This window comes from Homarus americanus, unplaced genomic scaffold, assembly GCF_018991925.1.
Source record: "Homarus americanus isolate GMGI-L3 unplaced genomic scaffold, GMGI_Hamer_2.0 scaffold57965, whole genome shotgun sequence".
NCBI lineage: Eukaryota > Metazoa > Arthropoda > Malacostraca > Decapoda > Nephropidae > Homarus > Homarus americanus.
The window spans coordinates 5,360,640-5,504,818 of NW_024725031.1; the positions used below are offsets into that span (position 1 = coordinate 5,360,640).

Below are 144,179 nucleotides of genomic sequence, written 5' to 3' on the forward strand. Positions count from 1 at the left end.
ATTACTTCTATCAATGCGGATCTGTGCAGCATCTCTGAATGGGGAGGTACAAACTTGGTTAAATTCAATAGTAATAAAACTCAGTATTTACCAATTACACTTTCTAAATTAGATGATCTCCCACCAATTACATTTCAGGACGCTATCATTCTGCCAAATTCTTAAATAAATATGCTAGGCCTCACCATTTCCTCCAATATGTCCTGGAAATCACACATTCTTAATATAGCTAAAGCTGCCTCCCGAAAGTTGGGAATGCTGTACAGTACAGCTGCAGTAACTGCTTCACTCCTGAGCAGATGCTCCAAGTATATAAGGGATTCATTCGTCATAACTTGAAATATTTATATCCCTAAAACCAAATAAAAAAACCCAAACATATCGTCTTGTAATATTCAATGACAATACTAATAATGGATGCCCCTCGAAATCGAGGATGGCCGGCCCAAGGGCCACCTAGGCGTGAATTTGTTTAAGATGTAGAAGCTGTCACTAACACAACAACCAAGCCCTAAGTTAACGAGTTGCATAGCCCAGCGTCAAAGAACAGTCTAGGAAGACCGGACAACTCGCCAACTGTACAGGCTCACCATTACCTCGAAACATGATCCGCAAAGCGATTACCATCCAGGTGGACAGAGGCAAATGGCGTAAAGAATTTGCCCATAGTTTCACCCTGCTCCGGGATCGATCCCGGGTCCACTGGCTTGCGAGGCGAGCATGCTGACCATTACACCACAAATCTCCTGGCAATATCAATTTTAAGGCAAAGTAGAAAGAAGTAATGGAGAAATAATACCTTGAAAATTTAGAATGGGGTGAAAAGGGGTGTAAAGGGTTGAAAAATTTGAAGGGGTAGAAGGGAGTTATGGGGCAAAAGTTTGTGTACATATGATCCTTGATTGATGACAGGAATATCATAACAATCGGCCAAAATGAAAAGCACCTACACCTTAAACTAAACTCCCGTCTTAAATGGACCGAGAACGTAGTGAACTGATTCAGGTTTATAATGGGATTGTAATGAGATATTCCAATGTATAATCAGGACGGCCGAAAGCCTGCCTCTGCATGATCAGCTGACTGTTCGGGAAACGTTTCCAGGGTTTGGAGACGATTGGTTAATTGCTCAGAAACGTTTCCAATTATGAAGGTTGGAGCTCCTACTTGATCAGCTGCTTCCTCGAAGACGTTTCTGGTGATAGACATTATCACCTGGCTGCTCAGAAACGTTTGCAGACTTGATTACTTTAAAACATTCTCACATAGTTGTTCAGAAACGATGCCTACATGATTAGTTATCCGTTCGAAAATTATCAACTTACAGCTCAGAAACGTTTCTTACAGAGCCAGTTAACTCCTTAGAAACGTCTCCATGGACACTGACTACACACTGGGGATCAAATAACTCCCCAGAAACGTTTCTTACTAGACCAGCTGACTAGTGAGAGTTAAAACCAGTGATGTGATATCGGTAACCTGACTTGATCGGTCCCCTGGGCCCCTGCTGAGACGGTGATTGGGTTGGTCTACAGCGATAACTTCAAAAGACTTGTGGTCAGTTATAACCATTGTTGTCATGAGGACGTCGAGGTCAAGATACTCTCACTCGTTATAACTCCAGCAAGATGATACCTTCAGCTAGGACACGGGGAGCCGAGGAGGAGCCGTGGTAACGCCTATAGTGTTATACTCCAGTCATGGGCCGGGGCAGCTCTCATCACGGTGAATTAAACTCAAGGAGGACATAATGCTTCGTGGGGTCAATTGGTTGAGGTCATCCACTTTGTACGGTGCAGAGTGGGTTTGGTAATAATAATAATAATAATAATAATAATAATAATAATAATAATAATAATAATAAAAATAATAATAATAATAATAATAATAATAATAATAATAATATAGTTACATTCTTATATGAGAACCAACTATCACTATACTGTACTATATTTACTAGTTAGCACATGAACTCATACCATGATTACCCTATACACATTCAGGTAAGTGCAAGCAACGTGTTATGATTAGTCGAGTCATGTGCATCACATGACTCGACTAACCAATCATGGGATTTTCGTATCAGTGTTGTGTTATGCATCACGCTGGCGGTGGAGGTGACTGGGCAAAGTTTAAGTTATTTAGAAGCTTTTTGTGACGGTAACGTGTGGGGAGTGTTACCTGAGTTATACATAGTCTGTCTGTCTATCTGCCTGTCTGCCCCTGATGTCTTTTACCATCTGTCTGTCTGTCTCGTCTGTGACTTGTGAAAGTGTTTTGCGTATTGCATAAGTTAATATGTTTTCAGTATTAAAGGAATTTTAAATCCTATTCAGATTATTTCACTGTGTTCGGTTAAACGCTTTGTAATATTCATTCCCTCCAAAAAAAGCTTCACTGGAATGTGTGTGTGTGTGTGTGTGTGTGTGTGTGAAAATATAATATAGAGATTTCACATAATCTCTAAAAAGTTCAGGCATTTATTGTAATCGCTGCGATCGTCACCTAACCTGAAAGTGAAAGTGGGTCCCATAGGCATGGCTGCCCATTAGGGACAGTGTGGATACAGCACACTGTATACTAAACCTCCGGTACACAAGGAGGCAGCATGACCGGCACTGCACTCGACCGCCTTCATTTCACCAAGTTATAAACTTAGGAACCCATTTACAGCTGGGTGAAATGGGAGCCCCCGGTGATAGAAACACTGACCCCTGAAACAGGAGGCGACTGCTGTGTTATGGTAGGGTAGGGTAGGGTAGGGTAGGGTAGGGTAGGGTAGGGTAGGGTAGGGTAGGGTAGGGTAGGGTAGGGTAGGGTAGGGTAGGGTAAATTAGGATAGGTCAGGTCAGGTTAGTGCTGCTGTAGATTAATACAATTTTCCGTGTTCCTTAGACTTGTTGAAAAATAATGCCAGCGTGTAATGTTCCAGCGTGTAGTGTTCCGGCGTGTAGTGCTCCAGCGTGTAGTGCTCTAGCATGTAGTGCTCTAGCATGTAGTGCTTCAGTGTGTACTGTAGTAGTGAGTGATGGAACACCTCTGACTTGTGTTCCTGTGACCAGATGCTCCAGGTTCCTGTCCCGAGTGCGGCGGCGTTTACCATAATATAAACATGTAAAAAAAATATTTATCTATTGTATTAAAATTTCTTCCTCCTAAAACAAAGTAAATAGGATAGTAAAAACCTCGCCGACTTTCTCTTCAAGAACGAAACATTTTTTTTCTCTTAAATGAAATGTGTTGAAAAATTCCAAATTTAGTGTAAGTGAATTTCAACCTCTATCCTAAAAAAAAAAAGCAACTTACATTACATCACGAAAATAAATAAAATAAACACCAAATATCCTAAAAGTGCGACAATTTTCGGGGTTTCATGAAAATTAAAAAAAAGAAAAAGAGGAAGAAGCTAATAAACCCGACGTTTCAATCTCCCCAAACTGAAGAACAAAATCACTACTGAGTTCCTAAAATAACGAGGATTTTTTTTTTTTTGGTCGTATCGTTCGTGGATCCTCTTGGTTAAACTCTGCGATAAAAATCCGGCTTAGCAGCTTGTATCCAGCCAGGGAAAAACGCATCTGACGTCGTTGTTGGTAAAATGTGAGATAGGAAGAGTAGGAGGAGCAAAAATGATGTGGAGTTGACGGAGGAGGAAAGAAAGGGGAGGGAAGGAGTAGGAAGAAGAAGAAAGGAAAGAGTAGGGAGGAGGAGATGAAGGAGGGGGAATGAAGAGGAGCAAAAGGAAGAAAGGAGAAAGACAGGAGGAGAGGAAGGAAGGGGAAGGAGGAGTTGACGAAGGGGAAGTGGGAAGAGAAAGAAAGGAAAGAGAGAGGAAGAGGAGGAGAGGAAGGAGGGTGAGGAGGAGTGGATAGAAAGGAAACAGGGAGAAAGAAGAGTAAGAGGGAGGATGAGAGGAAGGTGGAGGAAAAAAAAGAAGAAGAAATGAAAGTGACAGGAGAAGAGGAAGGAAGGAGTGGAGTGGAGGAGAAAGAGTGAAGTAACAAAAAATGATGATGAAGGAGGAGGGGGAAGAGGAAAAAGATTAAAAAGGAAGAGGGAAGGAATGGGAGGATTAGCGGTTGAAGGAGAAGGAGGGAAAATAAGATGGTGATAGATGGAGGAAGAGAAGGAAAAGAGAAAGAGGCGGAGGAAAGGTGGGGGAGAGGAGAGAGACGAATAAGAGAAAGAGAAAGAGAGAGAGGAAGAGGTAAGAAAAGAAGGGGGGAGAAGGAAGAAAGGAAGAGGTACCAGAGAGGATGAGGAGGAGGAGAAGGAAGGGGCAGAGAGGAATAAAGAAGGGTAAGAAAAGTAGAGAAAGGAGGAGGATGAGGTTAGAAAGAAAAGAGAGTAGGAAGAATAGAAGGAGGAGGAGGAGGAGAGGAAGGATGAATCATAAATGTATTGATAGATGATTGATGAGTGTTAGTCAGGCTGTTTGTTTGTTGTTGTTTGTTTACAGTGTTTGTGTATCTTTGTTCTCTAGTCTCCTCCTCTGTTCCTTTTCCTCTCCCTTCTCCTCCTCTCCCTACTCCTATGCATCCCCTCTTCCCCCTACCCCCCTCTTCTCTTCCCCCTTATCCATCCTCCCTTCCTCCCCTATTCTTCCCTTTACCCTCCCCTATCCATCCCTCCTCCCTCTTCCTCTCACCATCCCTCTCTCTCCTCCTCCCCCTAACCACCCCTCTCTCTTCTCCTCTCCCTATCCATCCCCTACCCACTCCTCCACTAGCCATCCCCCATCATCCCCCTACCCATCCCTTCCCCAACCCCCCCATCCCCAACTCCCTATTCTCTTACCTAAATAAATTCAATCTAACCTAACCATTCTCTCATCCTCACTCTCCCCATCCGCTGACACACGCTGGTGATTCCTATGATATCTCCCCAGAGAACTTCCTCACCGGCGGGGCGATGACACATGGGAAAATAGCGCCGCCAGTCACTTGTTGGGGTCGAGTGATGGTAAAATGTGTGTTGGGTGTGGATATTATTGCTCTTGAGTTTGTATTGTGTATCAGGAGTTATGTTTAGTGGGTGACAATGAATAATGATGATGATAATAATGATAAAAACAATAAGGAAAACGATAAAAGAATATCATTACTACTACTACTACTAATAATAAGAAAAATAACAACACCAACAAAATAATCAGTAGTAGTAATAATAGCAATAATTAGTCAAGATAATCGATGTCATACGTGGCTTCAGATTTTGATCCTTTGAGTCATGACAACCCACAAGACGACCAGGTCATAATACAACATTAAATCCTTTTAAGTTAGTCAATGTTTTAGCGAATTTGTTACTTTATGATAGAATGGCTCTGTTGATTCAGTTTACGTGTTGAACCAAAAAATAATATAAATGTCTAACTAAAACCTGTAAGACAATGAGATAATATGGACAAGAGGAAACCAGATTTTTTTTCGATGTTTGGAGGTTGGAGGAAGGTGCGGTGGGCGGCTTGTAAATTTTCTGTAGTTTCCCACCCAAGAATTTCGTTTTCCTTAATATTAGTGTTTACCCCGAACAGCTGAAGGTAGAAATATGTAATTATCGTCTCTCTCTCTCTCTCTACCAGCATGTCTCTTCTTTAATACTAGATTCACAGGCTCTACGTAAAGCCGAAGTTAAAAGCCGAGTCATAAACGCTTGGCATAAAACACGCGTGACACATACGTTCCCTCATTTGTTTAAGCTTGATGAACGGCGAGCGAAGGGTAACGCAAATACTGCAGTAAAGAAATATTCGTCAGCTGAGATAATTGCTAGGAGAAATATTAGACAGGAGAACTAGTCAGTCAGATGAAATATTCGTCTGTAAAAATAGTGCTCAGGAGTAGTCTTCGGTAAAAATAATAGCCAATATAGAAGACGTCAGTAAGAATAATGTGGCAGGAGAAATTGACGTCAGCAGATATTGTCGTCAGTGGGAATAGTCGTCAGCAGAAGCAATCGCCAGCAGAACTACTCGTCAAGAGAAACACACACACACACACACACTGACACACACCAGCTCTATTTGCTACATCTCCTTGACTCAAATTTCAACAGAATTGACCAGAAATAAAAATCCTGGACTTTTTGCATCCGTTCTGAGTATGACTGAAATTGTTATCCTCGCTGTATCTAGCTTTTGTCTGTAAAATTGTCAATCTTTTGGGGGATAGCTTGTGTAAAAACTGTTAAACATGAGTTCAATTTAATTTTTCAATTTCAATATTTTATTCCTTGATAGAGGAACCGGGATCCAAGTGCTGTCACTAGGTACCCCTGTACAATAACACCAGAAGCATCTGGCAAGTGTCACAAGTATATATAAATATTATAAAGGGGCTTACTAAAGCCTAAGGAAGGAAGGAAGGGTATTCCTTCAACACATCAATATTATTTACATAATATCTGGCCAGTATGGGGAGGATCATCGTGTCTCCGTCAGGGGGTCGTGGAGTGGTGGTCCAGCAGGCGTCACGGAAGCGTTGTGTGTGGGGACATCTTAGGAGGAAACATGAATTGGCTATTGTCTACGTTAGGCCGCTCTTGAAAAAAAGAAAGTCTCTCATACACCAAAAACACCATCAGTCAAGTCAAGAAGGTGAAAATGAGTCTAAAAACAACCAAAATATGTCCCATGTGCCTATTGGCCGGTTTAAGACAACATAGACACACCACTCTGTTTACTGTGTCTTCAGTTCGTAAGGAGACACTGTGACCGGCACTGCACTCAACCACCTTCACTTCCACAACTGCAAAATCTAGGTACTAATTTACATCTGGGGGACCTGGAAGTGCCCCGGGGTCAAACCAGCGACGTTTAGGTAAGGAGACAAACACTGTCCCTTCTTAGCCACTGCACCTCTCCTCTGACGAGACGAAATAGCTCAAAATGCGTCTGGGAGAACGCTGATCTGTCTATGGCAAACTTTACGAGCAGTTATACTCAGCATCACCCTGGTTAGGTCTTTAGGTTAAGGTTAAGTAAGGTTGGGTTAACTCAGTTGGGTTAGGTTAAGTTAGTTTTGGCTAGATTCATTTACGAGTAGTTTAGATTAGAACAAATTAGGTCAGGAGAGGTCTGGAGGTGTTCAAGCTTGGGCAGGTAAATAATGACCTCATTACACCCAACTACTTTATGGTGTGGCAGGAATAAGAATTTTAATTAGAAGAGGGAGAACTTCAGCTAATTATTGGCCATAAAAATACTTATGCAATAACGTAAGTGTCGACCTCCCTCTATTTGTTCTCTTTATCAATATACCTGTGTAACTATGTATGGACTGTATATCTGTATATCTTTTGGAAAGTTATAAGGAGCTTTACTTTATTTCAGGGGAGTTATTGATAAATTCTTGGCCAGGTTAGTTATTAAGGTATACGAGAACATATTGATGTGAGAACACTATTGGATACTACTATTATATTTGATAACTACTACAACTACTACTACAACTACTACTACTACTACAATTACTACACCTACCACCACCACTACTACTACTACTACCAGGAGATATAAGAAGACACTTAACTGGCTGAGGGTAATCTAAAATACCTCCCCCCCCCAAAAAAAAATGACATCCAAATTGCTCTGAGACTCTACCTACAGTAAACTAAACACATTTACATTTACCATTAGTAAGGGATTTTTTTTTAACAGAACCTTTGTTGAGTTGAACTTTCTTGAACGATGAGGAGGATGTCCTTTCACTAAGCCTCTTCATCACCCATGCCTCTTCATCACCCATGCCTCTTCCCCACCTCTGCCTCTTCATCATCCATGCCTCTTCATCACCCATGCCTCTTCATCATCCATACCTCTTCACCACCCATACTTCTTCACCACCCATGCCTCTTCACCACCCATACCTCTTCGCCACCCATACCACTTCCGTACACCTCTTCAGCACACGACTCCCCTTATCAACATGCAGGTGGGCCAGTGAGTTGTCCCCCCCCCCCCACCCGGCCTGGCACGAACTCTCGCTGTTGAACTGATATCGTTCATCCCACACAGGCCGTCCGGGTGGAATAGTACTCGCTGATGCCACCCCTCAAACAGCCTCCAAACACCAACATTGAACCCTTCTCTTCCTCGCTTTCCCTCCCCACTCTTTTTTCTCTCTCTCACCATTCACATTTCTCTCTCTCTCTCTCTCTCTCTCTCTCTCTCTCTCTCTCTCTCTCTCTCTCTCAACATCCACATCTCTTCCTCCTTTCCTCTATCTGTTCATCTATCTCTCCCTCTCTACCTCCCTCTTTTTCTCCTTTCCGCCCTCCCTCCATTCATTCTCTCTCCTTCTTCCCTCCATCCTACCTTCTCTCCCTTCATTCTCTCTCCTTCGCTCCTTCCTCCTTACCTCCACCAATTTCCTCTTTTCGTCCCTCTTTCCTCTCCCTCCATACATCTCTTATTCCCTCTCTCCCTCCCTCCCTCCCTCCCTCCAATCAAGCCATCTCTCTCTCTCTCTCTCTCTCTCTCTCTCTCTCTCTCTCTCTCTCTCTCTCTTTTTCTCGCTCCAACCACAAATTTTGCATACAAGATGGCTGACCTAAAGTTTCCTTGTCAAAAGTCAGGACCAAATTCTCCCAAGTTACCTTAAGTTAAGTTAAAAGTTTCTTCTGCTAACTAAAGAGTGTTTGAGGCAACATTTGGCAATCACGATACAGTCTCAACGTAATCTAGACGCCATTTTTATTCTCAGTTCCCTGGTTGTATGATTAGGTATGATAGTTCGGGTGTTTGTATGTTGTCTCTAGTTAGGGTTAAGGGGATGATCTTATTTACGATTCTCTGAAACTTTTACTCTTGTTTGTAACCTGTCAAGGGTTGTGAGTAAGTAGCCTTCGATAACACGTAAGGTAATTTTATGTTTAAGAGTGATGGATGGATGGATGGATGGATGGATGGATGGATGGATGGTTTGGGTGTAAGGGTGGATGTGTGTGTGTGTGTGTGTGTGTGTGTGTGTGTGTGTGTGTGTGTGTGTGTGTGTGTGTGTGTGTGTGTGTGTGTGTGTGTAATAATAGATTGAGAGAGATAATTTTATAAGTTGATAGAGAATGTGAGGTAAATAGATAATTTACTAATCAGAGAGAGAGAGAGAGAGAGAGAGAGAGAGAGAGAGAGAGAGAAATACATTTTTGTCGCTCGGGAACCTCGCGACACGAATACTAAGCAATATGGCGGCAAGTTAAAATTCTGAAACACTCGTACATTTTCTATTTGATTTCGCGAGTTAACCCAATGCCCGTCTATCTTGATGGCTTAGTAACTGACTGACTGACTGATAACGTTTTGACCGCGTGAGGGAGTTTTTTCCCTCTTCACCTATAGACGTAGGACTAGCCTCACATTAACCAAGGAACGAATGACTCAAATGGTCATCTGTGTTAAATCGTAAGTATGAATGATGAAAACTTTGTGAGCACGTGAGTCTTTGTGATATTTTGACGCCATTTTGCCCACCAGGACAGAAAATGACTGTTTGGTGAATACTAGAGACAACGTTGACAAAGTTAAAATTACCACACTAAATATTGGGAAATCCAAACTAGGGGAAATTTAACGCCAGAGCTTTTAATTTAGTTTTTTTTTTGCAAAATATTGATTGGTATTGCAAATTAATCAACACCTGTTTTTAAGTAATTTATAGCGAAATATTTCACCTTCCCATTTACGGAATAGTTTGACTTTGTTGATGGTATTGTTGTTATTGTTGTTGTTGTTGATGTTGTGGTTGCTATTGTTGTTGTAGGAGTAGTTATTGTTATTGTCGTTGATTATGTTTTTGTTGTCGATGTTGTTGTTGTTGAAGTAGTACTAGTTGTTGTTGTTGTAGGATTAGTAGTAGTTGTTGTTGTTCAGAAACAGCAAGTCCTTCCTCATTGTGAAGCCAGAACATTATGAACGGGCAATGGAGGTGTTCGGTGGAAGTGAGGTCAAAATAACCGAGGAAGGCCAAAGACACCTAGGCGCAGTAATCGGCATGACGGACTTCAAGACCAAGTACGTAACGGGAAAGGTGAATAAGTGGGTTAGGGAAATCCAAGCCCTGTCTGATATTGCGAACACAGAGCCACATGCAGCTCTTGCGGCATTCACCCTTGGAGTCAAGCATCGCTGGAATTACCTGATGTGCACTATCCCTGATATCAGACCCCTCCTCCACCCTCTGGAAGAAGCTATCAGCGTTAATTTTATTCCCAAATTAGTGAAACGCCTTCACTTCAACCCCAGCAGAAAGATCACACCTTGCCCTACCACCGAGACTGAGAGGAATGGGATTGACCAATCCAGAGGAGCTTGCTGCCACCGAACATCAAAACTTAGTTAAGCTCACGGCAGCCCTCACTGACCACGTAATAGCTCAGAACGCAACAGGTGAGGTGGATACCAGTGAAGTAAACAAGATTCGAAGGTCCATTACGAAAGAACGACAGCACGGCCAAAGTGATAAGTTGCAGCAACTGATGCTGCAAGTACAAGAGAATTTGAAAACAAAAAAGTAGCTATAGCGCAGGAGGTGGGCGACTCGAACTGGTTAACTACATTACCGATAAGGGCAAATGGTTTCAGTCTCAATAAACAAGAATTTACAGACGCCATTGCTCTAAGGTACGGTAGGTCAGTAGAAGGTTTGCCATCCCAATGCGTGTGTGGCTCTCCCTATGACGTCGATCACGCCATGGTGTGCAAGAAAGGGGGCCTCATATGCATGAGGCATGACGAAGTAAGGGATCTCACAGCAAATATGTTGAAGGAAATATGTCGTGATGTCAGGGTAAAACCGACCCTCCTTCGATTGGACGGTGAGAATTTCCAGCATTGGACTTCAAACACATCCAACGAAGCCCGTGTTGACGTCAGTGCCCGAGGATTCTGGACACGAGGACAGCGAGCCTTCTTCGACATCAGAATTTTTTATCCCATGGCTACATGTCACTGTAACTTAGCTTGCGATGCTGCACACAGGAGGAACGAGAACGACAAGATAAGAGCATATGAGGAGAGAATTCAGAACGTTCATCAAGGCAGCTTCACTCCTCTAGTGTTCACAACCTCTGGTGGGATGGGACCCAGTCCAAGATGCTTCTACGCCAGATTCGCGGAGGTGCTATCTGAACAGAAGCAGCAGCCCAGAAGTTATGTTACAGCCTGGATGAGATGTTGACTGTCCTCTCTCCTTAGGTCTTCTTTGCTATGCCTCAGGGGAAGGAGAGCATCGGCCCCAAAGCCGACAACAGCTGCAGATATTGACTATGAGGTAACAGTCACTGAATGCCGCATAGATCTGCGGCTCAACTAACTCAACACAGCCAGGATAGCTACTTATGTATTATGATATTTAATTTTAAGGCAATAAAATGGCGGCGAAGGTGTGGCAATTGGGGGAGGATGGAAGCCATTTTGATTAAAACAAAAAGTTGTTGTTGTTGTTGTAGGAGTAGTAGCAGTAGTTGTTGTTGTAGGAGTAGTAGCAGTAGTTGTTGTTGTAGGAATAGTAGTTGTTGTTGTTGTTGTCGTTTTTGTAGGAGTAGTAGTTCTTGTTGTTGTTGTAGGAGTAATTGTTGTTGTTGTTGTTGTTTTCGTTGTTGTACAAGTAGCAGTAGTTGTTGTTGTTGTTGTTGTTGTAGGGGGTAGTAGTAGTTGTTGTTGTTGTTGTTGTAGGAGTAGTAGTAGTTGTTGTTGCTGTTGTTGTTGTTGTCGTTGTTGTATGGGTAGTAGTAGTAGTAGTAGTATAGTAGTAGTAGTAGTAGTAGTAGTAGTAGTAGTAGTAGTAGTAGTTGTTGTTGTTGTTGTTGTTGTTGTTGTAGGAGTAGTAGTAGTTGTTGTTGCTGTTGTTGTTGCTGTTGTTGTTGTCGTTGTTGTATGAGTAGTAGTAGTAGTAGTAGTAGTATTAGTAGTCGTAGTAGTTGTTGTTGTTGTTGTTGTTGTTGTAGGAGTAGTAGTAGTTGTTGTTGCTGTTGTTGTTGCTGTTGTTGTTGTCGTTGTTGTATGGTTAGTAGTAGTAGTAGTAGTAGTAGTAGTAGTAGTAGTAGTTGTTGTTGTTGTTGTTGTTGTAGGAGTAGTAGTAGTTGTTGTTGCTGTTGTTGTTGCTGTTGTTGTTGTCGTTGTTGTATGAGTAGTAGTAGTAGTAGTAGTTGTTGTTGTTGTTGTTGTAGGAGTAGTAGTAGTAGTTGTTGTTGTTGTTGTTGTTATTGTTGCCCTGCCATGTTCCCCATTCCAAAAATAATATAAATAAAACATGTTCAAAGAAATTGACTTAAACTTCACAATTGCCAGGGCGTCACTAGGGCTTGTCACTCTAGCCCGGGAAACTGTCACGAGATCTGTCATGCATATTAATAGTGAGTAATATACAATTCAGATTGCTTTTTACCTCTGGAAATATTATCTGCTAGTCGGCTACCTATGTCAGTGTGTGTGTGTGTGTGTGTGTGTGCGTATCTCTCTCTCTCTCTCTCTCTCTCTCTCTCCACCACGGGGTGTCCTCACAGTTAACCGAAGCAATTTACTACTCTCACCCACTGGCACGTCCCTAGTCCTTCCCTTAAGAGGTATTTTAACCCTTACCGTCCTGGCCATTAAGGCTGGAAATGATCAATCGGCCACGAAACCCAGGCGATAGATTGATATGAGTCCACTTAAGGTGTTAATAGATTGTTCTGAGGGCCGTAATTCAGTCAAATCTATTGGGAGGAGGGAGGGGGTGGGGGGGTATGTATTGTGGTGTGGTCCTGCGAGGGTGGATGGTGGAAGGTGGAGGAGGGGGGTAGAGGGTCGATGGGGGGAAAGTGGAGGATGGAGAGTGAAGAGGTAAGGAAAGGGAAGGGTGGAGAGAAAAGAGAGAGGGGGAGGGTGGGGAGAGGTGGGGAGGAGGAAAGGTGGAGAGGGAAAAGGGAAAGAGAGGGAAGAAGGAGGGAAGGGGGAGGGATGGATGTCTCAGGTTGTAGGTTTTCATTCACTCCCTCTCTGTAATTCCTTCCTTCTTCTTGCCCTTCTGTTTTCTTTCCTTCCTTCTCCTCCTTCCTCCTTTACTGTCTTTCTTCCCTCTCTTCTTCTCCCCTTCCTTCAATCCTTACAGGTCGTTTGTTCTTCCTTCTTTCCTTTCCCTCACCCTTTATTCCTCCTTTCTTACCTCCGATCCTCATTCCCTTTCCTCTTCTTTCTTTCTCATCCTCCATCTCACCCCCCTTCACTCTTTCTTCCTTCCTCGTCCTCCTCTCTCCTTTCCCTCCTTCCTCCATTCCCTCCCTTAATCTCTCAAAGCTCTTCCTCCCTCCACCCATCCCCTCCACTTTAACAGAAATTGACTTTCAACTCTAATTTCCTCTTCTCTCTCACTCCTCCCTTCCGTTCTTTCCCTTCTCTTCTCTCCGTCATTTCTCTCCACATTTCATGACTTTTGGATGTTTGTTCTCTCCTCATGTTATATTTTTTTATTACTTCTCTTTTTTATTTTATTCTTCATTCCTCATTTCTTTTATTATTTATTTTTTCACTCTCATTCGATTTCACTTGTTCTCTTTCGCTGGAGTGACACACATGTGCGCGCACGCACGGACACACACACACACACACACACACAAACACACATGCACACACGCATACGCACACGCACTCATACACGCTACACACACACACACATACAGTCACACCTACACACATTTACCCTACACACACACTCACACTACACACACTCACCCTACACACACTCAAACTTACACACACACTCACTCACTCTACACACTAAATAATAATAATAATAATTAATAATAATGGTTGCCCCTCGTGTAACGAGGATGACCGGCCCAAGGACCTCCTAGGAGTGAATTTGTTTAAGGAGTAGAAACTGTCACCAACACAACAACCACACCCTAAGTTAACGAGCTGCATGACCCAGTGTCAAGGAATAGTCCGAGAAGACCGGACAACTCATCAACTGCACTGGCTAACCATTACCCCTGAAGCTCCAGGTACCAATTTACTGCTGGGTAGACAGAGGCAAATGGCGTAAAGAAGCTTGCCCATAGTTTCACCCTGCTCGGGGATCGAACCCGGGTCCACTCGCCTGCGAGGCGAGCATACTGACCATTACACTACAGGTCGCCAACACGCACCCCTACACACACGCACCCCTACACACACGCACCCCTACACACACTCACCCCTACACACACTCACCCCTACACACACTCACCCCTACACACACTCACCCCTACACACACTCACCCCTACACACACGCACCCCACACACACTCACCCCACACACTACACACACCACCCCTACACACACTCACCCCTACACACACTCACCCCTACACACACTCACCCCTACACACACACACACAGTACATGCTCTCACCCAATCATACCATCTATACACCTATCAGTCTCACATGAATTCAATTTTGAACAGGGAAAAATGTTCACTTGCCTCCTGTCAATGGAGTATTTCCCTACTGCTGTGATGAACCTACTGGCCTGAAGCTGACAGTCTAACAGTTTCAAATTGAGCCTTAAACTTTGAGAGTCACCGACCATCCACGACTAGCGGGGGGCTGGGGGGCGAGGTGGAGGAGGAAGAGGAGAAAGGAAGAGGAGCGGGAGGAGGAGGGAAGAGGAGGAGGAGGTGGAGAAGAAGGAAAGGAGGAAGAGGAGGGAAGAGGCGAGGGTGGGAAGGAGTGGAGGGTGGAAGGGGGAGAAGAAGGGAGGAGGAGGAGGGAAGAGGCTAAGGGGGAGTGGAGGATGGAAGGGATGGATAGTGGAGGAGGAGGAAGAAAGGGATAGAGAGTGGAGGAGGAGGGAGAGAGTGGAGGGTGGAGATGGGTGGCTAGGGGGGACTGGAGGGAAGGAGGAGAGGGAAGTGAAGGTGATGGGAGGGGAAGGGATGGAGAGTGGAGGAGGAAGAGGAGGGAATGGATAGAGAGTGGAGGAGGAGGGAAAATGTGGAGGTTGGAGGAAGGTGCTTAAGAGGGCGAGATAGTGGGAAGGAGGAGGTGGCAGTGAAGGGAGTGAAGGAGGAGGGGAAGTGAAGAGAAGTGATGAAGACTGGAGGAGGAGGGGTGGAGGGATAGACAGTTTCTCCACTACAAAGTCAGACTCACACTGTTAATAGGATCACTACAGTCTTACCTGTCCATCACCGCTCACGTGAATATCAGGAAGGAAATCAGATCCAAAACGTTGATTCAGATACTTTATTTGTCTTAAAACATCAGCGACGTAAACAACAATACCCAGTCATAACACCTATGATTACATCTACCACAGGTAGCGACTGGCTGACGGGAGAGACTTATCTACCGGGTGACCGAACGTTCTCATCCAGCAAACGACGCTCAAAGTCAATGCTATAGTATACTCCATATTAAACCTTCTATAAATATTCATTATTACAATTATTACTTATTCATTGACTGAGTTGTATGACTCAGTTACTTACGTGGCTCATACTAAAAATACATTGAGCATTGGACCTCAAATAATTACTCGCCGATAGAGCCACTGAGTCAGCGAGTCACTTTGTAATAGTCAGACTAATGAATACTATCCGGTACAGGAAGCAAATATTGCTTCACTGGAGATAGTTTATGGCCACAGACTCATCCTCAGATATATCTACTACACAGGACTCACACGTTGACTCACTGACTCAATAATCATGATGAAGAACTTCATAGCAAGTGCATGAGCCACTTTAGTTAAATATTTTTTTTCACAAACGATACTTAAAAATCATTGACTGATTCACGTTCATGACTCACTGACTCACAGATAACACCCTAGAACTAGTGACTCACCCTCACTCATTTCAATTACAAAAATTACATCCAGTTGAGGAGAAGGAGGAAGGAGAGAGGAGGGAGGGAAGGGGGGAGGAGGGAGGGGATGAGAGGAGGAGGGAGGGGAGGGAGGGAGGCATGAGAGGAGGAGGGAGGGGAGGAGGGAGGAGGAGGAGGGAGGAAGGAGAGGGGAGGGAGGGAGGGAGGGAAGTTTACTTACTCAATGACGATTCATTTCATAAATTAACTCACCCCGTCACTCATAGATCACATCCACCAAAAATCACACTTATTAAAGACACTTGGGCTACTTATGGACACTTATAATGATGTTGTAAAGTAAAAGAATATAAGCGTAAGTCGATGAAAAAAAATTGTCTGTTATGAACGTTGTGTTTTGAAAGCTAATAATCATTTTTCGAATTGTTGGGAATTTCAGTGACTAACCTGTTGAAATTTCCGTAAACAAACAAAACACATATTTATTTCGTGGATTTAAATGATTTTTTTTTAAACAGCTCCCCAAAATGTATTTATTTACTTAAGGCAACTGAGAGGTAGTGTGTGTGTGTGTGTGTGTGTGTGTGTGTGTGTGTGTGTGTGTGTTCCTTCTCCAATTCCCGTTCACATATCCCACAAACACAACTACTCTCTATTTCCCCTTCAATGTCTCCATTCCTTCTCCAACACCCCTATACCTTCTCCAACACCCCTATACCTTCTCCAACACCCCCTATACCTTCTCCAACACCCTCTATACCTTCTCCAACACCCTCAATCCATCCTCTAACACCCCCAATTCCTCCTCCAACACCCACAAATTCCTTCTCCAACACCCTCAATCCATCCTCTAACACCCCCACTTCCTCCTCCAACACCCACAATTCCTCCTCCAACACCCTCAATCCATCCTCTAACACCCCCACTTCCTCCTCCAATACCCACAATTCCTTCTCCAACACCCACAATTCCTTCTCCAACACACCAAATCCTCATCCAACACCCGCAATTCCTCCTCCAACACCCACAAATTCCTTCTCCAACACCTTCATTCCTTCTCCAACACTCCCTCCTCGTAAAAAGCTCCACCACAAAGGTATTTCTCCACTCTTAAGCCATCTTGGCCTGCCGAGTGAAACCCAATACATAAGTCTCTTCACTGTGGAAAACATTTATTGACAAACCAATTTTTATGTTACTGTTATTTTTCATATCTTAAAGAGTCCTGTGTGATTATGATACGTGATCTGGCCTGGGAGAAAATCGATCTTTTGCTTTTCTGTTCGTAGTCTCTCTCTCTCTCTCTCTCTCTCTCTCTCTCTCTCTCTCTCTCACTTTTATTTTCTTTCAATTCTTTTCTCTTCGTTTTTATTTTCGCTCCTCTCTCACTTTTTTTGTCTCACTTTGTTCTCGTTTTCTTTCTTTTTGCCTCTTATTTGTTTCTTATTTCTCTCTCTCTCTCTCTCTCTCTCTCGCTACAAGAAAGTCTAATAGGTAAATGTCATTCACAGGAAGATATTCCCTCAAAAAATATACATCTTTATGAGCTATATAAACAACTACTAACTTAGGAAGAGGTAGTGGTGGTGGAGAGTTGTAAGAGGAGGAGTCTTAGGAGTATGAGAAAGTTGTGGTGGAGGTGGTGGTGGAGGTGGGGGTGGTGGAGGTGGGGGAGGAGGAGGTGGAAGAGTAGGAGGAGTTGGAGGTGAGGAGGGGCAGGTGGTGGTGGTGTAGTAGGAGGAGGTTAGTGGTAGTGGTGGGGAGGGCAGTTGATCCTAATACCAGGTGAGAATAGGTCGTGTGTGTCATCTTCCAATATTTACCTGGTGATATTGGCGTCAGAGATCAATACGACGAAATATATAAGGATCATTATGTGGCAGAGAGAGGCAGAACAACACTGGGTTAAGATACACTCACTCACATACATACATACATACATATTTACATACATTCAGTTATAGGAGGTTGTACACACACACACACATACACATACACACACACACACACAAACAAACAAACACAGAGTAATGATTATTTTTCTTTTTCTTCAAACAGTGTTCATCACCACTGCTGTCAATACGGGAGAACAATTACCATTTGTCTAGGAAGGAAAATATTCACAATGGTTAATTTACCGACTCGCTTAAACCTAACAAGTGTGAAAAATAGTGAGGAGGGTGACTAAGGACTCGGCGGCGCCAGTACTGCACATGGCTATAAGGACTAATTTTCTTGTATAAATGTCAGTGAACCTCGCCAAGAAACGATGAATATATTAAATAATTTCTAATGAAGAAAATAAGTAAGAAATATATACTGAAGATAATAAGGAAAAATAGAAGGTTTAATAATAAAATTTTCTCTCTGAGATTTGGTGAAAAACAGTTAAGTAAATCTGTAACGAGCAGCTAACTGTTTGTTGAACTATAGTCTGTAAGGTTATATTAAGTGACTGTTGAAATGGGCCCCAGTCATAATGGGTAACAATACTAATGGTCAGGGTAGGGTAGATTGGGGCCCATCTGACCGGGGCCCATCTGACCTGGTCCCGGTGGTGTGGTCAAGGTATCACCCCCTCCACCATACGCTTCGCAGTGCCCACCTGTCGCAATGAACGTATACCTACAGTATTTAACTCTCCTCTAATTATAAAACAACCTAGTCAACCAAACCTTATTTAGGTTATTTAAATATTAGAATATATTAAACTCACTTACGAAACCGAAAATATCTAAATAACTTACGTTCCTCGATACATTGTTAACGAAAATTGACGGTTATTTTGTTGTGTTTACGATAACTTTGGTCCACAGGGTCAGTACTTGGCTGTGTTGAGTTTTACCCCGGAAGTCTACCAGAAGAACAATATTATATGAAAAATTGGTTCGTGGTTTCATAGCTCATGTTCGAGGTTTCACATAGCGGACATAAAGTGCTCACTGAACTGTTTCGTCCAAACTTCAACTGCAGTCGAAACTTTTTACGACTATTTAAGAACTAACATGAATCACCTTACCTGAAGTATGTGAGAGTCAATATCCAAAAGCAGTTCAGGTGAGCTACACTCTATCGACTTCGTTGCGCTGAGTCAAGATTCAGATGTTCCCAAACTGTTTCACTGATGGTTCGTTTCACCCGAGACTGTGACGGCTCCCTTTGCTATATTCACTTCAATGTTATCCTGCCTCATATTAGTGGTGCACTATTCCCTAAATCTATCACCAACTGGGTATGTCAGTTGGTTGCAAGTGTGTACAGGTATACTGCTCACGTACTGTTGGTGCCCTCCACTTGTCAACACACCCCTACAGCACCGCATGTTCACTCGCCAAAGTCTTCCACTCAACTCCCACACGTAACCCAACACCCCGTGAGTACCTGATCACTGTAGTATAACCACTCTCAGCAACACAACCTCCACAGTTAAGTTTTAGTTGTTGTAATGTATTTTCAGCTGTACAAATCTATAATATTTACTTAATTGTCATTATTCTTATAAAATATCCGCTCTTTAGCCAAATAGTAATTAATTAAACTTACGGACTTAAAACTCTGTTAACAAGTGCAACACTGAAGGTGAAGACTGTACTCACTCATACGTCCACCAACAACAAACGTAAAGAATTTGTTTTACAACCTCGCTGGTAAGATCTGTATTGCTCTGAGTGTGTGTGCGTGTGTGTGACTCTTATTTATTAAACCTCCTGTGCTTATTTGTGCAGCAAGTGACCACCAGAGAGAGAGGCGATGTTCTGTTGTTCAATATATATATATATATATATATATATATATATATATATATATATATATATATATATATATATATATATATATATATATATATATATATATATATATAGTGGAATAAACAGTTCCCTTATACATAGTTTTCCTGATGAACATAATATACGTTTTCCTATCTTCCTTTTTTGATGGAACTAATTTTTACAGATTTACCACCTATGCCATTTTCCGCCGTAATAGTCCACCTCCATGTGATCATTTCAATATGTTTGGCATCAAGTCTCCACGCTGATGATCCACCATCTTTATATCCCTCAGTTTCAGAGTGAATTATACCCACGAGATTATATCAGTTTGTGTTCTTCTTGTACTCCCCTTTACGCCAGGCGCTCCAGATCACTGCGATAATTCGACTAACACTGTCTGCTCTTATCGTTTCGTCTCGCTTCATTTACATCTCCCGAGTCGGTCACCAGTCGTATAGGGTGAAGGACTTGTACTCGTCTTAGAGTTTCAGCCTCTCATGTTCACCTCACTACTCTCAGCACGAATCAAGATTATTTGCATATCAGACAGAGACTGAGGGAAGGAGGGAGGGGGACGGAGGGGAGAAATAGGTTGGAGGTCAGGGTCAGAAGGGAATGGTGAAGGAGGTGAGGGAGACAAGGAGTGGAAGAAGTAGGCAGAGAGTAAGGAGGGGGAGGCAGGGGAAAGGGAGTGAGATAGATGGGGCAGTGGGAAGAGAGAGACAGTGCTCGAGGTGAGCTAAGCAGGAAGGGAGAGAACTAGAAGGGAGTGGAGGAGGAAGGGAGACAGGGGGACACATAGGGAGGGAGGGAGATAGGCAGAGTGACACATAGGGAGGGAGGGAGATAGGCAGAGTGACACATAGGGACGGAGGGAGGGTGTCCCACTAACATCTTACAGTATAAATTCAGCACCAGTAGGTTTCAGTCACCTTTGTCAGCTACAACATATAAGTCATAGTTGTTCCTCTTAATTATATATATACAACTCATCTCTATTTCTTAGTCTGCTTCGTAAACAAAAAAAAATAATAATACACATATTTATTTTGTAAGTTACACAGGTAAATGGACCGTCACGGTACAGTTAACTTCAATGATATGCTTAAATTTCTTAGAAATTCTTGTGTCTTGAAGAAAAGAAGTCTCCCACTGAAATGTCAAGTCACAAATTCTGTCGAACTTTCAAGACAGAATCTGTCTATTTTCGCACTCCCCATGAACCGGGGTTAAGAAAAGTGAACTGTTCATACAGTCACTTTTGGAGGAGAAGGTAAACTACATATTTTTTTTCACCTACAGTCACTACCAACACAGAGAACAAAATTACCAAGGTCAATATTTAACATAATCACACCAAGGCCTCTGTCTGTTAAACAATCTTAGTTATTTCCTTTCCGTGGAGGCTGCAGATTGTGTAACTTTTTTCTATTCTAATATTGCCTCATTTTCACACCGAGGTCACACACAAGTACAACTACTCGTCTTTATAGTGGCCAAGGTCATGTAGGATTAACTTCACGCTACAAACAACAACAGTTAACACATGATTCTCACTTTTAGGTCTTGTTTACATCATCACTGGCAATGTCAACAAACAGATAAGCCCCTTGAAGTCCCATCCCTGAAAATCCAGGGTCCTATTAAAGCCTTTCACTGGTTCTCGGGGTCTTATCTTGCTAAGGCTCTGTACCACTAAGGTTAGTACAGTTTGATATAACACTTCTGTAAACAACATTATGATAACACAAGAGAACATCGTAACATCTAACACTGTTTTTGTTCTCACAGGTTTAACAACAAAACATCACTCATGTGTGTAAACCCTCACAAGAACAAAGAAACGTTGGTCCAGGAATGTACACAAACGTTTGTTACACCCGCACAAGAGAAACGTTCGTCACAACAATTCACAGCAACTTGGAATTCAGCCCGAGTTCCCCATCGGGCGACTTAATTAAAAGTTCATTTGTAATGCTTGAAGTCGCGGGGTTTGCCGAGGCTTAAGCTGCTGCAGTTATTACTGCAATCACCGCAGCTGCTGCTGCTGCTGCTGCCGCTGTTCGTCTTGATTATAACTAAATTTGATACTTGACTGCAGCTGTTGATGATACAGCTGCTGAAGACGCCTCTCTGACTCCTGCTGGCCACCTCACTAGACGGAACTCTCCTTGTGCATGTGAACCACAGGACCGACGGAAACTTCGTGGAATCTATCTTCTCTGGCCAAGTACTCTGGACTCTTGGCCACCAGGTACTCTGGACTTTTGGCCACCAAGTACTCTGGACTCTTGGCCAACAAGTACTCTGGACTCTTGGTCATCAAGTAATCCGGATTCTTGACCACAAAATATTCTGGATTTTTGGCAAAAAAATCGGGATCCTTGGCCACCAGGTACTCAGGTGTCTTGACCAGGAAGTCGGGGTCCTTGGCCAGGTAGTCTGGGTTGAGAGCTACGGTGGAGGAGGAGGCGCGGGAGGATCTGGAGGAGGTCGTCTTGGAGGTGTTGGTGCAGATGGAGGAGGGCGTGGAGCACCTGCCGAGGGAGTCCACCGAGGCCAAGGGCGCAGACCTCTCTCTCAGGAGAACGTCTGTCTCCAGGGCTGCCACGCCCGACTGTTAGAGGAGAGACAACAAGGATCAGTGTTGTTGTTGTTGTTGCGGTGTGTGTGCGTGTGTACGTGTGTGATCGTGTATGAATCCTAAGTTACTGTGTGCGTGTTTACGTACGCGTGTTTGTAAACTTGTATACAAGTGTGTGTGCTTGTATCTTTAATATTTCTTTTGAAATGTATAACAGTCACAGACTAACATATGTTTACATATTTCAATAGACATCTATGAATACATACAGTATATCAACACACGCACACACACACACACACACACACATATATATATATATATATATATATATATATATATATATATATATATATATATATATATATATATATATATATATATATATATATATATATATATACACCTTTGTAAAGCATTATTTTCACAGGCGGAAGGGTAATTAAAGTAAAGCCACTTGGGTAATTATACTTACTCCTACTGGGGGAGAAACAAGTCTTAATTTTTGGGAAAAATCCATTCCCCAAAAGCCTTAATAATCGAGTTACGGGAAAATCTCTACTTGAGTAAAATTGCGGCTTCCTTTTAAATAAAAATCCCTGCTGGAGGAGACAAATCCTCTTGGTGTAATAAGACTGCCCAGTTCTCTTGGTAATTTTTTTTTCTTGGGAAAAATTCCAATTCTAGGAGAAAATCCTTAATAAGGAGAGAAAGGACGCGACTCCAGCATCATATCTTTGTTAATGGGTTTAAATTTAGGGGAAAATCCCTGTCTGGATAAATCCTAAGGGACATCCCTACCACAGCAAAATACAAGACGAGAATTCCAACTGCGTTAACTTTCCTCAGAAAATTCCCTGGTAGGATTAAATTCCAGGGAAAAATTCTTCAGATAGTTGAACTCAAAGGGAGAAGTACCTACCAAGGCTAAGTGAAAATATCCTCAGCAAGGATAAATTCTGGGGAAGAAAATTCCATGAGAACTAAATTCTAAGCGCAAACCCTAATAAAGTTTAATTCGAGGAAGAAAACATTTACTCGGGTTAAAAGTAGAGCAAAAAATCCCACCCCCCAAAAATTGCACAAAAAAGATTAATTTATGAGAAAAATCCCCATTGAGGTTGAATTATGGGAAGGAAAATCCCCAAGGGAACTCAACTCTAGGGAAAAACCCTTACTGAGGTGAAATACTAAATGAAAATTCATCTTGGGTTCGAACCAGTGTACTTACGTTATTCAGGAGGGTGGACGGGTTCACGTAAAAGCTTCCCACTGTACCACCGCACACCGAGTTCTTCATTAACTCTTCCTTTTCACATTCTGTAGGATGAGAGAGGTTGGTGAGAGGGAGCGCTATGGTGTGGTGAGAGGGCTTTGGTGAGAAGGAGTGCTATGGAGTGGTGAGAGGGCTTTGGTGAGAAGGAGTGCTATGGAGTGGTGAGGGGGCTTTGGTGAGAGGGAGTGCTATGGAGTGGTGAGAGGGCTTTGGTGAGAGGGCTTTTGGGCTTTGGTGAGAGGGGGGGCTGTGAAGGGAGTGGTGAGAGGGGTATGGTGACAGTATGGTGGTGGAAGGGGGCGATGAGAGGGCTTCCGGAATAGTAGAGTGGTTAGAGGGGATGGTGAGTGGGGGATATGAGAGAGGGGGAGTGGTGAGAGGGGATGCTGATAGATGTTGGTAAGAGATGGAGATGAGAGAGAGAGAGAGACGGGGTAAGTGCTACATACTGCATATGTATCCCTGAGCAGATACCGGAAGTGTGTACCACCAGCCTTTTGTAATCTATCTATCTATCTATCTATCTATCTATCTATCTATCTATCTATCATCCATGTATGTATGTATGTATGTATGTATGTATGTATGTATGTATGTATGTATGTATGTATGTATCTATCTGTCTATCTATCATTCATGTATGTATGTATGTATCCATGTATGTATGTATGTATGTATGTATGTATGTATGTATGTATGTATGTATGTATGTATGTATGTATGTATGTATGCATGTATATATGTATGTATATATGTATGTATGTATGTATGTATGTATGTATGTATGTATGTATGTATGTATGTATGTATGTGTCTGTCTGTCTGTCTGTCTGTCTGTCTGTCTGTCTGTCTGTCTGTATCTCGCCAGAGGCTCATCACCGCCGCCGGTGTGGACATTAATAACACAGATGTCTCTTTACAAATTCATCTCAGGAGCTTATGTCTACCCTCTCTCGCAACCTCTTTCTTAATATTGAAGGAAGGAAGGAAGGAAGGAAGGAAGGAAGGAAGGAAGGAAGGAAGGAAGGAAGGAAGGAAGGAAGGAAGGAAGGAAGGAATTAACAGGAGTGAAAAAGTTTACAAACAGGAAGACAGACAGACAGACAGACAGACAGACAGACAGACAGACAGACATACTAAGGGGCATACAGACTAACAGACAGACAGACAGACAGACAGACAGACAGACACAGACACACTAACATATACAAACAGACAGACAGACAGACAGACAGAGACAGACAGACAGACAGACAGCCAGACCTTACCTCTATTAACACAGACAATGGTGTGGACATCATGGTTCTCCTGGCCGTCCTTAAGAGGCCCAGCATAGAGTATCTTGGCGCCGCTCTTCCTCCGCCTCTGTCTCTTGGCCAGGATCACGCCCACGCCCACACAAGCCGACACCGCCACCAGGACGCCCACCAGCAGCACCAGGAAGGGCGTGATGGATAGTAAGGCGTTGTGGGCGTGAGGAGAGACGACCTTATCAGCAGAGGCGGCGCTGGCAGTGTAGGTGATGGTCAACGGGGGACTAGAGCCACGGGAATTGGCCGCTGTCACCGTCAGTAGATATTCCACGCCCACTTTCAGTCTGTTAATGGGGAGAAAATGGGCGTGTGATGGGTAAAAAAATTAATGGGAGGTAATGGGTAGTAAATAGGCTACTCAGACCGTGAATAGGAACTTCACACACACTTTCAATCTGCTAATGGGGAGGAAAATTGAAGTGTAATAGGTAAAAAATGTAATAAGGTAATGGGTAAATAGGCTATTGTGACCGTAAGAAGGTACTCCTCGCCCACCTTCAGACTGTAATGGGGAGGAAATAGCCGTGTAATGAATGGGAGGAAAATGGGTAACAGAATACTGGAAGAAATAATGGGTAATGGTGATGAACTATGTGTGTTAGAAGTAAAGTGAGAATTAATGGGTTAATAGGCGATAGAGAAAAGGGGAGGAAGATAAGGAAGAAAACACGTGGCTGCGGAAGAAAAGAATCATGGAAGAGAGAGAGAGAGAGAGAGAGAGAGAGAGAGAGAGAGAGAGAGAGAGAGAGAGAGAGAGATAAAAATATACAAAAGAAATGAAAGCAAAGAAAGACGAATCAAGAAAACACTTACTGGAGGCTGAAAGACACTCACCAACTCTCACGTTCTCCCACATACTTACCCTGTGATGATGAAGAGAGGGTCTGGTGCATGACGGAAGGCCTCCAACACCTCTTCCTTGGCTGCCTGACGGACCTCCAGGGTAAAGGTTTGGTTCAGCCCGCCGTCCCACCCTGGCAGACACGTCATCACCACATACGTAGCTGGCATAGTCGCGTTCCTCTCTGCTCGACATTCCGTTACAGACTCTGGCTTGGCTGTGGAGGAGAAAGAAATCTGTTAAAAAATCTGTTTGTGTTATCTCTTTGTCTTGTTGTGGGTGAGAAAGATGTCTGTTAAATATGACTGTGTTATCTATCTGTCTATCTGGTAATTTTCTGTTCATCTATCAACGAAACGCGTGAGAATGAAAAAAACAAACAGAAGCTCTTAAAAGAATAAACTCCAAACGGAAACTAAACACACAACGCACCTAACTCTGGACCCGCCACCAGAATGTATATCGGAAACAAACTAAAGAGGTCACAAAAAATAGAACTCACAAATACAAACACAAAAGCAAATTGTATAACAAAATATATATCAAACAGAAACAACAAACTTAAAAACACACACAAAACGAAAACACCAGAGAAAACGCAATGAAAACGCTTCAGAACCCTGTGGAAAAAAAGGTTCATGCGTTCACACGATAGTAAACAAAATATTACCCTACATCTGCAAGCCCGAGTTTAAGTTTTACTTGGGTACGCTTTTGCACTCAGCTGGAGGTCGACCTTCAAGGGGAAGGTGTAGCAGAACTCTGTAGGTGTGGATGATTTAATTTATCGCTAGCTATTACTTGGGATATGACTTTATACGTACAGGTACACATATATAGTACAGGTACAGATATACGAGTAAAGCACAGGTACAGGTAAAAGTAGTGGTATGTACAAGTACAGACAGTACAGATACAAGTACTGGTACAAAACAGGTACAGGTACAAATACTGATACAAATACAGGTACAGTTACAAGTACTGGTACACAGACAGGTACAGCAATAGGTATATAGATGAAGGTAAAAGAACAAGTAAGGGCTCAGGTGATGCAAAATGTTTACATTACACAAACAATGCCCGTGTTTAATGTTGATGAATGTGTTACATCATCCTGTAGAGAAACTATGCAACGATACATATCAATTTTAAAAAGTGCTAGTGCAAAGGTGACAAAGTTTGGTTAATGTTGGTGATAAAGGAAATAATGATAGTGTAGGCTGAGGTGCCAGAAGACAATCATTAAATCGATAGGAGTCTTAATATATCGGGTGACAAGTTTAATGGCGTCGGGTTGTTGTGGCGTCGATGGGACTTCGTAACATTCTTCCCTTAATGTACGCACCTTTAAAGCTGTTTACGCAACTCTCAAATTTGGCATGATGTTACTTGAACAGTGTTAGCCCTATTGTCGAAACGGAAGTATCATCACATGGTCACTGTAAGCCTGAGGGCAGCTGAGAGTAACTACAGAGACGTGTGGTGACCTGAACACCAGCTTGGGGGGGGGGCGGGCGGGGGGTGGCGCTGTAATTAAATACTTGTATATTTCCATTTATCGGCTTACCTCTTCGTTTAGACTAGCATAATATAGTTATATACATAGACAGACAGACAGACAGACAGACAGACAGACAGGCAGACAGATAGATAGCACAACTTTAAGTGGTATACACCCTGTTGGGGCTTTAAAATTTATTTACTGATAGTTCAGTTGGGTGGAGAGAGAGAGAGAGAGAGAGAGAGAGAGAGAGAGAGAGATATTGTAAACGCTTAAGACCGTATTATTAAACAACATCTTCCATTGAAGAGGGTCATTGTGTTTCAACCCGAGTTTTAAACTAAATGAGTCCTGAGGGACACCGAGGTACAGTACTTAACGGGGTGGTGTGGCGTTAAAATTAACTAATTCCAATAACATTAATTTATAATATTGGAATTAGTTAATTTTACCGCCACACCACCCCGTTAAGTACTGTACTGCGGTGTCCTTCAGGAATCATTTAGTTTAAGACTCGGGTTGAAACACGACGACCCTCTTCAAGGGAAGATGTTGTTCAATAGTACGGGCTTAAGACTCATACCACAAACAATAGATTCTGTACCAGCACCATGCACGATTTACTGTACAGTCACCCACAAAAGTCCTGTCGCTTCTCCTCCTGAACCACGAACCCCGAGATTCAGACTCGTGAAGCCGAAGCATTTGTGGACAGAATAATGTATCAGTGTCTACTGCTTCAGGTTCATGAGTCTATTTTTTGTTTTTTATTATTTATTGGGCACTCCCCTACAGCCTTGTGCAAGGTGAAGCGCAAAAGCGTTTACAGTGCCCAACAGGGAAGCATGCTAAGTTCATGCTTGCCTTTATGTCTCATGAGTTAAGGGCGTAGAAGCCTGAAGAGTCAAGGGCATAGAAGCCTGGAGAGTCAATGGTTTATGTCATCAAGTTATTGGAAGCTCCAACAACTTGTCCCTGAATACGAATTCGCAACTTTCGGTTTACACCAGGTACCTACTTTACTGCTAGGTGAACAGGGGCTAATGGGGGTTAGGAAGTATGTCCAAACAACTTCCACCGGCCCGGGAATCGAACCCGTGACATCTCGCTTGCGAAGACAAGAGCGGTACCACTCTACCACCAGCACCCCGTTCACGAGTCTAAATCTCGGGGTTCGTGAACAGCAGGAGAGGAGACAGGACTTTTGTGGGTGACTGTACCTCCTTCTAGGGTCCTCTTCCCCTCTCTCTCCACTTAGTGAACAAACAAATTTATTCTTCCTCTTACCAGCAGTCGACACTTCGTATAAGACACGAGAGACAACTCACCTGCGGGTATAACGTGGAAGACACAAGGGTCCTGCTGAGAGCCGATGTCGTTCTGGGCCCAACACAGCAGGTGGCCGAAGTCATGGTGAGTCTGCGGGGTGTAGCGGACAGTGGATTTGTTCCCGCTGCTGCTGGAGAGGTTGAGAGCCACGTCCACCACACCTGTTGATGTGTTCACCGCCCACCTGTGAGAAGACATTTGTTATAGATATGTTGTGATCTTGTCTCTCTTCATTCATTCGTCTTGTTAGGATCGTCTTTGTTTATGTATGCTTATAACCTGTTGTTTACCTCCCGTCATTCTATCTGTTTTGAATGATAGCATGCTTCTTCCCTCTCTCCCTCTATCCATTCTTCACTTTCTCTCACTCTCTCTATTCATCCATTCTTCCGTTACTCTCACTATCCCTTCCTCCACTCATCCATCTCTCTCTCCCTCCATCTCTCTCTCCCTCCATCTCTCTCTCCCGTGGCAGACAACTTGACTCACCTGAATGAGATGGGTTCGGGGTACGACTGCACGTGGCAGGGTACGTGTAGTTGCTCGTGCCTGGCCGCGCCGTACACAGTCTGCTGACCTTCGGCGCACGTAGGGGGGACTGTGGGGGGAGTGGGGGAAGGGGGAGATTAGTTAGGGGAGAAATTAATAGGGAACACTCCTATTAATGGATGCGAGAAGAAAGGGAAGACCTGTTATGAAACTAATTGGTTTAATATCAATAGGGAATATATAATAGGTAAATTAATACGGTGAGAACTTAAATAGGGAGGATAATAGGGGAGAATTTAGCTACAGTAATAGGGAGGAGATTGAAAGAGAAGAGCACTGATAATGAAACAGTAATAGGGGGTAATAATAGGGTGATTAACAAGGGGTGAAAAACTTAGCAAATAGGAAGTAGAATAATAAGTGATAACATAATAGGAATGACAATAGGGAAATACCTAAAATTGGGAGATTAATAGAAAGTAAAAAAGGAAATAGGAACCGGAAGAGATAAAGAAAATACCACAAATTGAAACTAAAAATAGAACGCGTTGAAACTTTTTGTAGGGGAAATTGTAAAGAGATGGAAAAGTTTGGGAGTGAAGAAAGATGTTGAAGAAGCCTTTGGAGAGTTATAGGCTGTTTGGAGGGAGTTGTAGGAAGCTAAAGACTGTTGGGAGGTTTTGAAGGCTTTTGTAGGAGGATACTCGCATTTGACGGCCAGGTGGAGTGTTATATTAAGTGTATATTAAGGGTGTTGGAGGAGTATATTAAGGGTGTTGGAGGAGTATATTGAGAGTGTTGGAGGAGTATATTAAGGGTGTTGGAGGAGTATATTGAGGGTGTTAGAGGAGTATATTAAGGGTGTTGGAGGAGTATATTGAGGGTGTTGGAGGAGTATATTGAGGGTGTTGGAGGAGTATATTGAGAGTGTTGGAGGAGAACATCTTAAACTGTCAGAGAAATATACGAAGGGTCTTGACAGGATACACTCACACTTAACAGCTATCTGGAGGGCGTCAGAAGTGCGTGCCCCCTCCGGGTTGGCAGCGGCGCAGGTGTAGGTGCCCGTGAAGGCTCTCGTCACGCCCTGGAGGACCAAGGTGTCGTAACTCACATGAACACCCTGAGTCAAGTTGTTCTGAAGAGGAACACCCTGTAGAGGAGAGAAGACAAGAGCTGGGTAGTAGTGGTGGTGGTAGGGGTGATGGTGGTGGTGGTGATGATGGTGGTAGGGGTGGTGGTGGTGGTGATGGGGGTGGTAGGGGTGGTGGTAGAAGTGCTGGTGGCAGTATTGGTGGTTTGGTGGTAGTTGTAGTGGTAGTAGTTGTGGTGGTGATGAATGACGAATATATAGCTATTTTCTTTCTTGAATATATATTTTTTTTATGTTGAAGTTATGAATAAGGTCGAAGATATTTAAGGTAGGGTCAAGTAAGATCAGGTTTTGCTGGACTTAAGGTCATGTCACAGGTCGATGATGAGGTTAGGTTAGGTTAGGTATTGTTGTTAGTATAGTTTTCTTTTCTATCTCGTAAGTTAAATAATGAATTAGCTATGGTCAGGTTTCGTTAAGCTACAGTAGGTTAGGGATAGGTTACGTTAAGTTTGGCTAAATTAGGTTAGGGTTGGTTAGAAGTTGCTTCAGTTAGATTAAGGCTAGATGGTGTTTCCTTGAGTTAAGTCAGTCTATGTTAGCTTTAGTAAAATTTGGTTAGGGTAAGGCAGAGTTATTGGGTAGGGCTGACTAAATTAAGTTAGTATGTGTGGCTGGTTACGTGTGTGAGACCAGGTCCGTGATATATCAGTGAGTAACGTCGTGGACACACACACACACACACACACACACACACACACACACACACACACACACACACACACACACACACACACACACACACACACACACACACACACACGTATTTTCATTAAATCAACATACAAGGTCACACTGGTCCAGCAGATACATAAACAGTACAGGTATACAAACGGTGCAGGTATACAAACTATATACATTGACAGTGTAGATATAATAATATACATCGATATTATAGGTATACGAAAAATGATAAAGAATAAGTCCATATGCCCATCGATAGCCCAAGGAAGCCATTTATAAGCATCAGATACACGTTGTAGAGTTAGTTGGAGGGACTTATCAATAACAACAATTACAATAATAATTATATAATGAAATAGACATAAAGTAAGCTACCGTCTTGTAACACACCGCTGGGAGTCTCGTAACACCCACAGGATCTCTCCTTCACGCCGACAAATTAACATAGAGACAAAAACAGTAATTTTCTCTCCCCCGCCGAGTGTGTATTGTCATGCGTATAATTTTTACCTCCTTCCGCTCTCTTCAACACGTTAACAACCACTTACTGCTTGATGTGGGCCTATCTCTATCTCTTTTTTTCTCTCTTTTTTCTCTTTTTTTATTCTCTCTCGTTCTCTCCCTCCTTCACTCTCTCTCTCTCTCTCTCTCTCTCTCTCTCTTTCTCTCAGTTCACACCATGTTTCCCTGAGTCTTTGCTCTCGGCCTCCCCTCTCACTGTGTCAACACCTGTTATATGATCACCACTATCTTGTTGGATGGGGTTGGCTCGTCCAGTTTTTGGAATGGTTGGGGGTGAAGTCTGGGAGGTTTGGGAGGTTGGAGGTGAGGTTTGGGATGATGGAGGTGAATTCTGAGAGGCTTGGGAGGTTGAGGTGAAGTCTAGAAGGTTTGCGATGTTTGAAGGTGAAGTTTGAGGAAGGTTGGAGGGGTGACTTGAAATTGGGGTGATATTGGAGTGAGGTTTAGGGAGGGTTGGAGGGACGATTTAGGAGAATTTGGGATTTTGAAGGTTGGAGTGAGGTAGGGGGGGATGTTTGGAGAGAGTTGGAGTGCGTTATGGGTAGCTTCGAGATTGGAGTGTGTTGTTTGAGAAGGGTTAGAGATACGGTTTTGGAATTTGGGGTGAGTTTAGGTCATGTTAGGAGATTATTGGAGGTTTAGAGGTGATGTTTCGGTTAGGTTAGGTTAAGTCTGAGGAAGGCTGGGGTTAACGTGAGGCAAAAGTAAGCTTAGGGAGAAATAGGGGAGGTTGAGCATGGATAGAATGGGGAAAGCTGGGGTTGGCATGTGACGATGGCCAAGGCTTCAGGGACTGGCTGACACATCAAGCCCTCTCTCTATTTGCTTGTTGTTAAAAGCTGGAAGCCAAAAGTCACAAATATAGGAAAACCTCGGAAATGTAGATATGTGTACACGGGTAACTGTTAGGGTAGTGGAGGTAAGGGTCTCTCTCTCTCTCTCTCTCTCTCTCTCTTCCTCACCTACTCACTCTCTCTCTCGTCATCTCTCTCTCTCTCTCTCTCTCTCTCGTCCTCACCTACTCACTCAATTTCTATCTCTCGTTTTATTATTTACTCTCTCTACTCACGTTGTGGGCCCATTGGACACCCGTGACGGCAGGGTTCGCGCTCACCAAACACCTGAAGATCACATCATCACCTTCCTCAACGTCTTCCAAATCCAGGTGAGGATCGAGCTGCAACACCAACTGAGGCTTATCTGGAGGAGGAGAAGAAAGAGGACAAGGATGACTTATAACCGACGACTTGAGTAAGACATTGAGACATGGAGGACGAGAAATGAAGGAACTTGAAGACTCAGCGAGACAGAAAGCTTAAAGAACTTTGGGAATATATCAGAGTTTAATTTTATTCATGGGATTTCTGACCTCAGGATAGAGAGCATTTATTATATACAGTGACAGAAAGGATAAAATTTAGACTCAAGGAAATAAATAATAATAATAATAATAATAATAATAATAATAATAATAATAATAATAATAATAATAATAATAAACACTGAATGGAAACTGGAATACGAAGCATCATTATTAAAAGAAAAATACGAAAGAGAGAGAGAGAGAGAGAGAGAGAGAGAGAGAGAGAGAGAGAGAGAGAATTATCACCTTTAAATGCCAGAGCTCCATTAACTGATTCATAAATTGGTTAACAGAACGACCAAAAAGTAACAAACATTCAAATTTACTTTCATCCTCAACCTTGTTTGTTTTGGTCTTTTGAAGTTGGATAAAAAAAAAACAGAAACAATTCAATTATCTTCTTTATTTCAAATTTACTCTTGATTTATTTTTTAATGTTATTTTTTCTCTTATTTTGGGATGTTAGACCAATATTTTTTTACGTTTTCGGTTTTTTCTTCTATTTGTTATTTTTCTTTGTGTTTCTTTTTATAATTTCTTATTGAATTATGTATAAGTTTTATTACCTATCTATATTTTCATCAAATTCTATATCATTATTTATTCATATTAACTTTTATTCATTTATTTTAAGTCACTTCCATCTCTTATTTGGAATGAAGTAAATATTTTTATTTATTTTATTTGAGTTTATTAATATCTGTTTTCATCCTTCTTCTTCTTCTTCTCGTTATTTATTATCAATCGTTATAATTACACCTTCTTCTGAGTATCTACAGAACCGGTATAGCAATTTGCAGAGCAGGTACAAATACTGTATAGCAATTTGCAGAGTAGGTATAAATACTAAAGACTTGCAGGGATAGTTAAGTGCAGTATATATATTTACAGAGCATTTGTAAGTATATATTTGATGTGTATAGCAAACTACAGGCTTTGTGAAGGTATTTCTAAGAGTTGAAGGAGTGCATAGCAATCTTCGGTGCATAGCTATAGATATAATATGTGCATAGCAACCTAAGGAAACGTGATACTAGTTATAAAGTGGTATACCTACTGTATACTGTATGTACTGTTTGCATGAATAGTATACAGTATACATAAAAGTTTATATTTACATAGCACAGATAACGACTTACACAGGCACTGAAAAGCTTACACAGAGCAGAAATATCCAGGTACAGAGCACATAGAGCTATGGGTTATATACAGGGTAGAGAGTGCCACTTACAGAGTACATATACCTACTTATAAAGCAGAGAGAGACACTAATAGAGCAGATACAGCTACTTATAGAGCATACAGACACATAGCTACATACAGAGAACACAGAGCTACTTAGAGAATACAGAGCTACTTACAGAGAACACAGAGCTACTTACAGAACACATACAGTTTCTTACAGAGAACACAGAGCTACACAGAGCAGTCCGCCACTACAACAAAATTCAGCCCATAAGAGCCTGCACCGACAGATATAAGAATAGCACCATCCCATCTATTGTTAAAATAATAAACAACTCCTGATTTATGTACTGCACAGCCCGGTAAATGTATTCGACGCATATCATTATGTCTAAATCACATGTAAGTTTGTATATTTTCAGCCACCGACTGCAACTCTATTAATAAACCGCTTATTATTATTATTATTATTATTATTATTATTATTATTATTATTATATTATTATTATTATTATTTAGAACACAGAGGTACTTACAGAACACATAGAGCTACTTACAGAGCACATGGAGCTACTTACAGAGATCACAGAGCTACTTACAGTGAACACAGAGCTACTTACAGTGAACACAGAGCTACTTACAGAACACATACAGCTACTTACAGAGAACACCGAGCTACTTACTGAGATCACAGAGCTACTTACAGAGAATACAGAGCTACTTACAGACCACACAGAGCTACTTACAGAGAACACAGAGCTACTTACAGTGAACACAGAGCTACTTATAGAGCACACAGCTACTTACAGAGAACACAGAGCTACTTATAGAGCACACTGAACTACTTTCAGAAAACACAGAGTTACTTATAGAGCACACAGAGCTACTTACAGAGAACACAGAGCTACTTATAGAGCACACAGCTACTTACAGAGAAAACAGAGCTACTTAGAGATCACATAGCGCTAATTAAAGACCATACAGAGCTACTTACAAACCACACAGAGCTACTTACAAACCACATAGAGCTACTTACAGAGCCCACAGAGCTACTTAGAGACCACATAGAGCTACTTACAGAGCACGGTGATCTTGGTGGAGTTCTCAAGGACAAGATCGGGAAGGCCAGGGCTGAACCCTCGACAGGTGAGCAGTGACCCGTTGTCTCCCGAGTCTGGAGTCAAGGTCAAGGTGGAGCGTGACACCTCCCCCTCGATCTCCACCTGAAAAGAGAGAGGCCAGATGTCTGTTAGTATGATCTCCTCCTCCATCTCCTCTTGATCCATCTCTTCCGTCTCCTCCTCCTCCTCCATCTCCTCTTGATCCATCTCTTCCCCTCTTGATCCATCTCTTCCGTCTCCTCCTCCATCTCCTCCTGATCAATTTCTTCCTACTCCTGACCCCATATTCTCCCCCTCCATCTCCTCCTGGCCCATCTCCTTTTCCTGACCCCATATTCTCCCCCTCCATCTCCTCCTGGCCCATCTCCTTTTCCTGATCCTCTTCCTCCTCCATTTCTTCCTAACCCATCTCCTCCTTCTCCCTCTCCTCCTCCTCTTCTTTCACTTCCTGCTGATACAACTCCATTTCCTCCTCCTCCTCTAGCACCTTCACTTCCACCTCCAGGTAATTTCATCCACCTCCCCTTCCACCTCTTTCACGCTCTTGTCCACCTTAGACTCCACCCCTAACTCCACTCGGCTGTATTTCTGCCTCCGCCTCCATCAATCACCTCCATCCCCTGTAACACCACCACCACAACCATCACTCACTACCACCACCACCCACTACCTACTACTACCACCAACAATCACCCCTAAGACCCACCATCACCACCCAGCTCCACCCACCACCAATACCCACCTCCACCTTCCCAACAAAAACTTACCTCAAACATAAAACACAATTTACTGACACAAATCTTTTCTAACAATGGGATGAAGATTACAACAAATACCATAAAATATTCACCCTTCATAATGGCGTCTTTTAATATCAAAGACTCGAGAGTTGCCGAGGTTAAGTACATGTTTCACTTAAGTAAATTAGTTAGGGGTCAGTTGTGGAAGGAGGGACCTAAAGGTTTGGGAGGTCAGGTACTGGACAAAAACATGAATTTTGGATAGCTTGCTGCACCTGGTGATCCCGGGGGAAGGGGGCGGGGTGAAATGAAGAAGGATTTATTTTCATCTCTCTTTTTTTCCTTTTATATCCACCTCCCTGTCTTCTTTCTCTTTCTCTACTTCTGTCTCTCTCTCCCTCCATCTCTGCCTTTGCATTTCAACTCTCTTTCTAACTTTCTTCCTTTTCCTAATTTTACTCTCTCTCTCTCTCACACACAACACATACAGTACAGCAGTAGGACTCACCATGGTGGTATGGCCGAGGGGGGAGCCATTCTTCCACCACTGAAGGCGTGCGGGAGGACGAGCTCCTCTCCCCTCGCAGGTCAAAGCTCGCCCTACGCCCTCCGTCAACGTAACCTGACCTTCTGACCCCGCCACCAGCCGAACTGACGTGGGAGGGTCTGTTAAGGGGAGATACAGGTGAGTAAAGGTGAGAGAGATACTGAGAGATATTGGAGAGATTTTTTATTTTTATTTTATTTATTTTTTGATTGTCTGTGTGTGTCTGTTTGTATACTTCTGTATCTGTCTATCTTCCTGTCTATCTCTTTGGTTGTATATCTGCCTATCTGTCGTTTCATATATCTGTCTGTCTTCCTGACCCAATTCACCCCCCCCCTCATCTTCCTAATTCCCTTCCTCCTCCTCTTCCTCCTCCTCCTCCTTCCCCTCTATCTCCTCCTGACCCATCTTCTCCTCCTCCTCCTCTTTCATTTCCTGCTGCCTGCGTGTCTGTCTGTCTGTCTGTCTGTCTGTCTGTCTGTCTGTCTGTCTGTCTGTCACCTTCCTTAACGGCACCAACATACTCCTAGCGTCACCTGCAGGTCTATCAATGACGTCACCATACAGGTCAATACTTACACTTCATGTCTATCGTGACAGCCTCTGACAGGGGTATGGTGAGGTCAGAGTTCGCGGCTTGACACGTTAAGGTCTTGTTGAGGTCACTTCGGGTCAGCGGAGGCAGCGAGAGGGCGTTCCTGGTGACCTGACCCGTCATGACCTCGCTCACGTCGTCTAGGAGTGACCCCTCGTGCCACCATGCCACCTGAGGTCGAGGGTGACCTGAAACACATGGGTTGAAAAGGTCATGGGAAGGTGATCATTAATCGGAGGCTAAAAGTTAGGGACACACACACACACACACACACACACACACACACACACACACACACACACACACACACACACACATATTATAAAACGGGAAACATGAGTAATACAATAAATAAGGAATAACAAAAGGGGACACACGAACAAACAACAAGAAACGAGGAAAACGGGAGCAGTGAAGAGTAAACGTCAATAATAAACAAACAAACAAAAGAAATATGATTCGAATAGAAGAATGATACGTGAATAACAGTAACAAAGGTAAAAAAAAAGGAATAAAAATCAACAAAACGAAAAAAAACAGAAAATACGAGAGATAATTATATAATGAACAGAAGATACGAAGGAAAGGATGAACGTGAGAGTAGGAAAAAAGAGGGGAGAGAGTAGGTAAATACGGAGGGAAAAGGAAGAAAGGGGAGAGGAGGAAAAAAGATGGAAGGAGGGGTAAAAGAAATAAAAGTGGGGAGAAGAGGTGTGAAGGGAGAAGAGGTGAAAAAGGAGAGTAGGGAGAGAGAATGAGAGGAGAGAAGGGAGAAGAAAAAAGGAGAGAAGAGAGAAAATGGATAGGGTTGAGACGAGGAAAGCTGAGAAGGGAAGATGAGAGAGAGAGAGAGAGAGAGAGAGAGAGAGAGAGAGAGAGATGCCCTTTCCTCCCCTTATGCTCTAAAAATCAAAGTTGGGATCTCCTTTGTAACTATAAACTCAGCCTGTGTGCCGAGCTTGGAATCTGTGACTAAAGGAATTACTTAATGCTGTGTGTGTATGTCGTAGCATGTACACTTTAATAGTGTTATATGTGTCCCTCACTCTACACACACACACACACACACAAACACACACACACACACACACACACACACACACACACACACACACACACACGCCAGAGCTGAGGACCATCTACAACGCCTTTATTCTCCCCAAACTAACGTATGCGTCACCAGCCTGGTCGTCTTCTCTCCACTCCACCCAACAACGTCAGCTAGAGAAGGTACAGAAAAGGGCCTGCAGAATCATGCTCGGCGCAGAATACTCCGGCTACACCAACGCTCCCTCTATCCTGGAAATGACATCCCTCAGTGACCTCCACCACCAAGCACTGGAAAGGTTTGGCAGCCAACTAATGCACCACCCGCGTCATCGCCACCTCCTGCCACCGGCAGCCCCCAACCCACTTCGCTCAGTCTGCCACTACAACAAAATTCAGCCCATAAGAGCCCGCACCGATAGATATAAGAATAGCACCATCCCGTCTATTGTTAAAATAATAAACAACTCCTGATTTATGTACTGTACAGCCCTGTAAATGTATTCAATGCATATTATATCATTATGTCTAAATCAAATGTCAGTCTGTATATTTTCATCCACCGGCTGCAACTCTATTAATAAACCATTTATTATTATTATTATTATTATTACACACACACAGGGCAGATCCTCAAACCCGGATTTTTATAGTTTTTGTCCACATTAAATTTCATCTGCCATTTTTCAGACCATTCGAAAAATTTGTTTAGATATTCCTATAGTTTATAGTTTTGCAGAGTCCTCATTAGATTTAATTACACACCCTATTTTAGTGTCGTCAGCAAATTTACTTATGTTGCTGTCTACGTCTATATCTATGTCATTTATGGATATAATAAATAATAATGGTTCAAGAACTGAGCCTTGGGGTACTCCATTAGTGACGCTACCCCAATCGGAATTAGTGCCGTTAATGCTTACTCGCTGTTTCCTGTCCTGTAACCACGCCCTAATCCAATTTAAAATATCTCCTCCAATGCCATGAGCTTCCACTTTTCGTATTAGTCTTTCGTGGGGGACTCTGTCGAAGGCTTTGTTAAAGTCGAGACATACCATATCATAGTCGTGCCTGTCGTCCACTGATTCGAAAACAGCTGAAAAGAATGTTAATAGATTGGTCAGACATGAACGCCCACTTGTGAAGACATGTTGGGAATCATTGATCAACTTGTGCTTCTCCAGGTGATTTTGAATAGAGTTTGAAATGATTGCTTCCAGCAAATTGCCTACAATTGATGTTAAACTGATTGGACGGTAGTTAGAGGATAGTGATCTATCTCTCTTGTTGAAAATCGGTATAACATTCGCTATCCTCCACAAATCTGGTGCTATACCCGCAGACTAAGTTATTCCTTACATTTCTTTAATACTCTGGCAAATATCTCCTCGGGACCAGGTGAATTATTAGGCTTTAGTTTGTCTACTTGCTTACTAACACCGTTACAAGTCACTACTATCTCGCTTAATTTATTTTCTTCACTATCTCTGTATATAGTCGGTGCCTCGGGTATCATGTTTAAATTTTCGGTGGTGAAAACTGTTGAAAAATATCTGTTCAGATTATTGCTCATTTCTCCATAGTTATCTGCTAGCTCACCGGTATCTGACTGTATTGGTCCAATCTTGTCTCGTGTTTTAGTTTGATACTTTGGAAGAATCCCTTGGGGTCTGACTTCGCCTCCCTTGCTACCTTCAGTTCATTAATCCTCTTTGCTTTTCTTATCTCGGTCTTAACCCTACTGGCCAATCATACCTTATAATAATCTCGTAGGTAAACTTCACCAAGATATATTCTCCTACCTATAGCCTTCCTTTGTCCAAAAATATTCTTTAAATAATTAATTATCCATTTGGAATCAATGTTATTTGATCTGAGTTTTCTGTATGGTATGTTCTGCCTCTGTGCATTAAGTAACTCATTGTTTAAATTGTTGTGGACTGTGTTGTATTTTCTGTGTTTATTATTGTAGTGGAAAGTTTATGTATGTATCTCTCTCTCTCTCTCTCTCTCTCTCTCTCTCTCTCTCTCTCTCTCTCTCTCTCTCACTCAACTACCTATTCATATAATCAATAGACAGCCTATTAATCATTCTATCTATCTAATCTCTCAACTAATTAGGTTATTCATACAGCCTTTTATAAATCTATCTCTGTCTGTCTGTCTGTCTGTTTGCAACTGTCTGTCTGCCTCTCTCTGTCTGTCTGTCTGTCTGTCTCTGTCTGTCTGTCTGTCTCTCGGTCTGTCTGCCTGTCTCTGTCTCTGTCTGTCTGTCTGTCTGTCTGTTTCTGTCTGTCTGTCTGTCTCTGTCTGTCTGTCTGTCTGTCTCTGTCTGTCTCTCTGTCTGTCTGCCTGTCTCTGTCTGTCTGTCTGTCTCTTTCTCTCACAGGATCAAATTGTGTGGAACTTAAGGAGAAGGCTATCAGGGTCATGTATCCTGGGGAGCTATTCCTTCTTCCTCCCCTCTGTCTCTCCTCTCTCTTCTGTCTTCCTCTCCTCCCCTCTGTCCCTCTCTCTCCTTCTTCCACCGCCTCTCCACCTTCCCTCACTCCTCTGTCCCTCCCCTTACCTCTCTCTCTCTCTCTCTCTCTCTCTCTCTCTCTCTCTCTCTCTCCTTTCCACTAAGCTTCGAACATCAAACGAATCTGTTCACGGATATCGAGATCATAGTGAGGGAAGGGAGGAAGGGGAGAGGGAGAGGGGGGGAAGGTGGGAGAGGGAGGGAGAAGGTGGTGGGAGGGAGAAGGAAGAGAAAGGGAGAGTGAGATGAGAAGGAGATGAGAGGAAGAGGAAGGTTAGAGGAAAAAGGAAGTGAGAAGGAGAGGAAGTTGAGAGGGAAGGGGAAGTGAGAGGGAGATAAGAGGGAGAGGAAGTTGAGAGGTGAAAAGGAGAGAGGAAAAGAGGAAGAGGGGATGTAGAAGAAGAGAAGGAAATGAAAGAGAGAAAAATGAAAGGGAAAGATGAGAGGGGAAGTGGACGAAGGAAGAGGGAGAGGAGAAAGAAGAAGAGGGAGAGAAGACGGAAAAGAGGTAAGGAAGACGGAATGAAAGAAGAGAATTAAAAAAAAGTAAATGTAAGAACTTGGAGTAAAGAGAACTAAAAAAAAGAAGCCAAATATAATAGGAAATAAAAAAAACAGACGATAATAAAGGAAATGAAAGTAAGAGACGCAAGAACAAACACGAGGTAAATGTGTTTCTCCGTGAGTGAGTGATGAATTAAGATAACTCACTCCCTGATTGCTGTCAAGATAACTTATCAACTATTAAGATAACTCACCAATTAATAAGATAACCGAACAGCTGATAAGATAACATATCAGCTGATAAGATAACCAAACACCTGATAAGATAGCACATCAGCTGGGGGGGGGCAACTCAACCAGGATAACACATCGTGACAGGATAACTGACCTCCTATGACCTGGCAGGATAACGTGACCTCGGCCCCCTCCGGGAAAGGTCCAGCCAGCCCCTTAACGCTGGGTTCGCGGAAGTGGTCAGTGGTGATGGCGAGTGTCCGAGGGGGGACTGTGGGAGAGATAATAATAATAATAATAATAATAATAATAATAATAATAATAATAATAATAATAATAATAATAATAATAATAATAATAATAATAATAATAATAATAATAATAATAATGATGATGATGATGATGATGATGATTATGATGTTGATGATGATGATGATGATGATGATGGTGACTTAATCCCTCAATTGGTTAAATCATCGTACTGAAGAGGCTAAGTTATCGTATTCAAGGAGTTAAGTCATAGTACTCAAGGGGTTAAGTCATAGTACTCAAGGAATTAAGACACCGTATTAAAAGCATCAAGCCACTGTACTCAAGGGGTTAAATTAATTACCGTACCAAACTAGGGAAAAATAATAAACAAAACTACTACTTTTTTTTATAAATAAGCATTTAAATTTATTCAGGGTTGGGTGAGGATACTAACACTGACTATGACCAATTGCTTTAGTATAGATTTCAACATTTATCAAGGAAAAATAAACATGCGATTATTTATTAAAGTAAAATGTTGAAGCCAAGATAAACATATATTGAGACAAGATTCTATACTGAGGATACTGCACATTAAGTACAGTAAAATATTGTACTGAGATTATTTAATATTCGTAAGATAAAAATAATACTGTATTTATGGTATTAAAATTTATAACAGGGAAAATGTCCGAGTGAGAATATGAACACCTAAGACATTTTACAGGTAAAAAATGGTGCATTGGGGCTGACGTCGACGGTGAACAAATTTTGTGAATTAATGGAGCGAGTTAAGAAAAATGGCCGCCTTGAATGACGGAATATTATAGAGGAAAAAACTGTTGGGTATCACCTTTCTTCCCCTGCTCAGCTCCCCTCCTCTTGCCCACACCTCCCCTTTTCACCTTCCTCTCACCTCCCCACCTTTCCCTCCTCACTTTACCCCCACCTTTCCTCCTCTCCTTCCCCTTACTTCCCATCCTCATCTTCCCTCCTCACCTTCCCCTTACCTCCCCCCTTCACCTTTCCCTTCACTTTCCCGTTACCTCCTGTCCTCACCATCTCTTCACATCCCCTCCTCACCTCCCCTTCACCTCCCCGTCACCTTCCCCTTACCCCCTTCTCTTCCCATCTCTTCCCCTCACCTTCCTACCGCCTCCTTGCAAACTATCTGACGTGAACCTTATAGACGAGGTTACAAACAGCGACACATTACATCTTGGTTATACCGTCCTATTATAGAGGGGGGGGAAGGGAAGGGGTGGGAAGGGGAGGGGAAGGGAGGGGAGGGGGACTTTGAGGACACACCCATGTAATCTGAAGTCTGGTCTTGAAGGATCTTAGGGAAGGACCTGCCGACGAGACACTGACCTGTTACCTAGGATCTGGGACCTGAATTTCGAGTCTTGAAACTCTTAATGACAAAGCGTGAGGACTTACCCACAGAGCCCGGAAGCTCCTGGTGGGTGAAGACCTGCAGAAGAGACTCACCTATGACCTGGAATATGATGCTAAAGTCTCCCTTCTTGATGTAAGACTAGAGGACTCCACCAAAACCCCGGGTTACTGGAGTTTGTATCCCAAGAGACACCAGAAAAAAAAAATCTTACCTATGACTTGTAGTCTCACTCTCAGGTTCCTAGTGGGGGATTCTAGGAAGTCAACTCGACATCGGTATTCTCCCTCGTCCTTCAGCTGCACCTCTTCCAGTAGTAATCCTCGAAGGCTTTTCTCCAGTCTCATATAAGCACGACCACCCAGGTCATCATCCGCCCAATGGCTGGCTTGTTCGAGGCTCACACTCCGGGAGTCTAAACTGTTGAGTGAGAGGAGGGAAAAAGAAGTTATTTGGAGATTTTTCTCTTGTTCAGTGCGGGGGAAAATACTTAGTCGGATCTTACAGTATTAAATGGTTATCTCTCACCAGGATCACACTCCGGGTGCACAGAGAGAGAGAGAGAGCTATATCAGGGGTTGATTTCTTCTATGGTGAGGATAAACGAAGGTAGAGGCATTGAGAGAGACACTGACAATAAGGACTTCACAAGGACACTAAAAGGGCATCAAAAGGACACCCTGAGGAAGGTAACATCAGACGAACGTTCGCCCAGCCTTTTACGGTCCCAAGTAACACTCGTTTACGGTATGATTATTTTTTGCTATTTTAAGACTTCAATTTCTACCTTAATGGGGAAGAAAAGACCATCAAACTCTCGTGTGTGTGTGTGCATGTATGTATGTATGTATGTATGTATGTATGTATGTATGTATGTATGTATGTATATTCAGGTAAGTAACAGACAAACACAATTTATAAACTACATAAAAATAAAGGAAAAGAGAATAAAAAGCAAAGAAACAAACATTTGTAAAATTCTCCAAAATAATAATAATAATAACAATAATAATAATAATAATAATAATAATAATAATAATAATAATAATAATAATAATAACAATAATAATAATAATAATAATAATAATAATAATAATAATAATAATAATAATAATAATAATAATAATAATAATAATGATAATAATAATAATAATAATAATAATAATAATAATAATAATAATAATAATAATAATAATAACAAAGACACTTCACCTATGTAAATCTAAAACAATAAACATTAGTAGTAACGTGGAAAAAACATCACATATAAACATTTGCAAAATTCTAAAAAAAAAAACTAAAATAAAAAACGAACATTAAGGATACTTCACCTAACTGCAAAACACGAAAAAAAAACACCTAGGTAAAAAAACGGAAGCATTCATCTCTGAGTGAGTTTAATTAGCAAAAGATTTCGAGGCTGCTAAAATGGTGTTCTAAAAATGCATAAAAAACAGTTTCCAGAATACGAACCAAGTTTTTTTTTCTTCTTCAATCTTTTAAATTTCTTGTTCATTATTAAGAGTTTGTGTTAATTTTGTTGGATTTTTATCAATTGTTTTATTCCCTAATTTATTCTATATATTTCATTTCCATATTCTTTTTTTTAACATTACCAAAGAGGAATTATATTTAATTATCTTTCATTTCTTTATTTCCTCTCATTCGTTTGTTTATAGTTGTTTGGCGTTTTCAAAACATCGTCAGAATGCGATTATATTTTCTCTATTATATTCTTTTGTTTTCTCTCATTTGTAAACCTTTCTTTGTTTATCTTTGTTTGTTATTTTACCTCATTTATTTTCCTTCCTCTCTGTCTCTCATATTCATAAACTTTTCTTAATCATTATCATAATTCTAGTTTCTATTTTACCTATTTTTTTTATATATTTTTTCAGTATATTTTCTCTTTACTAGACGTTTATCCTGGTTTCTTATTACCTCCTTTATTCACTTTTATAATCCTCATTCTTTCTCAAAACCCTTCCGTAAACATTATCAGAAACCGATCATAATTTCCACCCGTAATTTTAATAACTTTATCTACTTCGTACGTTTCTCGATAAATACACCAGTTTATTTTTGTTGGGCGTTTATCATGGATTATTGTTATTACCATCTTTATTCTGTTTCTTCTATGCCTCCCATTCTTTATCTAACATCCTTTGTGGGTCAATAGGGCGTCCGGGAATCTATTATCCTATTCTTATCGATCAATAATTCCTATATAAAACAATACCTATATATGGTTATAGGAAACACCTATGTCTAGATAAATAATTATATATGTACCAGTTTATATATTTAAATTAGCAGCTGTAATCTTATAGAGTAGAAATTAGTTATGCATAGAAAAACCTCTTCATGAGTAGCACTGTATAAGTGAACATCTAATTTACATACAGTAGTAATTGTACCTTTATAAAGTGATGCCTTTTACTTTACTAAGGTGACTCTATCCATATGTTCTGATACCTGTATAAAGGAGATTAATTATTCGTACTTCAGACTCTATACCTACCTCGGTATATAATGTACTTTTGTATTGTCTACCCAAGTATGTATGTATGTATGTCTGTGGTATGATGGTCAGCATGCTTGCCTTGCAAGTGATCGGACCTAGGTTCGATCCCCAAGCAGGGTGAAATTAAGGGCTAAGGGCAAGTTTCTTTACGCCATTTGCCCAGCAGTAATTGGGAACCTAGATGTTAATCGATTTGCAGATCGTGTTTTGGGGTAATGGTTAGCCAGTGCAGTTGGCGAGTTGTCCGGTCTTCTTGGACTATTCCTTGACACTGGGTCATGAAATTCGTTAACTTAGGGTGTGGTTGTTGTGTTGGCAACTGCTTCTACACCTTAAACAAATTCACGCCTAGGTGGCCCTAGGGCCGGCAATCCTCGTTACACGAGGGGCAACCATTATTATTATTATGTATGTATGTATGTATGTATGTATGTATGTATGTATGTATGTATGTATTTATGTATGTATCATCATCTCTCTCTCTACCTGTGCCTTGTGCCACCCTCACCTGTAGATGGGTGTACCGACGTCGCCGTGGTAGAAGAGCACCAGGTGGGTCGAGTCATTGGCCAAGGGAGGTTCCATGTTACAGGGAAGCAGGACCCGACCGCCCTCCACCGCCCTCACCTCCGTCAGGGGACCTGTAGGGGAGGAGACTGACCTTATAGTGGATCCCACGAGATAAGAAAAGATCAGAGTAAAAAATATAAAAATTAGCAGTTGAGTGATATAAGTGATGATGATGATGATGATGATGATGATGATGATGATGATGATGATGATGATGATGATGATGATGATGATGATGATGATGATGATGATGAGGAGGAGGAGGAGGAGGAGGAGGAGGAGGAGGAGGAGGAGACATATTGAGTAAGCTTCCAATTAACACACACACACACACACACACACACACACACACACACAATTTTTAACAAACTAAGAGCAGCAGCAACTAATTACAGGAGTTAACATACGCCTTAGATGCCAGCTTAATTAAAAACCAACGAGTAAGGTAATCTGGTGCAACAGATGATCCAAGTATCGCAAGTTTTAATGGATCTTCATAGTAATAACATCAACATCTTATTTCAATTTTGCTTAAGCTGGTCATACTTGAGAGATTAACTTAATATTACTTCAAGGTGTAAAATATTTCCTAACCCAACCCAACCCAACCTAACCTACCCTACCCTAACCTAACCTAATCTAAGTGTAACTAAATTCTTAAAAGTTTGTATCGTAACTTTTTTCTCTCTATTTGGTTAGGTAAATTATCATCTAATAATTTCACTTAAGCTACGATACAAAGATAGAGTCTCAAAGGCTCGTAAACTTGAAATTTTTCTCCTCTCGCCCCCCCCCATTACCCGAAGACGTAAAAACCTCATTAATTCGTTCACTTTAACCAAGAAACAAAAAATGGGTCTTAATAAGTTCGTACGTTAAGTTTTTCCTATTAACTGGAGATGTAAGAACGGGACTAATTGGCCCACTTAAGCGTCAATGCAAAAAAAAGGAATTCTCAAAGATTCGTGAGTTAAAATTTTTCCCACTACCTCAAGATGTACGAACTGAACTAATTACCTCACTTATGACACGACAAAAAAAAATCTCAAAAATTCATGTGTTAATTTTTTACCTCCTTAGCTGAAGGAATAACAAAAGGTTAAATTAGATCACTAAAGGCTATGGCAACCAAAATGGCGACACAATTAAACCGAGACTCGAGCGAAAATTAATACGTTCTTGAACACTCATACAAAAAATTATATAAGAGTCTTGGACAATTGGCTAAGTGTAAAAAATATTGTTCAGAAATATAGGATTTGTACCTTATATTCTGATTACTTTTGGTTGAGTCATAGTGCAATATTGACGCCATTTTCTTCCCCATCGTTTCCGAATCAAAGAAAGACGAAAGAGAAAGAGAAAGAGAGAGAGAGAGAGAGAGAGAGAGAGAGAGAGAGAGAGAGAGAGAGAGAGAGAGAGATACGAGGGGTGCTGGTTGAAGTCTGAAAGGAATGAGTAAGGATAGAGGGGGCAGAGCATAGAAGAGAGAGAGAGAGGAGAGAGAGAGAGAGAGAGAGAGAGAGAGAGAGAGAGAGAGAGAGAGAGAGAGAGAGAGAGAGAGAGAAGGAGGTGGGGGAGACAAGGAAAAGGGGAGATAGAAGGAAAGGGGATAGAGAGGGGGGAGGGGAGGAAGAGAGGGAAAGTGGAGGTAGAATGAAAGTGGATAGAAAGGGGAAAGAGAGGGAGGAGAAAGAGAGAGGGAGAGAGGAAAGAGAGGGAGGGGAGAAAGAGAGGGAGAGGGGAAAGGGGAGGGAGGGAGGAGGAGGAGGAGGAGGAGGGTAAGAGCCTTGGAGAGTACCTGAGTGCAGTAATTAAGGAAAACAATTGAAAAAAATCGAGGTTGAAATCCTACTCAAAAATATGAAAGGAGAAAGAAGCAGCGGTTGAGGGGGAAAAATGCACACTCACAGAAGATGATAATGGAGGGAGGAGAAAGAGGTGGAAGTGGGGGAAGAAGGAGGAGGAAGGAGGAATATGACAAAGAAAGGTGAAGACAAAAGTGACAGAATGAATAGGAAGAGATGTTAGAGGAAGAGGAAGGCGAAATACAGTAGATGAGGAGAGGGGAAGTTGGGGGAGGAGAGAGAGAAAGATAAGGAGGAGGAGGAAAAAGGCGAGGTAGTACAGAGGATAAAGAAAGGAGGAAGAGAAAGAAGAAGAGGCAGAGAAAGAGGCCGAATAAGAGGAGCGAGACTAACAAGGGGGCGGGGGGGGGGGGAGACCTTTAGCAAGACACTATTATCATCAGACTCGAGGCACGCTTGAGTGGCAGGTGGTAACGAACCCTCAGAACCGAAGACCAGCAGGTAAGTCCTAGTAATGAAGGTGGAGAAAAATAATGGTGAAGCTAATATTATTAGTTGTAAAATAATGCTATAAAAAATAATAATGATAGTAACACAAATACTACTACTACTACTACTAGTGTGTGTGTGGAGGGAGAGAGAGAATTAAGTTTATACTGCACATTATTTCCTAAAAAAATCAATGTCAAGCCAATTTTGAACACCTGAACTTAAACATCTGTAAACATTCAGGTGTATTGGGTAGATATATGTATATATGTATCTCCATAACACACTAAAGATAACACTATTTAACAACCACATAACTACTACAGATATCCCCACTCAGGCAGCGTCATATGAGCGCCGTATAAACTGGCAATTATTTCAGACCGTCAAACAAAAATCCGACACTGCAATTCCGACTCGCTATATCAAACGTTGGCAAGAAAGAAAACGTTTGTGAACTCATCCATGACTTGCTAGCAGAAGGAATATGAGTGTTTTGATTTTATGCTTCGCGCTGTCACAAGCAAAATATAAACATTGCTGTCAAATGTAGCGGGCAGAGTTGGCCCTCACACTTAAATGTGAATTCATACAACACCGTGCAAATAGTCTTGTCCACGCCACATGGCAGTTGACAGAGCAGCTACAAAAACGAGTTCCTTTACACCCACTGTGGGAACTACCAGTCATACTTTACTTGTATGTTCATTTATTGTTCATTTTTAGTTTTGTAATGGAAGTTTGGGTTGAATAATCCACGCCCCAGTGCTGTGTTCTTTCAATAAACTGTTTATTATGATTTTTATCCCACACACACACACACACACACACACACACACACACAAAGACATTATCTTGCCAACTTTTATTCCCTGATATTATGATATCTTATAAGTATCTGAGCCAATGTTAGCTGTATTAGATCGGGAAGTGTGAAGGACCTTATGACTATAGCTGCTGGGCACCTTATAACTCTCTCTCTCTCTCTTTCTCTCTCTCTCTCTCTCTCTCTCTCTCTCTCTCTCATTGTCTTCTTTCTACTATTCTCTTTTCTTATTCTGCCCAAGCTTCTCTCTCTTTTCTGATTCTTCCTCTGTCTCTTCCTTTTTTCTTCTTCTTTATTTTATACTTCTTCTTTTCCTTCTTCCTCTTCCTTTGCATTTTTTTTCTTTCTCATTCACGTTTCATTTCTTCACCCATTTTTTATTGACTATTATATGTTGTTACTTTTCTCACCCTGTGTTTTCTTATCGATTTAGTGATGTCCTCCACCACCACCTCTTCTTCATCCTCCTCTTCCTCCTCCTCCTGCTCCTCTTCATTCTTCTCCCTTTTCTTCTGTTCGTTGCATCTACATTTTGTTGTCTAATATATTATTGTGTCTATCCTCCCTTTCCTACTCTCATCTCTTCTTCTTCTTCTTTCCTCATCTAACTCTTCTTATTCGTCTTCTTCCTCTTCCTCAAAGTTCACTTACACACACACACACACACACACACACACACACACACACACACACACATACCAAACAAAAACAGTTATAATGCTTGCTTGCCGCACCCTGCCAGCTGAATTGAATTTTCTTGCTCCAGCTCCTGCGTCAGAAAGAAGACGCCCTGTTTTCATTGACATTTTTGCTTGCTTGTGTGCGAATGTGTAGAAACCCAAAGGTGGAGGAACTTTCAGTGGAAGAGGGGGAGGGGGGAGAGGAGGAAGGAAAGTCCCCTCTTGAACGCACGCATGCATTGTTGACATTTCATCAGCTGTTTCTGAGGGTCACGTGGTTATTACAGATCAGCTGATGAGGCCTAACTAATGGTGTCTTTTTATTTCCCAAGAGGAAGATTTCTTTTTGCGGTTTAGTATTTTTTCGGAGATTTGGGTTTGTTTGTGTGTGTGTGTGTGTGTGTGTGTGTGTGTGTGTGTGTGTGTGTGTGTGATACAAACAGATACATAAAAAGAGAGTCTCCCCCCTGGACCTCTGCCCAGCACACACCTCACACTTAACATGATTGTCTCCCTTTCCTAACCACCACACACAACCTTTTCCTCCTCCTCTACTGATCCTTAGCTGTCTCTCTCTCACATCACACCACCGACCGCTATTGTTTACTCTATTTCTAGGTGAAGTAAACACACAAAATAGACAGATAAATTAAGAAGATAAACTAAGAATATATAACTAGGTAATAAAGTAGAAAAGTGAAGGAAACAGGTGAAGAAGACATAGAAATTAAGTATATAATTAATATTTTTTTAATGTAAGTTGCTACGTAAAGTAAGTTGGTAAAGTAAGAAGATAAATTTAGGAGATAAAGTAAGAGAATAAAGAAAAAGGATAAATTAAGGAGATAAAGTAAGTGGATAAATAAACAACCAAAATACACACTCAGGGAAAGTCAATAAAATAATTAAAATTGGTTGATTATACTCTAACGACACCAGTGTTTACTGACCCCTGGGGCGGTGAACCTGTCCAAACACAGGAGAGAGAGAGAGAGAGAGAGAGAGAGAGAGAGAGAGTATATCAACAACACTCCATCAGTACCTACCGACTTCTCACCCCACCTACAAATCAATCAAATTATGTCTTTTTTTTCCCCTTCAGTAGAACAAAATCCGTAATAGCCATCAGTTTCAGCCATCCACTTGATATAACATTCCCCTCACCTATTAAGTCTGAATGCCAGTGATTGAATGACAGACCAGAGAAGTAAACAAAAAAAGGACATACACAGTAAACCTATTACCTCCTTCAGTAGGAGTTGCTCTCTTCCCTCCCTTCCCACCTTCTCTCCCTCCCCCCACAGTAAATATTGACAATCGTTGTTATAAGATTAAATGCCTGAATATGTAAAGCGTTGATGGTCATGTAGAGATTATTTTGGAGTTTGAAAAGTTGTCTCTCGTTTGGGGGAAATTATTGAAGTTCTGGTGGATTGTGTTTGATAAACCCTGGTTGTTTAAGCACCTAAAACTAGGATCCAGTGAACTGTGCTTAATAACCCTGGTAGTTGAAGCACCTAAAACTGAGACCTAGTGAACGGTGCTTAATAACCTTGATATATGAAGCACCTAAAACTGAGACCTAATGAACGGTGCTTAATAACCTTGATATATGAAGCACCTAAAACTGAGACCTAATGAACGGTGCTTAATAACCTTGATATATGAAGCAACTAAAACTGAGACCTAATGAACGGTGCTTAATAACCTTGATATATGAAGCACCTAAAACTAAGACCTAATGAACTCTGCTTGTTGACTAAAAGTTATAACAACCTAAAAATTCTAAAACACAGCAATGAAAAAAAACACAAAACAACAACAACACATAAATCATCCCGTTCGTCATATAGAAAATCTAACTCTCGTCTCTTAAGTTCATAGAGCCATAACTCCCTCAAAATGGGTTGGAATTCGATGATACTAGATGTAATCGTCTCATGTTTTAGTGATATACCTATACGGCGGTGTACCAGATTCACTTACAACCCCATCAAGTGTGTTTAAGTTCCCGCGTACACCAAGGAGAGATGTGGACGGAATGACAGTGGATTGGAGGGATGGATGAAAGGAAGGAGGGTAGACAGAGAGATGGGGGTTGGGAGGGTAGACGGGTGTAGAGGGAGAAAGGGAGGGTAAACGGAGAAAAAATAACAGGCGGAGAGAGAGAGAGAGAGAGGGAATAGACAAACGAAGCTCTTCTCTCCCCTCTTTCATATATCACTACATTGGTAAGGACGAGAGAATCAACAAAACCTTTCCTATATACGTGATAGTGTATATCCCTGGAAAAAAAAATTACCAATTAAAATGCAAACATCAAATATATACAAAACATACACACACACACACACACACACACACACACACACACACACACACACACACACACACACACACACACACACAACAGGTTCGCCGACTAACGCCTAGAAAACTACCACATTTAATCCATTTCCATCGACCTGCAGCGACTCGAGAAAGCAGATGCAAACGACTTAGATGAATACTGAATGAGCATAAAATTACGATATCGTGTTTATCCGACTCCTTAGTTTGATTGTCAATATCTTTACCTCCTACCTTCGCCTCGACTGTTGTTTGGCGAGGGGGAGGGGGGGAAGGAGTCCATTCCATAGTGCCAGGGTTACGTGTTTGACTTGTACTCTGTTGTTTCTTGTGTGTGTGGAAGGGAAGGAGGGGATGTTTTGTACGTGTTTGTGGGGAGGGGGTTGGTATGTGTGTGTGTGTGTGTGTGTGTGTGTGTGTGTGTGTGTGTGTGTGTGTGTGTGTGTGTGTGTGTGTGTGTGTGTGACAATTCCACGATGGCATGAGTTGCGGTGTCCAAAATAATAACACCCTTTGGGAGGTTTTTCTCCCCCAAATAGGGGTAAAACAAGGATGTGTACTGGCACCAATTCTCTTTTCCATTTTCTTGGCTGCCTTCCTTACTCGTGCCAGTGCCAATCTAGCTGGCGGGGTGGACATCCAATACCGGATGAAGGGGCTCTTCAACATAAGATGACTCCAGACAAGGACACACATGCTGGCCTCTTCCATCACTGAACTTTAGTATGCAGACGACTTCGCTCTCGTCGCTCTCATTGAACACAACCTACAGTACAGGAGATCCTGAACACGTTACACAAATGCGCATGCACACTTCGGTCTTAAGGTGAACTTACGTAAGACAACGATTCTGTTCCAGCCAGCCTCCGGTTCAGCTGCGCCTCCACCGTCCATACAAGTTAACGGTACTACCCTCTCCAACGTGCATCTCAAGCCTTTGGCAGACTCCGTACCCGTGTCTTCAGCTGTAGGGAGCTGAAATTATCTCCAAAGCTGCAAGTATATCGATCAGTGGTCCTTCCCACCCTGCTGTCTGGCCACGAGACATGAGTCACATACACGAAACAACTCAAAGAATTTACTTGAAAACTTTCACCAGGACACGAGGACTGTTGCCAATATTCTCGCTTACACCGGCTGTAGGAGAATAGAGGTTGACCATGTTGGTCATGTTACCCGTATGGACGACAGTAGACTGTCAAAGCAGCTACTCTACAGTCACTTAAAGAAGGGTAAACGCAACGCTGACGAGCAACGGAAAAGGTATAAGGATAGTTTCAAGACAAACCTGAAAAATGGCAAATCGACCCCCTCACCTGGGAGATGATTACTCCACACCTTAAGCTTGGAGGAGCACCACACGAGGTGTTAATACTCTCGAGTTAGCTCGCCTGCATACCCAGGCGTACAAGAGCCAGCGCCGGAAAGACGCTGCTGTCTCCCCTCCAGCACTAGATGTAGCCCTCCACATGTGCAACATCTGCAGACTGCTCTGCCGGTACCGTATCGGCCTCTCGACTCACCTCAGAGCTCACCAACGAAGGTGATAATCACTAATAATTCATATCAAAGTGTCATAGCTGGATGACAGTCATACTCGATTCCGAGTGACAGCAAAGAGTAGTACCTGTAGTAGTAGTAGTAGTAGTAGTAGTAGTAGTAGTAGTAGTAGTAGTAGTAATAGTAGTAGTAGTATGTGTGTATGTGTGTGTGTGTGTGTGTGTGTGTGTGTGTCTAAATATATATGTGGTCATGCAACATACCCAGTAAATACTGTATATACCCCATACTCTGGCAGTCACCTGCTGAATATTCCCTAAAACTATTGGCCATTACTTGGAGCGCCAGCAGTGATATACTTCACTCAGGTGTAACAGCAACTAACATTACCTGCTAACTGTTCTTTTATAGTTAATTAAACCTTTGACGTTAACGACTTACATAAATTATTTAACTGGATCAGTAACTACAAATTCACCCAGTTACGTAAGCACAATAACTGCAACTTCGAACATATCTTCAACAATTTTCATTAACGAAACTCTAAATGTATATTATTTACATGTCTCTCACGCAGGTAAATGAGTACATATTTCCTCAATATTAATCAAGTGTCTTTTTATAGGAATTCTTTTATACAGTGGTATAATATAGTGAGATTTTTTATCTATCTATCTATCTATCTATCTATCTATCTGTCTATCTATCTATCTATCTATATGTATTCATGAATGTATGTATGAATGTATATATGAATGTATGTATGTACAGTATGTATAAGTGAACTAGTCTATAACTTCATTATAATCCTTCTCCTTCTTTCTCTTTCTCCTCTTCCTCACTCCTCATTCACACATCTCTCCATTTTAATCTTCTTCCTAACCTCCAACTCTTCTATTCCTCCTAAGACTTCCTTCTCCTCTTCCCAGCCAATTTCCCGCCTCCTTCCTCCTCCTCCTCCTCCTTATTCTTCCTCTTCCCCTTCACCCATCCTTATTCTCATTCTTCTTCTTTCATGACTCCTCCTCCCCCAACTTCTTCGCCTCTCCTTCTCATCTTACCTTTCTCTCTCTCTCACACACATTCTTCACCTCTCCCTATTTCTTCCCTCCTCTCACCTCTCTTTCTTATCTTCCTCCTCCCACTTACTTTCCCTTCTCCTCTTCGTCATCCATATCCTCCAGCCCTCCTTCCCATACTCCTCCTCCCGTTCTCGACCCCTACTTCGTCTCCTTCTCCCCCTCTCTCTCTCTCTCCATCTCCCTCTCCATCTCCCTCTCACCCCTGACCCCTCCCCACTCACCATCTTGACCACCAGAGCCCACAACAAACAGTTAATATTGACTGGCGTGACAAGTGACTGTCTGTGGGTCCGTCTCATTGTTTTGACAGCTGATCCATTATCTCCAGTCAGCTGTATTTCCCTTCACCAATGAGAAGTCGTTTTGTATCACACCACCAATGAGAAGTCGCTTTGTATCTCACTATCAATAAGATTTCATTTCTTTATCCACCACCAATCAAACTTTGTTTATTAGTCATGATAAGAGAGTTTAATTTGGTTATTTACTACAGTGGTATGACTACTACTACTACTACTACTACTACTATTACTTATAATAAGAGTAACAATGACAAAACAAAAGAGCAACAACAAAATCATTTAAACAATAAAACAAAAACAATGATAACAAAGATAACAAGAAATAATGTAATAAAGCCACAGAAAATTGTCAAAATATATTGGACAATTTTTCCTTTAACTCGACAATTTAAGGACAAAATTCTCTTATCTTCAAATTCCTGGAAACCGAAAGATTTGAGAAACTCGAGTATTTATCTTCGTCGCTTCTGTATTTACCTTACTACGACGATGGTGTGTGGAGAGGGAGGGAGGATGGGTGGGAGGGAGGATGGATGGGAGGGAGGGAGGATGGGTGGGAGGGAAGGAAGGAAGGAAGGAAGGAAGGAAGGAAGGAAGGAGAGCGAGAAGGAGAAGGGGATAGAAGACCAGAACCACAGCCGAGATACATAGAGACCTGAGAATAAAACCCATCAACCAGCAGCTGCACAACCCTGGCCAGCAGAGTCTGGCAAAAGATAGAACGATCAAAGCAAGAACTCCTCCAAAGACTCCCACCAGACAACGACAACAACCATACATGGTTCACAAAGAGTAACGAAATCTCAAAAGGTCCATTACTACCCCAGATCTATACGGCCAGGCAATAGACAACCTCCCTAGACCAGCATCCGCCAGTAGGTTCGGTGGAATATGAAATAGGGCCCTCAAAACAGCCATATATGGGATAGGGTAGGCTGTCTAGTGCCTGTGTCGAAAGACAATAACTAACCCATGACACAACCCTAACACAATATATTAGCTTAGCTAACCTACAGCAGGGCGGTCAGCCCACCCTCTCCGACCTCCTCCTAAATTTCTTCAATTTCCGAACTATAACTTCCTTCCCCCACCTCTAATCTTCTTTCACCCTCCTTTCTCTACAAAAAAAAATAAATAGAAGAGAGTGGAGGAGAAACACGCATTGGAGTTCATCATCGTCTTCATTTATTATTACTATATTATTATTATTATTATTATTATTATTATTATTATTATTATTGTTGTTATTATTATTATTATTATTATTATTATTATTATTATTATTATTATTATTATTATTATTATTATTATTATTATTATACAGTATATTGTTTATTATCATTAATTTGCCTTATTTTCTTAATTTAAATCACCACAACTTCTTTTACTAACATAACTTCACCACGGAAAAAAATAATGATATAACTAATTCCTTCATCACACTTAGCACACCCCGCCTTGCCTTATAGTCTTCATACCTTAACACTTTCTACCTTACCTAATTTACTTCACCTAATCCACTCTAATTAACTTTCTTCCATCAGCATGTCACAAAGAGAGAAACATTGTTGTTCAGAGTGACGTCTTGGGCCATCAGTGTGAAGTCAGTGAGGTTTTCGACTCTCAATGTGAGGTCAGTGATGTCTTGGATCCCCAGTGTGAAGTCGGTGAGGTTTTGAGTCCTCATTGTGAAGTCAGTGAGGTTTTGGGTCCTCAATGTGAAGTCAGTGAGGTCTTGGACAAGTGTGAAGGCAGAGTCTCTTCCTCTACAGTCTACAGTATCCTCCTTTAGCAGTTGTTGATATGGGTTACAACAACACACTCTTCTTCCCTCCCCAGTGCGTAGTCATTCTCTTATGCTGTGAGAGAGAGAGAGAGAGAGAGAGAGAGAGAGAGAGAGAGAGAGAGAGAGAGAGAGAGAGGAAATACAGGTTATTAACAATGTAGGCACCGCTAGCCACTCACCCAGTTCGTTACTAAGCCACTCAATAACTCAGTCAGCTACCCACTCAACTAAGCCAATTCAGCCACCCGACCAGCCAGCCAGCCACCCACCCACCCACCAAACCACGCAGCCACCCAGTCAGCTTCAGAAGGTCGGCCCAAGGGGAGACGCTGGACCCGTTTGCCTACTGTCCTGCTCCTCTTTTTAAAATTAATCCTCTCTCCCCACGGTGACCTTCCTCCCTGTAGCACTTCTTGTATACCTGCTCCCTGTCCTGTAGCGCTCCGTGTATACCTGCTCCCTGTCCTGTAGCGCTCCGTGTATACCTGCTCCCTGTCCTGTAGCGCTCCCTGTCCTGTATACCTGCTCCCTGTCCTGTAGCGCTCCCTGTCCTGTATCCCTGCTGCCTGTAGATCATACATAAATTCTGCAGTCGGAAGGAATTTAACGTATATTGAAACTAATTTATAAATATGCATCTGTATTAAATCTTTGACTCAATTTTGTATAATATGTAAGGTTAGATTTCGTAAATAATTGGAACTTCGTTTAACTATGGCCTCAATTACGGGTATCTTTCGCATTTACAGTAGGGTCGATTTTATGCGTATATCCTTTTATGTTTGACTTGAGGGACGATTTTGTAAACAATTAAGCTTGGTTTTGTAAGTAATTTGGTTTATGTTGAGCTGCAGGACTTTATAATCATTTTATACTATGTTAAATGTGAGTTACGAGTTTGTAAATAATATATGCATGTGTTACTTTGAGAGGGGAGGAGGTGGAGGGGGAGATAGTAGAGGGTGGAGAGGATAAAGTAAATTTGATGGGAGACGAGAGGAGGGAAGGAAGGAGAAGAGGGCCACAACGTAGAGGATGAGAGAGGAAGGGAGAAATGATGAGAGGGGAGAGAAAGGGACTTGTGAGAACGAGAAGGAAATTAGAAAGGAAAGGAAGGGAAAACAAGGAATGAAGTAGAAAATGAGAGGGATAAGAGAAGAGGGGTAGATTGAGTGAAGAGGCCAATAGCACTGAGAGGAGAACTAGAGAATACGAAGAGGGAGGAAAGAAGAGATAGTGGAAGTAAAGACGACAATGGAAGAGTAGAGTGAAGTTGAAAAAAGAAGGGAGCGGAAAAATTGGGAGAATTTAAAGGAAAATGGAAGAGAGGAAACGAGGGAATGAAAAAGTAAGAAAGATAATTGATAAAAAGAGTGAGGAAGGCAATTGAGGAGGGAAATTGAGAGAGTGGAGTGGATGAGAGAAGGGAGGAAAGAAGTCTAAGGAGGGGTAGAGAAAATAAGGAGGACAATAGGAGGATGGAAGGAATGGGATAAACAATGGTAAAAGGATGAGAGGAATGCAGGAGAGAGTATTGAGGCGGAGGAAGTCAAGATAAACATGTTAATGAAGTGGTTTGGACAGAAGCCGTCCTAGTGGCGGTGTAAACAAACAGGGGGAGGTTAAAGCCGGACGCCTCTGTGTGTGGACCGTCACAACACCCGCCTACCTGACACTCTCCATTAATCACCTATCGGAGTGACAGGTAACCAGGACGCCCTCAAAAACCTTCTACCTGGGAATATTCTTAAGGGTTCACTATTTTTTTTTCTCCTCGAGGCCCTTACACCATCCTCCGAGGCATGTATGAATGGTACAGTAATTATAATGTTATAGACCAAGGTGACGAATCCTATTTGGTAATGATGGCACTGTGAGACCTCCACCCCGACCCCTACCTGGAATGTGCTCCAGGGGTCGAGAGGTTTTCATAAAAAAGAATGAAGGTATTCGACTAAGCCAACACTCATTTTAAAACGTATGCATCAAGTACACGGACAGTATCATCCACCCATTATACCTGTACTTTTACCTATATTATACCTGTACCTATATACACTGTACCTGTACCTATATATACCTGTAATTATACCTACAATAAACCTTTAACTCCGAATAATGAAACAGATGAAGTAATTAACATGTCGTAATTAGTAGCCGTCACATCTAAACGGCATCCAAGAACAGAGAGGCTGATTATAACACTGTAGGCTTGGGGCGAGGAATCCATCACCTGTTGACACATCTGACACGGCAGGTTAAGGCATTACTGTGTGTGTGTGTGTGTGTGTGTGTGTGTGTGTGTGTGTGTGTGTGTGTGTGTGGGTGTGTGTGTGTGTGTGTGTGTGTGTGGGTGTGTGTGTGTGTGTGTGTGTGTGTGTGTGTGTGTGTGGGTGTGTGTGTGTGGGTGTATTGAACTGGTCTGTGAGCAGTGAGGAATATTGGTAAGAGTGAATATTCCTAAAAGTAGCTTGGTGACACTACATACATACATACATACATACATACATACATACATACATACATACATACATACATACATACATACATACATACATACAGACACTCCTATAGCCACTCACAGTGTCCTCATCAGTCACTCAGCGATACAACTATCTAATCAAAAGTTATCAGCCGTTCATTAAGCTGTTCATTGTTATCAAAAGAAAGGTCCCCGTCTATTTTGTGTTATCATAGTGTTATCATTGTGTTGCCTAAGTGTTATCCTGGTCTATTGCCGGAAATTTGAGTCGATTTTTATCTCAGATTTTTAGTGTTATTTTTTTTGTTTTTCAGTCACAAAGGCGTAAATTTAGAGAGAATAGCGAACATCAACACATAATTTTTAATGCCGTTATGATCCAGGTGTTGAAGGTCCGCAAATCAAGTCAAGCAAATTCGGGTCAAACTTCCAATACTTTATCTTGTAACGAAACAATATGTAAATCCCTCACTTCAAAAAAGGTAAAAAAAAAAAGAAAAGTGAATTTCAATAAAATTTTTGCGACAAATAAATACAACGTAGAATTTTTGCCTTGTTTTTATCACGAGGTCAAAAAACAATAGATTTAATTCCTATAACAGAGTCAAATAAAAGCGAATTTCAATGGTCTTTATCCCACAGCCAAATAGCAGGAAATTTATCACTTTTTTTTTATATTTTCAGATTAAAAAAAAAACGAAATTTACCGTCGTTTTCGTTATTATACTTCTATCCTTTTTAAATGTAATGAATCTGTCTACCAAAATTAATAACTTTTGATTTGATGTAGAAACAAAAGTTTTCTTTTTCTGGTCTAAACATGACATTTAAATAAAGTGCAATACATTTCTTTCATGAGGTTAAATGATAATAAACCTCATTCCGGTTTCTTTGATCACAGAGTCAAATAATCACAAAAAAGTCCAAATATTTTCATTAAGGTTTTGGAAGGTTTTCTCAACCCTACTTATTACTGTTTCTGGTTTCCTCATCCGTTCTTTATTCTTCCTTTTCTCTCCTTCCTCTCTTCTCTATCACTGTTTCCGGGCTCAGCAAGCCAATGTTATACTATCCGCCATTCTCTTCTTTTCAGTCGATGTTATTATTTCCCATCACTCCATCCCTTATACAAGTTCCCTTTAGTCGTAATCTCATCATCATTCACCTCCTTCGCTCCTCGCGGTACCTGAATCTATACTTTCCTCTTCCCAATACTCTCTACCTCTTTAACCCCTTGTGTACGGGGTCCTTCTCTGTGCTGAATAAAATTACCTGACGTCAGATAATGAAATATTGAAAGTGGCGTCCCCGTAGTGAAGGTGTTAGTGAAGATGGTCTACTAAATATAACTTATCCTGTGCACCCATTTCTCACCACACAACCCAACCCGTTATTTTGTCTTCCTTACCCAGAGTTCACGATGTAACTCTGCCGAGGGATGGAGATTTTAGAGGGATACTATCATGTTTACCTCCCGTAGTTTATCACAAAATAAACAAATATCTATCACGAGATTTTAATATTATTTACTTGGATTTAGAGTCAAATACCAGATTCCGATTTTTTATTTTTTTTTATTTGAGCAAGTCGAAAAAAACCCGAGAGATTTGAGTGTAGTTCCCTGATCAAGGAGTCAGATAACGGTTTCCAATATTATTTTGTCTTTTATCATTGAGGGGAAAATGCAAAAGATTTTTAAAATATGTTTATGATCCAATAATTACAGTAATACGAGATGTACAGTAATTTTATGATCATTTTCAGTAATTTCTTCTTCATTACATATCATTGTCGTTAATATTTTTATTTTTTTACTCGGCGATAAATAACAAGATGATTTAACAGTATTCACTATTTCATCAGCGGCGGATAAAATACATTCCATTTCCACTAATTCCGAAGTATATTGCGGATTCCAACAATTTTTCTCTCGTGGACAGAAATATCCCGAGTTTTCAATACTTGCTTCAACACTACTCATTACCAAAGAGTCAAATAACAACACAACTCAATACTATTCTTTTTATATCAGCCAAAGCAAAAAAAATAAATAAATAAAAAAATTAATTAAGCATCAGATAACAGATTCCGATTCTTTTTTCTTTTATGTTTTGTTCGATGGTAGAGTCAAATATTGTGAACTTTTGATGGCCTTTTGTATTTTGTTTAAGTCACGGCATCAAATATCAGACATAAAGCAAGTCTTGTTATAATGGCTTCCCAGGGACGGACACACACACACACACACACACACACAGACAAAGTTCATTAGTAAAACATGATTAAAAATTCAGCATCAAAAGGAGGATTTTTTGAATAATTTTTTGTACGTGGCAGAGACTGAAGGTTCGGTACACACGATAACTTGATCCTTTTGTTCTGTGTTGTAAGAACTTATTTTATTTTTCTTCATTAAAAAATTCGCTTTAAGAGGAAATTTCAATAATATTTTTCGCCAACAAGATGGACTTTCTGAATAAATTACACAAGATTACTGAACCATGTCTGTTTTGTGCTGAGTTTATGTATTTTTTATTCAGTGTAATTTAATTAAACGTTATGCAATGAGAAGCCGAAATTATGACAATGATTTTGTACACGTGATTAATTTTCTAAGTGGCAACACAAGATTACTTAATTATATTTATCTTATATTGGAGTTTTTATTTTTTATTTGTTCATCATTTAGCAATTTAGTTAAACATTATACAAAGGAAAGGAACAATTTTAATAAGATTTTTGGACAACACATACGATAAACGTTCTGAATGAGTTAAGAGATTTAATAAAACCTATCTGTAATGTATCTAATTTTATTATTTATTTTACGATCAAAACATTATTCATTAACTGATGTGCTCTCGAAGAGGAATAACCTTGAAAAATATTATAAACACTATATACCCTTTATAATATTTATACCGTATATACTTGTCACACTTGCCAGATGCTTCTGGTGTCAATGTACAGGGGTACCTAGTGACAGCATTAGGATCCCGCTTCCTCTATCAAGGAATAAACAATTGAAATTGAAATTGAACACTATATATTTTCCACCTGAGTAGACCAATAATTCAACCCTAATTTATTTGACAGTAAAATGAAATTTGTTATTCTATTACAGATTATTGTTAATTTTACAACATAACAACAATATCTATCACGCTATTACAGATTAGTGTTATTTTTGTAATTTTACGTTATTACAGATTATTATTTATTTTACAATTTTTACACCAGTATTTGTTGTCTCTCACAGATTATTGTTATTTTTACAACATTAACACCAATGGAGTCCCTGACAATAATCTGTGATCCAGTGGTATTATATGCTGTGTTAAACTCTGTGAAGTAAACATCCATTATCACGGTGTCGTTTACCCAGAGAATTACACGGGGCCACCACTAACAGCTAGATTAATCAGAGGATATTAATCATAGCTTACTAGAGATGAGCCCTAGAGAGAGGAAGGGAGTGAAGGGGAGTGAGAAGAGAAGGGAGGAAAGTGAGAGGGGGGGGTGAGAGGAAGGGAAGAAGGGTGAGGGGATGAAGCAGGGTGGAGGGGAGTGAGGAGAGGGTGACGGGGGAGAGATGAGGGGAGTGAGGAGAGAGTGAGGGAAGTGAGGAGAGGGTGAGAGTGGAGAGGTGAGGGAAAAAGGTGAAGGGTAGACAAGTTTTCCTCTCCAGGTTAAATCCAGGTAAACGCATCGAGTCTGAATAAAAAAAAATGACATATTGTTCTACAGTGAGTCGGCCTCTGTATGTATGAGAGAGAGAGAGCACCAGCATTACTTACTAAGGTACCGCCCACAAAACACACAAAGCCATTACACATGATAAATTTGAAGCAATGGCCTCATATCTCACCCACCAATATACCCATAATTTGTTGGGTTTAGTTGAGATGCGCTCCACTGGCGTCATCTGTCATGCGCAGTTGGGCTCTATTTTCCACCACTTTTTTTTTTGTTTCATTTTCCGGGAACTGGTGGATGTGATTTGTGGTAAGAGGTCTTTGGCATCGATGCATTTGTGATTTCCTACTTGTGAAGGAAGGTATATTACAATATTCCACGGGATAGCAAAAGACTCGGAAGAAAAATAACAAATAGCGTAAATATATCGTAGAAATGAAAAAGTTTGGAATAATTGTGTGAGATATGAGAAAACAGGATCCCACGAGATAGTAAAAGACCGAGGGAATGGACGACCAACCAGGTGGATATTCGACGTTAAGAAGCTTGGAGGTGATGAGAATTAAGGAGACGGATAGGAAAAGGATGAGGTTAGGATCTGGGGTAACGATTAATGGATGTGTTACAGCTGTATGATAATGCTACAATAAACTCACATGAAAACCTCTAACAAGTCGTCTCCTAGTTACAGAAAATCAACACGATAGAATAGCCATTAAACCGTATCAAAACCATTTATAAATATAAGTCATGTATTTCCCTTATATATTGTATAAACCACGCCCCCCCCCCCTTCAAAAAAAATCCCCCATCCATTGACTCAACCTACAAAACCACCCCGGACAAAACTCCAGATAAAAGCTTGAAAAATCCTGTAGCTCGAAATTTTACAATGTTTTCTCCGTGTGTTGTTACTGTGAACCTCTATTTTTCACCCCCGGGGTTCAACTTGTACACTCGGTCGCGTCTCTCACTCTTGCACAACACTCTTTTTCCCGGTAAAGGTTTGGGAGAGGAGACTTTTCATTGCGTGTGTGTTTTTTTGTTTTGTTTTTATTCTTTGTTTGTAATTACGATAAAACCTTCAAAGGGAGAGGGGGAGGTGAAGGGGGAATTATTGTACTTCCCCCTGAACAGTGATGGTGTTGGGTGTGTTGTGGTGCGCTGTCAGTGAGGTTAAATGCTGGACTTTATTGACGGTAAACAGCGAAGTTCAACAATGTTTTAGTTTAGTCCTTCCACCGGTGTTATTAATTAGACAAAAGAGTATAACAATATTTTATACTTAAGACGCGATAAGTTCACTGAAGAAGAATATTATCAATACCGTTCTCTATCATCATCATCATCATCATCATCATCATCATCATCATCATCCTCGTTCTCATCACACCATCATCGAATTGACTATCTTCTCAATACCCTTTCCCACCACCACCCAAAATGACGCGATGTTTGTGTTGTTCTTGTGGCCTGAGGTGAGACTATCAGGGAGCCTTATCAGCCATCCCTCGGGCCATCTAAAGCTTTTCCCTCTGATAGGATAACATCTAGACGCCTGTTACGTGTATATTCCGGGTTTTTTTTTTCATTTTTTCATTTTTATTCGTCTTTATACACCTGACAGTCATTTATTCACTGGATGAAAAATGTATGAGGGAGTTAATGAGGATTTTTGAGATATTGTAATAAGGGTGAAGATGCCATACCTAGCACCGTATTGGCATAAGTAACAAGACGTTGATGTAATTTGTGGTTTATCGGCGTTAGATTATAAGATTAATGGTAAGATACACAAGAAGGGAGTGAGTACTATGACCTCGAAACTCTAACGTTATAAGTCACAACACACTTATGGCTCTAATTGGCACCACATCATTAAACATAATCGAATTTAATGGGGAAACTGAAGATCAATAGACCAATTTATCATCATTATCACAATCATTAAAACACATATGAGTCAAGTCTTTATGTTTCAGTATCATATCGATTTTTTTTTGGGTGGTTCTTAAGTGTTTTTTTTTTATCTTATCGTAGTGGTTAAATAGTCGTGGGAATCAACCTTCGTCCGTAGTTTCACAGGAGTTGTTTAAGAGTATTGTGTCTTTTAATGTGTGTTATTGTTATTATTATTATCATTATTATTATTATTATTAGTAGTAGTAGTAGTATTAGTAGTAGTAGTAGTAGTAGTAGTAGTAGTAGTAGTAGTAGTAGTAGTATTAGTAGTAGTAGTAGTAGTAGCATCCCTATACAAACCATCCCACCACTCGAAGACCTCCTCCCAACTCCCCCTCCTCCACACCACCCCTTCACCCTAGACCTTCTTCCCTCTCCACCACACCCTCCAGACCCGAAGCTCTAAGTTCAAGGAAAGCTGTCAACTCAACTCGTGGAACCTGTCAGGGCGAGAGAGTCACCCAGTCGAACAGTGACATCTTGAACCCAGAGTCACAGAGACGGCTGATGCATAGGTAAGTAGAGGGATTTTCGACTGTTGGGAGGTGGTGTGTCATGAGTCTGTCTAATGTTTGGGGAAAGTGTATTAGAATGGTGGCGTGGAGTAGTGTGTGTGTGTGTGTGTGTGTGTGTGTGTGTGTGTGTGTGTGTGTGTATAACTGTTTGAGCGAATCGTACTCACTGCTTATATAGATGATCTTGATGTACCTGATCAAGAGAGAGAGATGAGATGATACAACCATAACAAACACAACACAACTAGGAGCGGTGTCCAGTTGTATACATAAGGAGCTCTTAATCACTCGGGGGAAGGTGTTTACCAGTGTGGGTCCCGGCGCGTGTCTCTCCTGACGCGGGGTGCTTGTCGACCTTTCCTCAGGTGCTTGAGTTTCCTATGTTAATCTTCCTTCCCTTTAGTGGTGATGTGAGAGAGCTTTTATCGGCCTCACTTAAGATGGGTTCTCAAGGGTTCGTCCGTTAATCTTTCCCTTTTAATTGGAGGTTTGAGAGTGCCTCCTATCTGGTTCACTTAAGACATATTCTCAAAGGTTCTTACGTTAATGTTTCTTCTGTGTGGCATGAGAAGACTTCCATCTGGTTCACTTAGACGATGAGTTCTTTAAGGTTCGTAAGTTATGTTCATGTTTTCTCTTAGCTTTACGCCGCATCAAATTGACTCACTTAAACTACGACAAATATTTCCAGATTCTCTAAGACTTACACGCTAATGTTTCCCTAATGAACTGCAGTAACGTCACGTCTTATGTATCTGATTCATAACACCAAGATGACTTTAAAAAATATTATCGAAACTGCGCAGAGGCTCGACCGTATCTCGCTGCGTTGTCTGATACTTCACTCAGAAGTAAAAATAAAAATACACATATCTTGGGGAGTCTGTACCCAGCAACCTAACCTCTTCACTGGTGACGGAAGATCGATTGGACACATATACAGACCTTCGTAATAGATATGACCTCACCCCAACTCCTGCAGCGCCTTCTTCATCTTAACAACCTCCACAGTCTAGCTCCTGTTCCAGTATTTATAAACAAGTGAAGCAGAAAACTTTTGAATCATCCATCCGCGTTTAATATCAATAAATTTTGGCCTCAGATGTAAAGTGATTTACGAAACTTTAATGTAAACAGACTCGAGGTGTATTTAAACACAAGCCTTTTGATGCTGGTGTCCGCTGTCTGTGTAAATATATTCTGCGCTCTGATGTATATTAATTTAGAAAGGCTTCCATATAGAGGCTTTTGATGTACCGGGGAACTGTGCCTATATTGTTGTTCCTGAAATAACAATAAGTTTTAAATGAATCACTGACTTAGCTAATACAACGGTATATATATACACACACACACACACAGGTCTTTGTGCTGTCAGATTTGTTACATGACTGAAAAAAACAACAACGTAGAATGTCAAGATTTTTTCTTCAACTGTGTTAAGGTTCGTCAGAATGTGCTCCGCTCAAAGCTTGTTCAGTCGTATATATCAGCGTACCAACAGCTTTGAGCACCTACCACCTGCTCTCTTACTTGTGTTAATTACGGTTATTCTGGACGAAGCTTTCATGTCAGTATGTACCTAGATCATCATTTGTTTGTATAACATCAATGGCCCCTAAAACAAGTGGTGTATTAATTGTTATTTTGTTAACATAAAAGAAGAGAAGGCTGAGCCATGGTCCGTCCACTCACACACTTGAGCTTCAATCAGTAGCGAGTTAATCTGATTAAGTTTTCTTCTTCACAGTCGAGCAAAATATATAAAATGATTTAGTTTCAATGACTGTGTACTTAAGACTTAGTAACGAGTGTACTGTACTCACAATGTTCCACATGGGCAATTAGCTGTTTTGGATCCATTACACTATTGAGCGACTAAAACAAGTACTACCAAAACACTTTATCAGGCAACAGTACTTATACTTGTGGTTATACTATTGTGTCTGAGTTACTTCAGCTTAACTAAAGTGTTTTGTCTCACCACAAGACTCTGTTCAGAATTCGGTGTTGTTTTGAAGAAGAAAAGTATCAGTCTATTATTTGAAAAGATCAAAGAATACAATACTTGTGATGTACTACCGACGAGGACCTTTACTTCAGCCATTCACCTTCTGAGATACAAAAGAGACCAAGAAAAGTAATATATAAAGCCTTAGGGGAGTAGCATACGTCCATAAATTATGATAAAGAGTGTCGTCGGCAGCACTGTGAGGCTGAACCAAGTGTCAAGAAATATTAACCTTCAGATGGAAACTAATGTTAAACAAGTAGGGACGAATATCTGATACGAAAGATCCTTTGACTAAATCGTCCTTTTTCCGTTTTGTAATAACCTCTGCTCTCAGGCGCCCCAAAAATAATAAGAAAAAAAAACACAAATGTACGTTGGCTTGGTGACTATTTCTGACACAAACAAAATGTCCCCTCAAATTCAAATGATTTAGACAGATTAACGTTAAGAAATTTGGGTATGTATCTGTGGCAGCAGTCCTAATAAATCACATATTTGACTCGGGAACTAAGTAACGCAGACTAATTTATGCAGATTTTGTGATGCATTCCTGACAGAACCTTTGATATAAGTCTCAGCATTTTGTGGCAACGACCTCGAGTTTCAGATGAAAACTCATAAAGAAAATGGGGGACGTATATTGAGCAAGGAACTGAAACAAATTTGGTTCCCAGATACAGTGAAACCTCCACATAATGGACTTCTCTCTCCATATAATCTGTTAGTTGCGGGGTTTCCACATATAACGAACCCTCGATATAACGTTAGATGGCGGTTTCACATCTATAATAGACTTTAGATATAACGGAATTTCTCTCCATGTAATCCATTAAATAGAGGTTTCACGGTATATCAAGTATTTACTATAATTGGGAGGAGACAAATATAATTCAGCCGTCCGTATTACTGTTAATAAATGGTGCTGTCAGAGTCGTAAATGAATCACGAAAATTCCCACGAAATTTATGGATGTATTTCTGAGAAGCGGAGAAAGGTCTAGCTAGGAAGGGGTAGTCCAAGTCTCTCTCTGTCTCCTTGCTTTATTTCATCATTTACTGTCTGTTTTCACGTCTCTCCCGCTCTCTCTTTCTCTCTCTTTAACCCCCCCCTTCCCTCTCTCTCCCTCCTAGACCCTGCCTCGCCCTGACCAGAACTTACAACAGCCACGTCACCGTAAACCTGACAAGGCAATGTTGGGGACCGTCCAAGAGTCTAGCAACGGGCCTGTTAACGGTGATTCAGCCCTGTTATGGGGAAATTTTTACCTCCGTTAATGGTCCCATATTTCTATATACGGTGCCCCATAACCTGTTAATTAACCCCTAGGCTCTATTAACGAATCCTAAACTCTATAAATGAACCCCAGACTATAATTTGACACCGTAGACTATTAATTAACCATACACTTTATTAATGAACTCCCAATCTCTAATTGTACCTCGAACTCTAAGAATGAACCTAACGTTATTAATAAGGCACGCACACTATTTATGAACCTCAAAAGCTATAAGTGAACCCCTACATTAAATTAATGAACCCCAGGTAGTATTAATAAAGCCAAAATTCTATTAACGAATCCCCATATTGTACCAACGGATCCTTATAGTGAACCTCTATAAATGAGCCCCAAGAATTTTACAGTTTATCCCAGACACTGTCATTGAACCCCTTTTCCCCAAGATTAATCCCAAGAACCCTTTTCCCCAAGAGTAGCCCCAAGAACCCTTTTACCTAAGATTAACCCCAAGAAAACCTTTCCCAAGAACCCCTTTCCTCCAAAAGTAACCCCAAGAACCTATTTCCCAAGATTAACCCCCAAAATCCCATTCCCAAGAACCCCTTTCCCAAAGAGTAACTCCAAAAACACCTTCCCCATGATTAATTATCCCTAAAAAACCCTTTCCCAAAACTTCCCCAAGACTAATCCCAAAGAAACCCTAAATATTGTTATAGAACCCCGCAGGTCTGTTAAAGGTTCTACATCACCAGGTAACTACAGCCACCAGGTGATTATAACAGGTAAGTGTCTAACTTTCTGCCGTAGTTGGTAATGAATGTACTCGACTTCACGTAGTTAATAGCGTCAGTAACTCAGGAGGTCCAGGTCGAATGTCTACCATTTTCCATAAGTGTGTGTGTGTGTGTGTGTGTGTGTGTGTGTGTGTGTGTGTGTGTGTGTGTGTGTGTGTGTGTGTGTGTGTGTGTATGTGTGTTTTAAAGTATTTGGTGATTATTTTGTATCTATTAATTCTTGTTTATGTAAGATGTATGGGTATGGTGATGGCGTGGTTGGTAGTGATTATTATTATTATTATTATTATTATTATTATTATTATTATTATTATTATCACTGTCATTATTCTTATCATTACCATTACTTTTTTGTTATTGTCATTATCATCCTTATCATTGTTGCGTATCTTGGTTTCTAGCATTACTATCCAACTATCCTGCTATCCTATATTATTACTATCCAAGGCTCGGTAATAGGGGACACTGTATGCACAAAAACACACTCGATAGCGGTGGAAATAAATCCAGACATCAGGTTCTTGAGGCACCACAAAACAGACCATTGTGAGAGAGAGAGACCATAAATTTTACGAGCCGCCTTTGGTGTTTATATGAGAGAGAGAGAGTAAATAAACAAAAATAAAAGAAAAAATCCGCCAATTATATCCTTCAACCCAATCTATAAATCATACATACATACATACATAAATACATACATACATACATACATACATACATACATACATACATACACACATACATACATACATATTTTACCCTCATTCAGTCATCACACACACTCACTAATTAATATAACTCGGTGCCAGGGGTTTAGCCTCGCCGCGTTGAGCCGCACTTTTATGAACTTTGTCTTTTACCGTCACTAAAAGTTTAATTACTTTTTCCTAGACAACTCATTATGAGTCTTATCACAGTAGCTGCTTAAGGCTCTTTGTTCGAGTACTTTCTTAAGGCTCCGTGTTCCAGCATGAGGAACCCATTAGAACACTTATTCAGTATGTTCCACTAATGACTCACTCTCTTAGGCACTATAAAAGTGAGTGACACATATTCTCCATGAGTGAGTGAGTGAGTGAGTGAGTGAGTGAGTAGCAATTTTTCCCCACGAGTGACTGGATTGAGTGACTGAGTGACAAACTTATATGTAAAGCTTGTGGCGCAGCAATAAATATCTCAAGAATTACTCAGTGGCCATTGTTAAAACTTTCCAGGTTCGCCCACTAACTCAACTCCCAGCACCACTGTCGATACTGGACTGACTCTGGTCTTGTGTAAGTCTGTCTGCATGTCTGATTTCCTGTCTGTCTGTCTGTCTGTTTGCGATTTCGTCTGTGTTTTTATCTGTCAGTCAGTGAACTCGTCTGTTTGTCATCTCGTATGTGTGTTTGTTTGTCTTTGATCTCGTATGTCTGGCTATCTGTGATCTCGTCTTTCTGTTTGAAATCATGCTTGTATGTCTGTCTGTCATCTCGTTTGTCAGTCTGTCTGCGATCCCGTGGGTCTGTTCGAGAGGAAACTATTTTCCAGTCTGATATTGTGACCACCTGGTGTGTGTGTGTGTGTGTGTGTGTGAGAGAGAGGTTAATTATCATTTGGGTCGTACGCCAGGCAGGACGGTACAACACTTGCTGGCACTCGCTTAGTTGAAACTTCTCCTATACAGCTGCACATGACTGAGGAAGGTTGGGGTGAGAGTAAAGAGGGAGAGAGAGAGAGAGAGAGATTTAAATTTAGTCCTTGACCTAAGAGGATCACGGAAACTTGATGTTAATTATTGACCACAGCGTTAACAGCAGTGATAGAGTAAACACAGGTGCCAAGTACAGCAAGCACAACAAGCAAAACAAATACAAACAACACAACGAGGGCAGCAATCACAATAAGTTCAGCAAAGACAACAAGCACAGCAAACAAGGCACACCACCGCCAACATCTGAAGGCAAGACAAGTAACGAGAACTACAAGTAAGGTAACAAGAACAACAAGCACAACCCAATAACACTAAGTAATATAAACACAACAAATACATAAAACAGCGTCCATGACAACAAACACAGTGTACATAAAAAACACCATGATTAACAGCAAGCAAAGCAAACACAGCAAGCAAGACAACAAGCACAGTAAAAAACAAACGAAGCAAACACAACAAGAATGACAGCAATAAAACAACAATATTACTCACACCAAACAAAACAAAGACATCATGAAAACAACAAGCACAACAACCAAGATATAAGAGGAACAACACCACAACAGCTGGTCGGGCAAGTCCTGTAATGAATGGCAGGAAACACCATAGTTGACTTTATATGGTTAGAATAATACATACTGTACCCACCCTTGCTGCGCTCTCCCTACCTCCCTCCCTCTCTCCCTCCGTCTCTCTCTCTCTCCTTCCATCCCTCCCTCTCTCCCACCTTCCCCTACCCTCCCTCCTTCCCCCTGTCTCCCCCTCCCTCCTACGGTAATTTTATTTTCTCTGGCTGGGAACGACGATACTTAAAGTCTCTTTGTGTGGTACGTTAGGAGACGGCGACAGTTCTGGAGTCTCAGTGTAATTCACCTGACATATTTGTATCGTAGTCATTTACCTTATTTTCTTTAACTTAGGACGATACCGACTCTAGCTAATGTAGTCTCAATGTGATTCCTCCGCCACCTTTGACATAGACAACTATTTAACATTCCCTAAGAGACGGAGCGCCTCTAAATACGGTAGGCTCTGTCTTCTTTCGTCGCCATATTTGTAATTCAGAACCTGGGATCCGAATGCGTTAGAATGGCACTGTAGTTGTGTAAGTTGGTGGTGTTATGACTTAAGAAAGAAGAATATTGGTAAAGATACAGATATAGATACAAGGACAGGTGTGGAGACAAGGACAGGTGTGGAGACAAGGACAGGTGTGGATACAAGGACAGATACAGATATAATGACAGGTATACTCACGCGCCATAGTTTCGATGCACCCTCTACCCTTACTCCTGACTCTATGGAAGTCGTAGCCTTGGCTTCATACCGAACGTCCCCCTCCCTCACTTCACCCATCGTTCAGTGGTGCAAAGTGGTAGCTCGAAGCTTCGCTGGATTGTACGAATAGCAGTTCATGATGTAATATTTGAGAGAATATATGCACGATACATTTTTTTTAGTGACTTCACAACACTTTATTTACCATCACTATACTTAACATCACTATACAAGAGGGACCGTTCGGTTTACAGCCCTGACTACGACTTCCCTCGAGCCGGGAGTAAGGGTAGAGGGTACATCGAAACTACGGCGCGTGAGTGTACGGCTATAACTACAGGCACAGATTCCATGACAGGTACAGCTATACTTAAAGGTACAGTACAGATACCATGACAGGTACAGCTATACTTACAGGTACAGTACAGATACCATGACAGGTACAGCTATACTTACAGGTACAGTACAGATACCATGACAGGTACAGCTATAATTAAAGGTACAGTACAGATACCATGACAGGTACAGCTAGTATATGTACAGGTACGGAGACTAAAAAATAATAATAACAACGCATAAACACTAATTAGGGATAATGCAGCGTACATTATGATGCCACGCTGGCTGGTTCTCATAAAAAGTACAACCACAGTGTAAAAGAGTGAATAAGTACCCAATTATCTCATTTAATTCATGAAACGAAGTTGGAAACAAAAATGGAATCTGAATTACACTGAGACTCTACCATAAATAAATTCTCATTAATTCTCTTAGTCATAGTTAAGGGAAAATAAATATTCTCGTAATAATCTTTGAGAATTTGTCCCCATATTTCTGGTGGTGTTCCTGGCTACCCCAACCTGCTCCCTCGTTCATATTAATGAGGTGAGCGGCGGCGGAATTAACCATATACGTACATTTCAACCCAGGACCAGGCTTGCTTGGCTCCTACCTTGATAAGTTCAAGGGTTACGTCGTCAGTGCTGGTTTTCTCTAAAGCAGTTGAGTCGCAGTTTGAAGAAGGATAATGCGGAGATTAAATATATACATTTTATATATTTTTCATGTTATATTTTCACTTTATTTTGGCGACTCGGTTTTGACCTGATGTTGAGATTTTGAAGTTTGTTGAATTATAATCAAATTCTAGTTAGACTCCTACGCTGTAAAACTCTCTATGTGCGCCAAATTACATCAAAATCGAATCAATTATATTAAGTCGAATTGGGATCAGAGAACTGTTAATATTCCACGACTTTACTTTTAGTTCAGCCGTAATAAAACTTTGACCTCGTTTTATCACTTTATTTTACTAGACGTTTGCGAAGTTTCATCAATATTGACGCAACTTAAGTGAGTCAAAATAGAGTAATATAATTTTTTACAAAATTATTTTGATCTTCAGCTGTGACCTTAATATCATTCCTTCATTAATTAAATTTCTACCATATTTTATTAGTATCTTATTCTATCTACTGATAAAAATTGAATTGGTTCGTAATCTTTTTCTTCTGATTTTTTGGGAGTTATTTAAAACCGAACTATTAAATTTGAGATATTTTGAAGAAATTGACACAAAACATTTGTGTAATTATAAACAAAAGAAGACCAAATAAATATATGATTCCACCTAAAAGTAAACCTCAAGTAGACTTGAGAAAATCTCCTGGTAAACTCAAGACACATCCAGGTAAACTTGAGACAATATCCAAGAAAAGATCAGGTATATATGTTCACTTACAATCAATGTAAACTTCAGCTAATCTTTACATAAACTCGAGGTAAACTTCAACTAATCTTTACATAAACTCAAAGTAAACTCTCTATAAACTCGAGGTAACTTAATGCTAACTTCAGGTAACGACATACCTGAATGACCAGTGACCTTCAGGGACATCAATTTAGACATGATACTAAACACCTGAGGGAGGGAAGATCAAGGGTCATTAACGTCTACCTGAGGAGACACCTGCAAACTGGTAATTGTTTGAGGACGAAAAATTTCGGGCTCTTTTCTTTCCAGAGGACGATTACCTGATGGGCCTTTTCTTTCCAGAGGAGGAATACCTGATGGGCCTTTTCTTTCCAGAGGACGACCGCCTGATGGCCCCTTTCTTTCCAGAGGACGAATGCCCATTTTCTTTTGAAGACAACAACCTGATATTTTGTTTTTCTTGGGGACGATTCCTCACAGCTCCTTGTCTCTCCTGAAGATGAAAAACAAAAGCTCTCTTCTTTCTTGAAAACGAATGATTTAATCCCTTTCATATAGCCAAATACCTACGACCCCGTCTCTCTCTCTCTCTCTCTCTCTCTCTCTCTCTCTCTCTCTCTCTCTCTCTCTCTCTCTCTCTCTCTCTCTCTGAACGAATACATGAACTCACTTTTCCTTTACCCAATTTATTTAACCAAAAGTAATGCTTCTTCCTTGTTATTATGTCAACCTAAATTAAAGGAAGATTACAGCGCTGAAAACTCTTAACAACAGGAATATGCGGTCCTTCCCTCACTTAAACTCATAAGTTATATGCAATTTTCCGCGCTTAAATTATACTCACTCAGAAGGAGCAGGAGGAGGAGGAGGAGGCGGAGGAGGAGGAAGAGGCGGGGGTAGACTTAAAACAATATAGGTAGAGAGAAAGCCAAGAGATGTGGATAGAGAGGAGGAGGAGAGCAGAGGTTTGATTATTGTGTGAGAAGAGGATGGACGAGAAGAAAGAAATAGTGTGACATAAACCACACGTCTAAGCGAAGTAAGAAGGAAGAAAGAAAGTAGGAAGAAAATAATATGAATACCAACAACCTTTAAAGAAACTTCCACAATCTTTAAAATAAACAACCACAATCTTTAAAATAAACAACCACAATCTTTAATATAAACACCCACAATCCTTCAAATAAAACAACCACAATCTTTAATATAAACAACCACGATCTTTAATATAAACAACCACAATCTTTAAAATAAACAACCACAATCTTTAATATAAACAACCACAATCTTTAATATAAACAACCACAATCTTTAATATAAACACCCACAATCCTTCAAATAAACAACCACAATCTTTCAAATAAAACAACCACAATCTTTTAAATGAACACCCACAATCCTTCAAATAAACAACCACAATCTTTCAAATAAACAACCACAATCCTTCAAATAAAACAACCACAATCTTTTAAATGAACACCCACAATCCTTTACCCTCCCTTCGTTAACTACACGTAAAGTATAAGCACACACTACCACATCATTTGTCATAACTTCTTTTGCATTTACACTCCATACCGACCCAGTGCGTAATTCTCACCTCACTACACCCGCAGAAAAAACGTCCCTCCCTACCACCACCTACACGACAGGACTCTCACTCGTATAACCCTTACCTAAAATTTACATATCATAAAAGGGTAAGACAAAAAAATGTGGAGAACGAGGTTGCTTTAGTGCGTCAGATGTGTGTCATGGCTCCGTCCTGTGTGGGGAGGGAGGAGGTGTGTGTGGGGGGGTTGTGGAGTGAGTGTGTGTGTTTGTGTGTATTGGTGGTGTAGTGTTGTGATGAGTGTGTGTGTGTGTGTGTGTGTCTGTCTGTGTGTGTGTGTGTGTGTGTGTGTGTGTGTGTGTGGGTGTGTGTGTGTGTGTGGGTGTGTGTGTGTGTGTTAATACCCTCTACATTACCTGGGCTGTGTGTTCCTGGTCTCTTTTAATGTTCGGGGCTTTGCCGAGGCTTTGTGTGTGTGTGTTGGGGGAGGGGAACGATTATGTGTGCATGAGTGAGTATTCATTTGTTTTTCTGTGTGTATATGTGTGTGTATGTGCATGTGTACATGTATGGGTGTGTGTAGGTGTATAGCAGAGTACATAATTATGTGTATTTATTAATATTCATGTCTTCTGAATATTATCATGTTAAGTATGTTCTGCACCAATACTTCGAGTAATATGCTTCTAGAAGACTCCAGCCACACCACACTACGTCACAGGCCAGTATCTCAGTCGGTTGGAAACTGGACTTTGGTGTGACTCGTTGGGTGTGTAGTCTGTTCTTATTATTACGTGTTTACCTAAAACCTTGCCAGTGTCTTGAAGGTAATTAAAGGTTCCACAAGTAACCTAATGAAATATATCACTTATTTACTCTAGTGTACATTGCTACCGGATGACGAGATGCCTCTGGAGTAGATTAACTTCACAAACTATAGTGCAGTTGCTATACAGGGCCAGCAGAGGCACTCTCGGTTATACCCAAGTATGATGTTAGCGAGCGGGAGGTCACCATAGCACTCACAGAAGACATCACGCATCACAGCTAGTGGGATTATCTCACCACAGCTTCATAACACTCATTCATTACAAGTGTGTTGGAAACTTCAAGGGACGACACAGTTCATCAACACACCATCATCTACATCTTCTCTCTTAGAGTAATTATCATCATCATTAGCACTCGCTGTGTGTGTGTGTGTGTGTGTGTGTGTGTGTGTGTGTGTGTGTGTGTGTGTGTGTGTGTGTGTGTGTGTGTGTTTACGCGTATGTTTAACAATCATGAATTTGCTGATTCATGATTCTGGCAAGCAAGTCATGGTGTATACTGTGCCAATTATCTCTCTCTCTCTCTCTCACACACACACACAGATAAGACCCCAGAGTAAGTCTTGCTCCAATAGCTGTAACATAAGAAAGAAAAGAAAGGTAAGAGCCCCCGTCAAGGAGGAATATTGCAAAATGAAGTTATATCTCATCCTCTGTTGCAGGGTGCATCTCTGTATCGTGGTCTATGTTAAATTCCAGATCGTCTTGACAGGTAGGATCAACCACAGGAGTAAAACAAATCAGAAAGCTACTGGTGGCTGCTCATCACTACCTACTAAGATATTCCAAGATAAGCGTTCATGTCTACAGGTACACAGACACACACATAGATGATAACAGACAAACACACGACGACAGCAGACAAACACGCAGACAGATGGTGACAAGAGACAAACACAGACACACGACGACAGCAGACAAACACGCAGACAGATGGTGACAAGAGACAAACACAGACACACGACGACAGCAGACAAACACAGTACGACAACAGACAAACACGCAGACAGATGATGACGAGACAAACACAGACACACGATGACAGCAGACAAACACGCAGACAGATGATGACAACAGACAAACACACAGACACATGACGACAGCAGACAAACACACAGACACACACGCAGACAGATAATGACAAAGAGACAAACACAGACACACATGACGAAAGCAGACAAACACGCAGACAGATGTGACAGAGACAAACACGGACACGGCGACAGCAGACACAACGACTGACAAACACGCAGACAGATGGTGACAAGAGACAAAACACAGACACACGACGACAGCAGACAAACACGCAGACAGATGATGACAACAGACAAACACACAGACACATGACGACAGCAGACAAACACAGTACGGCAACAGACAAACACGCAGACAGATGGTGACAAGAGACAAACAAGACACGACGACAGCAGACAAACACAGTACGGCAACAGACAAACACGGGAGACAGATGATGACAAGAGACAAGCACAGACATACGACGACAGCAGACAAACACAGTACGGCAACAGACAAACACGCAGGTGACAGATGGGACGAAGATGATGACAAGAGACAAACACAGACACACGACGACAGCAGACAAACACAGTACGACAACAGACAAACACGCAGACAGATGATGACAAGAGACAAACACAGACACACGACGACAGCAGACAAACACAGTACGACAACAGACAAACACGCAGACAGATGGTGACAAGAGACAAACACAGACACACGACGACAGCAGACAAACACAGTACGACAACAGACAAACACGCAGACAGATGGTGACAAGAGACAAACACAGACACACGACGACAGCAGACAAACACAGTACGACAACAGACAAACACGCAGACAAAGATGTGACAAGAGACAAACACAGACACACGACGACAGCAGACAAACATGGCAACAGACAAACACGCAGACAGATGGTAGAAGACAAGCACGACATACGACAGCAGACAAACACAGTACGATCAGAACAAACACGCAGACAGATGAGACAAACACAGACACGACGACAGCAGACAAACACAGTACGACAACAGACAAACACGCAGACACAGATGATGACAAGAGACAAACACAGACATACGACGACAGCAGACAAACACAGTACGACAACAGACAAACACGCAGACAGATGGTGACAAGAGACAAACACAGACACACGATGACAGCAGACAAACACGCAGACAGATGATGACAACAGACAAACACACAGACACATGACGACAGCAGACAAACACAGTACGACAACAGACAAACACGCAGACAGATGATGACAAGAGACAAACACAGACACGCGATGACAGCAGACAAACACAGTACGGCAACAGACAAACACGCAGACAGATGATGACAAGAGACAAACACAGACACACGATGACAGCAGACAAACACAGAGACACACACGCAGACTAACACCTAGACACACGACTGAACTTATATAAGTAGACATATATTATAAATTCATAAATACAACTATACCCTGTACATATTATTTTTTTTAATTCTTCTCTAAGATACAAAAAAAATGGACAATGAGTTTCGAAGCCCCGTCATCCCTTGTATATCCCAACTATTTGAGAGCACACACGCATACACACACACATACACACACACACACACATAATAAATCAGTGTATTCACTCCCGGTAAACACTGCTCCTTACACTGTCACTATGTTGAAATGAACTGTAGTTTGAGCTTTTCCCCATCTAGTTATTATATGTCTTATTTGTGTCACTTATGTTACTTGTATATTATTTGTAATTCGTAACCCATTCCCCAAATATGTAACTGTAAATTTTCAGCCTTCTGGCTGCCAAGCTCTTTCAATAAACCGTTAATTATTATTATTATTATTATTATTATTACACACACACACACACACACACACACACACACACACACACACACACACTCGTGCGGGTACAGGGTGGGTGGGAGGAGGGAGGTGAGGGGGGGGGGTGGAAAGGATGAAAAGGGGAAAGGAAGAACTTTCAGAGATCAGCTGTGAAATCCTCTGTAACTCTAACCTGAGAGAGAGAGAGAGAGAGAGAGAGAGAGAGAGAGAGAGAGAGAGAGAGAGAGAGAGAGTGTCATACCAATATTCGTATCTAACACCACTGGTATACTCGACTATAACCTGGTATATGCAGATGTTATATCCTACAATAACTGAGGAGGGCGAGGAGGTCAGACACTAACGGGGGTGGTGACCAAAGTTTGCCTGATGAAGCAATTAGCAATATACAGTAAGGGTTCCTCACTCTATGCCTCTGTCAAGCACCACCTGGGACCTTACCCTCCCTCACCCTCCCTCCTGTTACCATTGTGTGCTTCTGTCTCTCTGTAGTCTGTAACTCTGATTGTCTCTCACTGACTCGCTGTAATACTGATTCTCTCTCTCTCTCTCTCTCTCTCTCTCTCTCTCTCTCTCTCTCTCTCTCTCTTTATATCTGTTTGTCTGTGTTCGTTATTCTATTTCTTCATTTCTCTGCATGTGTCTTCCTCTTTCTCTCTTGAGTAAACACGGCATTGAAAAACAAGACAAAATCACCCCCAAAAAATTCCCAAACTCGAAAAACAAATCCATTGCCACAAAAACACGACACAGGAAAACTAAAAAAACAAACAGGTAGTAAAGTGTAAATAAATAAATAGGTAAATATATAAACCATAGAATAAATACTAAAGTTAATACATAAAAAAGATTAATTTTGTATATTTATTGAAGGCGAGCTGAGGATATTGACAAGCAGGTGAATATATTTTTCACTTTCCTGTCACTTTCTACCCAATCTTGAAGGCTTTTCTGTAGCTGTTGATCTGCCTCGCACGGCAATACAACTGACGTAAATATAAACAGACAGGTATATGAAGAAACGAATGAGAATATAGCAAAGCGGATAATCAAGAAGAACGAGGAATAAAGGAGAGAAACGTGACACTGCGCCTTCAAGCCTCGTAGATAAATCCGATTTGAAAATGCACCTTGGAGGAAACACAGGCTGCTGTTGTCTTTTGCTGGAGAGAAAAGTTTGCGATAACAGAGTCGTGTCTGTTGTCTTTTTATTATGCTTTTCAATTCCGATGCTGATGCGAAAACAATAGCTCCGGACGATGCCATTAAGCGTGTATACATTAAGATATCCTGTAGATAACGCGGGGGCTATCCTCTCCCAACTTGTTATCTTCTTAGACGATGAGGATATTTTTCTTAATGGCAGGAAGGGTGTATAAGATCTCGGGGATGAAAGGCAGAGGGCACAAGAATACGAATATTTATAAGAAAAACAAAACAAAACAAAACATAAGCAAAGAAATAAGGAAATGTTTCTATTATTTGACCGAGAAACGTCGATAACTTAAGAAAACGCGTTTTAATAGAAAAACAAGAAAAACTAAGAAAAATAATAAGAAAATATTACTCTTCTTTCCCATAAACTCTAAAACAAGGAATTTATATTTTATTCGAAAAATAAAATATAATTATATGTTAACTTTTGCGTTTGTGAGCTTGTAACAGTTTAGTGTCCCAGCTGAGTTACTACTCGGTCTATGGCCTGAATAATGATCATTGTTCGAAATCTATGGTATTTTTTTGTGTCGAAATAGGTCAAAGGTCACTGTCAACCCCTTGAAGAAATGCCTCGTGGTGTGGTCATCATTACCTTGGGAACCAGATCACTTTTTTCTGTCAATAAAAGTGATAAAGGGAAGGTATAGCCTATAGACACAGTGTGGTCATCTATACTGAACTTGTATGAGTCAACCACTAATTCTTTGAGTCACACAAATTTTGATATCTTAAAACATCTCCCCTTGTGGACACGTACGAACCAGTAGGAATCTTACACCAAGCTGAAGGTGGTATGGTCTACACTGCCACTAACTTACCACCCCGCCCTCCGATGTCAATCACACACAGATTCCTCGGCAGTAATTCGAACCCTGGATAACCGGACTACCAGCCTAACACGGTAACCACTCCGCCACTGCACCCATGTCATCAACCTGTAACTAACACCAGTTAAGCAAAAGACGGAAGGTCGATCATTCACCCTTAAAACACGTCTCTAGTGAGGAAAGACAACGAGACGCATCACTGAGCACTAAATATCGAGGCGACCAAACTCCAAATCCACACGAACACTTTATTGCTGAAAAACCATTGAACTTCACCTTCTCGTTGACTATAAGCAGCGACGATTAAGGTGTTTCAGTGTATTACCATAATTACAGGCAGCTTTAAGGCAAACATATAATTTATCAACTCTTGCTAGTAATCACGGCAAACAGCTTTTAAAGAGATACACCACTTGCCAAAACCGTCTTTGTAAGTGAACAACACCTTCAAAACACTTTATATAGACATCTCACATAACTCCAAGTCGCCTTAAATACGGTAATTCAATTTACAGGTAAGATGAAACTCTACCTTAGCGGCAGGTGGGAGGTGTGGCCAACAGCGGTGGCGGCACAACAGAACAAACATGAGCCAACAGAGAGTCAACACAACACCCCAGTGTGGAGTTTCACCAGTACCTGCCAAGTGTTGTGTCGACCTTGTTTATATAGTGACATATGTCAGTTTAAACAAGACACTTGGCACTTATTAGCACATGTGTAACTAATTATTTCACCTAATGACTAATAATCACCCTCAGGCAAAATTTGTAATGGTTAGGTTAAATTGGGTAAGTTTAAGTAATGTTATGTTAGGTTAGGTACGGTTAGATTAGGTTACATAAGTTTCGGTTTGGTTGTACTAGGTTATGTTACGTTATATTACATTAGTTTAGGTTATGTACACTGTAAGGTTAAATTAGGTAAAGCTAGATTAGGTTAAATAAGGTTAAATTGGGTTATTTAAGGCCAAGGATAATTAAGATGCTAAGTAACATTGTTAAATATATTTAAGTTAAGTAAGGTTAAGTTGGATTACTTGTAGGCTAGGATAAATTAGGTTAGGTTAAATTAGGCTAGGTTAGATTAGGTTAGGTTAGATTAGATGAAATTAGATCACGTTAGGCTAGATTAAGCTAGGTAGGAATATGCTAGGTTAAAATAAGTTATTTTATCTGGGTCTTGTGGTTTCCCCTGAGCCGTGTCCCCTAAGAGGTCTGCCACCAAGAGAGGTAAATTTCCAGAAGAACTCGTCTCTTGAACCCATCCTCCCTTATTGGCGGTATTGAAGAATGTCATCCCACAAGACGGGCCCAAAATATCCTCAAATGGATCATGTGACACGACATTTTTCTTGACACACACACACACACACACACACACACACACACACACACACACACACACACACACACTACTACTACTACTACTTTTTTGTCACTCGGAATCGAGTATGACGATCATCCAGCTATGATACAATGATATGAGTTATTAGGGCTGTCACCTAGGTGAGTGAGTTTTGAGGTGACTAAAGAGGCCGATACGGTACCCGCAGCGTCGTCCACATTCGTTGCACATGTGGAGGACTGCATCTACTGCGGGAGGGGCGGTGGCAGCGTCTTTCTGACGTTGGCGCTTGTCTGCCTCGGTTTGAAGTCGGGCTAAATCGAAAGTGTTGACACCTTCTCGTGTGGTGCTTATCCAAGCGTTACGATGTGGATTAATCGACTCCCAGGTGAGGGGCTCGATTTGGCACCTATCCTTATACATTTTCAATTGCCCGCCAGCGTTACGTTTACTATTCGTAAGGTGACTGCAAAGTAGCTGCTTTGGCAGTCTACTGTCGTCCATGCGGGTAACATGGCCAGTCCAGCGTAGTTGTTCATTGATAATGGTAGCCTCGATGCTCCTACAGTTGGTGTCAGCAAGAATACTGGCATTTGATCTCTTGTCTTCCCAGCGAACTACGTTGGTTGAAAGTTTTCAGGTGCCTTGAGGTGCCTTCTGTATGTGACCCATGTCTCACTGCCATAATGCCATATAGCAGGGTGGGCAGGACCACTGCTCGATATACGTGCAGCTTTGTGGGAAATTTCAGCTCCCTACAGCTGAAGACACGATTTCGGAGTCCGCCCAAGGCTTGAGATGCACATCTGATCCGATAATGAATCTCTTCATCGATGTTTGCGGTGGTGGACAGGTGGGAGCCGAGATACCGAAAGTGGTTAACATTAGAGAGGTTAGTACCGTTAAGCTGGATGGATGGTGGAGTTGTCTCTGAACCAGGGGCAGGTTGAAAGAGACACACACACACACACACACACACACGACAAACAACAGATGATCAAGTGCAACACAATCACCCTTAAGATCAAAACATAAACATAACGAATATAATCACACGACTCGTTAAGACTTTGTCCTAACCCACACGAACCTTAGTAATGATAAAGGAGGGAAACTTGAGGTGGGTGGACACGGAAATCCATGTAGAACCGGAGAGTTAACTTATAAGACTTCTTCAGAATTAACGTTACAAAGACAACGAAATTCCCTAGACTGGAAAAATGCTGGAGAACTTTGTTAAAGACTGTGGTGGATCCGCTTGTGTGGTATTTAATCTGGTGGTTATTATTTAAAAGTTACCTGGGAGTTGTTTAAACAGGTGAGCAAGTGTAATTTATCTGTTTTTATATACTTTCTCTTAAACACACACACACACACACACACACACATGCAAACTCTCTCTCTCTCTCTCACACACACACACACACACACATGCAAACTCTCTCTCTCTGTCACACACACACACATGCAAACTCACTCTCTCTCACACACACACACACACACACACACACATGCAAACTCTCTCTCTCTCTCACACACACACACACGCGCACACAATCTAAGCTGACTAATCCTCGCCTATCAGTGGTAATGGCGTAGGGATTCATGATGCACTCGAGTATATAATGAGAGTATTTTAAGATCCTGAGTCGCATGGCAGCACTCGTAAATGCGCATGGCAACGCTCGTAAAGGTGCATGACAATTCTCGTAAAGGCGCATGGCAACACTTAAGAACGTATTGTTAATGAACATCTCTTGGTTCTGAGAGAGAGAGAGAGAGAGAGAGAGAGAGAGAGAGAGAGAGAGAGAGAGAGAGAGAGAGAGAGAGAGAGAGAGAGAGAGAGTCATAGTGGTTAACATCTTTAAACACACAAACACACACACACACACAATAACCTATTTTCCTCCTTTTCCTCTTAACTCTTGTGCTCCTCTGTTTCCTCCTTCCTCTTCCTCCTCCTCCTCTTCCTCGTCTTCCTCCTCGTTCTATCTCTAAGTCAATAAGCTGTAGGTTGTCACTTAAGAAATTTGCTGTACCCTGTCACTAGGAGCGCACACACACACACACACACACACACACACACACACACGCACGCACGCACACACACACACACACACACACACACACACACACACACAGTAGTTAGAGGCAAAGAGAACATTTCCCTCAATACCAAACAAATTTACTATAACAACCATGAGAACCAAAAATCGCTTTATTTTATTTATTTACTTTTTTTTTAAATAAATGATAAGTCAAATTTAACGTAAAAAGTCAGGGTTTTATTTTGTCTTGACTATTTTTCATAAAAGTACGAAAATAAAAGAAATATAAACCCTTTTTTTTATATTTTCCGGAAATAATAAAATTGAATCAGTCATAATTTTTATAGTCTTAAAAAACCATTGTAAAAAATTTGGGTTTTATTTGATTTTTGGCTTCCTAAAAATATAAAAGTTCTATGATGAAGGAAAATACGTTTCTTTTTTACTTCCTTCCATTAAATACGACAAAAAAATCGACTTTACGGCACGACTAGAATCACAAAATTCATTACAAAATTACGGTTTTATTTTGACGGCCTCGCCCCAATTCGTAAAAAAAACACGAAGCTAAAATACAATTATGATGTACGAAATTTTTGTTTTAGTGTTTTATTGTGACATTTTGATCTCTCATAAATAGACGAAATAAAAACCGGAATTAAAATAACAATAACAAATTAAATACAAAACTAAATCTTCCTTTTTTCTGATGTTTTTTTACGTGAGATAAAAAAAAAGACTTAAAAAACACAAGTGAAGAGTAAAAAAAATATATCTAGTTCACCTTTCGTTTTTAATTAACAGAAATCATTATATTTTTCAAAAGCAGCATTGCCATCGGAAGTGTGACGCCCTAAAGCAATGTTGCCAACAAGTGTGAGAAATATCATGGGTAGGACATTAGATGATATTATCCCCTTGAGGGGTTAAGTCATAATACTCGAGGGGTTAAGAGACATCACATTAAAAAAAGTCATTACACTGACCTGGGAGCCACAGCAAGTGATCGTGTTATCGTCAGGGTAGAAAAAAACCTGGAAATTACTCCCAGGTAGATATTAGGCAGGAGTAGGACGACCAGACGACCAGACTACCAGACGACCAAGACAAGAACAATACTCCTAATTAGCCAAAAGCCATAATTTACGGAAGACAGAAGGGCGTGAATATTTCTATCAGCGGGTCAGTCAGCCAGTCAATCAGTCAGTCAGTCAGTTAAAGGCAACCATAGAACTGACTAAATAACTTATCTACGCTAAAAAGGGGCCATGTTAAGTTTCTCCGGAAGAGGACAACGACCACTACCGCCGCCTCCTGAAGGGGATGTGGAGTAGCCTTAGCCGCTCCTCTCCACACTCCACTCCATTAAAACTTTTAATGCAGTTTTTGGTTATTAACGAGACTATCTCTTTCTCCCTGGTCACATTACTCCGTGAGATATAGAGACAAGCCGCAGCGCATCTATTGGGATCACTGGGATTAGGTTGCGGAGTTCGTTCGTTGTGTCTTTTATTTATTTATTTTATTTTTTGTTCTCCGGAAAACAGTGGGAGTCTGGTTCTGGTTCTTGGGCTCAGAGACGCATGTTGTCCACACCTGTCTGTTTCACCTGTGTCACACCTGTCTGTCACACCTGGCGGGTACCTGACTTCGTTTTCATGAGGGCACTTCTCCCTCCTCCTCACCTTCCCCATCCTCCTCTCACTCCTTCCTCCTCCTACTCTCTCCTTCCTTCCTCGGGATAGGAAAGAAATTATTGTGTTGATCCTTCTTTTCCTCTTCCCTCCTCCCCCCCCCCTTCCCTCGGGAGACGAAAGAAACTATTGCGTTCCTTCTCCACCTCGAACTCCTTCTACTCTCTCCTCCTCCCTCTCCATCTTCCCTCGGGGTAGAAAAGAAACTACCGTGTTGCTCTTCTCATCGACCAAGCTATGGGTAACAACAGATGGCAGGCCTCCACTCTCACTCGAGACAGGTGCACGAGGAACAACACGAGGAGCTCAATAGACTAGTTAGGGTTAAGACTTTCCACACGTTTGTCTAAGATTTTACGCTCATTGACGTGTAAGATAAGATACGACGTTATAAAGGACTTAATACATTGCAACTCATTCATATCTTTGCTCTAGAACCTCTATAGTACAACTTAATTTGTGCCATATAACTCTTATGTAATTTCTTCCACGGTGTAAATACTGGATCTCTCAGCGTCTGACCTTTTGTACTAAAGATCAACAGCTTCCCGTTCTCTGGACCCCCGCTAAACTGAAACTGTGTCTGATGAGTAAACAATAGTCTATTTTGGGCAGTATTTTGTCTCCCGTTCATGTACTATAAGTCACCAATGATTATTTTCTTTATGACGTGTTTAAGTGATAATTGGTCTCAATATTATCTCAGTTAACCAGACGGGCATGATCAGTATTCATATAACTCACTAACATATAGTTATCTCAGTAGGATACGATCATTGATGTGAACATTAATCGTTTGTGTTAACCAAATAAAAAGACTTGATTGCTGGCGTTAACAAACTGTACACTGATACATTAACCTGTATTAGACAAATGTCACAAATCACAATAACCTGCTGGTGATCTGATATATCAATTATTATGTTTCTTGAGACAATCGAGTTTTATATTACACGTGAAGTTAACATGACTAACTGGCCAACCAACAGTGTGTGTGTGTGGTTTGGACACTTGAGGCCGTGGGAGACAGCAGTGCCAAGAAGAGAGAACCACACAACTCAGGATCCGTGTGAAGGTTCATGGTAACTATATGACCTGCAGTGTCTGAGAAAAGTCTATTCTAAGACAAAAACTTAACCAACAGTACAAGATTAAAAATTACATATATATCCCGTCCTTTACTCACGGCGGGGAATAAAAAAAATCATCTCGTACGTACAGACCGACATACAATTACACATACGAATGGACTTGCCAACACATCAACGGACGTAAAAGTGTAACATTAAATATCCCTTTAGTCTTCATAGCAAAACACAAAACACTTCATCATGCGAATTACAGCGAACACTTTACGACTGAAATTAATTTATTATATGTAAAAAAAAATAATTCACCGAGAGTTTACACCTCATTAATGTCCTTGACCCGCCCCCGTGTAACAGAGACCACCTGATTATGTTTACATTACCTCAGTGTGACGCACCTACTGAATGTGTTAATTGTTTCCCACCTGCATATCATTATCCTTCACACCTGGTGGGCGAAGGAGGGAGGGAGGGAGGGAGGGAGGGAGGGAAAGGTTAGTGTAATCCTTTTCTGTGTGTAGGTGGGTGGGATTGTGTGTGTGTGTGTGTGTGTGTGTGTGGTACGGATATAAATCTCTAAAAATGAGAAATATAGAGAGAGAAAGAGAGAGAAAATAGCACACGTACACAATCTTTTAACCCCCCGGTACACACACACACACACACACACACACACACACACACACACACACACACACACACACACACACACACGCACGCACGCACTTCTCATCTCCCCATTGTGTACCCTACCTAGACAAACAATGCACTGGAAATACTCTGTCACACTCAATGCCATAATATCATAATTATTGGGATCTGATAAACACCCTTTGTGGCCTCTACTCTGTAATCCTTTTTGCGCTACAGCTTACACTTCCAAATATCCTCCCCGACCTACACTTCCTAACACCCTTACCTACACTTCCATACATTCCTCTCTCCCCACTCCACACTTCTATACACTTTCTCCCCACCCATCATCTCCATATACACCTCTCCCCACCCACACTTCCATACACCCTCCCCACCATTACTTCCATACACTCTTCCCCACCCATTGTCTCCATATTATTTCACCCACTTCCATACACTTTCCCCAATTCATTATCTCCATATTACTTCCCCACCCATTAATTTCCATACACTTTCTCCCCACTCCATTGACTTCACAACTTTTCCCCACTCCATCTCCATACACCCCCTCCCCACCCACACTTCCATACACCCCCTTCCCACGTGTGTAGAGGAATCTATGAATGTGCTTTTGTGGGAAGGGAGGTTGGAAGGGTGTATTTATGTGTAGAGAGTGTGTAGGGGTGTTTGTGAGTGTGGGTGTAGGGGTGTTTGTGGGTGTAGGAGTGTTTGTGAGTGTGGGTGTAGGGGTGTTTGTGAGTGTGGGTGTGGGGGTGTTTGTGAGTGTGGGTGTGGGGGTGTTTGTGAGTGTGGGTGTAGGGGTGTTTGTGGGTGTAGGAGTGTTTGTGAGTGTGGGTGTAGGGGTGTTTGTGAGTGTGGGTGTGGGGTTTCCAGGAGTGTGGGGTGTAAGTGTTTGTAAGTGTAGGGTGTTTTCTAGAGTGGGTGTAGGGTGTTTTGGTGAGCGTGGGTGTAGGGTGTTTGTGAGTGTGGGTGGGGAGTTTGTGAGTGTGGGTGTAGGGGTGTTTGTGAGTGTGGGTGTAGGGGTGTTTGTGAGTGTGGGTGTGGGGGTGTTTGTGAGTGTGGGTGTAGGGGTGTTTGTGAGTGTGGGCGGGGAACACCCCTACACCCTCTCTGCACACCCTTCCAACCCCATAAACCTCACAAAATTACCTTCACTTGACAACAATACCCGGACTAATAACCAAACCTTAACCACAATAAGTTAGCGTCTATAACGAAGCTGGCATAAGTTAAACGTTAACCTGATCAACGATGACCGCAGATGTCCTTAACTTAACTATGGTGATGAACGAGAGAGAGAGAGAGAGAGAGAGAGAGAGAGAGAGAGAGAGAGAGAGAGAGAGAGAGAGAGAGAGAGAAAACATAGATGGATTAATGGATAGATGAATATAAAAGAAGGTTGACAGGTGGGTAGATAGAGGAGAGGAGTAAAAAGATGAATAAACTGACTGCTAAAACTTTAAGTCAAAATGTTTTAGTCTCTGTCTGCCTCTGTCTCTGTCTGTCTCTCTTTGTTTCTCTCTGTCTCTTTGTCTGTCTGTGTGTGTCTCTTTCGCTTATAGCAGGCAAACAGACCTCTTGACATGTCTTACCAGGTGCACTGCGGGTCAACTTGTGTTAGTCCAACTCTCTCTCTCTCTCTCTCGAAAACCCCACACCTCACTACCACTGGACGACCTTTGACGTCACTTATCTCTCTCGGGAGTTGGTGCATGATAGGAGAATCTCTTTGACGTTGACACTCTGATGGTCCCTCATGCAGAGATAAATTTTCTAGGAAATAAGAGACACAACGGAGACTTTTATTATTTTTTTTAGTGAGGAATTTTTAATGTTTCTCTCTCTCTCCCTCTATATTATATATATATATATATATATATATATATATGTATATATATATATATATATATATATATATATATATATAACCACAAGGAAAAAAGAAAACACGAAGTTCCCAAGCGCTTTCGTGTAATTCACCTCTTCAGGGGTGAGTACACGAAAGCGCTTCGGAACTTCGTGTTTTCTTTTTTTCCTTGTGGTTATCAGTACATACCTGGATCACGCGTACCTACAGTGATTTACTTGCATATATATATATATATATATATATATATATATATATATATATATATATATATATATATATATATATATATATATATATATATATATATATTATTTTGTCTACCTATCTCTTCTGTCTGTCTATCTCTGTCTTTCTCTTTGTCTAGCTGTCTGCCGGCTCGCTTGAAAGACCACCTTTAATTTTGGGGATTAAATGCATCAATTTTACCCTAAGTTAAACAGACCATTCAATGACCTGCCTCTCCAGGAAATGTTATAATATAAGCCTTTTTAACTCTTTATATAAGGGAGTAAATTATCTATACTTTCTTTACACATAAAAGCTTTTAACTTTTTTGGGAGAGAATAAATTACTAACTCTTTCATAACATCAATTAATTAAATGGCTTTATTCCCAGAAAATTGTAATAGAGAAGAAACTATTACATGAGGAATAAAATGTCTAAAGGCCTTTGTTATATTCTTAAGACATATAAGTAAATATATAAGTACTTAAGGGTACTTAATTAGTTTTTTAATGAGTAAAGTGGCTTAAGGTTTTTCTGTACAATGTTGAATGTCCCAAAGAGGAGTTGCCAGTAAATGAGGAAACTGATTTTGTTTTTCTGTTGTTGTTTTGGACTAGAGTTAAAAACTTTTCTTTCCTCGTATTCAAAACGACAATCTGAAATTTCCCCTGAACAAAATATAACTGTCATTTAAATACACACAGAAACAAACAAGCTATTATGTCCGGGGAAGGAGTGTTTTTAATGTGATTTTATGTGTGTGGTTTTTAAATGTACAGTAGGAGTCATATTAAGAGGTCCACAATGTGTGTGTGTGTGTGAGGAGGTAGTTATGTGCGTCCATCAGCTTAAATATTAACGCTATGCCAACTTTAAGCCCCTGAACGAGCATACACACACACACACACACACACACACACACACAGAGGTAAAAAACAACGAAATATATTATATAGACAGATAGAAAAATAAGCAAATAGATATAAGGACATAAATATAAACAACTAGAAATAAACACAGAGAGAGAGAGAGAGAGAGAGAGAGAGAGAGAGAGAGAGTCCACTTGCGATTTCATTATTGTTCCTTCAGTCGAACCAAAAACACATCGTCAGGATCATTTTTCGAATCAGCTTCTAAAGATGTGTTTTACAGAGGTGAGAAGCTGAGGGGCAGGAGCTGAGGGTAGGAGCTGAGGGTAGGAGCTGGGGGGCAGGAGCTAGGGGCAGGAGCTGGGGGAGCTGGGGTTGGAGCTGGGAGGGCAGGAGCTGGGGCAGGAGCTGGGGCAGGAGCTGTGGGCAGGAGCTGGGAGCAGGAGCTGGGGCAGGAGCTGGGGGCAGGAGCTGGGGCAGGAGCTGGGCAGGAGGGGGGGCAGGAGCTGGAGGCAGGAGCTGGGTACAGGAGCTGGGGACAGGAGCTGGGGGCATTAGCTGAGGGCATGAGCTGGGGGCAGGATCTGGGGGAGGAGTTGGGGGAGGAGTTGGGGGGCAGGAGCAGGGTGCAGGAGCTGGGGGCAGGAGCTGGGGCAGGAGCTGGGGCAGGAACTGGGGGGAGCTGGGGCAGGAGTGGAGGGGAGCTGGGGGCAGGAACTGGGGGTAGGAGCTCAGGAGCTGCAGAGCTGGGTGCAGGAGCTGGGGGCAGGAACTGGGGGGAGCTGGTGGGGGGCAGGAACTGGGGCAGGAGCTGGGGTAGTGGGAGGAGCTGGGAGGAGCTGGGGTAGGAGCTGGGGATAGTGAGGAGCTGGGGCAGGAGCTGGGGGAGGAGCTGAGGCAGGAGCTGGGGGCAGGAGCTGGGGGGTAGGAGCTGAGGCAGGAGCTGGGTGAGGGTTGTAGCTGGGTGAGGGCTGGAGCAGGGTGAGGGCGGGAGCTGGGTGAGGGCTGGAGGTGGAAGGTTAGGGCAAAAGCTGTACCTTACCCCGAGGTCAGATTGCACCTTGAGTGGTAAAAGATGACCTAAACGTTTTCCAATTTGCAAGATTAAGCAAACGTTTTGAGACTCTGTTACGAGATACCTGCTGTGAGACGTAGGCTTCTTGGTATTTCGTAAGGTAAGATTTCCTCATAAGAAACTTCTTTTATTCTACTTTTATGTTTCGTTTATCGTAAGACTTTGTACTGATGGTTGTTGGACTTTTTTATCTTATTTTTTGATCACTTGATGTTTTGGTATTTCAGATTTGTTCATCTTAACCTAACCATACCTACCCTAATCTAATGCCACCCGACCCTACCCTGATTTAACCACCTCCCAGGTAGCTTTAGGGTTGTTAATCTTCAAGTGAAATAAACTGGAGTGTCTAATTTTCAGGTGATCTATATTTTATAATTTATTTTTATTTTGGAAATTTCTTTTGCACAGCCGTAATCCTAAGCAAGGTGTGGTGGCAGAGTGGATACAATGCTCGCGTCCTATCCTCAAAGATCACTGGTTCGCACCCCACAGCATCTCAATCCACCCACCAAGGTTTAGTATTCAGTGTGTTGTCTCCTCTCGGGTCGCCAAGGTTATGAGATCACGTTTTTAATTCCTCTAAGCCAAAAAAAGTTCAGGTGAAAAACGGTGTGACTAACAAGAGCATTTAATTAATACACAACCTTGAAATATCTTTTGGTCGCCCGGTTATTAAAGGTCAAAGATCAGGTCAGGGGTCAGTAATAACGAAAGGCTAGATTAAGAGCTAAGTGATTTATAGGTGACAGTGGTCGTATCGGTCAGACTGCCTATAAGACAGATCTTTCACAATATGTACCCTGTTTATTTAATCTCTAAATCTTTTTAATTGGTCCCTATTTGACTGGGAGCGTATGAAGCTTAGCACCACAAGTTTATTTCACTTGATGATTAAACACCTTAACGCTAATCTATCCTAATCTAATCTAAAGCTAATCCTCCCCACACTCCAGGTAACATCAGCTGTGGGGGGGAGGGGGAGGGGGGGTACGCAAATCTTCAGGTGATCCAATCCTTTTAATGTTCTCTGTTCGACTGTTATATCAAATGGTGTCTTATATTCCTTCCCCTGTTGCTCCTGTTCTTTTTGCTTGTCCTTCTCCCATTACGGCTCTTCCTTCCTCCCAGACCACCATCAACACCTCTGTATCGAACAAGTTGAAATGGAACCCCAGTGAGCTTCCTCTGGTTATTGTCGACCCCCGCCAGAAACTCGGTACCCGCCACACTACACCATGACATTATTTTCTTCATTCCAATTCGGGTATTGCCTGGTGTAAGAAAGTTCGCCTCTGTAACGCCAGGCGATGACATTATTATTCTTTTTTTTACATCTTTTTTCTGTTTTTATTTTTTTGGTGTTGTGTGTGAATATGAGAAGGACAAGAAGACGCCTCGTCCTTGTTCTCCGTCCATAGCTAATACAAGGAGGATGAGACGTACAGGTGGAAGGTATGGGGTACATGCCAGCTTTTGACGACCACTAGTTACAGTAAGAGCGGAGTACTAGGAAGGGTAAGATCAAGTGCTAAATATTGCAACATCGAGGTCGGAGATTCGGTACATAAGCTGCTACACTATATAGTAGTAGTAATAATAATAATAATAATAATAATAGTAATAGTGGTGGTGGTGGTGGTGTTACAAAATAAGTCACAAAGCTTCACTCAGACACACACGCCCCCAGACCTGACAGCCACACACCTGCCTCATACAGGTTTTCGGACAATATCTTCACCCCTTGTGACTTCCTGATCCACTAAACTATTAATGCCGGCATATTGCAAGTGCTATTTCATCACCCATTGGCGATTTATCTGTTTCCTTTCATCCTTATCTATCTATCTATCTATCTTTGTAGAGGAGAACAATTTAGAGTACTGTTCTCCCCCTGGACTATTCATTCCGTGTTCTCTTACTCATAATTCACCCATTCTAGTATAAATGTAATTATTATTCACCGTGTGTCGAATTATTTAAGACACCTTATTACTAAGTCTTGACACGTGTATGTATTGTCACCCCAAGTTATAACGCTGTTTTATTCCTGTTCAGTGAGAGAGAGAGAGAGAGAGAGAGAGAGAGAGAGAGAGAGAGAGAGAGAGAGTATGAGCCGACAACACACATCTGGCTGGACATCTCTGCTCACGTTAATCTAATTAAGTGACACTGGTTAACGAGGCATCATGCAGGAGAGATGTGAACGTTGGCATTTAACAGACTGTTGCTTGAGGGAAACAAAAACCACACACACACACACACACACACACACACACACACACACACACATACACACACACACAAACACACGACGCACGACCAGTTCCTGCACAAGGTCAACCCTTCAGGCACTCCCATTTCTCCTCCTCCTCCTCTCTTTTCTGTCTATTCTTCCTCCTCTTCTTTATCTTATCTTCTCTTCTCCCTTTTTTCTCTTCTTCTCTCCCTCCTCCTCCTCTTCTCTTCTTTATTTTATTTCTCTTCTTCCTCATCTCCTCCTCCCCCCTCCTCTTCTTCACTCACCTCACTTCATTCTATTAAAAGTTTTAATGCAGTTCTTACATGTTAACGATGCTAGATTTTTTGTTTAAGCAACTCAAGGTGATGAGGAGACTAGCCAACGAGACCACACGGATTGACGAATGGAGGAAGAAAAGGAGGAAGAGGAGGAGGAAGAGGAAGAGGAGGAGGATGAGGAAGAGGAAGAAGAGGAGGAAGAAGAGAAGGAAAAGACAGAGGAAGAAGAGGAAGAAGATGATGATGATAACGGTGATAACGAAATGATGGTGAAGGAGAGAAGAGGAAGACGAAAGGAAGTATATAGATCACAACACTTTATCTCTACACACACACACACACACACACACACACACACACACACACACACACACACACACACACACACACACACACACACACACATCCACACTCACCCCACACACCCACACCACCGCCATCCTCCATCCACACCACCACCATCCCCACACACATCCACACCACCACCATCCCCACACACATCCACACCACCACCACCCCCACACACACCCACACCACCACCATCCCCACACACACCCACACCACCACCATCCTGCTCCGCCAACACATCCACAACAATCTCCCAAGAAACAAAGTTCAGACATGAACACCTCTCACATCCACATCACCACCACCCTAGGCCTCCTTCACCACCACCACCACCCCAGGCCTCCACCACCACCACCAACACCACCCAGGCCTCCATCACCATCCCAGGCCTCCACCACCCCAGGCCCACCACCACCACAATCCCCACCCATCCACCACCACAATCCCCATCCATCCACCCCCACCACCAATACCACCACAATCACCACACCTCCACCCATCTGCCCTCCAACCCCACCACAATCCCCTGACCCATCCACACCCCAGTCCCACACTACCAGCCCCACCACAATCCCCGACCCATCCACACCCCAGTCCCACACCTACCAACCCCACCACAATCCCCGACCCATCCACACCCCAGTCCCACACCTACCAACCCCACCACAATCCCCTGACCCATCCACACCCCAGTCCCACACCTACCAACCCCACCACAATCCCCGACCCATCCACACCCCAGTCCCACACCTACCAACCCCACCACAATCCCCGACCCATCCACACCCCAGTCCCACACCTACCAACCCCACCACAATCCCCGACCCATCCACAGCCCAGTCCCACACCTACCAACCCCACCACAATCCCCATCCATCCACCCCCACTCACCAATACCACCACAATCACCACAATTCTCCACCTATTCGCCCTCCAACACCACCACAATCCCACCCACAACATAACAGAAAACATAACACCTCATTTTAGACGGTGTAAATATTCACAATAATGTTCAAATATTAATTATACAAGAGTGTAGCTTTTTATGATAAAGACTTTTTATATACAGAAGTAGAAGAGGTAGTTGATGACTTTTATATACCTGGGGAGTTCAGGCGTATTAAGTGTGATGGTTAAAAGCCTGGGTAATGTTGTATAGTATTGCGCATTAAGCACTTCTCTATTTTTGCTGAAATTATTGTTATTGTTATTTTTTATCATTACGGCTTTTGTTGTTGTTCTTGTCGTTAAAGATTATTGTTTTTGGTGTTGTTACTATTATTTTTTTTATTCTTATAATATTCTGTTCTTTTTTATTATTGTTGTTGCTGCGGTTGTTGTTGTTGTTGATGGTGGTGGTGGCGGTGGTGGTGTTGTTTTTGTTGTTGTTGTTATTATCATCGAGATCATGAATTATTTGCATTAGTATTAGTGATATTACATTTTAATAACACAAAGGACGTTTATGTAGTAATAGAACTGGATCATTGGACCAAAGCAATCGTCATCGTATTCATGAGGTTACGTCATAGTATTCAAGCGGTTAAGTCATGGTATTCCAGAAGTCACGTCATCGTCCTCGGAGAAGATCACCAAATATCCCCCCTACCGACCAACCGGCTGCCGGATGCCGCCGGATAACGTGGCAATAACAGATCCGAACTTTCTTCCCTCATAACAAAAGTTTTGAAGGGTTGCCGCCATTCCAGGCCGTTTTGTAAAACTGGAAACAGTTATGCATTCACGCTGCTACCCGGACGTGGCTCTTCCTTGGCCGACTGACAACGGGCCAGACCCTGATGTGGATGATCTGGTACTTGACAGCTGTGGTGTGGATGATCTGGTAGTAGACAACTGTCGTATGGATAATGTGGTACTAGACAGTTAGGTGTGGATAGTTTATCTTTACGAAGGTATGATCTGGAACATATTGTACTGGATGATTGGGAACTGGATGTTCCACTGCTGGAAGTAGGATAAATCAGGAAGATCGTGGTTTTAAGAGTCCATCGGTGGAAAATTGTAAATTGAATTGTCCAACAGTTGAAAGTTGAGGCTAACATCACCTTATGGTACGTCCGCCACTGAGAGGTCAACAGCACTGGATGTTCGTGGTCGTAGTTGTGGTCGTAGTTATGGTAGTTATGATCGCAGTTGTGATCGTAGTCATGATAGTTGTGGTCGTAGTTATGGTAGTCATGATAGCAGTTGTGATCGTAGTCATGACAGTAGTTGTGGTCGTAGTTATGGTAGTTATGATCGCAGTTGTGATCGTAGTCATGATAGTTGTGGTCGTAGTTATGGTAGTCATGATCATAGTTGTGATTGTTGTCTTGATAGTTGTGGTCGTAGTTATGGTAGTCATGGTCGTAGTTGTGGTCGTGGTCTGGACTTTCTATCCTCTGTGAGGTTTGGGTCCGACACATCACTCGTTGGAAAGTTGTCGCCTTAAAGGTCAAGAACCTGGAATATATTATGACTGTTACAGGAAGCTTTAAATCACCTCTGGGTGGCTGGGGTGTGGATGGTTCAGATCACTCAATAGTTGTGGATGGTTCAGGTCACTCAGTAGTTGTAGGTGTGGATGGTTCAGATCACCCAGTAGTTGTGGGTGTGGATGGTTCAGATCACCCAGTAGTTGTGGGTGTGGATGGTTCAGATCACTCAGTAGTTGTGGGTGTGGATGGTTCAGATCACTCAGTAGCTATGAACATAATGGTCCAGTAAGACATCCACACTCACTGGAATGTATACCCAGTGCTGGAATGTGTGGAGCCCTGGACGAGTCTGAGTTTAGAAGGTCCAGCGCTGGAAGAATGACATACGGAAGATCGAGCAATTGTGTAAAACTATGAAAAATCTTGAGAACTCTTTTAAAACTTCATCCCTAAAAAAAATCAAATCACTATAAATTATTATCAACATCATTCTTTATGCTTCATATTGCGATACATATTATGATACTGAGAAGAAAAAATAGTAAGATTCGAAAGACGACTAAAAATAATATTAATAAATGTTCCAGCAAGATATGGAAACTGCAGAGCATCGTGCCGGAGTTGCCAACTAGGTATTATTGCCGCCCAACACCACATTCCGGACACTTTCCACAATAAGTATTACAAAAACTCGACTGACCAGAATCCGCGGAAATGGAGTTTTTATTGATTTTATATTTATGTGTAGTGTGTGTGTGTGTGTATGTACGCGTGTGTGCTGCATGTATTATGTATACGTATGTGTGTATAAAAATGAGGCCACATATTAACCAAACCCGACATACATACACACACAGGAACTCAATATTCATAGTGTAATCATGTATCCCTGAAATATACAGTCAGTTTGTACCTCTAACTCTATACAAAGCTTTAATACGCCGCCCATATGTATAATTATACCATACCTTATCCCGGGAGGACGTGTTGTGGGGAGGGGGTGTAGGGCCGTGTGGGGGGACGGGAGGTGCTGGGCCATGAGGAGGGGAGGTGCTGGGTCATGTGGAGGGGAGGTGCTGGGCCATGTGGAGGAGAGGTGCTGGGCCATGTGGAGGGGAGGTGCTGGGCGGTGTGGAGGGGAGGTGCTGGGCCATGTGGAGGAGAGGTGCTGGGCCATGTGGAGGAGAGGTGCTGGGCGGTGTGGAAGAGGGTGCTGGGCGGTGTGGTGGGAAAAGGGTAAAGCAGGTAGATATTTGGAGGTAAGATCAGTTAAAGATTAGACACCCAAGCTTATTTCACCTGAAGATTAACCACTTTAATGTTATCCTAACCCAATCTAACCTAACCTAACCCAATCTAACCTAACCTAACCTAACACCCCCAGGTAGCATTAGGGTAGTTAATCGTCAAGTGAAAGAAGCTGGGGTGTCTACTCTTCAGGTGGTTCTTTAAGGCACCTGTTACAGCAATAGGAATTAGTACACTACAGGAGAATGTATAATGTACCTGTTGATGGTGTAATTATTTTGAGGAACTCGCTGTAGCAGGGACACAGTCATTTACAAGCAGCGAGATGAGTGAATGTTAATGAATGACGGGAGAATTTAGGTGTGTGTGTTTGGTGGTGACATGGCGGGTGTGATCCTTGTTATAGGAAGGGGAACACCCAACACCAGTATGAATTAATGAAGGAGAGTGTGTGTAAAGGGAGAGACTGGCGTGTTGGTGTGTGAGAGAGAGAGAGAGAGAGAGAGACTTGCAAGACGGTACAAAATGAATGACCCGGATAGTATTCCTGACCCTTTGTATAACTTCTAGTTCTTTAAACAGAGGATTAACACAGAAATAAAAAAAATCTACAGTGACGACACGACTTCCAATGAACAGAGAAGAACGATAACCGTAAACAATAATGATGAATAATAAAACGAAAGAATGATCAAAATAAAAATAAAAGTCATGAAGACAGCCTCGCGTTTCATCTCTCATATAAACAAAATTACATAAGTTGTTCCTACTCCTCCTTGAACTCCTCACTGTCGTTCACTTCACCCACGCTCACTCCTCTACCTGGCAGACTATCTTATCTCTGTTAACGCGTATCATCGACTTAACTCTATTCAAATTTATACCTTTTAATCAGAAGCATCAGGGAAGGTAAGGTTATCCTAGGGGTGTTATTATACAGGTATGGCGCGTCTACCTGAGGTTAGGGAGCGTCTTCTCATCACCAGAGATTAAAAAAAAAATCACTCGTTTTTTTTCTTATGATATCGTGTATTTCTTTAACTCTTTCGAGCGGGATAAAAAAAATCTATTCCTTTTTTCGTTTCACTCTTATTTTTATTACACCTTTCTATCAGTAAATATTCATGTTGCGAAGTTTCCAAATATTTATGTTTTTACTGAATCGTTTCTCCTGCTATTTATTTTTTAATCGTATTCTATACTCTTTGTTATCTCCTTGATATCTTCATCCTTCTACTCTCTCCTTCGTTATTAAATGATACGGTCATAAGAAAAATACGGAAAGTGGGATAGCTCGCAATTATCACCATCCACCTCTTCTCTATTCGTAACATAACTAACAACAGAACGATAATAAATGTCAACTATCTAGACACGCGTAAAAAAAACTAAATAAAAAAAAAGGCGAGGCGGTCGAGTGGATACAACGCTCGCCTCCTGTTCCAAGGGTCACTGGTTCGATCCCGGGGCACTCTTAGTCAACCCAGCTCTACATGGTTACCTGATTTGATAGTTGATGAAAGAAGGCGGTCTATTACAGAGTTGGCCACGGTGTCTCCTTGCGCATCGAATGCCTTAGTGTATAGTTTACTGTATCAACACTGCCCGACCGTCTCTATCGGGCCGTCATGCCTATGGGACTTACTTTCATCTTATATACAAGGTTTAGTATTCACCGTAAATTACAATTATCAAAATATATGTAAGATTAGTTAAGTATGAAAAAGCTTAAAAGGGCAGAATATGTAATAACTTAATATCAACAATAAATTCAAACCCTTAAAAACTGTAAAAAATTGTAATTACAAAAAAAAATTATTATCAATATATATATATATATATATATATATATATATATATATATATATATATATATATATATATATATATATATATATATATATATATAAACACTAAGTAAATAAAGAATTCTCAAAACGCCAGAATAAGAAATCCCATTTCTTTCTTCGGTGCAAAATACCTGAAGGAAAATAGAGTGTGCTGAAGCCTTGGAACGTTCCAATAACATACTTTACTGCCCTTTAAAAAGACTTTATATTATTGGTTGAGCGGAGACTCCTTGACGCCGCTTATGAGTTCCAGCACTGTTGAGCGTGACGCAGTGGGTCTGGTAACTCTCTCATATAACTGTAACTGTATTACGTAACTATAACTGTATTAACTCTTGAGGTTCTATAACTGGTTTAAGAATATTTCATAAAATTTGCGGCTCGGTTAAATCAGTCAGGTTATAGAACGATTCATAACTTGTGTTCATTTCCTTTTAATATTTCCAATTATGATTCCATAATAAAACGCAAAATTTTTGTTAATTCTGGCGAAATTAGATGCACCAAGCTTATTAAATTCATCCGGATACAAACACACAACTTGTGATAACTAGACTTTACATAAAATTAAGTTCAACTGAAGAAAAATAAAAAAAGTTAAACTTGTATTGTGTCCGAATCAAACAAAGTTCACTACAACATAATAAAACCCACAACTCGCGTAACAACTCATGCTAAACTACAACCAAACTCACAAGTAAAAACCTACATCATGTCTGGTGGCCTTACTTCTCAACTAAGTAGACTAAAACACACCTGGAGGAGAGATTAAACCCTTTTCCTGACATATTCGGACAAACCAGTTTAGGGTCATTCATCAGCCGTAAAACATTATACATCCGAGGTTTTTTTTTTCACTCTTAACCTCTCCTCATTATCAGCTTCATGTGAATGTGAATTATTCGTGTTGATTTCAGGTGCAAGTTTTTTGGGTCGAGTCTACCTGAGCGACTAATGATTTTGCTGTGTCGAGGTCCGCAGCGCCACACGCCTACACACACACACACTGACACTGCTGCCGGCTTGCCACGTCTTTGCTTGACTACACCTCCGACACACCATTACCTGTTGTAAATCACCTTGTATATAAATCCTAGGTATATCAACCATTTCCACACGTATATAGAAGCAAGTTTTTTTTATCCTTTAAGGCGAGTATAATAAAAAGATTGGATTAGGGTCGGAGGAGGTAAAATGAACGTATTTATAACAGAAAAAAGTACCATGTATCAGGTTGGGTTGGGTTAAATATTTACGTCACTGTGTATCGTCGATAAGAGTCAATAATGGTCTAAAACTCTTAAATCACCATCAGGAGGTCAACAAAGCGGATGTATCATAAAGCCGGGAACGTGAAACAACAACAAAAACTCGTTTATGTGGATCATAGATTATAACACAACCCATTACAAAACACTTAGTGAGACAGTACGATGATTCTCAAAGATTCGTAAGTCAGTTTTTGTTGTAGTTTCTCCCTGGGGGAGGGTGAGAGGATAAACTACCAACTGCATCATACAGTTTTAGCACAATTCAACGCCATTTTAATCATATTTTAATCATAACTAAACATGAAATTTAATTCCCATATACAACGTCACTATAGTGAAAAATAGCGAAGTTATACCTTAAGATAATTAAAGTTTGAATTAATTAGAATAGGACTATGATAATTACAGTAAGAAAAAATACACCTATCTATCATCTATCTATCTATCTGTCTGTCTGTCTGTCAGTCTGTCTTGGTTTGACACCTTCACCTGGGCTTCACAACACCAAGCTTTAAATTCATGACGGTAGAATGGACAGAGGAGACCCGCAGTGTTAAATAAAATAATAAACTCTATTCCATTTACCTGAGCCTTGGAACCAGAGCCCAGGGCAACCTTCATCAATGCATCTGATTGGCTGGCGGAATGAGGGGCGTTGTTAATCCAGTGTGTCTTCGTTATTTAATATATTTTCTGCAATTGCAAGTTATATAAACAATTAAACGTTTCATCTCTATAATATAATCCGTTAGATAGGAGTGTCACATCTAACGGACCCTCGATATAACGGACTTTTCATCTCTATAATATAATCCGTTAGATGGGGGTTTCACATCTAACGGACCCTCGATATAACGGACTTTTTATCTCTATATAGTTCGTCAGCTGGTCTACTTCATCTATAGACAAAAGGAATAAAATCAAACAACATGAAGGAACAAATAAAAACAAACTAAAACAAGCACAAATAAAAACTAAAAAAAAATTACGCAAACAAATAAAACGAAAAAACCACACACACTAAAACGTAAATTAAAACGCACAAATAAACAAACACAATAAAACAAATGAAAACGCACAAACAAACACAATAAAACGTAAATGAAAACAAACACAAACACACAAACACAAATAAGCCATCAAAACAAACAAGCAAACATCAAGAATATTCTACCATTCAAGGTTATCAAACACCAAGCGTGAAACTCTGTAGATATAGAGGCTAGAACAACACTGACTCATATTCAGGTACACTGTAGAGTCTCATGTATACTCTACACTGAAGAGTCTTATGTATACTCTACACTGAAGAGTCTTATGTATACTCTACACTGAAGAGTCTTATGTATACTTACTCTGATGCGTCTTATGATTACTGTACACCGAGGAGTCTCATGTATACATACAGTGATGAGTATTATGTATGCTCTGCACTGAGGAGTCTATGTATACTCTACAGTCGCATGAAATCACGAAGGAATTTAATTAAAACAAATACGATAAGTGAAGGAGGTGAGAACTAGCGTGTGACAGGTGTGAAAAAAGTGAGTTAACAGGTAAGAATAAGCGAGTGACAGGTGAGAATTGGAGTGACAGGTGAATCAGCGGGAGAGACAGCTTGAAACCAAACGACATAGTGTTAATATCCGGGCTCTCGAGGTCACTTAACCTGTTAAAGGGAAATACGAGGAACCTCTTAGGAAGGCTAGTCGGTGTTTTCAGTGTAAAAACAAAACAAAAACTGGCAAGTGTGTCTGTGTACCTGATAGGCGTGAGGAAGTGTATTTGATAGGCGTGAGGAAGTGTACATTGTATACCTGTGGGAGTGTACCAGATTAACCTGTGGAAGTGTACCTAGGTGCTGTTGACGTGAAGTCTTGGGGAGAGACAGCAACAGAACAGTAATTCAGGACTTATTAATCCCTGGACGAAGTTTGAAATGCAGCATAACCTAACCTAACCCAACATAACATAACCTGATGAAATGCAATCTAACCTAACCTAAATTAACCTATCCTTAACTCAACCCAACCAAACCCGCGGGTTCAGTATAGAAATTCCAATCCGGTGCCAGGTACGGATCCAATACCAGGCACGGGTTCGGAAACTATACTAACTTAACCCCCCTCCTTCCTCCCCTTCCCCCTTACAATTCGGTTTATAGAGTTATGTCTCCGGCAGGTAGGCATAAGGGGGTAGACCAGACCCCCTTTCCCCACCCCCCTCCGGCACAATCTCTAGGTAAGTATACAGTAAACCGTAAAATAAATTAGACGAGACTGGGTCATAACCAAGTTGATTATGGAGCATCGAGAAAACAAATACCCAACTATTATCTGTCCAATGCTGAATGTGGATCCCCGTCCTACACACTGCTGCAGGTGCGGGTTCGTGGAGTAACTCGTCCATACCGGCGGTTGACCATTCCAGACTATAGCGAGTATTTCTTATAACCGTTTTCAATTTTATTAGGCGAACGGTCACACATATTGCTATTATCCGGGATGAAGGTAGTGTTTTGTAGGGGATAGAAATGAATGCATAATGAATGAAGTGAAGTCAAGGTGTGAATTTATTTGATTTGTGTCTTGCTATGGGAATGTTGGTGGTACTACTCGTTCTAACCTTACCTGTGGCGTGATTCTTGTTTTGTTTTTCAACTAGATTTTTGGGCAGTACCTTACGTTACAATAATAATAATAATAATAATAATAATAATAATAATAATAATAATAATAATAATAATAATAATAATAATAATAATAATAATAATAACAATAATAATAAGAAGAGGAAAAAAGAAGAAGCATAAAAGAATTAGATTGACTTAAAAACACATAAACAGACATTTCAACACGGCGTGGAAGGACGGGGCGCAGCTGTAGGACCTCGTTTACCTGAGTTACATCTTTACCTGGTCGCGATTTCTGATTAAGCTGAAAGAACCTTATTGCTTCGGGATCTGGTCAAATGGGCCCCCAGTCCTTTTAGACCCCCACCCTAATCTAACCATTAAGATTGGGGCTCATTCTTAATGGGTACCAATCCTTTTGTATTTCAGTGCTGATCGACACCAATCCTAATGGGTCTCCATAGGAATAGTTTACCCTTGAAAATGATACTGACAAGCGAACAGACGGACGTACAATACATGTACATACAAACCACTGGACGTAACATTCACTCCAACAGTATCTTTACCATTTTGTGTGAGACAATATAACACAACGGGCGAAGGATTTTGACAACCCTAACGAGTCGCAGTGTTCATTCTGAAATTCATTGGACTCCATAGAGATACTTTTTGGAGTGCGTACGTACGAAACAACGGACGGACACATAGAAGAATGGGCGGATAATACAACGCTGACAACGGACGGAAGAACGTACAAACATAAGGAAAACTACCACCCTTATACACATACAGCCAAGAAATATGTTTGAAAGGTTATTATTTACGCCCGAACAACTAAAAAATAAATAAATACAAACATCACGTATATAATATTTTTTTTATCTCGTTATTTTTTATTTCTTAACAAATAATAATATGTTTTGGGTGAGGGAACACAGTGTTAAGCCTAGATCCCCCGTTGGTGGGATGAGTTGGTTTTAATATTCCGTACTTAGAGGAGTGTGAATATGTACTGTACAAGAGCCGCCGCTATGCTATATTAGTTACTATAATGAGGTAGTCAAGGCAACACACACACACACACACACAGGGCCATCATCTCTGCCACCATCACCACACAGCTCTACTACCATAACCTCACCATACGTGACACCACCACCACTGCTACCACATACAACACTACCATCTCCTCATACCACACCATCATCTCAACTACCACACAAAATACCATAATCATCCCAATCTACACAATACTACAACTATCACCACCGACATCGTCACTACCATCCTACCACATACAGCACTATCACATAAGACACCACCACCACCACCACTACTATTACTATCATCCCACCACACAAACACAACACCATCATCACACAAACTACTATCCTCACCTTAACACCAAACAAAATAAAACCCAACATACACACCACCACAACCATCCCAACACAACCCCACTACCACCACCCAATCATACACGGCACCACCACAATTCTACTACCTCCCACAACACCCCTACCAAGCCACTACCATACCTTAACCTACCACAACTACAAATAATAGCGTCAAAAATACCATAAAATTGACAAATATTCTACGTTAATTTAGATACGTTCTCAAACATCCCTTAAGAGAAGAAATTAGCATACGAGATCTTTGTGAATGGTCCAGGTCTAGGATACCCTGCCCCCTCTGCTAGCATCTGTGTAAACTAAGTCTTCCTTCTTCAATCTATAGATAATCGTCGCCAACGGGTTCCTATTTCACCTTTTTTGTCCTCTCCAGGTTATTTAATGAACTGCCTTTAAAATCATGGTTGAAGATTGACCATAAAAAATTATTGATCTCGTGAACATTATTAATTCACCTGATGAGAAAACACCCTACCGCTACCTGGGGGTTCAGGTCTAGTTAGGTTAAGGTTAGGTTAGGTTAAGGTTAAATTGGGAGGCGGTGATGGAGTTAGCGGTGTATCGTGTACGGGAGGTCAACGAGTCTCTGTTGCATACGTTTTTCCCCTCTCATTCCTGATCTAGTTAATTACCTTAAAATCCTCACAGTGTCTGGGCCCCTTAAGAACCTTCCTGTAGTAGTGAATGTTGTAGGGCGGCTATAATGAGTCTGTTATCTCTGGCCGTCATGTTGGAGGACACACACACACACACGCACACACACACACACACACACACACACACACACACACACACACACACACACACACACACACACGGGTTGCATTTCACCATCAGTTTATACTTTATGCATGCATCCAATTTAATGCATGACCTTCGATTCACCTCTGAGCCAAACCTTGCCCTTACAGGAATCTGACTTAGTTGATAACCTCGACTGTGTTTACATCCGTATGTCATTTTTGAAGACCAGGTACCTCCTCCTTTTACTCTTTACTTCAAATGTCTTTAAAAAAAATAAAAGCACTGCAAACATAAACCTAATAGAGCCTTCCTTAGCGTGTGGCTCTCCTTGTGCTGTAGAATTTGGCTTCAATGATACCCCGACCGTGTTTATGTGTCCGAGAGTCGTGTACGAAGGGCAGATTTGGGCGGGCAGGCAGGCAAGGCAAGCAGGAAGGCTGGAGGGAGGGAGGTATGGGTAGCTGACTCATCCGTGCCTGGAGAAAATTATGGGCAATCGCTTCGCTTGAGAATGGGTGACCTAAAAGGATTTCCCTGTTACCGTGTCGAAACGAGGGTCATCTTTCGCTCTGTTTAATAACGGAAAAAAAGACAGGGGGAGAGAAAAGACTGTGGGTGGTTAATTGGATTACTAAACTCGGTTGAAGCGATAGTCATTCTCCATTTGTCTTAAAAAGCAAAACAAGGAAAGTGGCTGACCAAAGAGAACAAAAAAACAAAGGACAGATAAAATGCAGAAAAAAAATAGCCAAAAGAGAAGGAAAAAACAGAAGACAACTAGACCCCAAAACACAGAAAAGAGAATTAATAAATAACAGAATTACCAAACAATGCAAAACACGAAACTCAAAGAACATCAAAGAAAATAAACATAGAAAATAGACAGAACTCAAGATAACCAAGACAAACAGAGCACAATAACGAAGAAGTGACGAGACAAATTATATTATCTCATAAAATCATGAACGCATTGTTTAAGGTTTGTGTACAGGAGGCGTCAACATTGTGTTAACTTCCTGTAAAAAGAAAATTGTTTAGCCTTTGAGTTCCATAATTTAACCCCTTGATTACTAAACTTACCCCTTCAGTATTTAACCCTTTGAGTACTATAATTTAAACTTTTGATTACTATAACTGCACTTTTTGAGTACTATTAACCGTTTGATTACTATAACTTGACCTTTTGAGTTGGTATTATACCACCTTTTAAGCACTTTAACATCTTTTGAGTATAATTTAACCTTTTGAGTGCTAAAATTTAACCCCTTGAGCACAATACTATGACTTATCCCCTTCATTACATTACTATGACGTGAGTCCTTGAGTACGATGACTTAACACCTTAAATACGATACCTTAGTTACCTGTGTACAGTATCATTGTACACAAAGGAACTGTAGTAGTAATGAAGGTGATAGGAATTGTGGTAGCTGTAGTGGTGATAGGAATAGTGGTAGCTGTAGTGGTGATAGGAATAGTGGTAGGTGTGGCGTTGATAAGAATTGTAGTAGTTATGGTGACAGTAATTGCGGTACTTATCGTGGCGACATATAGTCCTACAATAGTAATTAAGGCGTTGGTAATATATTAGTAATTAATGATGTGGTAATATATAAGTGGGAATTTAGTTGGTGGTTGGTGGTAGATGTAGTGGTTGGTGTGGCGGTAGGGTGGAAGTAAGTGTGGTAGTAATTGTGATGGTAGGTGTGATGGTAGGTGTGGCAGTAGGTGTGATAGTAATTGTGGTAGTAATTGTGATGGTTGGTGTAGAAGTAGGTGTGGTAGTGAGTGTGGTAGTAATTGTGATGGTTGGTGTAGAAGTAGGTGTGGTAGTAATTGTGATGGTAGGTGTGATGGTAGGTGTGATGGTAGGTGTGGCAGTAGGTGTGGTAGTAATTGTGATGGTTGGTGCAGAAGAAGGTGTGGTAGTGAGTGTGGTAGTAATTGTGATGGTTGGTGTAGAAGTAGGTGTGGTAGTAATTGTGATGGTTGGTGTAGCAGTAGGTGTGGTAGTGAGTGTGGTAGCAGGTGTGGTAAATGTGGTAGTTGTGGTGGTCTTTGTCGATCGAGCTAGGTGAGTATTACTGTGTATGAAGGCTTCAGTATCACAAGGGATTAACTCACCACTTGTTAATTATGATGAATGAGCTTAATTACCGTGCAGGTGAGAGGGATATATATATATATACCTGGTGAATAAACTCGGTGAATATATCCTGTTAATTAGACCTGGTGAAAATATCTGGTGAATAGACTCAGTGAATATATCCTGTTAATTAGACCTGGTGAAAATATCTGGTGAATAGACTCAGTGAATATACCCGGTGAATAGAACTTTTTGAAAACACATTAATGAATATACTTATACTGAACATACTAAGTGAACATATACTTAACATACAGACTTCATTGTGCTGTATACCTGTGTTTTTCAGTGTGTCTAAAAAAGAATGTTCATCTGATTGAAAAAATACACAGACACGTTGCTTTTGGTGAATTTCTGTATTTGTCTGTGCACAGCTGAAGAGTTTGGTCATGTAATTTGGTAAATGGATTCGTGTATTGTTTTAGCATAATTTCGTTTTGCTTGACAATTTTCTTTTCTTTGTATTCCTTTGTATCTATGAATAAATTCCTTCGCTGTAGATTAGTTTACTTTAGTCTAAGTTAAGTATTGGGTAAGTTAGATTTGGGTTAGGTTAGGCTAAGAATGGATTAAATTAGGTTAGGCTAGGGTTAAATTAGGTTAGGCTTGGGTTGAATTAGGTTCGGCTTCGTTGGTTTGATTGACGGATTAGTTTGGAAGTAGGCTTGGTTAGGTTAGGTTCAGCTTGGGTTAAATTAGGTTGGCTTGGGTTAAATTAGGTTGAGGCTTGGGTTGATTAGGTTCGGCTTGGGTTGAATTAGGTTGAAGCGTTGCATTAAGTTGGGCTTGGGTTAAATTAGGTTGAAGCTTGGGATTAAGTTGAGTTAGGTTGGGTTTAGGTGTAAAATTAGGTCCGTTAGGTTGGTGATTAGTTAACAGTTAATTTTGGTTGGTTAGGTTAGGTTAGGTTAGGTAAATGTACTTGCAATCAGGATTTTCTGAATCTATGCTATGTACTTAGAAAAGAAAAAAAAACGAAGAAAGACAGGCAGAGAGAGAGTGTGTGTAATAATAATAATATAATAATAATGGTTTATTAAGATAACATTGTGGCCGAGGAAATATACAATGAACAGAGATGATAAGTTACGTATTGTGTTGTTGTTTGCCTCTCTTCCAGAATTATTATCCTCAGTATAGTCTGTTCATCAGGGCAGTGACCCAATGCGTCTTTATTCTCTCGTTTTACCTTCCGTTTTCGTTAATTTTCTCATTCAATCGCTTCTCACGCTCCCTCTCTCCGTTTTCGTTCCTGCTACCTCTTCTCACCTTCTTCGTCTCTCACCTCTCATTCCGTTCGTTGACTTCTCACTTTCTCTCGTTGTACCATTTTATCTTTTCATTCACTTCTCATTTTCTTTCATTATATTATTTTCTCTTTTATAAAATTTCTCGCATAATTTCGTTCTCTTGGTTGTCTCGCTCTCTCTCTCTCTGTTCATTCGTCTTCCTGTTTCTCTCATCTTTTCGCTCATTTTTCTTCTATCCTGTTTCGTATATTTTTCATTCTTTCTCTCGTCTCTCTCTCTCTCCTTTTTTGGTAAATTTTCCCATTTTCTCTCGTTCACCGCCTTGTGCTTTACATCGTCAATCTTTTATAAGTGCTAAGTAGACAGCCTAACAGACTGAGATCAAGGAACCAATCCTATTGAAGAAAAACCTAACCTAACCTCTAAGTCACGAGTTGGTTGATCCAGTCCTAACAATCTAATATTAAATCAAAATACAAATCTAATATGTTTCAGTCCAAATTTATTGATGATTAGGTTAGATTAGATTAGTCAGATTAGGTAAGTTAGGTTTGGAAATTGATCAGAAAAGGAAAGTATTAGGGTTGGGTTGGGTTATATAAGATGGGTTAACTTAGGTTGGGTTGGGGTTTGACAATAAATCTGGGGCCTATGAATGGGGCCCCATTTGAACTCAACCTTTGTGAAATTACGCCTGAATTTACATAGTTACCACTCTCGTAAAAGAAACATTGAAATGAACTTAGAGCATTGTGTAAATCAGCGCAGTTCAACGCCGGATGAGGCGTGGCATATATATCGAGGGGAGATAGAATGATAGACATACGAAAATACGATCGGGAGAGAGAGATGTCCTCTCGATGTCTCAGCTGGTGGGGAGAGAGAGGATGTCCTCCTCACTGGTGTCTCAGCATGGTGGGGAGAGAGACCCTTGTGCTCAGCATGGTGGGGAGAGAGAGAGAGAGATGTCCTCCCCCCTAGTGTCTCAGCATGGTGGGAGAGAGAGGTGTCTCCCCTGTTCAGCGTAGAGAGTCTCCCTCACCTAGTGTCTCAGCATGGTGGGGAGAGAGTCAGGAGAGAGAGATGGAGAGAGAGGCCTCCCTCACCCTAGTGTCTCAGCATGGTGAGAGAGAGGACAGAGGAGAGAGAGAGAGAGTCCTCTCTCATAGTGTCTCCAGCATGGTGAGGGAGAGAGAGAGAGAGAGAGAGAAGCCTCCCCCAGTGTCTCAGCATGGTGAGGAGGGACAGGAGAGAGGAGAGAGAGAGAGAGAGAAGTCCTCCCTCACTGTCCTCAGCATGGTGGGGAACAGAGAGAGAGAGAGAGAGGCCTCCCTCACCCTAGTGTCTCAGCATGGGGGAGGACAGAGAGAGAGAGAGAGAGAGAGAGAGAGAGAGAGAGAGAGAGGCCTCCCTCACCTAGTGTCTCAGCATGGTGAGAGGAGAGAGAGAGAGAGAGAGAGAGAGAGTCCTCCTCCTAGTGTCTCAGCATGGTAGGGAGGGACAGAGAGAGAGAGAGAGAGAGAGTCCTCCTCACTAGTGTCTCAGCATGGTAGAGGAGGGACAGAGAGGAGAGAGAGAGAGAGAGAGAGAGGAGTCTCCTCACCCTAGTGTCTCAGCGTGGTGGCGTGGAAATAATCAACGTTGACAGGTCGTATTTATATCAGGCCATTTAAGCGGCCTGAAACTGTTCTAATCGGGTTAGATTCTCTTAAGGGGTTTTGCGTTCTGGGTCCTTATTTTTTTCTCTTAAGTCAAGGAGGTTCTTGTTATCATGAAGACATACATACATACATACATACATACATACATACATACATACATATATACATAAATACATACAAAGAAATACTAATTTATACATTCACAAAGCACAAACACATACAAAGACAAAGAAATGCAGTTGGATGCATTTCTGTACCTATATATACTGTACGCACATACAAGATACACATACATACAGGTGTAAACAAACACATATAGGCAATGCACACACGAAAAAGACGCACACGGATTCACTACGGGAAGCACATACATACGTTTACATAAATACAATATGTATATGAAGTCTTTGGTACGATACACATCCTTGAGTACGATTTGACCTTAAGTATGACAGTCCCTTGAGTAACCTTTAAATACGATGACAAACCTTTAAATGCGATGACTTAACTCCTCGAGTACGATGACTACCCCTTGAGTACAATGACAACACCTTAAATACGATGACTTAACCCCTTGAGTACGCTGACTGAGGTCCTTGAGTACGATGATAACCCCATGAGCACGAAAACTTAAACCCTTGAATACGATGACTTAATTCCCTCAGTGTAACATTTCAACACAAAGTGCTTCATAAGCCCAATAACACAAACCTACTCAACAGTGCCTAATAACCCTGGCAACTGAAACACCGAAATCAAAATAAACATAAACAACAAAACAGATCAACAAGTAAACAGTTTGATAATGTTTGTTTGTCATTTCCAGCTACATAAACAAGTACTTCAGTTTCACCACCAACACTGATTAATAAGACATAACACCGCCTCTGCTGAAGACATTATAAACACTGTAATGTATTGTAGGGACAAATGGCATCCCTAGTTTCAATTCTAAGAGCCTATTATAAACTCTTGTGGAGATTAATGAGTCGTATCTAAGAGCAATGAAACCTAACCTGAATTGATTTAATATAAGCTAACCCTAAACTCAAACTAGATTAACCTAACTCCTCTTAATTTAACCTAACCAAACATAATGGTATTTAACGTACCATTTTCTAAATTTAACTAAACCTCAAGTAACCTAACTTAGCTTCACCTAATGTAACCTAACTTAACCTAAGGTAACATAACCTAACCTGACTTAAATCAACGTAACCCAAATAAATGTAACCAAACGTAACCTAACTAAAACAAACCTGACTTAAATTAACCTAACTCAGACTAAGCTAACCCAACGAAAACCTAACCATACTTAAATAAACCTTATCAAAACAAATGTAACCTAACTTAACCAAAACTAAACCTACACTCAACACCTCAGTTAAACTCACTACAGGGATTCGAACTCCAGGTGTTGGGGTGGAGGGAGGAAACACCCTAACATACACACCTGAGCCGATGGCAGGTGAGAAGAACCCGGAAATTACATTAACAAGACAACTACGTTCATAACGATTCACTTAATGGCTTACGCTGGATAGTAGATCTGTATTACGTTAACAACATCTTACATTAGGTCAGTGAAAAGAGCCAATTACCTTAAATAATCTGAATTAATTATATATGCTATTTATATAGGAGTATTACGGGTAAGTATTAAATGATTTTTATATGAATATTTGAAAAGTAATATCAAAAGTTTAAAATAAATATCTCTAATGAAGGGATAATAATAATAATAATAATAATTAATAATAATAATAATAATAATAATAATAATAATAATAAGGCCTAGAATAAATAATGATCCTCATAAACAAACTGCAATATCAATAATAATTAAAATAATTACTATCGTGTATATATGAAGGATAATGTCAATAACACCTATAATAAACATTAACACCAATATATATAAACTGTAAATAACGACACAATTCAGAGCAAATATTATCACAGATGTATATATATATATATGGTAATGTTAATAATATGAATGTTAACTCGATCTTTTGTACGGTAATTAATTACAACGAGAAATAGTTAATTAGTTAAAAACAAATATAGATGTTAGCTATCAATGTTGAATTTTGTGTTTAATGCAGCTGTATACGTGATAATTATTGCGGCAAGAACATAAACAGAAATATTAATGACATATGTAAAGAAGCAATAAATAGGATGACAGAAAAAACAGATAATATAAAGCCAAAAATAAAAAAGGCAAAATTGGTAAAAAATTAATAATAGAAAAGGAAAATATGGAAAAAATACTTCACGTAATTAATAAACATTTTAAGAGACTCATTGATCATACTTACTGTCCTCTAAGCCATTAAGACCAACATGGGAGGGGAGCTTCTGGTGGGAGAGGTGGAACAGCATCACCACCACCACTACTCTCACTCCCTCTCCCATCCTTCACACCTCTTCCTCCTCTTACTTGTGTGTCGGTGTCTCTCTTCCTTATCTCTCTTATCTCAGGGTCGTGTGTTCTCTCACTGGGAGAATGTTGAGTCTTTGTCACATCCTCGAAGACAGTTCACTATGTCTTAGGTGTCTTATAATGGCTTTTAATATCCACACTCAAAACGTCTACTTATATTTTGGCTCTATTGTGTATGTCTATGTAATTTACGTAGACTGTTATACACGTTAATATATCTGGATACTAAACGTACTTATAGTTCTATATTTTGAGCAAATATATTATTAATAGTTAACATATGATCATTCTCTTCTCATCAAAGTGAAAGCTGAGATTCGTTCAAAGTTTTCCGACAGGTAGTAATCCAAGGCTTCTCTAGCCCACGCACTATAAAACAGTTCTCCTTAACATCAAAACATTGTCAGGGTTAAGAGTTAAATAACGTTATTGTACGTCGCTAAACATTTCCTCACTCAGGTCTCACAGCTCAGGCGCACACACCAGGTATCGACACACACAACCTACTGCCACGGAGTCCAAGCGGACACTGAGGGAAGCAGCCCTAGGGTAGCCACCGTAGCCTCAACCAGCCCAGCTATTCCAGGGACTCGACCAACCACCGACCGGTAGTACAGTACGACCAGTCAGCTCGCTGCCTGGTAGCCTCGTAACAAACTATCGTGCAATCTAATAACAAAGTCGTACGCTTGGCAACGGATTAGTTCTTTATTAACATTAAAAATATACTAAAGCAATTAACATAAATGTAACAATAAGAGTTGGTATATATAATATAATGAAATAATACGAGCCTAGAGAAATGGTAGAAGTACTTAATCATAGAGCAGGATGCAAATGAGTGGATTTACATAAATTAACCGAACTTAAATGTTATTATGTCATTGGTGAGGCAGGTGAGCTGGCTGATGTACTTAACCCTTCTTGGATACCTGGAAAATATCAATGTCAGGACCTCCCTGACTACCAAGCCTCCCTGACTACCAGACCTTCTCACTACCAGACCTTCTCACTACCAGACCTCCTCACTACCAGACCTCCCTCACTACCAGACACCTCACTACGCCTCCCTCTACCAAGCCTCCCTGACTACCAGACCTTCTCACTACAGACCTTTCTGCCTCCCTACACCAGACACCCTCACTACCAGACCTCCCTCACTACCAGACACCCTCACTACCAGACACCCTCACTACCAGACACCCCTCACTACAGACCTCCCTCACTACCAGACCTCCTCACTCAGACACCCTCACCAGACCTCCCTCACTACCAGACCTCCTCACTACCAGACGCCTCACTACCAGACACCCTCACTACCAGACATCCCCTCACTACAGATCTCCCTCACTACCAGACCTCCCTCACTACAGACCTCCTTCACTACAGACCCCTCACTACCAGACACCCTACTACCAGACCTACCTCACTACCAGACCTACCTCACTACAGACACCCTCACTACCAGACACCCTCACTACAGACACCCCTCACTACCAGACACCCTCACTACAGACACCCTCACTACCAGACACCCTCACTACCAGACACCCTCACTACCAGACACCCTCACTACCAGACCTACCTCACTACAGACACCCTCACTACCAGACACCCCTCACTACAGACACCCTCCTACAGACCTCACCTCACAGACCCCTCACTACAGACACCCTCACTACCAGACACCCTCACTACCAGACCTCCTCACTACAGACACCCTCACTACCAGACCTCCCTCACTACCAGACCTCCTCACTACAAGCCTCCCTCACTCAGAGACCTCCCTCACTACAGACACCCTCACTACCAGACACCCTCACTACCAGACACCCTCACTACCAGACACCCTCACTACCAGACCCCTCACTACCAGACACCCTCACTACCAGACACCCTCACTACCAGACACCCTCACTACCAGACCTCCTCACTATCATGGGTGGATATGAGCCACTAACTCTTACATTCACATAGGGACGACCAGAATGTGTGTGTGTGTGTGTGTGTGTGTGTGTGTGTGTGTGTGTGTGTGGTGTGTGTGTGTGCATTAACTGGGGTGGGAAGTACAGTGAAGTATAACAGGCAGTACAAAAGTAGACATAAGGTGGACAGAATACACACGTAATTTGAGCTTGTGTGTGTGTGTGTGTGTGTGATTGTATATACTGTATGGTATGTAGGTTATTTTCATGTATACAGTATATGCTTGTATTTATGCGTACTTACATATATGTAGTCTGTCTATTTATACAGGTAAATAACTTCTACCTCACCTTCACCTCCACAATCAGCCCCACCCTCTCCCCTCCCCCACCCCCCCTCCCCCACACCCCCTCCCTCCACACCCCATTCCTCCACACCCCCCCCCCCCACACCCCCTTTCCCCCCACCCCTCCTCCACACCCCCTTCCTCCACACCTTCCTCCACCTTCCCCCACCCCTTCCTCCACCCCTCTCCCACACCCCTCCCTCCACACCCCTTCCTCCACACCCCCCTTCCCTCCACACCCCCTCCCCCACCCTCCCTCCACCCCCTTCCTCCACCCCCTTCCCTCACACCCCCTCCCTCCCCACCCCCTTCCTCCACACCCCTTCCCCCCACACCCCTCTCCCTAACTACAGTGTTTACGTCTTATATGATAACCTGATAATCTGCATTACTGAAGGCCAGGGACAGCACACCTCAGGTGATCCCAGGTACCTACCTTAATGAGGTGGTGGGAGGGGTTAGAAGGGTGAAGAAGGAGGGAAGAGGAGGTACAGAGAGGGGGTGAGGAGAGGGAGGTATGGAAGAGAGAGAGAGGAGAGTTAAGAGAGGAGCGGAGTGTGAGGGGTTGGAGGAGAGGAAAGAGAAGAAAAGGAAAATATATTATATTTTGAAGGAGAAGGACGAGGAGGGAGAAAGAGGAGATGAAGGAAGATGTATTCGGTAAGACACGAGGAGGGAGGAGGAGGGAGGAGGAGGAGGAGGGAGGAGGAGGGGAGGAGGAGGAGAGGAGGAGGAGGAGGAGGAGGAGGAGGAGGAGGGAGGAGGGAGAAGGAGGAGGAGGAGGAGGAAAGAAGGAGGAGGAGGAGGAGAGAGGAGGGGAGGAGGAGGTAGGAAAAGTAGGGGTGGGGAGAGGAGGTAATCTGTTGTGAGGGATGGGGGAAGGTAACCTAGAGTGGGTGAGAGGTAAGAATGTATGGAGGGGGACAGCGGGAACAAAGGAGAGAGAGAGAGAGAGAGAGAGAGAGAGAGAGAGAGAGAGAGAGAGAGAGAGAGAGAGAGAGAGAGAGAGAGAGAGAGAGCCAGGAGAATAACTGTAGGAGGAGGAGGAGCGTATAACATCCTGCATGAACGGCTCACAGCACCTGACCTTCAAGCAACACACACACACACACACACACACACACACACACACACACACACACACACACACACACACACACACACACACACACACACACACACACACACACACACACACACACACAACAACACACACACACACAGTTTTCAGTGGTCAGTAACAGGTTATGGTAGGAAACTCGTCCCGCTGAATACAACTGGTTGTGTACCTGATCGGCCTGAGAAGTGACTCTGATGGCACTCTGATTGTTGGATTTATTAGAGCATGTATCTGATCTTTTGGGTGTCGTTTAATTTTGATGTCGTTCAGGTTCATTAAACAAGAGGATTACCTGACTAATAGACACCTGAGCTTAGTTCACCTGATGCTTATATACTTTAACGTTAACCTAACCTAACATGGCATAACCTATAACCTTATCTAACCTAACCCTACTTAAACTGTTCTAACCTAACCTAACCTAACCTAACCAAATCTGAACCTCCTAACATAACCTAACCTAACAACCCCAGGCAGCATTAGAGTCAATATGCTGGGGTGCCTAATCTATACGTCGTCCAAACAGTGTAGGGGAAACGGACACCTTTGAAAACATTGCCCATAAAAAACACATACATAAAAACATCAACAAAGGACAGAGTAAAGACCTGCATGGGCGGCTGCAGGTCACATTGGGCCCCCATGTCCTTATAGGGACGAACCAGACCCTTATACCCTATAAGTATTAAGGATTGTTATCCATTAAGACTAGAATCTATTAAGTTTTGCGGCCCCTTAAGTCTTGTTCTAACGGTTAGTTTGGGTTGGTCTGGGGTCCATACACACACACATACATAGACGAACACATACATGAATGAACACACACACACACACACACACACACACACACACACACACACACACATATTGCACAACCGCCCAGAACATTGTATTTATTAAAATGACAATACCACACATTCCTTCTAAGGCCTCCGGTATCATCACATAATGTAAACAGTAGAATTATCATACTTGTACAGTACCACTTACCCGGAGCTGTATAAGTACTGAGTTAATCAGAACACTTTTCTCTCTAATAAGGAATTGAACGTCGGTACACACACGAGCATAAGAATAATATTTTCCTGACAACAAAAACATCACCTAGATATCGCATCACCTGAAGATTTGACACCCCAACTTTTCTCCCGCTCGCTACCAGACCTCCCTGACTACCAAGCCTCCCTGACTACCAGACCCCCTCACTACCAGACACCCTCACTACCAGACCTCCCTCACTACCAGACACCCTCACTACCAGACACCCTCACTACCAGACACCCTCACTACCAGACACCCTCACTACCAGACACCCTCACTACCAGACACCCTCACTACCAGACACCCTCACTACCAGACCCCCTTAACGCTAACGCTAACCTAACCTAACCTAACCTTACCTAACCTAACTTAACCTAACCTAATCTAATCCCTTCCAGGTAGCGTTAGGACACTTAAACATCAGGTGAAATAAGCTATAATGGCTAATCTTCAAGTGATTATATAAATTATTCAAAACCATAACGAAAACATCATTAAAATCATTAAAAAAGAAAACAGATCTTCATAAAATCATTCGTAATAAAACCGAAAAAACTTACCACACAGAAACATTTAAAAAAAGAAAATCAGAACGAAAACACCCAAAGAATAATTCCAAAATCAATATCCATCCTCAAAGGAAGAACTACACCAAAGGACAAACACAACGAAAACACCAAAACAAAACCCAAGACATCAGACCAAGGATTTTACCCCTAAACTAATAGAATTCAACTCTATGTGAGAACTCGAGCACCTGTTCCACTCTACTTGGTTGTGAATGGACTGAAGGTGATTGACAAACAGATATGACGCTAGAACAGGGTTGGTAATTAGGGTTGAGAGTAGAGGAGGGAGGGAAGGAGGGAGGGAGGGAGGATGTATACAGAGATGATGGGAGGAGACACACAGATGAATCCAGGTGTTTGAGTCTGTGTTTATGGTGGGATGTTGATGAAGGATTCTATTACGGTGAGGCATTGAGGTAGTGTTGAGGATGAGAGAGAGAGAGAGAGAAAGAGAGAGAGAAAACACAAAATGAAGAGAGAAGAAAAGGGAGAGAACGAGAAACACAAAACAACACACACACACACGACAACAACAGCAAAACAATAACACCATAAATTACCAGTCCACCATTCCCTCAAAACCACGTATGGACAAGAGTACACGTCTACCAAAGGGGGAGAGGGGGGAGAGGGGGGGGGTAGGACTAATCACGAAGATCACTCCACTATGAACACTACAAAAAAACTCGACCCACATATCTTCCCTGCCGTAATGACTCTACTTTTTATTAATGTGTGATTTACCAAAACTCCCTCCAGGTAACTCCCACCATCTCTGGGTTCGATTGGTAGTGGCGTCAAGTTGGTGGGTAGTTGACAGTAGCCGCAGGAACTCTAGTGTTTTGCGTACATCCCGATACCTTGAACTAACGCGTGGTGGCGTACTTCCCGACACCTTGAATTAAGTCGCGATGGTGTACTCCCCGATACCTCGAACTAACTCGTGGTGGCGTACTCCCCGACACCCTTGAACTAAGTCGTGATGCTTGCGTAGTTTTCTTCAGTATTTTTTTTTTTTGCTGTGGCGGAGGAGAGTTAACCTTGCTGAGGATTCTCTCTCTTCGTCTCTCTCTCTTTAACAGGTAATAATTAACAGATCTCTGACACACACACACACACACACACACACACACACACACACACACACACACACACACACACACACACACACACACACACACACACACACACACACACACACACACACACACACACACACACACACACACACCTAAACACCGCCTGTGGGAGGGCTGGAAGTGCTATTGTTATGACTCAACCTGACGGTAATATAATTGAGAAAGGAGTTAGAATTAACAACTGGGCATCCACTCTACAAACTGAATTAGTTGCCATACTCACAGCTATTAAATTCATTGAAACCACTGTTACTGACAGTCTCATCATCACTGACTCTCTATCCTCACTACTTGCCCTTGGTACCCTCGACTCAGGTTGTCACGATCTTGTCTCTGAAGCCAGACACAAATATGCGTGCCTTGTTGACCGGGATGTCAGGGTCAAACTGTTGTGGATCCCCTCTCACATAGGCCTCATAAAACATGACAGAGTTGATGCCCTCGCCAAACTCGCGTCTAACAAAGACACCGTTGAATACAATTTGGGTCTGTCAAAAGAACCCTTAAAACTGTAATTAGGAAAGAACTTATTGATGAGTTTGACGCAAGTAGACTAGTGCAAACAGGCACTAGTCGATCCATAGGTTACCATGATGAGATGTATCAAGTGAAACATGTATATGGAGCAAGTAACAAGATCACTAGATTACAAGATGTTGTAACCGCTAGATTAAGGTTAGGATATAAGTACCTTTGGCAGTATGTTCCTCAAGCAGATGTAAACAAAACTAAATGTAAAGTGTGTGGCCATACATATGGTCACACACTTGAACACTACGTCCTCGACTGTGTGAAGATAGAACCTTTTAGGGACAGGTCCAAGCACACTGTGTGTGAAATGGCACAACACTTCATCTCTAATGGCAAGATAGCCGACATATTAAGATTGTATCCACTTTTTGCACTTAGTAACTATATCAATTCTCATGTACAGAACCAAATACGCAATGTGCTTGAATACCTCCCACGTAAATGTGAATAACAAAGTGTGAGGCCAGACATACTGCCTCACACGCCTGTACTCACGCATTTGTGAATAAGTTACCCTTTATGTATAGAACTAAACAAATAATGTAAATGAAATACTGTGTAACTTTCAGTGCCATAATATCCTGACAACGGGGGTTAATTATTATGACCCTTTGTAAACTCTACTCTGTAATCCTTTTGCGCTACCGCTCACAGGATGAGTGTGGGGTGCACAATAAAGTAGCCGCTGCAAGCGGCAAAATCAAATCAAATCAATCAAAGCACATCAAGTCTAACGAAAAGGCTCACCTGAAGATTAACTAACCTAACCTAACCCACGAAAAATAAGACATTTCCCCCTTTATTTCAGTCATCAGTTGAAAATTGAGGCTTCATTTTATTTAATAGACCCTCAACAATTGCTTTCTTTTAGTCTCTCAACAAAAACAGAAATGTATATGTTTAATTTGGGGTCATTTTCTGTCGTCCAGTTAGTGTGACCTCGTGAAATACACTCAAAATTAAATGCTTCCCATGTCCTGTTATGTTTAGCCACTCCATTACCTGTTATCTCCTGAAATAATCGTTCCCTTTTAAATATTTATCATATCAGGTGATGTTTATGGACGTACGTCTATCCAGGTATAAACTGTCAGTACCTTTATCTATCCTGTTATATCCTCTCAACACCTTCATCTATTCTGGTATAACCTCTTGACACTTTCATCTATCCAGCTTGTACAACCTCTCAACACCTCCATCTATCCTGGTATAACCTCTCAACACCTCCATCTATCCTGGTACAACCTCTCAACAACACTACTGTATATACCCAAGTACAACATCACAACACCTTTAGCGGGGGAGGTACAAGGTGTGTCTCTACCCACACTACACAGGAACCGGGGAGAGCGGTGAGGGAGGTCACTACAGGTTTGGATCTGCGTGTGAGGAGCGACTTGCAGGTGTGGCTATCTTCATCTTCCGTCACCCGCTGGCGTCCTCCTCCTTTTTGTACACTGTCGCTGTGGAATTTCGTGGTTGTCGGGGTAAGGTGCGCTTGTTGCCTTGGCTAGGTATGCATGGCGCCTTTCTCAAGACTCCGGAACTGATTCATTGGATACGAATATTATTACCAACTTGTGAACGTGTAAATTAATGAAAGTGAAGCATCAAAAATCTGCAGCGTAAAATAATGTTTTCAACCCGTAAACATGACGCCTTCCCATACCCTCAACATATATGACAACCTAAAGAAGTTACCTTACCTCAGCTAATTAAAGCAAAAAACAAAAAAACAAGACCAAATAAGATAAAGTCATTCTATAGTCCTCACCTACAGTATATTAGCACCCACTTCACTCAATCGTACCCAGGACAGACAGCGACATGCTCAGAACGTCGTAACACTTATCCGAGGTGGTGCTTGTCTGTCCTGGGAGATTAATACACTAGCACGGTTCACTCAACAGTAGGGGCTTCAGGCTGTGGGGTGTGGTTGTGGATGTGACTTGTCTTGATGTGGGGTGACTGATACACACACTATACTCGCCATGTTATAAGAGGCAGTGATCTCATGGGGATATAATAATAATAATAATAATAATAATAATAATAATAATAATAATAATAATAATAGTAAAAAATAAATAAATAATAATAATAATAATAATAATAATAATAATAATAATAATAATAATAATAATAATAATAATAATAATAATAATAATGTTAAACAATCAGTAAAACAAAACATTGAGGAGGCAACGAGAAATCATCATAGCATCACCCAGACGTCCATCAACGCTGAAGGAAAATCGGTTTAGTTTTGCCTTGGTTAAAATAAATTGGTGAGGGTTGTTTAGGCAAAGTTCAGGTTGACATTTATTTGGCTTACATTTGTTTATTGCAGAGAATTCGTTTATGACTTGGTTGTAATGTATTGGTTAGGGTAGGTATCTTTTTAAACGTTATTTGGGGATTTTATTTCTTATTTGTGTTTATTTTATGTCAATTGTGAGTTATTTTTTGCTGTTTTTATGCGTCGTACGCAAATCTTCAGTACACACACACACACACACACACACACACACACACACACACACACACATACCGCCACCACTCCAGTGCAAGCTCCAGCAGTTACAGTGGGTGCCCATCCTCTCCAGTTAGTGCAGTCTGCCAAACTCCTGGGGGTAACTATAGACCACAAACTGGACTGGAAGGCCCACGTAAACAACACAATCAAGGCAGCCTCGCCCCGACTCTACATGCTACGACGACTCAGGTCACTTGGGGCACCCATGCCAGAGCTGAGGATTATCTGCAACACCTTTATTCTCCTCAAATTAACGTATGCGTCACCAGCCTGGTCGTCTTCTCTCAACTCTACCCAACAACGCCAGCTAGAGAAGGTACAGAAAAGGGCCTGCAGAATCATGCTCGGCGCAGACTACTCGAGCTACAACAACGCTCTCTCCACCCTGGAAATGCCATCCCTCAGTAACCTCCACCACCAAGCACTAACAAGGTTTGGCAGTGGACTACTGCACCATCCTCGTCATCACCACCTACTGCCACCGGCAGTCCCTTACCCAACTAATGCAGTCCGCCACTACAACAAAATTCAGCCCGTAAGAGCCCGCAGTGATAAATATAAGAGCAGCACCATCCCATTTATTGTTAAAATAATAAACAGCTCCTGATTCATGTACTATTTTAAAGCCCTGTAAATGTATTGAATGTATATTATTATGTCTAAATCACATGTAAGCTTGTATATTTTCAGCCACCGACTGCATCTCTATTAATAAACCGTTTATTATTATTATTGTTATTATTACACACACACACACACACACACACACACCGGCCTATTGCAGACTCCTTATTTTTTTGTGTTCTTATGTAATTACTACACCACGTGATGCCTCTCATAACACTATCTGTGAGGGAATTAGTACACCACGTCAAGCCCCTCATAACACCATCCGTGAGGGAATTACCACACCACTTCAAGCCCCTCATAACACTATCTGTGAGGGAATTAGTACACCACGTCAAGCTCCTCATAACACCATCCGTGAGGGAATTACTACACCACTTCAAGCCCCTCATAACACCATCAGTGAGGGAATTACTACACCACGTCACGCCCCTCATAACACCATCTGTGAGGGAATTACTACACCACGTCAAACCCCCCATAACACCATCTGTGAGGGAATTACTACACCACGTGATGCCCCTCATAACACTATCTGTGAGGGAGTTACTACACTATGTGTTTGCTGTTCAACACCTCAGGGCACATGATCTACGTGACCTCCACTGTAAACATTAATCTGTATGTTCACTGTATGTTCCTTTACCTTTCTCTAATGAAGGCTTTTGTTAAACCACTAATGTATGTAATGTCATTTATGTCCAATGTATATTTTTAGCCTTCGGGCTGCAAACTTTTTCAATAAACGGATAATTATTATTATTATTATTATTATTATTATTATTATTATTATTATTATTATCACACACACACACACACACACACACAAACACACTCACACACACACACGTTTTAAGATATGCAATCTAAACTTCATATCTCGAACGTCAGATACAAAATTATGTTGCAATATCTCACCAACAAGACGTTTCCTGTTACAATATCGCAACAGCTGACAAAATTACGAAGCGAGAGCGAGAAGCAGTTCACTACGGGTGCAGTTTTAGCAGTAAACCTCAATAAAGTTGGCTGAGTCTAACTTCACCCAATTTTAACACAAGTTTCGCGTGTAAAGGATTTTCTGAAATTTTCGAATAATGTTTGTTGAACTTTCCCGGGAAGCTTGTGTGTTTTTTCTTGATGTGTGTGTGTGTGTGTGTGTGTGTGTTAATATTGTATACAATTCACTCTCCTTTATTGCATTTCTTTGCTCATTTGTATTTAATCTTACACATTCTACACATATTTTTTATGCTCTCAACGTTCTTATTACATATTCATACAATTTTATACATTCTACATATTACCACATACACTCAACATGCTTGGCTTTCCAATGGGTAGTCAGTATACAGTGTTCTCTCGTCTGACCACGTATGTACTGACAGAAGCTGAGAGATAAGAGAGATAAGAAGTGAGATAACTTCAACGGTGTTCCCTGTATCTCTCCCACACCAGGTGACTCATTAGTGTGTGTTGGGTGGAGGGCGAGGGGGTGAAGGGCGAGGGGGTGAAGGGCGAAGGGGTTGGAGGGTGAGGGGATTGGAGGGTAAGGGAGTTGGAGGGTGAGGTGAGGAAGTTGGGGGGTAAGGGGGTTGAAGGGGTGAGGGTTCGGAGGGCAAAGGGGATGGGGGTGAGGTTGGGCTGAAGAAGTTGGAGGGTGAGGTGGGAAGTTGGAGGGTAAGGGGGTTGAAGGGTGGGGTTTGGAGGGCAAGGGGATGGAGGGTAAGGGAGTTGGAGGAGAGGTGAGGAAGTTGGAGGGGGGGTTGAAGGGTGAGGGTTTGGAGGGCAAGGGGTTGGAGGGTAAGGGAGTTGGAGAGAGGTGGGGAAGTTGGAGGGTAATGGGGTTGAAGGGTGAGGGGTTTGGAGGGCGAGGGGTGAAGGGCGAGGGGGTGAAGGGCGAGGGGTTGAGGGGTGAGGGGGTTGGAGGGTGAGGGGGTTGGAGGGTGAGGTGAGGAAGTTGGGGGTAAGGGGTTGAAGGGTGGGGTTTGGAGGGCAAGGGGTTGGGGGGTGGGGTTGGGGTGGGAAGTTGGAGGGTGAGGGGGTTGGAGGGTGAGGGGGTTGGAGGGTGAGGGGTTGGTGGACGAGAGGATTGGAGGGTGAGGGAGGTAGAGGGTGGTGGTAGTGGGGGAGGGAAGGGCAGTACCTGGTGTGACTCTGTAAATAAAGGAAGAAGGGAGGACCTGAGGTGAGGGTTCGTGTAAATATGAAGATAAAAGTTTGGTGGATGAGTGAAATTATTCTACTTTTTTTCTGAACTGAAAGACACGCAAGGTAGAGGCAGTCGTTTGTTCCTTAAATATACAGACATACACAGAGAATATACAGACCCACCCACATGACAGACAGAGAGAAAATCGGGCGCACTGTTCGACACCACAACTGCATCCAGCCCATACGTGCACGAACTGATCGCTATAAGAACAGCCCAGTCCCAACCATTGTAAAAATTATCAATAACTTGTAATAAACCAGTGTATTCACTCCCAGTAAACACTACTCCTTGCACTGTCACTATGTTGAAATGAACTGTAGTTTGAGCTTTTCCCCATCTAGTTATTATATATCTTATTTGTATCACTTATGTTACTTGTATATTATTTGTAATTCGAAACCCATTCCCCAAATATGTAACTGTATATTTTCAGCCTTCTGGCTGCCAAGCTCTTTCAATAAACCGTTAATTATTATTATTATTATCATTATTATTATTATTATTATTATTATTATCACACACACACACACACACACGTCACATAGTCACATATTTAGATATACCATTAGTCTTTTATATATTATCGGGTTTGGTCTGTTGTGTTAAATATTATTATTATTATTATTATTATTATTATTATTATTATTCACCTGGTCCAAAAAATCAATTTTTGTTTACTTTTCAAGGCCAGACTACGATAAACACTATAATGAGTCTGCAAAGCAAACAGCTGAGGTGTGTCGAGAAAATGTCGTCTTTGTTTACTGTACGTGAGAGGGAAGAGATTATTTACGTAATTCTGACGCTGACTTGGAACAATATGCCTGCACCTGTACGTGTATTTGTACCTGAGCTTGTACCTGTATCTGTACTTGGAACAATATATCTGCACCTGTACCTGTATCTGTACTTGGAACAATATATCTGCACCTGTACCTGTATCTGTACTTGGAACAATATATCTGCACCTGTATTTGTATTTGTACCTCAGCTTGTACCTGTATCTGTACTTGGAACAATATATCTGCACCTGTACTTGTATTTGTACCTCAGCTTGTACCTGTATCTGTACTTGGAACAATATATCTGCACCTGCACTTGTATTCGTATCCTGAGCTTGCACTTGTACTTGTATTCTTTTATCTGTGCCTGTACCGTCACAAACAAGTCTAACCTTCCCTGTACCTGTGCTGCTGTTTTCGAATCAGTAAAACGAAAACAAAATCAACTGGAAGAGAGAAGACTTCCAAGTCCTAGATACCTGGACATGACGTTAAATGGGTCACACTGCCTCCTTGACTTGTCACACACTTCACTCGGACACTCATCCATACTTCCTGTTAACTGTAAATTCTGGTGCTGAAAGGTTAAATAATGAACTATAATAGAAATTTTCAGCTTTAGTTAACTCCAGAATAATCTACACAGGAATCCACTTGAGTTTTCCTCAGAGAATAATGTATGATTACACCCCACTTGTACGATTCCTATCTGCATGATCGTCTCTTTCATGTGATTTAACTGACCTGACCTGACCTAACCTAACCTAAACTGAGATGGAAAAATCGCCAAAGACAGACGTACGCCAGATGGGAGTCGTCCAAGTGGGGTGACAACTGACGTACAGTATTTGTCAAGAACCAAGCTTCGCTCTCTGTAGTTTCTTACACTCACTAGTGTGACGTGTGGCCAGGGGGCGCAGCCAGGATTTTTAACTGTGTGAGGGGGGGGGGGCAGGACCATCAGATATAGGGTGGGAGTAAGGAAACAATTGAATCATATTTTGCTAAATAAGTAATACCTGATTTACCGAATAGCCACTCTAACTAAAGGTGGCCATGCCTCCATTGTTATTGCATTTCAAGGTTTTTAATGTTTCTGCGAGACTCACTCTATTGTGCCTTGTCTGAAGAGTTGTTAGTCCCAAGGCCCCTAGTCTATTTAGATAATTGAAATGGTATAGTTCAGGAAATATCTTGGTCGCATTTTCTTGGGATATTAAGTCTTTCTGGAAGTAAGGTTTCCATGCCTGCATACAGTGTGCCAGACTCGAGTGTACTGTTTAGAAGACTTATACAATTGAAGGAACATTTTCTTACCTGTGTATTTTTTTTTTAAATTAAAATTAAAAAAAAAGATCAATAATGAAAAACAATATATGTATGTTGCGTTGTCAATGGTAAGAGAAACAACTGATACCCTGCAATTTTGTGTAAATGAGGCAGAAAGTCAGATCAGCAACCTGGGACTTGGTCACAATTTTCGTGATGCCATATGGCAGCAGGGTCCACCATTATAATTCCCAAATCTCGGTTGATGTTTCTCACTTGTTGTGCTGCCTTCAGTTTATCACGACGCCTAACTCTTTATTCTTATCAACAATGTCCAAGAAAATGTTATGAACAGAACACTTGTGATTTAGGTTGTTGTATTTCACGTTCAGAATCTTACATTTGAAGAGCTCGGGCAGACTTATTGTCGCCTCGCATCTCACCGTCAACGCAATCACCGCTATCGTCAGTCACGGCGTCCTTCAACACAACACCAGCCAACACAATCACCGCCGCTAATACACCGATGTATGTACCGAGACTTGTGACACATTAAGGTGCACAGTGACGCCTACCAGTAAATAATTAATTAACATTACTAGTTGAAAATATCGCTTCACAAGATTAAACACGCCCCGGCCAGTGAGTGTGAGGTGATCCATAACTACAGCATTCTGATTAATTTAGACCATGAACATGTAGCACCTGTGTGTATAATTAATTAACCTCTCTTTTTCTGTAATTTAATGATTATTAATGACAATTATTTCCCTGATTTCATAATTAAACTGATTTTTTATTAGCGTGTTTACATAACGTCCTCTTGCCACTTCCCTTGGATCTCACTGTATGACCCCGAAAATTAAATATAAATTAATTGAGGATATTTGTGAATTATATTTAGTAAAGTATAGTTAAAAATGTAATCAGAATTTTAATCGAATCTAATCTAATCTAATCTAACCTTAACCTAATCTAACCTAACGTAACCTACCCTAACATTAACCTAACCTAATCTAACCTGACTTAATACTAACCTATTCTAACCTAACCTAATATATCCTAACACTAACCTGACCTAATCTAACCAAACCAAACTTAACCTATGGTCACCTAACTTAATCTAACTTAACCTAACCTAACCTGCATAAAGCTTCCATTATGATACAGGTAAGTTAAGCTCATTAAAACATCACTGTACCCTATCAAAAGCTTAATAAATTCTTAACCTGGCTTTAGTTAATGATCCCTAATATTAATAACTCATAATCATTATTTAAACTGGCACAATTTACCTCTGTTACGAAACTCAAACAAAAGTGGATGAGACAGAAGAAAAAAGAGGAAATGAGAATAAAGACGAGATCAAGAGAAAGCAAGAGAGAATTGAAAGCGAAAATGAGATTAAAATTAAATTAGATATAATTGGAAGCTAAAATGAAATTAATAAAAGAACAAAGAGAAAGGAAAGATAAAGTGAGATAAATAAAGGAAAAATAGAAAGAAAGCAAAATGGGATCAATAAAATACATACAAAAAGGAAAAGAAAAGCTAAAATTGTATTAATAAAAAAAAAAACGAAAAGAAAAAGGGAATTAAAAGACCAAAACAAAGGAGTATCTAAGCCTGGATGTGAAATAAACAGTAGAGAAAATAAAAGGTTGACACAAATATGAGAGCTGAACAAAAGCTGCACATTGGCCGGAGGATATTGCTGGCACGGGAAGAAAGAGAGAGGAAGAAAAATATATCTATATGTGGGAGAAGTATTGTGTGGAGAGATGAGGAAAGAAAGGGTTTGGAAGGAGATGGAACGAGGCAAGAGAAGGGTGATGAAGAGGAGGAGGAGAGAAGGGAAAAAGAAGAAGAATAGGAGAGAAAAGGAAGGAGGAAGAAAAAGGGGAGATAAAGAAGGAGGAGAGACAGAATGAATAAGGAAGAAAAGAAAGTGAGATACAGAAAGGATGGGGCAGGAGAAGAGAGAAAAAGCTAATCGGTAGTATAATTAAAGTATTCTAACCGTCCCCTCACTACCACCATCCCTACCACAATTACCACAATCTCCCCACCAATGCCAACTCCACCTACCATCACCCTCAACCACCACCAGTACCACTCGCTAATCTAAACCAACTACAATATCACCACAACCCACTACTACCACCATAACTATCCCCTCAACTTAAAATACCCTCCCATATCCCCAAATGAGTTCCACCACCACTACCACTATCACTACTACCACCCACCTCTATAGGCAACACACACACACACACACACACACACACACACACACACACACACCATAGTCTTCGGGGTGTTTTCCTTCCATTAATGACTTTGCTTAATGTTATCTCAATGAAAATTAACCATAGGTACTAATGGGAATTACACGTTGGCCTTTATCTGAGGCAGCGATCAAAAGGTAATGTGTGTTATTGTGATTGATCTGTTGTTTGTGTTGAGGTGTGTGGGGGGTGTGTGGGGTGTGTGGGGTGTTGTGTTGGGGGTGTTGGGTGTGTCGAGTGTGGAGGTGTGTGGAGGTGTGTGGGGTGTGTGGGGGTGTGTGGGGTGGAGTGTGTGGGGGTGTGTGGGGTGTGTTGTGTTGGGGGTGTGTGGGGTGTTGGAGTGTGGAGGTGTGTGGAGGTGTGTGGGGTGTGTGGGGGGTGTGTGGTGTTGGGGTTTGATGTTGGAGTGTGGGGTGTTGGAGTGTGTGGGGTGTGTGGGGGGGTGTGGGGTGTTGGGGAGTGTGGGGTGTGTGGGGTGTGTTGAGTGTGTGTGGGGGTGTGGGGTGTTGGGGAGTGTGGGGTGTGTGGGGTGTGTTGGGTGTGCAGGGTGTGTGGGGTGTGTTGGGGTGTGTGGTGTGTTGGGGTGTGTGGGGTGTGTGGGGTGTGTGGGGTGTGTTGGGGTGTGTGTGGGGTTGGGTACGGTACAGGGAGAAGGCGTGGTGAGTGTGACCGTCGTAATGATTAATAATTATAGCTGGTGATTAGACCTTGAAGGGTAGTTTAGTTACAGGTTTCGTCGGGTTTATTCTACGATGGTTGAGTAAATTAACGACCACCTCGAAAAAAAATAAAAATAAATCCCGCTACCCACTGAAGATTGTGTCGCGATCACCGCCATTAGGAAACTGTGTGTCTGTACTTTGTTGTTCCAAGTATCTGAAAAATTATAAATAAATTGATTAAGAACACACACACACACACACACACACACACACACACACACACACACACACACACACACACACACACACACACACACACAAACACACACATTTTTTAATCTATCAAAATACCACCTGTTTGTTTAATGTTTCTTTTGTTTGAAAAAAAAAATGTTCCGCCCTAAAAGAGTTATTTTACAAGTTAATTCTTGTCGGTGTTTAAAAAAGTTTATTCCCATTTTTACGCAAGAAAATCACACTAAGTTAAAGTATATTTAATTTTTATATTTTTTTGGGTACTAAACAGAGAGAGAGAGAGAGAGAGAGAGAGATCAGTACTTGTAGTTGATTTTATTTCGGACACACTTCGCCTCAGGGAAAACTGAGACCATTTTCCCTGAATTAGAAATAAATATTGTCTTCAACCAGCCATATATTTTATGTATTTCATATATTGTTCATTAGATAATTTTATGTTTTTGTACATTTATGCCTATTTGTTGTGGCAAGATATATACACACAATTGGACGACTCCCTCGAGCTCTTCAGGTTAGGGAAGAGACCCCAGTATGCAGCAAACATTCCCCCTCTGGATCGCTGTTCTGAGGCTCTCAGTTAAGAACAAGTAACTGAATGCCTTGGAGCCTCCAGTGGCGGCTTTAATGACTCTGGAACTCAGTTGATTCATGAACTCCAGTATATTAGTGCCCAAGGCTCCCAGAGTGTCTGACTCTACTGATACAAAGCAATATTCATGGTCCCAGGGTCCTGTACTCTGTCTCATTCTGGGTCTCCCCTTGAGCGTGCTGTCCTCCCACCTCCAACTGAACTGAGGGAGAGATCAGTAGGTGTCAGAGTGGAAGCACATGTTTGGTCTCGCATCAACTCTTTTGCATCTTTCAGGGCGCTTGGTATCTGATCTGTAGACGTGCAGTCCCCTATGTGGTGGCCAGCCTCTGTGTAGTGGCCAGCCTCTGGTGGTGGCTAGCCCTTGGTGGTGAAACTCATCTTAAGGAAGTCATTAACGTAATTGTCTCGCATGCCACCACCCGGAGGCCCTACATATAACAATGTGGTTGCCTTGTTAGTCCCACCACAAGTTGCCATAAATAAACCTGTAGACAATGTAGATAAAGGCCTTGAGACTAAGGGCAACTCTTACACAGAGGGAAATAGGAAGTTCTCAGCCTTCTGTAGGTTAGTTGATGCTCTCTCAAGCATGTCTGATTGTCTGAGGTAATCTCTTCCACAATGGCTTGTCCCAATGGGTTTGCTTGCTGTCTTTCGGGGGCGTTTGTCTGGCTGTCTAATATTGACTCATGAACTCCCGCAACTGTTCTAGTGTATTCGTTAGAACTGTGTAAGAGGATAGGAATAATGGTAATGCGATTGGGAAGGCTTTGCGGACACCATGTAATTCCACCCATGCGGACAGAGAGGGTTATTTTATCCATTGAGAGTCCTTCAAGGGAAAGGTTCACGGCTCTTTTGAACAAGGCATCAAGATGTTCATCGTAATCCCTTAATCTGTGGGTGTTGAAGAGTCCAAGGAAGTGCATTACCTAGACACAGAGAAGCACTGTGTGAAGTAATACTGATCATGGATATACTGTACAGGTAATATTCATGTCGTTCAGCTGACTTTGTGTCCAGCAACACAATTCCTGGCTGGTAGGTGGTGTGTTGATCAAGAGAGATGGTTTAATATTCTGAGGGTGAAGTCTAGAGCCTCTCTCTGTGTCATCACTCGTATCATGATCCCCTGAAACTGAATCCACCGAACCCGTCAATGTCGTCCTGGAGGAACCAGATGTTGAGTGTGCCGTAGAGACTGTGTATGAGTTTCTGCGTTGTTATGGAGAACACCAGTGTTGGACGCCTTCCGCTGGTATATAATACATCACATACTTATATAATTTATTCTCGTTAAAAAATGTATAAACAGTAATAATTTTTCAAAAATTTCCGGGCGAATACAAGGTATACATTAATATCCTTCGTTCAGAGGCGTATATATATAATTTTTCGCTTGTGTTTAATAACTGTTCGTATTTTAAAATATATATGAATTCTGCTCAGCTCAAAAGAGTATATGTATTTTTTCCACGCGCTTAGTAAAACATTTTATTCAACTTATTTTGTCTGCGTTCATAAAAAAGGCGAGGAGGATGAGAATGGAGAGAGAGAGAGAGAGAGAGAGAGAGAGAGAGAGAGAGAGACCACCAGCAAGGAGGAGGAGGAGGAGGAGGAGGAGGAGGAAGACTCACGCTTACATTATAAGTCGAGTAAATGAGTTATAAAGGGAGGAAAGATCACCCCAGGCTATTTACCTCACATTCACCTGACTCTCCTTCACAGCGTCGAACTCAACCATAAAGTTTGTGTAGCTCAGTTGGCTCTCGAGTTACCGGAGAAGTGTTATGGTGGGGATTACTAGAGCATTTAAAACACATACAAATATACATATACACAACACGCGCCTACAAACATGAACACACAAACACAAACAGAAATATTCAAAACACACACACACACACACACACACACACACACACACAGCATTAATGAAGTTGTTTAAGAATCTAATTACCAGAGGAAGAAGTAAATTGAGTTTTATTATTCGCTTGAGTACGATCATTTAACCCCTTGAGTACGGTGACTTAACCCCTTCAGTACAGTGACTTAACCCCTTCAGTACAGTGATTTAACCCCTTCAGTACAGTGACTTAACCCCTTCAGTACAGTGATTTAACCCCTTCAGTACAGTGACTTAACCCCTTCAGTACAGTGATTTAACCCTTCAGTACAGTGATTTAACCCTTCAGTACAGTGATTTAACCCTTCAGTACAGTGATTTAACCCCTTCAGTCTTTCAGTATAATGACTTAACCTCTTGAGTACGATATAAGTCCCCTGAATACAATAAATAATCTCAATTAGTAAGTTATCTCAACTCCTTGCGTGCTGTGACTTAATCCCTTAAGTATATATAAAAAAAACAATAGGATAACTGAAACCATAAACCCATTGAGTATAATAACTTAATCCCTTAGGTATAATGTCTTAACTCTCTCTGGCGTGAACGAGGACCCATCCCATAGAGTAGAGGCACAGCACTCAGGGGATTTACACAGAGTATTCAGTATTCAGGGGGCTAAGCCGAGTTATTAAGTCTTATAGGCCTGAACAAGACAAATGAACTCTGAACGATGTATTTAGACTCGGTGTAACAGCATCAAATTGGACGAATATAATTGACTTTAGTTCAATTATTATATAAACAACGATATTATGTCAATTATTAGTGAATACTATTAACAGCAGCGGAGATAATAAGTCGAGCGATTATTGGTTAGGATAAAACTTCCTCACGTGGTAAAAAATCTTTGTCAGGGAGTCAGTAAGGAAAGATGAACATTGGGATATCACAATCACTTAAAAATAATAAATAAATATTGATGAAATCTGATGTTCACGCCTGTCTAATCACCAAACTGTAGGTTACTGAAACTATAGAGTAAATCAATATCTAATACAGTTACACACACACACACACACACACACTGTACAGTATCGCAAAGTAAAAAAAAAATCATACTAGTGTACAGAAACTACCTTTGAATATCCAGATGAAGGCAAGGCAACTCCAGGGCGACTGAGAGAGAGAGAGAGAGAGAGAGGGTCGCTTTCACTACCTCACGGCTTAAAGGCTCAGAGTCCGGAGTCACACAGAACCTTAACGCTAATTTCACCCTCTAACTGGTGGCGAGAGAACGTATCTAGTTAAGGTAGACTCCCACTACTGATGTCAATTTGGACTGGGTATTTGTGCTTTAGATTAAATCCGTCAGTGAGGGTCGTTCTCACACCTACATTTACGAGGAAAATTTAACGTAGGAGCTGTTGAGATTTGAGTCCACTGTTACCTGGGTTAACAAGGTGTGTAACAGTATATTATGTAAATTGGCTCTCTGGCTGTAAGAATAAGTGATTAACTTCATCTCATTACTTCAGAAACTTTAGTATATTCGTAGGTACAGGTACAAGTAGAGGTACAGGTAGGATCATTAGGAGGAAGTGTTGATGCAAGTACATGTACAGATAGGATTACAGGTAGATATAGAAGAACAGGTACAAATGTATTTACAGGTAAGTACTGTACAGGTGCAAGTACAAGTAAAGAGAAGACCACAGGTACAGATACAAGCACAGGTACAGTTACAAATACAGGTAGAGAGATTTCATGATTACAATAGCAAACAGCGTTAATCAGCCTCATCATACATTTTTGACCAATTAAAGGCAAGCAATGATTACGTAACATCCCTAACTCGATTCTCATCGGTGCTTACATTACCCTCTTTTTTCAGGAGCCCAAATATAGCACAAATGAATGAAGAGAGAGAGAGGAATAATAAAGAAAAACAGGAAATAAGAACAGGTGGCAGATGATAAAGACAGAATTTTGAAAAAAGAAGAAGAATAGATGAGAGTAGGAAAAAAACCACGAATACATAATAACAATAAAAATTAAAGAGAGGAACAAGTAAACAAAAATAACAGGTAGGAGGAAGGAGAGACGAATAGATAATTAAAACAAAATAATATAAAAACAGGTGAATGAAACAAGAGAATATGAAACAATAAAAAGTGAAAGAAGCAAGAGAGAAAGTGAAACGAACAGTAAATTGAAGAAAAACGGTAACAAAAACAAGAGGAAATTGAACAAATGATGGAAAAGGGAAAATAAAACATAGTAGGTGATAACTATAGAGAAGAGAGAAAACTGTGATAAAGGAGAAGAGAAATGGGATAGTATCATATAGGGTATAGTTCAATATCCCAGCACAGAAAAAATGTATGTGTGTGTGTGTGTGTGTGTGTGTGTGTGTGTGTTGCCTTATAACAGGATAACTTTACTTCTTATCTTTTAATTAAAATTATTACAATACAGTCACCTGCTGCTTCACGAACCCTGAGATTCAGACTCGTGAGCCCGAAGCAGTAGACGGATACATTATTCTGTCCATAAATGCTTCAAATTCACGAGTCTGAATCTCAGGGTTCGTGAAGCAGCAGGAGAGGCGACAGGACCTTTGTAAGTGACTGTACCTTAACTATTAATATAATTCTTGCATAATATAACGTTACTTGGTTACGGTGGCATGTGGTGTGGTGGCCGAGTGAATACAATGCTCGCTTCCTGTAAAGTGGTAATGCTCCAAGTATTTGAGTGGTTACCTACGTGTGTGTTGGTATGTGTACTCGATTGGGTTTAATGTTACCGTTTTTAAATGTTTTGAATATAAAGTGTACTGATATAAGATGATATTGTGTCTGATGTTGTTGCTATATAATGTTATTGTTTCTGATATTGTTGTTATATGATGCTCTATGTAATGTGATGTGTTAAGACAAATTTGTTAAAAATAGTTGAGACTTACAAGCCAAATTAAGTTCCACACTAAAGAGTGGTAGGTTTTGGGATTTGGGATCCCTCAGTCGGGCTGCCGGCGAGAGACAGACGCGGCCGTGACCCCAGCAAGGCAGACATACATTTGTTGAACTTGTCAACATTTACTCAGGTTTTGTATATCATTACTGCTCAAATGATTTATATTAGGTGACCTTTGGTTGTGAATTGTGTTATATATGCGTATTGAGAGTTTAAGAATTACATTACTGTGACTGTAGCTTTGTTATGAAGAGATGAACTTTGATTGATCAAGGTCCAGCTGATGATATACCATACACTAGTTATTCACAATAAATTCACTTTACTTATTATAAGTGTCAGGTAAAATCTTGAAATGTGAACCCTAACCCTCCCTCTGAAGCAGTCAACGAACATTTGTTGTTGTTACGTTTACTCCCAGGATCTTACAAGTATTGATATATTACGTTAACCAATCTCATGTCCATATTCCATATTGTAATATACATTTTAGCCATCAAACTCATAAAATGTTATATGATTTCACAAGACCCTAAACCAAAGCTGCACTTAATTAATGAGGGCTATATTTAACCCATAAGCATTTTAGTAACTCTGTATGACATTTGGCCCTCCTGTGCAACATTGCAATACATGGCATAACAGTACCTATCTTTATAGTTGGGGAAATGAAAGCGGCAAGTGCACTACCTACCACAGAGCTATTGTACAGTGTGTTGTATACACAGTACTAACTGTTCCTAACGGGCCGTCATGCCTGTGGGACCTACTTTTTTAATCACGTAATTACTGTCGGTTTAATATAACCAGCAATATTATCATCGTTAAACTAAGTAAAATATTTATGTCATTTATAAATACAATGTACTGTTATACCAGCATAATGACACATTAATATACGCAATTATTACACTCTGTTGATATACGATGAAACATCAATAAAGTTAATCCGTTTCATATTTGTAGTTGATAAATTGATATTTTTAAATAAAGCTCATTTTAACGAGTTCAAACTATATATATATATATATATATATATATATATATATATATATATATATATATATATATATATATATATATATATATATATATATATATATATATATATATATATATATATATATAACCACGGAAAGAAAGCTGAAGTTCTAAGCGCTTTCGCTGAAGATGTGAATTACACGAAAGCGTAGAACTCGTGTTCATATCAAATCACATACACCTACAGTGATTATATATATATATACATATATATATATATATATATATATATATATATATATATATATATATATATATAAATACCATATATATATATATATATATATATATATATATATATATATATATATATATATATTCTCCAATTTAATTTTAACCAATAAATCTAAGTTATTATAACTACAAAAATATCCTTTGCAAACTTATCAGACTTACTTAATTAAACTTCTCTCGGCGAGTAAGAAACACTCTGGTAACCCCAATATAGCAGAACTTACCTCGCAAATATGATCACACACTGCTTAAAAATACCAAGTTAACCCATCAAATTTTTATCAATTAAACTTGTTTTGGCCGGGCAGAAACAAGCTGGGACGCTCAGTGTAGCGAAAACCGCTTAAAAGGACAATAACGTCATTTAAACATTTACTGCTATTTCTGGCCATGGTCGTGCAGGAGAAATATGGAAATTGGGTCCTGCGTTTGTAGGTGTTTGGTCGTGGGGTTTAAGAGTCTCGTGGTAAATTTCTTGTTCCTATGGTTTGTGGTTTATGTATGAGTTTTTTTGGATTAGCCCACCAGCACAGATCACTGACCCACATGCGACACAGGGGGCAAAATATAATAATAATGTGTGTGTGTGTGAATAATAATAATAATAATAATAATAATAATAATAATAATAATAAAAAAAAAAAAATAATAAATATTACATAAAAATATTATAATTTGATAATAAAAAAAATAAATAAATAATAATAATAACAATAATAATAATAATAATAATAATAATAGTGAGAAACGATATACTATATGTATGTTGTGTTGTCAAACTAAGAGAAAAATTAAAACCTTGCAATTGTGTGTAAATGTGTTTGTATTCACGTGTGTTAGTGTACTTTATGACACAGCTACTACTACTACTACTACCTACAGTAGCTGTCACCCGTAATCAAGCATGACGATAATCCAGCTATGAGACACTACACACACACACACACACACACACACACACACGCTAACATATAAACATAGATTAATCATAGCCACTCCTCTTTCTAAGTCACCCTCAACACCCCACCTCTATTAAACCTCCACCTCCTCCTCCTCCTCCCGATGCCCTTTTTCCTCCTCCCCTCACATCCCTCCTCTTCCTCCTCCCCCTTTGCTTTTTCTCCTTTTTCCCATACCTCCATCCTCCCCTCACACCTCCTTCCTCCCCTCACACCTCACCCCACACCTCCTTCCTCTCACCCCACCTTCCCCATACCCCCAGGAGGCAGTACAGTGTATGAGGCAGTAATTAAACTAACCTCAACCGCTGACAACAACAATAACAAAACTTTAAATTAGAACTTACACACGCACAATGGATGTACCGTTCTGGGTGGCAACCATTAACGGTGTTCCCCTTTATGGCAACGCCGGCAACCTGGACACGAGTTCATCTTTTGTGTAGCAACCTGGGCTAGAGTTCATCTCTTATATGGCAACATCAGCGGCATGAATGTATCTCCTATATGACAACCTGGGTCCATGTTCTCCTTTATGGCAACGCTGGCAATCTAAGAAAAAGAGTTCATCACTCATATAGTAACCTGAAACCTAACTAAACCTAACCTACGCTATTTTAACCTAACCTAACCTAAGCTAATCTAACCTGGGTATCTGGGCCTAACCAAAGCTACGGCACAAAGATAGATTCTCAAAGGTTCGTAAGCTAAATTCTCCCCCAAAATGGAGGTGTGACAGCGCTTCAAACTGCTTTACAGAAACTATAATATCGTGATGGATTTTCAAAAGCTCTTTCGGTAATTTTTTCTCCAGCTAACTAAGGTTGTTGGTGTATTTATTTCCTTAGTTTAAAGTCACAAAAGTGACTGCTGTATTAATGTCAGAATTGCCCCGAGACTCGACTGTATTTAGGTGTTTTCTATACAGTTAAGTGAACACAATTACGATCTTCCTTGTTTTCAGGTCACACACACACACACACACACACACACACACACACACACGGCACTAATCTTCCCTCACTACCGCTGGAATAATCCCTGAACCGACTTAGATCAAACTTAAGACTGCCACCCCTGACACTCGCCCACCCGAAGCACCAATAGTGGTGTAGGAGGCACGAATGAGACAGCTTAGGGGATAAGCCTACTCATACGGGTGTTCCTTTCAAGTTGGAATCTCTAGAAAGAGGATTATTTGAGGTATGTCTGAATACAGTACTTGTGAGAGGAAGACTTCAAGAGGTGTTCATTGTATGTAAAGTGCCTCTGGGTCATAAGATAGTGGATGAAAATATTGTTAACAACATCAAACAATGACGAAGACAAAGACAATACTACTACTACTAATAATAATAATATTAATAATCTCTCTCTCTCTCTCTCTCTCTCTCTCTCCGCCATGGGATGGAAAGCCCCAAATGGTCCAGCAGTTACAACAACACACGGAATACCACCACAATGTTACGTACAAATAGACTGGTCGTCGGGGAGGGGGAGGGGCAGTGGGATGAGTAGGGGGGAGGAGTAGAGGAGTGTGTGAGGGGAGAGTGGGATGAGGAGGAGAGGGTGAGTGGGAGGAGTGGAAGGGAGTGGGAAGAGGATGAGGGGTGGTCTGATAATAACAGTTCACATTACCAACAACATATTTACCCTACTTACTCTAAACTCTTAATTAAAAGTTTATCCTGACCTCGATGAATGATTGGGGTCAGAAAGGTCAAAGTTCAAGTTCACGAGGTCACCAGCTAAGAGAGAGAGAGAGAGAGAGAGAGAGAGAGAGAGAGAGTGTGTGGATCGCCCGGGTTAAAGTGTGTTTTTTTCTTGTGTGCGTGGGTCTCAGTGTCTTAATTAAGGAGTAAGATGTGTAGATTACTGCTACATGAGTGTTGAAGGCTGAGAAGAGACAGACGGACGTAAAGACGTTAATGATCTGATCGAGTTAAGTTTTGCGATGACTCAATAGGTATCGTCTGTATGTATGTATGTATGTATGTATGTATGTATGTATGCATGTATGTATACCTATCTTAGCTTAGGTGACATCCATTTAATACCTCTTTTTAGCTTCGTTAGTCAGCTCTATGAATTCCATTCCTAATTAAATGACTGGAACAAGTTTTCTCCCGCTGCACCTCGACCCGCTCACGCTACACGCTCCTCCCTGCACCCCGGCCTGCTCACACTACACGCTCCTCCCTGCACCCTGGCCTGCTCGCGCTACACGCTCCTCCCTACAACCCGGCCTGCTCGCGCTACACGCTCCTCCCTGCACCTCGGCCTGCTCACGCTACACGCTCCTCCCTACACCTTGGCCTGCTCACGCTACACGCTCCTCCCTGCGCCCCCGACCTGCTCACACTACATGCTCCTTCCTGCACCCCCAGCCAGCTCATGCTACATGCTCCTCTCTGCACCCCCGGCATGCTCACTAGCTTTACTCCCTCGGGTGATGAGTATCTGTTCACCTTGATTTTTTTTATAAATAAAATTAATTTGCTTTTTCGCATTTGGGGCAGATAAAAACATACCTATACATACAGCCATAACATATAACATACATACAGTACAGCAAATACATATATGTGTAAACAAATAAACACATACATAATACATATAATCACATTTCTACACATGAACACACATTACAATCAAACACACACACACACACACACACACACACACACACACACACACACACGCACACAGTTATCAGCCCACAAGAGTCTAGCTGCCACCCTCGGGACATACATCACAGTAATTACAATTATCCTTTTGCTCAGATTACTTAATTATCAGGTAGTACGTAGAACACAGTCGTCACTAATTAGGAGAGGCGCCAGGGAGGCTCTGTGCCCTGTATGATGCCATCTGATGGGTCGAGATAAGAGGAGGAGGAGAAGGTGACATGATGAAGGATGAAGAAGGAGGTCAATGATCCATCCACAGTTGATATTTGATGATTGTGGGAGAAGCGCATCTGTCTGTCTTTCCATGTACAGTATGTATGTATGTATGTATGTATGTATATTTAAACTAGTCTTTAAACAAATGTATATTAAAGCTAAGAAAAAAGAGTAAAAATTGAGACACAAATACAGACAGACAGACAAAGACAGAGGCCAGACCAGATCACCCTCTCATTATAACTTTACATTTATAAGGGTGCAAAGTAGTCACTTAAGTCAACACAAATACTAATTCTTCCACACGTCTAGTTTACCAAGACATAAGCCTCTTAATCCCCTGAGTACGATGACTTAACCCTCTAAAAACTCAAGGGATTAAGAAATACTGTGATAATGACTTCGAGAGCCAAACAAATCACTGTCCTTGCCGTGTGTATGTTAGTAGTGAATGAATCAACACAACACAACTGTATGATTTCTGGAATACAAATCTTTCACAAATGTATTTTTCTCAACCTCGTGCATACAAAGTGCTGTAATTTCCTGTATTTGTAGCGATGCGGTGGCTAAATGGTTATAGTACTTGCCTCCCATTCTAAGCATCGTTGGTTCGATCTTATGGCACTCAAGAACATTAGGATGTAAATGCGTACCCGACTTTTACAGTTGTGGAAGCGAAGGCAGTCTAGTGCAGTGCCGTGAAGAAGGTTTAGTATACAGACACTACTTTTACTGTAATTATCACCACTTAATCACTGTACCATTAAACCACTGTACCACTGAATCACTGTCCCACTGAATCATTGTCCCACTGTAACAATGATCCTCTGGTGGTACCAGACATTACAACACTTTCGTTAATTGAGCATTTTGTCACATTATTAAGGTGTTATTACTGCCAGTCTACAGACACGCACCAAGACGCTGATGACTCGTTGTGCTGTAGTGTGTCACGATATGGAGAGAGAGAGAGAGAGAGAGAGAGAGAGAGAGAGAGAGAGATGTTTTAGTAGTGGGTGATAATTGTATTTGTTGTCTTTCTATCTTTTCTTCTCTTCTTTATCTCTCTTTCACTTTATTTTTCTCTTTCTTTTTTCTTTCTCAATCGAATATCACACACACACACACACACACACACACACACACACACACACACACACACACACACACACAAAACCCCATTAAATCCTAACCTAACTTAACCTAACCTCACTCCACCCTGACCCAACCACCCACCCATACACACCACCCACGGAGATCACAGCCGCCCGCACGGCCACCACGCCCACCCAACCACCCACCGCGCCCTCACCGTGCTAAATTTAATACCACACGGGACAAACTTAATGAAACCTTGGCCACTAATTCTCGACGATACGTAAAGTTCATATTTTGCTTCTTTTAGGGCGCGGGTAATTCACTTCAGCGGCGGCCCACGGATGACGGCTCAAATGGAGTTAAGATTGTAATGAGACTTTACCCTAATTAGAAACACCTAAATGGAGTCAGATTTGTGCTGTGACTATACCAGGGAGAATACGAAGCGCAAATCCCATTAGATATTAATTTGAAAGCCGCTGGTTAACGGGTTTTCTTTTAAACAGTGGCACAAGTATTACACAGAGGCTCTACCCTAATCAGAAGAGCCTAAATGGAGTCAGAAATGAGCTGTGACTGGATCAGGAGGGGTAAATATGAGTCTGCGAGTCTTCATAAGTCTGGATATGAACACGTTCCTGACTGACTCACTTAGTCAATGACATGACTATCACACCAAGACTCTACAGCAATTAGATATACTTAAATTGAATCAAAAATTATAATTAGATCACGTTAATTACACACGCTTAAAGAGTAAAAATTACAACGAGATTAAGGCACTTAGACATACTTAAATACAGTCAAAATTACCTTGAGATACAACCGTAATTAGATGCGTTCCCTTACTCCCTCTAGTGATGAAAAAAAAATAAGACTGTGAAGCCTGGTTAGTGAGAGGCCCTTCATAAGCACCGCTCCCCATTAACCTGCAGGTGCTGGATGATTAACAAGACTCACCTGTGCGAAATTAGGACAGGTTAATTGGT

General features: G+C 41.3%; 1 protein-coding gene across 1 annotated transcript; it reads right to left on the bottom strand.

Moving 5' to 3' along the window:
* Positions 1–20,591: 20,591 nt before the first annotated feature.
* On the bottom strand, positions 20,592–114,773 carry LOC121864676 (protein turtle homolog A-like). Its single transcript, XM_042363827.1, has 15 exons — positions 114,099–114,773; positions 45,792–45,924; positions 42,974–43,179; positions 41,266–41,382; positions 36,790–36,993; positions 36,172–36,329; positions 34,881–35,025; positions 32,324–32,454; positions 29,889–30,048; positions 28,896–29,004; positions 28,406–28,590; positions 25,598–25,793; positions 24,691–25,019; positions 23,378–23,466; positions 20,592–22,179 (listed from the first exon to the last, which is right to left on the bottom strand). The coding sequence occupies exons 1-15, from the start codon at positions 114,193–114,195 to the stop codon at positions 21,718–21,720; spliced, it is 2,721 nt and encodes a 906-aa protein (XP_042219761.1). The 5' UTR covers positions 114,196–114,773; the 3' UTR covers positions 20,592–21,717.
* Positions 114,774–144,179: the final 29,406 nt, after the last annotated feature.

Excerpts from the sequence above, each read along its gene's own strand:
- LOC121864676 (XM_042363827.1), bottom strand. The coding sequence starts at position 114,195 with ATGGGAGAGGGAGTGAGAGTAGTGGTGGTGGTGATGCTGTTCCACCTC. Across the intron at positions 32,455-34,880 it reads CACCAAGATCACCGTGCTCT|ATAAGCCTCAGTTGGTGTTG; the intron begins GTAAGTAGCTCT and ends CTCCTCCTCCAG. Across the intron at positions 29,005-29,888 it reads CCTCCAGATAGCTGTTAAGT|TCCCCCCTACGTGCGCCGAA; the intron begins GTGAGTGTATCC and ends CTCCCCCCACAG.